This window comes from Bombina bombina, chromosome 4 (assembly GCF_027579735.1).
Source record: "Bombina bombina isolate aBomBom1 chromosome 4, aBomBom1.pri, whole genome shotgun sequence".
NCBI lineage: Eukaryota > Metazoa > Chordata > Amphibia > Anura > Bombinatoridae > Bombina > Bombina bombina.
The window spans coordinates 830,578,652-830,721,329 of NC_069502.1; the positions used below are offsets into that span (position 1 = coordinate 830,578,652).

Here is a 142,678-nt window from a genome sequence, read left to right on the forward strand (position 1 = left end):
ACGACATTCTGATACAAGCGTCGAGTTTTCAAAATGCAAAGTCTCATACAGAGATAGTTCTTGCATTTCTGAGGTCGCATGGGTGGAAAGTGAACTTGGAAAAGAGTTCTCTGTTACCACTCACAAGGGTTCCTTTTCTAGGGACTCTGATAGATTCTGTAGAGATGAAGATTTACCTGACGGAGTCCAGGTTATCAAAGATTCTAAATGCTTGCCGTGTCCTTCATTCCATTCCAAGGCCATCAGTAGCTCAGTGCATGGAAGTGATCGGCTTAATGGTTGCGGCTATGGACATAGTGCCATTTGCGCGCCTGCATCTCAGACCGCTGCAATTATGCATGCTAAGTCAGTGGAATGGGGATTATTCAGATCTGTCCCCTCTACTGACTCTGGACCAGGAGGCCAGAGATTCTCTTCTCTGGTGGTTGTCTCCGGTTCATCTGTCCAAAGGAATGATTTTTCGCAAGCCAGATTGGACGATTGTAACAACAGATGCCAGCCTGCTGGGCTGGGGAGCAGTCTGGAACTCCCTGAAGGCTCAGGGATCGTGGACTCAGGAGGAGAAACTCCTCCCAATAAATATTCTGGAGTTAAGAGCAATATTCAATGCTCTTCTAGCTTGGCCTCAGTTAGCAACACTGGGGTTCATCAGATTTCAGTCGGACAACATCACGACTGTGGCTTACATCAACCATCAAGGGGGAACCAGGAGTTCCCTAGCGATGTTAGAAGTCTCCAAGATAATTCGCTGGGCAGAGTCTCACTCTTGCCACCTGTCAGCGATCCACATCCCAGGCGTGGAGAACTGGGAGGCGGACTTTCTAAGTCGCCAGACTTTTCATCCGGGGGAGTGGGAACTTCATCTGGAGGTCTTTGCTCAACTGATTCATCGTTGGGGCAAACCAGAACTGGATCTCATGGCGTCTCGCCAGAACGCCAAGCTTCCTTGTTACGGATCCAGATCCAGGGACCCGGGAGCGGTGCTGGTAGATGCTCTAGCAGCCCTTTGGGTTTTCAAGATGGCTTATGTGTTTCCTCCATTTCCGTTGCTGCCTCGATTGATTGCCAGAATCAAACAGGAGAGAGCATCAGTGATTCTGATAGCGCCTGCGTGGCCACGCAGGACCTGGTATGCAGACCTAGTGGACATGTCGTCCTGTCCTCCATGGTCTCTGCCTCTGAGGCAGGACCTTCTAATTCAGGGTCCTTTCAACCATCCAAGCCTAATTTCACTGAGACTGACTGCATGGAGATTGAACGCTTGATTCTATCAAAGCGTGGTTTCTCGGAGTCGGTTATTGATACATTAATACAGGCTCGGAAACCTGTTACCACAAAAATTTACCATAAGATATGGCGTAAATATTTATATAGGTGTGAATCCAAGAGTTACTCATGGAGTAAGGTCAGGATTCCTAGGATATTGTCTTTTCTACAAGAGGGTTTAGAAAAGGGTTTATCTGCTAGTTCCTTAAAGGGACAGATTTCTGCTCTGTCTATTCTTTTACACAAACGTCTGGCAGACGTTCCAGACGTTCAGGCTTTTTGTCAGGCTTTAGCTAGGATTAAGCCTGTGTTTAAGACTGTTGCTCCGCCGTGGAGCTTAAACTTAGTTCTTAAAGTTCTTCAAGGTGTTCCGTTTGAACCCCTTCATTCCATTGATATTAAGCTGTTATCTTGGAAAGTTCTGTTTTTGATGGCTATTTCCTCGGCTCGAAGAGTCTCTGAGTTATCTGCCTTACATTGTGATTCTCCTTATCTGATTTTTCATTCAGACAAGGTAGTTCTGCGTACTAAACCTGGGTTTTTACCTAAGGTAGTTTCTAACAGGAATATCAATCAAGAGATTGTTGTTCCATCATTATGTCCTAATCCTTCTTCAAAGAAGGAACGTCTTTTGCATAATCTGGACGTAGTCCGTGCCCTGAAGTTCTATTTACAGGCAACTAAAGATTTTCGGCAAACTTCTTCTCTGTTTGTCGTTTATTCTGGACAGAGGAGAGGCCAAAAGGCTTCGGCCACCTCTCTCTCTTTTTGGCTCCGTAGCATAATACGTTTAGCCTATGAGACTGCTGGACAGCAGCCCCCTGAAAGAATTACAGCTCACTCCACTAGAGCTGTGGCTTCCACCTGGGCCTTTAAGAATGAGGCCTCTGTTGAACAGATTTACAAGGCTGCAACTTGGTCTTCACTTCATACCTTTTCAAAATTTTACAAATTTGACACTTTTGCTTCTTCGGAGGCTGTTTTTGGGAGAAAGGTTCTACAGGCAGTGGTTCCTTCTGTTTAAGTGTTCCTGCCTTGTCCCTCCCATCATCCGTGTACTTTAGCTTTGGTATTGGTATCCCATAAGTAATGGATGACCCGTGGACTGACTACACTTAACAAGAGAAAACATAATTTATGCTTACCTGATAAATCTATTTCTCTTGTAGTGTAGTCAGTCCACGGCCCGCCCTGTCTTTCAAGGCAGTTCTAAATTTTAATTCAAACTCCAGTCACCACTGCACCCTATAGTTTCTCCTTTCTCATCTTGTTTCGGTCGAATGACTGGATATGACATGTGAGGGGAGGAGCTATATAGCAGCTCTGCTTGGGTGATCCTCTTGCAACTTCCTGTTGGGAAGGAGAATATATCCCATAAGAAATGGATGACCCGTGGACTGACTACACTACAAGAGAAATAAATTTATCAGGTAAGCATAAATTATGTTTTTCTAAAGAAAACAGACCCAGTTTGGCTAGCCTCTCCTCATAGGTTAAATTCTCCAATCCCCTTATTAGCTTTGTGGCCCTTCTCTGAACTTTTTCTAGTTCTGCAATATCTTTTTTTGTGATTGGTCCCCAGAACTGCACTCCATACTCAAGGTGAGGTCTTACCAGGGCTTTATATAATGACAGAATAATGCTTTCCTACCTTGAGTCAATGCCTCTTTTAATACATGCTAGTATCTTATTAGCCTTTGAAGCTGCTGCCCTGCATTGTGCACCCATCTTTAGCTTTAGCTAGCTAGGCCATTCAGGACGAAATTCCAGATAAGCAGTCGCTGATGTGAAAATTCACAGAGAGAGAGAGTGTGTAGGGGTGGAAAGGTAGATCTGGGTATCATCAGCATAGAAGAGGTAGTTGAAGCCATAGCTGTTGATAAGTTTACCCAGTGAAGAAGTGTAAATAGAGAAGAGTAGAGGACCCAGGACAGAGTCTTGAGGTACTCCAACAGACAGAGGCAATGGAGAGGAGGAGTCACCAGCAAACAAGATGGAGAAGGATCTGTGAATCCAGGAGAGGGCAGTGTCACATAGCCAAAGAGAGCTGACAGTTCATAAGAGAATGGGATGGTCAACAGTGTCAAAGGCAGCAGAGAGGTCAAGTAAGGTGAGTATAGAGTAGTAGCCTTTGTTTTTAGCAGTAAGGAGATCGTTAGTAACCATGGTGAGGGCAGTCTCAGTTCAGTGTTGTTGACGGAAGCCAGATTGCAGGGGGTCAAGCAATGAGTTGGACAGTAAGTAGGTTAGGTGATCAAAAGCTAGTTTTTCAAGGATTTTTGAAGATAGCAGGAGCAATGATATGGGGCGGTAGTTTGCAGAAGAGCTAGGGTCAAGGGTTTCTTTCATGTAATTGGCAAGAATCCATGAGCTAGTGACATATGGGATATACAATCCTACCAGGAGGGGCAAATTTTCCCAAAATTTTAAAATGCCTATAAATACACCCCTCACCACACCCACAATTCAGTTTTACAAACTTTGCCTCCTATGGAGGTGGTGAAGTAAGTTTGTGCTAAGATTTCTACGTTGATATGCGCTTCTCAGCATTTTGAAGCCCGGTTCCTCTCAAAGTACAGTGAATGTCAGAGGGATGTGAAGGGAGTATCACCTATTGAATGCAATGCTTTTCCTCACGGGAGATCTATTTCATAGGTTCTCTGTTATCGGTCGTAGAGATTCATCTTCTACCTCCCTTTTCAGATCGACAATATACTCTCATATTCCATTACCTCCACTGATAACCGTTTCAGTACTGGTTTGGCTATCTGCTATATGTGGATGGGTGTCTTTCGGTAAGTATGTTTTTATTACTTAAGACACCCTCAGATATGGTTTGGCACTTTATGCATTAATATCAAATTATAAATATATGTATTGTACTTATATTTGCCATGAGTCAGGTTTATGTATTTCCTTTTGCAGACTGTCCGTTTCATATTTGGGGAAAAACATATTTAGGAAATATTTTTTCTTACCTGGAGTTTAGTTTTTTTTCAAATTGACAGTTTTTTTCTTTCAATGCCAAAGTTTATTGTGTCATTCTTGGCGCAAGAATTTTTTGGTGCGGGAGTACATCCAATGATGCCAATTTGTTATTTCCTTGCACAAGGTTGCGTCGTTAATGACGCGAGTGTGTCATTTCCAAATGTTGTTAGCGCCAAAAAAATTTCAGTTACGTTGTGCGTCATACCTTGCGCCAAATAATTTCATTATTTAAAACCCCATTCCTATATGCCTCTTGCCTTTTTCTATGTCAGAGGGCTATGCTGCATTTTTTCCCATTCCTGAAACTGCCATATAAGAAAATTGATAATTTTGCTTTATATGTTGTTTTTTCTCTTACATTTTGCAAGATGTCTCAATCTGATACTGTCTCAGAAATCACTGTTGGAACCCTGCTGCCTGATAACAGTTCTACCAAAGCTAAGCGCATTTGTTGTAAACTTGTGGAGATTATATCTCTAGCTGTGGTTTGTAATAGTTGTCATGATAAACTTTTACATGCAGATAATGGCCTCTAGTTATCAACGTGTCTACTTTACCTGCCTTCGCCGGCCCAATACGCCCGCCTAAGCTCGCCTACCATTGCCGCCGCGGACCTGAAAAATCTCGCCAAAGTTATCAATAAATCTGTCAAAAAGCCGCGCACCAAGTACGGGGCGATGAGCAGAGGACTGTGATAGTTATCACTCATCCGATCTCACTGCTCTTCGGCTTTTTTACAGCTTTATTGCTAGCCTGTCACTAAGCACCCACACTAAACTACACTGTTCTACCCCCTATACCGGTGCCCCCGAAGCCCCCTGCAACTAGATAAAGTTAGTAACCCCTAAACCGCCGCTCCCGGACACCGCCACAACTATAATTAATGTATTAACCCCTAAACCGCCACTCCCGGAGCCCACCGCCACCTACATTATACCTAGTAACCCCTATCCTGCCCCCCTATACCGCCGCCACCTATAATAAATTTATTAACCCCTATCCTGCCAATCCCGGACCCCGCCGCAACTAAATTGTTTAACCCCTAAACCGCCGCTCCCGGACCCCGCCGCCACCTATATTAAACTTATTAACCCCTAATCTGCCCCCCTACACCGTCACCACCTATAATACATTTATTAACCCCTATCCTGCCCCCCCTACACCGCCGCAACCTATAATACATTTATTAACTTCTAAACCTAAGTCTAACCCTAACACCCCCTAACTTAAATATTAATTAAATAAATCTAAATAAATATTACTCTTATTAACTAAATTAATCCTTTTTAAAACTAAATACTTACCTTTAAAATAAACCCTAATATAGCTACAATATAAATAATAATTATATTGTAGCTATTTTAGGATTTATTTTTATTTTACAGCCAACTTTCAATTTATTTTAACTAGGTACAATAGCTATTAAATAGTTATTAACTATTTAATACCTACCTAGTTAAAATAAAGAGAAAATTACCTGTAAAATAAAAACTAACCTAAGTTACAATTACACCTAACACTACACTATACTTTAATAAATTATTCCTATTTAAAACTAAATACTTACCTGTAAAATAAACCCTAAGATAGCTACAATGAAATTAATAATTACATTGTAGCTATTTTAGGAATTATATTTATTTTACAGGTAACTTTGTATTTATTTTAGCTAGTTAGAATAGTTATTAAATAGTTATTAACTATTTAATAACTACCTAGCTAAAAGAAATACAAAATTACCTGTAAAATAAATCCTAACCTAAGTTACAATTAAACCTAACACTACATTATCATTAGATTAATTAAATAAACTAACTAAAATAAATCCTAACCTAAGATACAATTAAACCAAACACTACACTATCATTAAATTAATTAAATAAATTAGCTACAAATAACTACAATTAAATTAAATAAACTAACTAAAGTACAAAAAATAAAAAAAGCTAAGTTACAAAAAATAAAAAAAATAACTTACAAACATTTCAAAAATATTACAACAATTTTAAACTACTTACACCTAATCTAAGCCCCCTAATAAAATAACAAAGCCCCCCCCAAATAAAAAAATTCCCTACCCTATTCTACATTAAAAAGTTACCAGCTCTATTACCTTACCAGCCCTTAAAAGGGCCTTTTGCAGGGCATGCCCCAAAGAAAACAGCTCTTTCTCCAACATAGGTGTGTCCGGTCCACGGCGTCATCCTTACTTGTGGGATATTCTCTTCCCCAACAGGAAATGGCAAAGAGCCCAGCAAAGCTGGTCACATGATCCCTCCTAGGCTCCGCCTACCCCAGTCATTCTCTTTGCCGTTGTACAGGCAACATCTCCACGGAGATGGCTTAGAGTTTTTTAGTGTTTAACTGTAGTTTTTATTATTCAATCAAGAGTTTGTTATTTTGAAATAGTGCTGGTATGTACTATTTACTCAGAAACAGAAAAGAGATGAAGATTTCTGTTTGTATGAGGAAAATGATTTTAGCAACCGTCACTAAAATCCATGGCTGTTCCACACAGGACTGTTGAGAGCAATTAACTTCAGTTGGGGGAACAGTGAGCAGTCTCTTGCTGCTTGAGGTATGACACATTCTAACAAGACGATGTAATGCTGGAAGCTGTCATTTTCCCTCTGGGATCCGGTAAGCCATGTTTATTACGATTGTAAATAAGGGCTTCAAAAAGGGCTTATTAAGACTGTAGACTTTTTTTGGGCTAAATCGATTGATTATTAACACATATTTAGCCTTGAGGAATCATTTTATCTGGGTATTTTGATATAATAATATCGGCAGGCACTGTTTTAGACACCTTATTCTTTAGGGGCTTTCCCAAAGCATAGGCAGAGCCTCATTTTCGCGCCGGTGTTGCGCACTTGTTTTTGAGAGGCATGGCATGCAGTCGCATGTGAGAGGAGCTCTGATACTTAGAAAAGACTTTCTGAAGGCGTCATTTGGTATCGTATTCCCCTTGGGGCTTGGTTGGGTCTCAGCAAAGCAGATACCAGGGACTGTAAAGGGGTTAAAGTTCAAAACGGCTCCGGTTCCGTTATTTTAAGGGTTAAAGCTTCCAAATTTGGTGTGCAATACTTTTAAGGCTTTAAGACACTGTGGTGAAAATTTGGTAAATTTTGAACAATTCCTTCATGTTTTTTCGCATTTGCAGTAATAAAGTGTGTTCAGTTTAAAATTTAAAGTGACAGTAACGGTTTTATTTTAAAACGTTTTTTGTACTTGTTATCAAGTTTATGCCTGTTTAACATGTCTGAACTACCAGATAGACTGTGTTCTGAATGTGGGGAAGCCAGAATTCCTATTCATTTAAATAAATGTGATTTATGTGACAATGACAATGATGCCCAAGATGATTCCTCAAGTGAGGGGAGTAAGCATGGTACTGCATCATTCCCTCCTTCGTCTACACGAGTCTTGCCCACTCAGGAGGCCCCTAGTACATCTAGCGCGCCAATACTCCTTACTATGCAACAATTAACGGCTGTAATGGATAATTCTGTCAAAAACATTTTAGCCAAAATGAACACTTATCAGCGTAAGCGCGACTGCTCTGTTTTAGATACTGAAGAGCATGACGACGCTGATATTAATATTTCTGAAGGGCCCCTAACTCAGTCTGATGGGGCCAGGGAGGTTTTGTCTGAGGGAGAAATTACTGATTCAGGGAACATTTCTCAACAAGCTGAACCTGATGTGATTGCATTTAAATTTAAGTTGGAACATCTCCGCATTCTGCTTAAGGAGGTATTATCCATTCTGGATGATTGTGACAAGTTGGTCATCCCAGAGAAACTATGTAAAATGGACAAGTTCCTAGAGGTGCCGGGGCTCCCAGAAGCTTTTCCTATACCCAAGCGGGTGGCGGACATTGTTAATAAAGAATGGGAAAGGCCCGGTATTCCTTTCGTCCCTCCCCCCATATTTAAAAAATTGTTTCCTATGGTCGACCCCAGAAAGGACTTATGGCAGACAGTCCCCAAGGTCGAGGGAGCGGTTTCCACTTTAAACAAACGCACCACTATACCCATAGAGGATAGTTGTGCTTTCAAAGATCCTATGGATAAAAAATTAGAAGGTTTGCTTAAAAAGATGTTTGTTCAGCAGGGTTACCTTCTACAACCAATTTCATGCATTGTCCCTGTCGCTACAGCCGCATGTTTCTGGTTCGATGAGCTGATAAAGGCGGTCGACAGTGATTCTCCTCCTTATGAGGAGATTATGGACAGAATCAATGCTCTCAAATTGGCTAATTCTTTCACCCTAGACGCCACTTTGCAATTGGCTAGGTTAGCGGCTAAGAATTCTGGGTTTGCTATTGTGGCGCGCAGAGCGCTTTGGTTGAAATCTTGGTCGGCTGATGCGTCTTCCAAGAACAAGCTACTTAACATTCCTTTCAAGGGGAAAACGCTGTTTGGCCCTGACTTGAAAGAGATTATCTCGGATATCACTGGGGGTAAGGGCCATGCCCTTCCTCAGGATCGGCCTTTCAAGGCAAAAAATAAACCTAATTTTCGTCCCTTTCGTAGAAATGGACCAGCCCAAAGTGCTACGTCCTCTAAGCAAGAGGGTAATACTTCTCAAGCCAAGCCAGCTTGGAGACCAATGCAAGGCTGGAACAAGGGAAAGCAGGCCAAGAAACCTGCCACTGCTACCAAGACAGCATGAAATGTTGGCCCCCGATCCGGGACCGGATCTGGTGGGGGGCAGACTCTCTCTCTTCGCTCAGGCTTGGGCAAGAGATGTTCTGGATCCTTGGGCGCTAGAAATAGTCTCCCAAGGTTATCTTCTGGAATTCAAGGGACTTCCCCCAAGGGGGAGGTTCCACAGGTCTCAGTTGTCTTCAGACCACATAAAAAGACAGGCATTCTTACATTGTGTAGAAGACCTGTTAAAAATGGGAGTGATTCATCCCGTTCCATTAAGAGAACAAGGGATGGGGTTCTACTCCAATCTGTTTATAGTTCCCAAAAAAGAGGGAACGTTCAGACCAATCTTAGATCTCAAGATCTTAAACAAGTTTCTCAAGGTTCCATCGTTCAAGATGGAAACCATTCGAACTATTCTTCCTTCCATCCAGGAAGGTCAATTCATGACCACGGTGGATTTAAAGGATGCGTATCTACATATTCCTATCCACAAGGAACATCATCGGTTCCTGAGGTTCGCATTCCTGGACAAACATTACCAGTTCGTGGCGCTTCCTTTCGGATTAGCCACTGCTCCAAGGATTTTCACAAAGGTACTAGGGTCCCTTCTAGCTGTGCTAAGACCAAGGGGCATTGCTGTAGTACCTTACTTGGACGACATTCTGATTCAAGCGTCGTCCCTTCCTCAAGCAAAGGCTCACACGGACATTGTCCTGGCCTTTCTCAGATCTCACGGATGGAAAGTGAACGTGGAAAAGAGTTCTCTATCTCCGTCAACAAGGGTTCCCTTCTTGGGAACAATAATAGACTCCTTAGAAATGAGGATTTTTCTGACAGAGGCCAGAAAAACAAAACTTCTAGACTCTTGTCGGATACTCCATTCCGTTCCTCTTCCTTCCATAGCTCAGTGCATGGAAGTGATCGGGTTGATGGTAGCGGCAATGGACATAGTTCCTTTTGCACGCATTCATCTAAGACCATTACAACTGTGCATGCTCAGTCAGTGGAATGGGGACTATACAGACTTGTCTCCGAAGATACAAGTAAATCAGAGGACCAGAGACTCACTCCGTTGGTGGCTGTCCCTGGACAACCTGTCACGAGGGATGACATTCCGCAGACCAGAGTGGGTCATTGTCACGACCGACGCCAGTCTGATGGGCTGGGGCGCGGTCTGGGGATCCCTGAAAGCTCAGGGTCTTTGGTCTCGGGAAGAATCTCTTCTACCGATAAATATTCTGGAACTGAGAGCGATATTCAATGCTCTCAAGGCTTGGCCTCAGCTAGCGAGGGCCAAGTTCATACGGTTTCAATCAGACAACATGACAACTGTTGCGTACATCAACCATCAGGGGGGAACAAGGAGTTCCCTGGCGATGGAAGAAGGGACCAAAATCATTCTATGGGCGGAGTCTCACTCCTGCCACCTGTCTGCTATCCACATCCCAGGAGTGGAAAATTGGGAAGCGGATTTTCTGAGTCGTCAGACATTGCATCCGGGGGAGTGGGAACTCCATCCGGAAATCTTTGCCCAAGTCACTCAGCTGTGGGGCATTCCAGACATGGATCTGATGGCCTCTCGTCAGAACTTCAAAGTTCCTTGCTACGGGTCCAGATCCAGGGATCCCAAGGCGGCTCTAGTGGATGCACTAGTAGCACCTTGGACCTTCAAACTAGCTTATGTGTTCCCGCCGTTTCCTCTCATCCCCAGGCTGGTAGCCAGGATCAATCAGGAGAGGGCGTCGGTGATCTTGATAGCTCCTGCGTGGCCACGCAGGACTTGGTACGCAGATCTGGTGAATATGTCATCGGCTCCTCCTTGGAAGCTACCTTTGAGACGAGACCTTCTTGTTCAGGGTCCGTTCGAACATCCGAATCTGGTTTCACTCCAGCTGACTGCTTGGAGATTGAACGCTTGATCTTATCGAAGCGAGGATTCTCAGATTCTGTTATCGATACTCTTGTTCAGGCCAGAAAGCCTGTAACTAGAAAGATTTACCACAAAATTTGGAAAAAATATATCTGTTGGTGTGAATCTAAAGGATTCCCTTGGGACAAGGTTAAGATTCCTAGGATTCTATCCTTCCTTCAAGAAGGATTGGAAAAAGGATTATCTGCAAGTTCCCTGAAGGGACAGATTTCTGCCTTGTCTGTGTTACTTCACAAAAAGCTGGCCGCTGTGCCAGATGTTCAAGCCTTTGTTCAGGCTCTGGTTAGAATTAAGCCTGTTTACAAACCTTTGACTCCTCCTTGGAGTCTCAATTTAGTTCTTTCAGTTCTTCAGGGGGTTCCGTTTGAACCCTTGCATTCCGTTGATATTAAGTTATTATCTTGGAAAGTTTTGTTTTTAGTTGCAATTTCTTCTGCTAGAAGAGTTTCAGAATTATCTGCTCTGCAGTGTTCTCCTCCTTATCTGGTGTTCCATGCAGATAAGGTGGTTTTACGTACTAAACCTGGTTTTCTTCCAAAAGTTGTTTCTAACAAAAACATTAACCAGGAGATTATTGTACCTTCTCTGTGTCCGAAACCAGTTTCAAAGAAGGAACGTTTGTTGCACAATTTGGATGTTGTTCGCGCTCTAAAATTCTATTTAGATGCTACAAAGGATTTTAGACAAACATCTTCCTTGTTTGTTGTTTATTCCGGTAAAAGGAGAGGTCAAAAAGCAACTTCTACCTCTCTCTCTTTTTGGATTAAAAGCATCATCAGATTGGCTTACGAGACTGCCGGACGGCAGCCTCCCGAAAGAATCACAGCTCATTCCACTAGGGCTGTGGCTTCCACATGGGCCTTCAAGAACGAGGCTTCTGTTGATCAGATATGTAGGGCAGCGACTTGGTCTTCACTGCACACTTTTACCAAATTTTACAAGTTTGATACTTTTGCTTCTTCTGAGGCTATTTTTGGGAGAAAGGTTTTGCAAGCCGTGGTGCCTTCCATTTAGGTGACCTGATTTGCTCCCTCCCTTCATCCGTGTCCTAAAGCTTTGGTATTGGTTCCCACAAGTAAGGATGACGCCGTGGACCGGACACACCTATGTTGGAGAAAACAGAATTTATGTTTACCTGATAAATTACTTTCTCCAACGGTGTGTCCGGTCCACGGCCCGCCCTGGTTTTTTTAATCAGGTCTGATAATTTATTTTCTTTAACTACAGTCACCACGGTACCATATGGTTTCTCCTATGCAAATATTCCTCCTTAACGTCGGTCGAATGACTGGGGTAGGCGGAGCCTAGGAGGGATCATGTGACCAGCTTTGCTGGGCTCTTTGCCATTTCCTGTTGGGGAAGAGAATATCCCACAAGTAAGGATGACGCCGTGGACCGGACACACCGTTGGAGAAAGTAATTTATCAGGTAAACATAAATTCTGTTTTTGCCTGTAAAAAAAAAAAATACAACCCCCCAACATTAAAACCCACCACCCACACACACCTACTCTAACCCAAAACCCCCTAAAATAAACCTAACACTACCCCCCTGAAGATCTCCCTACCTTGAGTCGTCTTCAGCCAGCCGACCACCGATGGAACAGAAGAGGAGATCCGATGATGACTTCAATCGGATGGAAGACTTCTTCAGCGCCCCTTGGATGATGACTTCTGCCGCTGCGGATCTCCTCTTCTGTTCCATCGGTGGTCGGCTGGCTGAAGACGACTCAAGGTAGGGAGATCTTCAGGGGGGTAGTGTTAGGTTTATTTTAAGGGGGTTTGGGTTAGAGTAGGGGTGTGTGGGTGGTGGGTTTTAATGTTGGGGGGGTTGTATTTTGTTTTTTACAGGCAAAAGAGCTGATTTCTTTGGGGCATGCCCCGCAAAAGGCCCTTTTAAGGGCTGGTAAGGTAATAGAGCTGGTAACTTTTTAATGTAGAATAGGGTAGGGCATTTTTTTATTTTGGGGGGCTTTGTTATTTTATTAGGGGGCTTAGATTAGGTGTAAGTAGTTTAAAATTGTTGTAATATTTTTGAAATGTTTGTAACTTATTTTTTTTATTTTTTGTAACTTAGCTATTTTATTTTTTGTACTTTAGTTAGTTTATTTAATTTAATTGTAGTTATTTGTTGCTAATTTATTTAATTAATTTAATGATAGTGTAGTGTTTGGTTTAATTGTAACTTAGGTTAGGATTTATTTTACAGGTAATTTTGTATTTCTTTTAGCTAGGTAGTTATTAAATAGTTAATAACTATTTAATAACTATTCTAACTAGCTAAAATAAATACAAAGTTACCTGTAAAATAAATATAAATCCTAAAATAGCTACAATGTAATTATTAATTACATTGTAGCTATCTTAGGGTTTATTTTACAGGTAAGTATTTAGTTTTAAATAGGAATAATTTATTAAAGTATAGTGTAGTGTTAGGTGTAATTGTAACTTAGGTTAGTTTTTATTTTACAGGTAAATTTCTCTTTATTTTAACTAGGTAGGTATTAAATAGTTAATAACTATTTAATAGCTATTGTACCTAGTTAAAATAAATTGAAAGTTGCCTGTAAAATAAAAATAAATCCTAAGATAGCTACACTATAATTATTATAATTATTATTATATGAATATCACTCTCAGTTCTAGAATATTTATTGGTAGTAGGGAGTCCACACACCCTGAGCCTTTAGGGAATTCCAGACTGCACCCCAGCCCAAGAGGCTGGCGTCCGTCGTCACTATGACCCATGCTGGCCTGCGGAAGCACATTCCCTGGGACAGATGATCCTGTGACAACCACCAAAGAAGAGAGTCTCTGGTCTCTAGATCCAGATTTATCTGCGGAGATAAATCTGCATAATCCCCATTCCACTGTCTGAGCATGCACAGTTGCAGTGGTCTGAGATGTAAGTGAGCAAACGGAACTATGTCCATTGCCGCTACCATTAGTCCAATTACCTCCATACACTGAGCCACTGATGGCCGAGGAATGGAATGAAGTGCTCAGCAAGTGGTTAAGATCTTTGATTTTCTGACCTCTGTCAGAAAAATCTTCATGTCTACCGAGTCTATCAGAGTTCCTAGGAATGGAACTCTTGTCAGAGGAACAAGTGAACTCTTTTTTATGTTTACCTTCCACACGTGAGTTCTTAGAAAAGCCAACACGATGTCCATGTGAGATTTGGCTAGATGGTAAGTTGACGCCTGAATCAAAATATCGTCCAGATAGGGCGCAACTGCTATGCCCCGCGGCCTTAGAACCGCTAGAAGGGACCCTAGCACCTTTGTGAAAATTCTGGGAGCTGTGGCCAACCCGAAAGGAAGGGCCACAAACTGGTAATGTTTGTCCAGGAAGGCAAACCTGAGGAACTGGTGATGATCTTTGTGGGTAGGAATGTGAAGATATGCATCCTTTAAATCCACGGTGGTCATATATTGACCGTCCTGGATCATTGGTAAAATTGTCCGAATGGTCTCCATCTTGAAGGATGGAACTCTAAGAAATTTGTTTAGAGTTTTGAGATCTAAAATCAGTCTGAAGGTTCCCTCTTTTTTGGGAACCACGAACAGATTGGAGTAAAACCCCTGCCCCTGTTCTACTTTTGGAACTGGGCAGATTACTCCCATGGTATATAGGTCTTCTACACAGCGTAAGACTCTTTTTATCTGGTTCACAGACAAACGAGAAAGATGAAATCTCCCACTTGGGAGAGAGTCTTTGAATTCTAGACGATACCCCTGGGTCACGATTTCTAATGCCCAGGAATCCTGAACGTCTCTTGCCCAAGCTTGAGCAAAGAGAGAAAGTCTGCCCCCTACTAGATCTGGTCCCGGATCGGGGGCTGCCCCTTCATGCTGTCTTGGTAGCAGCAGTGGGCTTCTTGGCCTGTTTACCTTTATTCCAGGTCTGGTTAGGTCTCCAGACTGACTTGGATTGAGCAAAATTCCCCTCCTGCTTTGTGGCAGAGGAGGAAGTACAGGGTCCACCTGTAAAATTTCGAAAGGAATGAAAATTATTTTGTTTGGCCCTCATTTTAACCGTCTTGTTCTGAGGAAGGGCATGGCCTTTACCTCCAGTAATGTCGGAAATTATCTCCTTCAGTTCAGGCCCGAATAGGGTCTTACCTTTGAAAGGAATAGCTAACAGCATAGATTTTGATGACACATCAGCAGACTAAGACTTAAGCCATAACGCTCTATGCGCTAAAATTGCAAAGCCTGCATAAATTGCCGCTAATTTAGCCATTTGAAATGCGGCATCTGTAATAAAAGAATTAGCTAGCTTGAGAGCCTTAATTCTATCCAAAATATCATTTAATGGGGTCTCAACCTTAAGAGACTCCTCTAGAGCCTCAAACCAGAAAGCTGCTGCAGTAGTTACAGGAACAATGCACACTATAGGTTGTAGAAGAAAACCATGATGAATAAACAATTTCTTTAACAGACCCTCTAATTTTTTATCCATAGGATCTTTGAAAGTACAACTGTCCTCAATAGGTATAGTTGTACGCTTAGCCAGGGTAGAAATAGCTCCCTCCACCTTAGGGACCATCTGCCAGGAATCCCAAATGGTGTCAGATATGGGAAACATTTTTTTAAAAGTAGGAGGGGGAGAGAACGGAATGCCTGGTCTATCCCATTCCTTAGTAACAATGTCCAAAATTCTTCTAGGGACTGGAAAAACATTAGTGTAAGTAGGGACCTCTAGATATTTATCCATCTTACACAATTTCTCTGGTGGGATGACAATAGGGTCACAATCATCCAGAGTTGCTAAAACCTCCCTGAGTAACAAGCGGAGGTGTTCAAGCTTAAACTTAAAGGCCGTCATATCTGAGTCTGTTTGAGGTAACATCTTTCCTGAATCCGAAAGTTCTCCCTCAGACAGGAATTCCCCCACCCCCAAATCATAACACTGAGGGTACATCGGAGATGTCCAATAAAGCATCAGAGGGCTCAGCATTTACTCTAATACCGGACCTACTGCGCTTACCCTGCAAACCAGGCAGTTTAGATAATATCTCTGTAAGGGTAGTAGACATAACTGCATCCATATCTTGCAGGGTGAAAGAATTAGACGCACTAGAAGTACTTGGCGTCGCTTGGGCGGGCGTTAAAGGTTGTGACACTTGGGGAGAAGTAGATGGCATAACCTGATTCTCTTCTGACTGAGAATCATCCTGAGACATACTTTTATCAGCTAAAATATGTTCTTTGCAATGTAAGGCCCTTTCAGTACATGAGGGACACATTTGAAGTGGGGGTTCCACAATGGCTTCTAAACACATAGAACATTGGCTTTCCTCATTGTCAGACATGTTAAACAGGCTAGTAATGACCACAAACAGACTTGAAAACACTTTATTTTGTGAAAAAAATAACAATCTGAAAAAACGGTATTGCGCCTTTAAGAGAAAAAAAGCATACAATTTTTCCAAAACTGCTTTAAAACGATAAAATTATCACAATTTTATGATAAATGCATCCCAACTTGTCAGTTAAGCTTGCCCCACAAAGAAAGGAATACTTAACCCTTAAGACAAAAAACGTTGTACTAAAAAAACGTTATATTTAAACAAAAACACCCCCTGCACCTTGCCACAGCCTTGCTGTGGCGCCTACCTGCCCTCAGTGGTCTGCAAAATTGTATTAACCCTTCGATTAGGCCCAAACTGTCCTAAAAGGCCCACCGGAGTTGGAGCTTGCTGCTTGCAAGGGAAAAACAACTGCGCAACTGAGGCGCGAAAATAGGCCCCGCCCATCTCACTCTGTCTCACAGCCTTAACAATAACCGCACCAGAGCGGTCTAAATCCTAGCCATGTGGGTTCATATACCCATCTAAGTGAAGCCATGTGTACCCTCCATTAATAATAAAGTCAAAACGTTTGCCACCAAAATCGTTATCTTTAACTCCCAACATAGAATCGTTTGCCCACAAACATGTCATCAGTGTCAACCATTTTTTACAGCCCACCATACAGGTCCAGTAATACCCCTCTCTATACATGTAGGATTACTGCTTACCCTTTCCCTCATGGGGATACTGTCAGCCAATTCTGAAATAACACAGTCTCTCCAGAAAAAAATGACTGAACATACCTCAATGCTTGTAGCATGAAAAACGTTCCTCACACTGAAGTTTCTTAAGTACGCCTCAGCCATTCTGTGGGAACTACTCTGGATCTTAGTGACAACTGCTAAGATCATCAGTCTCCAGGCAGAAATCTTCATCCATCTGCTGCCTGGGAAAAAATAGCACTCACCGGTACCATTTAAAATAAAAAAGTCTTGCTTGAAGAAAATAAAAACTAACATTTCTCCTGTTAAGTGTAGTCAGTCCACGGGTCATCCATTACTTATGGGATATTAACTCCTCCCTAACAGGAAGTGCAAGAGGATCACCCAAGCAGAGCTGCTATATAGCTCCTCCCCTCTACGTCATACCCAGTCATTCTCTTGCACCTAACTAATCGATAGGATGTGTGAGAGGACAGTGGTTATTAAAACTTAGTTTTTATTTCTTCAATCAAAAGTTTGTTATTTTAAACGGCACCGGAGTGTGTTGTTTTTTCTCAGGCAGCATTAGAAGAAGAATCTGCCTGAGTTTGTGTATGATCTTAGCGGACGTAACTAAGATCCATTTGCTGTTCTCGGCCTTCTGAGGAGCGGGGTAACTTCAGAACAGGGGACAGCGGGCAGGGTTCACCTGCAAAGAGGTATGTTGCAGTATATTATTTTCTAAGGAATGGAATTGACTGAGAAAATACTGCTAATACCGTTAAAATGTAAGTACAGCCTTAAATGCAGTAGTAGCAACTGGTATCAGGCTGTTATGTATGTATGTTGGCACTGAAGTATTTCTGGGGAATGGCACTTCACTAAGAAAATACTGTATACATATAACTTATAGCCTTCTGCAGTAAAAGCAACTAGCAACAGGCTTTTTTATAACTTCATGTATTATATTTAAAACGTTTACTGGCATGTTAATCGTTTTAGCTTTGAGGTACTTGGTGAAAAATTTTATGGGCATTAATTTCCACTTGGCTATCATTTGTTTTTGAATAAAATCAGTTTATTGAGCTTCCCCACTGTTGTACTATGAGTGAGAGGGACCTATTTTGGCGCTTTTCTACGCAGTAGAAATTCAGTCACAAGTCTTCCTTATTCTCCCTGCATGATCCAGGACGTCTCTACAGAGCTCAGGGGTCTCCAAAACTAGTTTTGAGGGAGGTAATCACTCACAGCAGACCTGTGAGACTGTGTTTTGACTGTGATAAAAACGTTTATATTTTATTGTTATACGTTTTTCCGGTATTAAGGGGTTAATCATCCATTTGCTAGTGGGTGCATTCCTTTGCTAAATCAATGCATTTACTGTAAAAAATTGGTTTCTATAACTAATCCGGTTAATTGTTATTTCAACTGTGACAGTTTTTGTGTGCTTCTTAAAGGCACAGTAACGTTTTTTATATTACTTGAAAATTGTTTGAAAAGTATTTTCCAAGCTTGCTAGTCTAATTGCTAGTTTGTTTAAACATGTCTGACACAGAGGAATCTCTTTGTGCAATATGTTCTAAGACCAATGTGGAGCCCAATAGAAATTTGTGTACTAATTGCATTGATGCTACTTTAAATAAAAGCCAATCTGTACATGTCAAGAAAATTTCACCAGACATCGAGGGGAAAGTTATGCCGACTAACTCTTCTCACGTGTCAGTACCTGCATTTCCCGCTCGGGAGGTGCGTGATATTGTGGCGCCAAGTACATCAGGGCGGCCATTACAAATCACTTTACAAGACATGGCTAATGTTATGACTGAAGTTTTATCTAAATTGCCAGAACTTAGAGGTAAACGCGACCACTCTGGAGTGAGAACAGAGTACGCTGATAATGTTAGAGCCATGTCTGATACTGCGTCACAAGTGGCAGAGCATGAAGACGGTGAGCTTCATTCTGTAGGTGACGGATCTGATCCAAATAGACTGGATTCAGACATTTCAAATTTTAAATTTAAGCTTGAGAACCTCCGTGTACTATTAGGGGAGGTATTAGCGGCTCTGAATGATTGTAACACGGTTGCAATCCCATAGAAATTATGTAGGCTGGATAGATACTATGCGGTACCGGCGTGTACTGACGTCTTTCCTATACCTAAGAGGCTTACAGAGATTATTACCAAGGAGTGGGATAGGCCCGGTATACCCTTTTCCCCCCCTCCTATATTTAGAAAAATGTTTCCAATAGACGCCACCACACGGGACTTATGGCAGACGGTCCCTAAGGTGGAGGGAGCAGTTTCTACTCTGGCTAAGCGTACCACTATCCCGGTGGAGGATAGCTGTGCCTTTTCAGATCCAATGGATAAAAAGTTAGAGGGTTACCTTAAGAAAATGTTTACTCAACAAGGTTTTATATTACAACCACTCGCATGCATTGCGCCTGTCACGGCTGCGGCGGCATTCTGGTTTGAGTCTCTGGAAGAGACCCTTGAATCAGCTCCATTGGATGAGATTACAAACAAGCTTAAAGCCCTTAAGCTAGCTAATTCATTTATTTCTGATGCCGTAGTACATCTAACTAAGCTTACGGCTAAGAATTCCGGATTCGCCATTCAGGCGCGCAGAGCGCTGTGGCTAAAATCCTGGTCAGCCGATGTGACTTCTAAATCTAAATTGCTTAACATACCTTTCAAAGGGCAGACATTATTCGGGCCCGGTTTGAAAGAAATTATCGCTGACATTACTGGAGGTAAGGGTCATGCCCTGCCTCAAGACAGAGCCAAACCAAGGGCTAGACAGTCTAATTTTCGTGCCTTTCGTAACTTCAAGGCAGGAGCAGCATCAACTTCCTCCGCTCCAAAACAGGAAGGATCTGTTGCTAGATTCAGACAGGGCTGGAAACCTAACCAGACCTGGAACAAGGGCAAGCAGGCCAGAAAGCCTGCTGCTGCCCCTAAGACAGCATGAAGTGAGGGCCCCCAATCCGGAAACGGATCTAGTAGGGGGCAGACTTTCTCTCTTCGCCCAGGCTTGGGCAAGAGATGTCCAGGATCCCTGGGCGTTAGAGATCATATCTCAGGGATATCTTCTGGACTTCAAAGCTTCTCCTCCAAAAGGGAGATTTCATCTTTCAAGGTTGTCAACAAACCAGATAAAGAAAGAGGCGTTTCTACGCTGTGTACAAGATCTTTTACTAATGGGAGTGATCCACCCGGTTCCGCGGTCGGAGCACGGACAAGGGTTTTACTCAAATCTGTTTGTGGTTCCCAAGAAGGAAGGAACCTTCAGACCAATCTTGGATTTAAAGATCCTAAACAAATTCCTAAGAGTTCCATCGTTCAAAATGGAAACTATTCGGACAATCTTACCCATGATCCAAAAGGGTCAGTACATGACCACAGTGGATTTAAAGGATGCCTACCTGCACATACCGATTCACAAAGATCATTACCGGTACCTAAGATTTGCCTTCCTAGACAGGCATTACCAGTTTGTAGCTCTTCCCTTCGGGTTGGCTACTGCTCCAAGAATCTTTACAAAGGTTCTGGGTTCTCTTCTGGCGGTACTCAGACCGCGAGGAATATCGGTAGCTCCGTACCTAGATGACATTCTGATACAAGCGTCAAGTCTCCAAACTGCCAAGTCTCATACAGAGTTTGTACTGGCATTTCTAAGGTCACATGGGTGGAAAGTGAACGAAGGAAAGAGTTCTCTATTGCCACTCACAAGAGTTCCCTTCTTAGGGACTCTTATAGATTCTGTAGAAATGAAAATTTACCTGACAGAAGACAGGTTAACAAAACTTCTAAATGCTTGCCGTGTCCTTCATTCCATTCCTCACCCGTCAGTGGCTCAATGCATGGAGGTAATCGGCTTAATGGTAGCGGCAATGGACATAGTACCCTTTGCACGCCTGCATCTCAGACCACTGCAATTGTGCATGCTAAGCCAGTGGAATGGGGATTACTCAGATGTGTCCCCTATGCTGAATTTGGATCAAGAGACAAGAAATTCTCTTCTATGGTGGCTTTCTCGGCCACATCTGTCCAAGGGGATGCCCTTCAGCAGGCCAGATTGGACGATTGTAACAACAGACGCCAGCCTGATAGGTTGGGGCGCTGTCTAGAACTCCCTGAAGACTCAGGGATCTTGGTCTCAGGAGGAGAGTCTCCTTCCCATAAACATTCTGGAATTAAGAGCAGTTTTCAATGCTCTTCTGGCTTGGCCTCAGTTAGCAACTCTGAGGTTCATCAGGTTTCAGTCGGACAACATCACGACTGTGGCTTACATCAACCATCAGGGAGGGACAAGGAGTTCCCTAGCGATGATGGAAGTCTCAAAGATAATTCACTGGGCAGAGTCTCACTCTTGCCACCTATCAGCGATCCACATCCCAGGCGTGGAGAACTGGGAAGCGGATTTTCTAAGTCGTCAGACTTTTCATCCGGGGGAGTGGGAACTTCATCCGGAGGTTTTTGCCCAAATACTTCGGCGTTGGGGCAAACCAGATCTGGATCTCATGGCGTCTCGCCAGAACGCCAAACTTCCGTGTTACGGATCCAGGTCCAGAGACCCGGGAGCGGTTCTGATAGATGCTCTGACAGCACCTTGGGCCTTCAACATGGCTTATGTGTTTCCACCTTTCCCGTTACTTTCTCGATTGATTGCCAGGATCAAACAGGAGAGAGCATCTGTGATTCTAATAGCGCCTGCGTGGCCACGCAGGACCTGGTATGCAGACCTAGTGGACATGTCGTCCTGTCCACCATGGTATCTGCCTCGGAGACAGGACCTTCTGGTGCAGGGTCCTTTCAAACATCCAAATCTAATTTCTCTGAAGCTGACTGCTTGGAGATTGAACGCTTGATTCTATCAAAGCGTGGATTCTCGGAATCAGTGATTGATACTTTAATACAGGCTAGGAAGCCTGTCACCAGGAAAATTTACCATAAAATATGGCGCAAATACTTGCATTGGTGCGAATCCAAGAGTTACTCATGGAGTAAGGTTAGGATTCCTAGGATATTGTCTTTTCTACAAGAAGGTTTAGAAAAGGGTTTATCCGCTAGTTCGTTAAAGGGACAGATCTCAGCTTTGTCCATCCTTTTTCACAAACGTCTGTCAGAAGTTCCAGACGTTCAGGCTTTTTGTCAGGCTTTGGCCAGGATTAAGCCTGTGTTTAAATCTGTTACTCCACCATGGAGCTTAAACTTAGTTCTTAACGTTTTACAGGGTGTTCCGTTTGAACCCCTTCATTCCATTGATATCATCCTGTTATCTTGGAAAGTTCTGTTTTTAATGGCTATTTCCTCGGCTCGAAGAGTCTCTGAGTTATCGGCCTTACATTGTGATTCCCCTTATCTGATTTTCCATTCAGACAAGGTAGTTCTGCGTACTAAACCTGGGTTCTTACCTAAGGTAGTTACCAACAGGAATATCAATCAAGAGATTGTTGTTCCATCATTGTGTCCTAACCCTTCTTCAAAGAAGGAACGTCTTCTGCACAATCTGGACGTTGTCCGTGCCCTGAAATTTTATTTACAGGCAACTAAAGATTTTCGACAAACTTCTTCCCTGTTTGTCGTGTATTCTGGACAGAGGAGAGGTCAAAAGGCTTCGGCCACCTCTCTTTCTTTTTGGCTTCGTAGCATAATACGTTTAGCCTATGAGACTGCTGGACAGCAGCCTCCTGAAAGAATTACAGCTCATTCTACTAGAGCTGTGGCTTCCACTTGGGCCTTTAAGAATGAGGCCTCTGTTGAACAGATTTGCAAGGCTGCAACTTGGTCTTCACTTCACACTTTTTCCAAATTTTACAAATTTGACACTTTTGCTTCTTCGGAGGCTGTTTTTGGGAGAAAGGTTCTTCAGGCAGTGGTTCCTTCCTTGTAAAGAGCCTGCCTGTCCCTCCCGTCATCCGTGTACTTTTAGCTTTGGTATTGGTATCCCATAAGTAATGGATGACCCGTGGACTGACTACACTTAACAGGAGAAAACATAATTTATGCTTACCTGATAAATTCCTTTCTCCTGTAGTGTAGTCAGTCCACGGCCCGCCCTGTTTTTTATGGCAGGTCTAAATTTTAAATTATACTCCAGTCACCACTGCACCCTATAGTTTCTCCTTTCTCGTTTGGTTTTCGGTTGAATGACTGGGTATGACGTAGAGGGGAGGAGCTATATAGCAGCTCTGCTTGGGTGATCCTCTTGCACTTCCTGTTAGGGAGGAGTTAATATCCCATAAGTAATGGATGACCCGTGGACTGACTACACTACAGGAGAAAGGAATTTATCAGGTAAGCATAAATTATGTTTTTATCACCTCTTTCACTTTACCCTTCCTATTACTTAGAGTAGGCAAAGAGAATGACTGGGGGGGTGGAGTCAAGGGAGGAGCTATATAGACAGCTCTGCTGTGGTGCTCTTTGCCTCTTCCTGTTAGCAGGAGGATATTTCACAAGTAAAGGATGAATCCGTGGACTCGTCGTATCTTATAGAAGAAATGCTATTTAGACTTCTTATAAATGCTTTTGCTTCCATTCCAACAGATGAAAAAGCTTCAGTCACTTGTACAACATTTAGATCGACAATTTTCTGTGATTCGTCCTCTATCATTGTATACGTACAATATTTTAATAATTTAATATAGCCAGGGCCATCACTTTGCCCATCGCCACATAATGTGATACCTCGATCTTGCATCGTACAGATGTTACTCTCCACATCTTCAATCCAATGTGTATGCACCACTGGAAAAAGCAATTGTCTTTGAATTTTATAGTAAGTTTGCTTCGAAATGTTTTGTAAACCTAAATAGCTACAAAACTCATTGATCTTGTCATAGTGGTTACCACTAAACAGTAGTGCAGCGGAATAGAGAATATTACCGATGGGCATTTTACCAATTGTTGGCTGGCTGCTCCACAATGTAACGTTGTGCCCAGATAAACATTCCCCTGTTACAGTTACATTACTCTCAAGAAGACTTTTTGTCCTATGTATTATAGGCGCTCTGCATAGGGGAAAAGTACATGGTGCATATTTTAGTAAATTGTCAAGACAACTTTAAAATACAATAAAAAAAAATATTTTGTCAAATCTTCTTTGGTTGTATCTTCAATGTAGCTTATTTCTCCAACATAGGTGTGTCCGGTCCACGGCGTCATCCTTACTTGTGGGATATTCTCTTCCCCAACAGGAAATGGCAAAGAGCCCAGCAAAGCTGGTCATATGATCCCTCCTAGGCTCCGCCTACCCCAGTCATTCTCTTTGCCGTTGCACAGGCAACATCTCCACGGAGATGGCTAAGAGTTTTTTGGTGTTTAAATGTAGTTTTATTCTTCAATCAAGTGTTTGTTATTTTAAAATAGTGCTGGTATGTACTATTTACTCTGAAACAGAAAAGAGAAGAAGATTTCTGTTTGTGAGAGGAAGATGATTTTAGCAGACGTTACTAAAATCGATTGCTGTTTCCACACAGGACTGTTGAGATGAAGTAACTTCAGTTGGGGGAAGCAGTTGCCAGACTTTTCTGCCTGAGGTATGATGGCCACATTTCTAACACGACTTGGTAATGCTGGAAGGCTGTCATTTTCCCTATGGGGACCGGTAAGCCATTTTCTTAGATTAAGTAAAAGAATAAAGGCTTTATAAGGGCTTAAAAAACTGGTAGACATTTTTCTGGGCTAAAACGATTACTTGCTAAGCATATTTGACAGATTATAGCGCTTTATAGTTATTATAATCTTGGGGATTGTTGTTAAAAAACGGCAGGCACTGTATGGACACCTTTTTCAGATGGGGGCCTTCTCTAGTCATAGGCAGAGCCTCATTTTCGCGCCACTAATGCGCAGTTGTTTTTGGAAGGCAAGGCATGCAGATGCATGTGTGAGGAGCTAGGATCCACTGAAAAAGCTTATAGAAGGCGTCATTTGGTATCGTATTCCCCTCTGGGCTTGGTTGGGTCTCAGCAAAGCAGATTCCTGGGACTGTATAGGGGTTAAATGTAAAAACGGCTCCGGTTCCGTTATTTTAAGGGTTAAAGCTTCCAAATTTGGTGTGCAATACTTTTAAGGCTTTAAGACACTGTGGTGAAATTTTGGTGAATTTTGAACAATTGCTTCATACTTTTTCGCATTTTCAGTAATAAAGTGTGTTCTGTTTAAAATTTAAAGTGACAGTAACGGTTTCATTTTAAAACGTTTTTTGTGCTTTGTTGACAAGTTTAAGCCTGTTTAACATGTCTGAACCATCAGATAAACGATGTTCTATATGTATGAATGCCAATGTGTCTCCCCATTTAAATATATGTGATAATTGTGACATGGTGTCCAAACAAAGTAGGGACAATGATGCCACAGATAATAATAGTGCCCAAGATGAGTCTTCAGATGAGGGGAGTAAGCATGGTACTGCATCACCCCCTTCTGTGTCTACACCAGTTTTGCCCACACAAGAGGCCCCTAGTACATCTAGTGCGCCAATACTTATTACTATGCAACAATTAACGGCTGTTATGGATAATTCTATTAAAAATATTTTATCTAAAATGCCTACTTATCAAAGAAAGCGCGATTGCTCTGTTTTAAACACTGAAGAGCAAGAGGACGCTGATGATAACGCTTCTGACATACCCTCACACCAATCTGAAGGGGCTAGGAGGGAGGTTTTGTCTGAGGGAGAAATTTCAGATTCAGGGAAAATTTCTCAACAAGCTGAACCTGATGTTGTAACATTTAAATTTAAATTAGAACATCTCCGCGCACTGCTTAAGGAGGTATTATCTACTCTGGATGATTGTGACAATTTGGTCATTCCAGAGAAATTATGTAAGATGGACAAGTTCCTAGAGGTTCCAGTGCCCCCCGATGTTTTTCCTATACCCAAGCGGGTGGCGGACATAGTAAACAAGGAATGGGAAAGGCCCGGCATACCTTTTGTGCCTCCCCCTATATTTAAGAAATTATTTCCTATAGTCGACCCCAGAAAGGACTTATGGCAGACAGTCCCTAAGGTCGAGGGGGCGGTCTCTACTCTAAACAAACGCACTACTATTCCCATAGAAGATAGTTGTGCTTTTAAAGATCCTATGGATAAGAAATTAGAGGGTTTGCTTAAAAGAATGTTTGTTCAGCAAGGTTACCTTCTTCAACCAATTTCATGCATTGTTCCTGTCACTACGGCAGCGTGTTTCTGGTTCGAAGAACTAGAAAAGTCGCTCGATAAGGAATCTTCGTATGAGGAGATAATGGACAGAGTTCATGCACTCAAATTGGCTAACTCTTTTATTCTAGATGCCGCTTTGCAATTAGCGAGATTAGCGGCGAAAAATTCAGGGTTTGCTATCGTGGCGCGCAGAGCGCTCTGGCTAAAGTCTTGGTCAGCGGATGTGTCTTCCAAGACAAAATTGCTTAACATCCCTTTCAAGGGCAAAACACTGTTTGGTCCTGATTTGAAAGAGATTATTTCAGACATCACCGGAGGAAAGGGCCACGCCCTTCCTCAGGATAGGTCTTTTAAGGCTAGAAATAAGCCTAATTTTCGTCCCTTTCGCAGAAACGGACCAGCCTCTGCTTCTACATCCTCTAAGCAAGAGGGTAATACTTCTCAACCCAAACCAGCCTGGAGACCGATGCAAGGCTGGAACAAGGGTAAGCAGGCCAAGAAGCCCGCCACTGCTACCAAAACAGCATGAAGGGATGGCCCCCGATCCGGGACTGGATCTGGTGGGGGGCAGACTTTCTCTCTTTGCTCAGGCCTGGGTAAGAGATGTTCAGGATCCTTGGGCACTAGAAATAGTTTCTCAAGGTTATCTCCTGGAATTCAAGGAACTACCCCCAAGGGGAAGGTTCCACAGGTCTCAATTATCTTCAAACCAAATAAAAAGACAGGCATTCTTACATTGTGTAGAAGACCTGTTAAGGATGGGAGTAATTCATCCAGTTCCAATAAGAGAACAAGGGATGGGATTTTACTCCAACCTGTTCATAGTTCCCAAAAAAGAGGGAACGTTCAGACCAATTCTAGATCTCAAGATCCTAAACAAATTTCTCAGGGTTCCATCATTCAAAATGGAAACCATTCGAACGATCCTTCCTACCATCCAGGAAGGTCAATTTATGACCACGGTGGATTTAAAGGATGCGTACCTCCATATTCCTATCCACAAGGAACATCATCAGTTCCTAAGATTCGCTTTTCTGGAAAAGCATTACCAGTTTGTGGCACTTCCTTTCGGATTAGCCACTGCTCCGAGAATTTTCACAAAGGTACTAGGGTCCCTTCTAGCGGTTCTAAGACCGAGGGGCATTGCAGTAGTACAGTACTTGGACGACATCCTGATTCAAGCGTCGTCTCTGTCAAAAGCAAAGGCTCATACGGACATAGTCCTAGCCTTTCTCAGATCTCACGGATGGAAAGTAAACATAGAAAAGAGCTCTCTTTCCCCGTCGACAAGAGTTCCCTTCTTGGGAACAATAATAGACTCCTTAGAAATGAGAATTTTCCTGACAGAGGTCAGAAAATCAAAACTTCTAAGCTCTTGTCAGGTTCTTCATTCTGTTCTTCGTCCTTCCATAGCGCAGTGCATGGAAGTAATAGGATTGATGGTTGCAGCAATGGACATAGTTCCTTTTGCACGAATTCATCTAAGACCATTACAACTGTGCATGCTCAAACAGTGGAATGGGGATTATACAGACTTGTCTTCGACGATTCAAGTAGATCAAAGGACCAGAGATTCACTCCGTTGGTGGCTGAACCCGGACAATCTGTCACAGGGAATGAGCTTCCGCAGACCAGAGTGGGTCATTGTCACGACCGACGCCAGTCTGGTGGGCTGGGGCGCGGTCTGGGAACCCCTGAAGGCTCAGGGTCTATGGTCTCGGGAAGAATCTCTTCTCCCGATAAACATTCTGGAACTAAGAGCGATATTCAATGCTCTCAAAGCTTGGCCTCATCTAGCAAAGGCCAAATTCATAAGGTTTCAATCAGACAACATGACGACAGTTGCATATATCAACCATCAGGGGTGAACAAGAAGTTCCCTGGCGATGGAGGAAGTGACCAAGATAATTCAATGGGCGGAGGATCACTCCTGCCACTTGTCTGCAATCCACATCCCAGGGGTGGAAAATTGGGAAGCGGATTTTCTGAGTCGTCAGACATTCCATCCGGGGGAGTGGGAACTCCACCCAGAAATCTTTGCCCAAATAACTCAATTATGGGGCATTCCAGACATGGATCTGATGGCGTCTCGTCAGAACTTCAAGGTTCCTTGTTACGGGTCCAGATCCAGGGATCCCAAGGCGACTCTAGTAGATGCACTAGTAGCACCTTGGACCTTCAACCTAGCTTATGTTTTCCCACCGTTTCCTCTCATTCCCAGGCTGGTAGCCAGGATCAACCAGGAGAGGGCTTCGGTAATCTTGATAGCTCCTGCGTGGCCACGCAGGACTTGGTATGCAGACCTGGTGAATATGTCATCGGCTCCACCATGGAAGCTACCTTTGAGACAGGACCTTCTTGTTCAAGGTCCATTCGTGCATCCGAATCTGGTCTCTCTCCAACTGACTGCTTGGAGATTGAATGCTTGATTTTATCAAAGCGTGGGTTTTCAGATTCTGTAATAGATACTCTGATTCAGGCTAGAAAGCCTGTAACTAGAAAAATTTACCATAAGATATGGAAAAAATATATCTATTGGTGTGAATCTAAAGGATTCCCATGGAACAAGATTAAAATTCCTAGGATTTTATCCTTTCTACAAGAGGGTTTGGAGAAGGGATTATCTGCAAGTTCTCTGAAGGGACAGATTTCTGCGTTATCTGTTTTACAAAAGGCTGGCGTTTGTTCAGTCTCTGGTTAGAATCAAGCCTGTTTACAGACCTTTGACTCCTCCCTGGAGTCTTAATCTGGTTCTTTCAGTTCTTCAAGGGGTTCCGTTTGAACCCTTACATTCCGTAGATATTAAGTTATTATCTTGGAAAGTTCTGTTTTTGGTTGCAATTTCTTCTGCTAGAAGAGTTTCTGAGTTATCTGCTCTGCAGTGTTCTCCGCCCTATCTGGTGTTCCATGCAGATAAGGTGGTTTTGCGTACTAAGCCTGGTTTTCTTCCGAAAGTTGTTTCCAACAAAAATATTAACCAGGAGATAGTTGTACCTTCTTTGTGTCCGAATCCAGTTTCAAAGAAGGAACGTTTGTTACACAATTTGGACGTAGTCCGTGCTCTAAAATTCTATTTAGAGGCCACTAAAGATTTCAGACAAACTTCTTCTTTGTTTGTTGTTTATTCTGGTAAAAGGAGAGGTCAAAAAGCAACTTCTACCTCTCTTTCTTTTTGGCTTAAAAGCATTATCCATTTGGCATATGAGACTGCCGGACGGCAGCCTCCTGAAAGAATCACAGCTCACTCCACTAGGGCTGTGGCTTCCACATGGGCCTTCAAGAACGAGGCTTCTGTTGACCAGATATGTAAGGCAGCGACTTGGTCTTCACTGCACACTTTTGCCAAATTTTACAAATTTGATACTTTTGCTTCTTCAGAGGCTATTTTTGGGAGAAAGGTTTTGCAAGCCGTGGTGCCTTCCATTTAGGTGACCTGATTTGCTCCCTCCCTTCATCCGTGTCCTAAAGCTTTGGTATTGGTTCCCACAAGTAAGGATGACGCCGTGGACCGTACACACCTATGTTGGAGAAAACAGAATTTATGCTTACCTGATAAATTACTTTCTCCAACGGTGTGTCCGGTCCACGGCCCGCCCTGGTTTTTTTTTAATCAGGTCTGATGAATTATTTTCTCTAACTACAGTCACCACGGTATCATATGGTTTCTCCTATGCATATTTCCTCCTGTACGTTGGTCGAATGACTGGGGTAGGCGGAGCCTAGGAGGGATCATATGACCAGCTTTGCTGGGCTCTTTGCCATTTCCTGTTGGGGAAGAGAATATCCCACAAGTAAGGATGACGCCGTGGACCGGACACACCGTTGGAGAAAGTAATTTATCAGGTAAGCATAAATTCTGTTTTCTTCCTCCGAAACAAAGCTACTTTCTGGTTTGTAGTCAGGATCGTGATTTTTGGATGTGTCTAATTCACTTTTTGTTAAATCACTTTCACCCAGAAGGTCAATATCAGCAGTCAAATCCATATTGATGTTCTCATCTTGAGTTGACAGGTATATTGGTGAAACTGCACCTTCAAACGCTGATAAGATATCGTCCATAGTTTCTTCTTCAAATGTGCTTTCCAATAGTAATTCTATTGGATTCAATGTTTGTACACATTGATCAACAGAATGTTGAACTGGACCCATTGTCCAACTATAGGCATCTTTAAATAATTTTAAATCTATTATAGATGTAGATGAATGTTTAGATTAATAGTTTGTGTTGAACGTGTTATTGTCCCTCGTACTTTTCAGACTGCGTTGCTTTGTTGATCCTGTTAACATGGGTATTGGTTGATGCATTTTTGTATGTTAGGTTGCATTTATTGACACATGCATGGCAGGTATTAGGTATGCTACTTGTTTTTGAAATTGCACCTGATGTAGGCAAATCGATTAGCTTCTCAACAAGTTTACCTTCCTTCAAAGAAATTATAATTGTTTTACTTTTGTTAGTATAAGTATTCGCTGTTGTAGGTACAGTTAAAATGTGTTGCTTGTTGATTCTTGTTGATTGACATTGAAGTACCAAAAATATTTGGTATTACATCCATCAGCAGACGTCCATTTTCATAGTATTGTTCCTTAGAGAACTGTAGCGAACACATCCAATACCGACAATTCTTGTTGGTTTCAATGACTTTTTGTACCATCTCACCGATGCAATGGTCAAATTGTTTGGTTGCAATTAACCACAGTTGTATTTTTTTCATCGTTGCATGGAAATATGTGCATAATTGTTGGTGTCTTTAGCTTTGTTTTCGTGCTTGAGTTGGGACAATCTTTCACGATACATAGTGACAATTTGTTGTTTTTCTGTTACCAAAAAGATTTGTAACATAAAAAAAAATGAGGTTGACAATTTGGAGATAGAGAGACACACTTGACAAACTCAAAATACAATTCAAATTAAAAGAAGGGTTAGTTACAACACTTGGCGAAATGGATAACAACTATATTATATGAACCTCATGTATGTGAAGTAAAAATCAAAAGGGGTAGATGATAAACATAAAAAGAGTTGGCCAAATGATGGGAAGTCGAACGAGAGAGAACAGCAGGAGTGCTTTTCTCTCTATTTTTATGCAAATTACTCTTGGGTCACCCTAAGAGTAATGGAGAAACCAGACGTGGACTCATGTACACTTGCTCTTAGAGAGATACAACTGCACCTCACTGACGAGGCCCATAGGAGGCCAAAACGATCGTCTGGGGTTGTTGCTTCCCTTGTTCAGAGAAGAATTGCCTGGTATTTCGGTGCTGGACTGTCATTGGGCAGGGTCAGACTGATATGCTTCAGGATATTTTTACTCTGTGAAGGGGCATAGTGTGCAAAAAGAACTGGCACCCTGAGGAATTCAATAAAACTGAACATGCTGTTCTCTCTATTTGGATTTTTATGCAAATGATGGGAAGCCCAAGTGCAACGTCAAGGCCCCCTCTTTGTACTTGGGTCATAGCATAAATATAAAGTCCAAAAATATTTATATAGTACATATATTGTTATCTTTGTATCAACAATTCTGAAAAGGATTCATGATGTTGAGTTACATACCCAGTGTTGTGCATCAGAGATATTGTTACAATAAACATTACTTACGTAAAATATGCGTCCGCTGAACAATTGTAGATGTTTTGTACGTGAAAGAATTTCAAGACTACAAAGCTTTTCCAATACTACTTGAAATCACAAAAAAATTATCACCTAGATTAAGAGTTTTGCGTTAACAGGGGTGCGGTGCTAACGAGCAGTTTAAGTTCACCACTCACTTGCAGACAGCGCTGGTATTACGGGTTTTTAGAAACCCAGCGTTAACCGCACAAAAGTGAGTGAAGAGCAAAATTTATCTCCACATCTCACCTCAATACCAGCGCTGCTTATGGTAGCGGTGAGCTGGCTAAACGTGCTTGTCCACGATTTCCCCATAGGAATCAATGGGGGAGAGCCGGCTGGAAAAAAACCTAACACCTGCAAAAAAGCAGCATAAAGCTCCTAACGCAGCCCCATTGATTCCTATGGGGAAATACTTTTTATGTCTACACCTAACACCCTAACATGAACCCCGAGTCTAAACACCCCTAATCTTACACTTATTAACCTCTGATCTGCCGCCCCCGACATCGCTGACACCTACATTATATTATTAACTCCAATCTGCCACTCTGGACACCATCGCTACCTACATTATAGTTATGAACCCCTAATCTGCTGCCCCCAACATCGCCGAACCCTACATTATATTTCAAGTAATTAAACCTGGGATCAGAGCAGGAAATGTAGAAAATATGCTGCTACAAGCAGAGTGCCGCTGGATATTCTGGCTAAATACTTTAGCCCCAGTGGGTATTAATGATAAGATGGTTATAATTCCTTCCTATAGAGCGTATAGTATGATATCCATAAGAGTACTATGCTTTAGAACTAAGGCTGGTGATACGTTTTGTACGATATCTATCCCACTCTGTTTTAATAATAAAATGTGAACACAACGCTAAAGATTCTTTGGATATATAATTTGAGTGAAAACATAACATATCTAATAATTGCATAGGGTAGCAGACATATGTGTGAACTTCCCTATCTCAGGCTCCATAATAAGGTCGAACACTATACAACATCTTCGAATTGAAGTGGTGTTGGCTGAATTGTTGGCCCTATATACACCGTTACTACTACTACTATATAGGATTCACATAAGAAAGCTTTTATTAATGTATGTCATATATCCTGAGGCTATTTAGTACACCTTTGTAAATGATTATACTTTTGATTTAGTTTTAACTTTGCATTTTGCATTTTGTAGCTATACCATTATAAGTCCATAGATATGAGATGCGTTGCGATTAAACATGAGCCATCTTGGGCTTACTCACTACAACTAAAATTTGATAGCTAACTCAATATATAATTCTTTAATTTGGATATTGTTGTAACAGACTCTAGTTAATAAGATTTGGAGTAATATCATAAACCAATCGCATAAATGTATATAAATAGTTTCTCTAACAAACGTAACTACTCTATATGTGGTACCATAACTCACAAAGCAAATTACTGTCTCATGTCATTATTCTGATCCGTTACTATCATAGTAATAGAGGCAACGTAATACCCGTGGTGTTATTCTGATCTATGAGCTAGTATCCTCTTTGCCAAACACAGGTTAACAGAACATTAATGGCGTGATTGGAACCAAGTTACAATGCCCGATTGCTATGGTAACATGGTGACTAATATATACAAACGAATGTGAATAACCTATATCTCAAAATACTATTTGCTGTAGCATCTACATCAGCATCATAAGTCATGTGACAGACTTCTACCCTATCGGGTAGATGACAAGTGATTGGCCAGCCGTTAAAGGGTGTGTATGATTACTCACCCGTGATTGGCTCTGAGCGGTATTTAACCGCTCGAGTGGAGGCAGGATGGGTTAGCCTTTGAGAAAGCCACGGAGGTGGCGAAATGCGCATCAGGCGCTCCATTTGAATGCTGACAGTAGTATAGTGTGTGTGTGTGTGTGCTTAATTGGGAAACGTTTAGACGCATTGTCATATACTTATTACGAAGTATCCCCTTCATTTCATTAGCCCTTTACTTGGCTAATGTGTCTGACTTCATTGTGGTCACCAGTATTTTTTAAGCAATATGATATATAGTATGGGAATCTGACAGGGTGTAGTACCGCTCCAGTATTGCACTAGCTAGATAATTTGTGCGAGGTCAATCCTCTTTTTAGATTAGTTTCATGTGCAATCCGTGAGCATATTGTGGTACACCCCTGCCAGATATACCCTCCACGCACACACTTCTTGTGGGAATAATTGTTTATAGCAACATATACATGCTAGCGGTATAGCTTATACACTCACACCTTTCAATTGTTATTGGATCTTATCTTGATTCATAATTCAGGTATACTTCTTTATAGTTCAATCCTAGTGTGTAACTATATACAGAGTGTGCGATGTTAATTCAGGCTCACATTGGCTGAGCTCTGTACTTAGCATCGTAATTTGTGGAAGTGTATCTTCCCTCTTTGTATTGGATTGGCATTGTTGCTAATGCTAAGCACTCAATAGTGCTTGAGATTGTTAGTTACCCACTTGACATATTTTGTATGGCCATTGTTTGGCACTGCAGCATTCATCTTTTTAATTGATTTTAATACACAATACACGGAGTGAATGTTTATCACCAATATATTTTTTATTCAATAATAATAAAAGTTATGTTTTATTTATAAATAACCCAGTCCTACACATCTACTCACATTACGAATTTATTTCTATTAGCTTATCTTGAGTGCTCAGGTATATCCATTTCTTCTTCTTATATTTCTATATTTATTAACCCCTAATCTGCCGCCCCCAATGTTGCCACAACTTAACTACATTTATTAACCCCTAATCTGCCGCCCCCAACGTCGCCGCCACTATAATAAACATATTAACTCCTAAACCTAAGTCTAACCCTAACCCTAACACCCCCTAACAAATATAAATTTAAATAAATTTAAATAAAATTACTACAATTAACTAAATAATTCCTATTTAAAACTAAATATTTACCTATAAAATAAACCATAAGCTAGCTACAATATAACTAATAGTTACATTTTAGCTAGGTTAGGGGTTTATTTTTATTTTGCAGGCAACTTTGTATTTATTTTAACTACGTAGAATAGTTATTAACTATTTAATAACTACCTAGTTAAAATAAAGACAAATTTACCTGTAAAAGAAAACCTAACCTAAGTTACAATTACACCAAAAGAAATGGATAGCAGCACCACCATATAAAAGTTCATAATCTTTATTTAAGCCATCATAGCACTAAATAGACTTAAATAAAGATTATGAACTTTTATATGGTGGTGCTGCTATCCATTTCTTTTGGAGTATTCATTGGAGACTTGGGTGCTAGTCTGGGATAGCTTGCACATCTGCATGTTTGTTAAATCACCCTGGTGCTGGAACTTTTCTACTTTAAGTTACAATTACACCTAACACTACACTATAATTAAATTAAATACCTAAACTAAATACAATTAATTACAATTTAAAAAATTATCTAAAGTACAAAAAAAAAACCCACTAAATTACAGAAAATAAAATAATTACAAGATTTTTAAACTAATTACACCTACTCTAATCCCCCTAACAAAATAAAAAAGCCCCCCAAAATAAAAAAGCCCTACCCTACAGTAAATTACAAATAGCCCTAAAAAGGGCCTTTTGCGGGGCATTGCCCAAAAGTAATCAGCTTTTACCTGTAAAAAAAAAAGTACAAATACCCCCCAACATTAAAACCCACCATCCACACAACTAACCCTACTCTAAAACCCACCCAATCCCCCCTTAAAAAACCTAACACTAACCCCCTGAAGATCACCCTACCGTGAGACGTCTTCACCCAACCAGGCAGAAGTGGTCCTCCAGACAGGCAGAAGTCTACATCCAAGCCGGGCAGAAGAGGTCCTCCAGACGGGCAGAAGTCTTCATCCAGACGGCATCTTCTATCTTCATCCATCCGGCGTGGAGCGGGTCCATCTTCAAGAGATCCGACGTGGAGCATCCTCTTCAAACGACGGCCGACGACTGAATGAAGGTTCCAATCAGCCAATAGAATGCGAGCTCAATCCTATTGGCTGATTGGATCAGCCAATAGGATTGAACTTAAATCCTATTGGCTGATTGCATCAGCCAATAGGATTTTTTTCTACCTTAATTCCGATTGGCTGATAGAATTCTGTCAGCCAATCGGAATTGACGGGACGCCATCTTGGATGACGTCACTTAAAGGTACCTTCATTCAACAAGAAGACGTCATCAGAAGAGGATGCTCTGCGTTGGATGTCTTGAAGATGGACCCTCTCGGCGCCGGATGAAGATAGAAGATGCCGTCTGGATGAAGACTTCTGCCCGTCTGGAGGACCACTTCTGCCGGATTCGTTGAGGACTTCGGCCTGGTTGGGTGAAGACTTCTCCCGGTAAGGTGATCTTCAAGGGGTTAGTGTTAGTTTTTTTTAAGGGGGTATTGGGTGGGTTTTAGAGTAGGGTTTGTTGTGTGGGTGGTGTGTTTTAATGTTGGGGGAGGGTTTGTAATTTTTTTTTTTTACAGGTAAAAGAGCTGATTACTTTGGAGCAATGCCCCGCAAAAGGCCCTTTTAAGGGCTATTTGTAATTTAGTGTAGGGTAGGGCTTTTTTTATTTGGGGGGGGGGGCTTTTTTATTTTGTTAGGGGGATTAGATTAGGTGTAATTAGTTTAAAAATCTTGTAATTTGTTTATTATTTTCTGTAATTTAGTGGGGGTTTTTGTACTTTAGATAATTTTATTTAATTGTATTTAGTTTAGGGAATTTATTTAATTGTAGTGTAGTGTTAGGTGCAATTGTAACTTAGGTTAGGTTTTATTTTACAGGTATATTTGAATGTATTTTAACTAGGTAGTTCTTAAATAGTTAATAACTATTTAATAACTATTGTACCTAGTTAAAATAAAAACAAACTTGCCTGTAAAATAAAAATAAACCCTAAGATAGCTACAATGTAACTATTAGTTATATTGTAGCTAGCTTAGGGTTTATTTTATAGGTAAGTATTTAGTTTTAAATAGGAATTATTTAGTTAATTGTAGTAATTTTATTTAGATTTATTTTAATTATATTTAAGTTAGGGGGTGTTAGGGTTAGACTTAGGTTTAGGGGTTAATTACTTTATTATAGTGGCGGCGACGTTGGGGGCGGCAGATTAGGGGTTAATAAATGTAGGTAGGTTGCGGCAACATTGGGGCGGCAGAGTAGGGGTTAATAAATAAAATGTAGGTGTCGGCAATGTTGGGGGCAGCAGATTAGGGGTTCATAAGTATAATATAGGTGGCGGCGGTGTCCGGAGCAGCAGAATAGGGGTTAATAATATAATGTAGGTGGCGGCGATGTTGGGGGTGGCAGATTAAGGGTTAATAAGAGTGTAAGATTAGGGGTGTTTAGACTCGGGGTTCATGTTAGGGTGTTAGGTTTCTTTTCAGCCGGCTCTCCCCCATTGATTCCTATGGGGAAATCGTGCACGAACACGTTTTAACAGCTCACCGCTAACGTAATAAGTCTGAGGATGGACCGGTTGGTCCGAAAACGTTCACAATAAATAGTGACTAATTAAAAAATGCCTATTGGACTGCGCTTTTTCTGCTGACTATATATATATATATATATTTATTTTTTTGCACACACACATACATACATAAACAGCATACACAAAATAAAACTCAATTCAAAATATTAAACTTTATACACAGGAAAGGAGTTCCAATTTGTAATTAGGCTCCTGAATTTGCTGCCCGTTTATAGCACTACCGAAAACAAATGTTGCCGTTTGTAAAAGCAATAGTGGTTTTAAGTGCTATGTAAATTTATGCAGTCTGCCACATCTTTTTAGAGGTTTCAGAAAGTCATTCTTTAAAACTGATCAGAAACATCTTAAATATACAATTGTAGAAGAGAAGTAGGTAAACAGAATGCTGATGTGTTTGATAGAGTTAAATCCTCTACTGCACAGGGATAGGAAATAATTCTCCCTCTTTTGCATTCTTGCTCACCCTGTGTAACTCCTCAGCTATCAAAGCAATTTCCAGGCAGCCTGCTGCTCAGACTGAACATGTGACCTTATCTGTGGGCAATGGGTTGTTGTATGTTTATAAATAGTATCAATCTCCTCGCCAACTGAAGATAACTGGGGATTTAGCACCCTGGAGCTTACACTCTTAACCCCTTATAAAGTCAATGAAACAAGTTCCAAGACACACTTTTCCTTTTTAATCTATAAGAAAACGTTCAATACATAGTCAAAAAAAACATTTAATCTTACAGGCGGGCACATCACTGCTCTTTATATGTATATTTTGCGTCAGTCTACACAGACATTGTGCTGTACATAGAGAGTATCTAGATGTCACAAAAAAATTAAGCACCAGTCTAAAGGAATACTTCACCCAACTAGAATTTAAAAAAATCAATAAGCTAATAATAATATTAACCCAGCATTGCTATAGAAGAATACATTTTGCATATATTCACTATCCTATAACAAGGATCTTGGGGACACCTGTCTTATCCTGCTTTAACCAGTGCTGCCAAATAAGTATAACACAGTGGAAGAGACATACTGTACCATATAATCTCCAATAAAATCCAATCTAGGAACTACTAACTGCTGCTGGAGGGTTGAACAGGACATTGGTACACCGCAACTATGAACCACTCAGATAATGAGCCAGTGTTTTTGTTCCTGTGTTCAAACGTTCCCCTTTAGTACAATAGGTGCATTGCACATGCGCTAAAGCCGGTTACAAGGATAATAGAAAAATTACATGTATCAAGAAGATGATGATGTCACTGATGACGAAATAGGGTAGGGGCCAGACGGACATTTTCAAACGGCAGTGGCACGAACAGTAAGTGCTTTTACTTGCAAACGCAGTATATTACAAAACTGGGCTACATTTGGAAATAATGATCTCTGGAAACTTTATATATCTCTACTGTCCCTTTAAAGGAACAGTAAAGTCAATATCAAACACATTGATTGGATAGAGTGACATTTTAAACAACTTTCCAATTTGCTTCTATAATCACTTTTGTTTAGTTATCTTTGGTGTCCTTTGTTAAAGAGTAATCCCTAGGTTCAGCCTACCTAAACTTAGCCCTCAACAAAGAATACCAAGAGAACAATGCAAATTTGATAATTGAAGTCAATTGGAAAGTTGTTTAAAACTGCATACTCTATCTAAATTATGAAAGTTTAATTTTGTCTTTACTGTCTCTTTAAGCACTACTGGAAACCATTTTCAGTAAGAAACCCACATATATATATATATATATATATATATATATATCTCAAACTATATCATAATTACATATACATATATATATATATATATATATATATATATATATATATATAAGTATATGGAAGAGTACTGGAAGGGATACTGCGCCAGTTGGTGTGCCCCCTCAAAAACAATATGTAATTGACAACACAATTGCTAAATCAAAATAAAATGTTTAAAGCAATACGGATGACGGTCATAGAAATAACCACTCTAAACTATTTCATTTGCCACACATAGGAGAAATAGAATCATTGGAGAAATAGAATCATTGTTCTACAATTGCTTATTTGGATTATATGTTTTTAAGTTACCTCATAATCATTGAGGTTGTCTAATGTAAGTTTGAATTTGGCTGACATATTTTGTATATGTAAAATAAAAACAATATTACACTATGTCCTGTCATTTTCTCTCCTTTGCATGATATCGAGTAACCTACTGGGGTGAATATCTGCATATGAATTCTTTGCCTTCTTTTGGGGACAACTGTCATATCTAAGTGGGGCGGATACCAGCCTGAGGATAATTGGGGCAGAGCCTGATCTTGAAAATGGAACCTTCATAAGAAACACATCATCCTCGGAGTACCATCCTGATCGTGTCTTACACTCACCTCATATGATTGAGGGTGCATTTTGTAAGTAGTACACACAAACCCTAGTGGATAAACATTGCTTGAATTCTTTGAACGGATTGAAAGACTTTAATCTTTTTTTCACTGTTTATGCTGATGATTATTACAGTTACACTTTGAATATAAGACTACTCCTTATTCTCCAGTCTAGAGATTAGAGTGGTTATTTCTATGACCGTCTTCCGTATTGCTTTAAACATTTTATTTTGATTTAGCAATTGTGTTGTCAATTACATATTGTTTTTGAGGGGGCACACCAACTGGCACAGTATCCCTTCCAGTACTCTTCCATATACTTATTTTATTTTTAGGAATTACCTAGAAAGGGTTCTTCCGCCCACTGGAGGGTTTCTTTACAGCAGCCAGCTATCTGTTCTTCCCATCAAACACGTTTTCATGAATATTTATGTATTTTTAGTATGAGCACCAGTCCCCACCTATAATCTCCATACTTATTCATTTATGGACTTTTATTACAATATTTAGGGGATCAAATTGATTTCAATAAGTTGCTCTCTTATACAACTATATGCATGTATTTATTTATAATATAATTTATTTTCTGTATACTGTGTAGACACACTGTTTATATATATATATATATATATATATATACACATACATAATTACATGTCTAACACATAACTTAGAATTAATACTAATTCATTGAGTATAAGATTAGATTAAACTATACCATTTATTATACTGAAGTTTTGCGCACTCATAACCAGGGAGCTTGCAATTGTACTTGTTACATTTGCATTCTACTTTCCACTATATATATATATATATATATATATATATATATATATATATATACACACACACATATATACAGGGAGTGCAGAATTATTAGGCAAGTTGTATTTTTGAGGATTAATTTTATTATTGAACAACAACCATGTTCTCAATGAACCCAAAAAACTCATTAATATCAAAGCTGAATATTTTTGGAAGTAGTTTTTAGTTTGTTTTTAGTTTTAGCTATTTTAGGGGGATATCTGTGTGTGCAGGTGACTATTACTGTGCATAATTATTAGGCAACTTAACAAAAAACAAATATATACCCATTTCAATTATTTATTTTTACCAGTGAAACCAATATAACATCTCAACATTCACAAATATACATTTCTGACATTCAAAAACAAAACAAAAACAAATCAGTGACCAATATAGCCACCTTTCTTTGCAAGGACACTCAAAAGCCTGCCATCCATGGATTCTGTCAGTGTTTTGATCTGTTCACCATCAACATTGCGTGCAGCAGCAACCACAGCCTCCCAGACACTGTTCAGAGAGGTGTACTGTTTTCCCTCCTTGTAAATCTCACATTTGATGATGGACCACAGGTTCTCAATGGGGTTCAGATCAGGTGAACAAGGAGGCCATGTCATTAGATTTTCTTCTTTTATACCCTTTCTTGCCAGCCACGCTGTGGAGTACTTGGACGCGTGTGATGGAGCATTGTCCTGCATGAAAATCATGTTTTTCTTGAAGGATGCAGACTTCTTCCTGTACCACTGCTTGAAGAAGGTGTCTTCCAGAAACTGGCAGTAGGACTGGGAGTTGAGCTTGACTCCATCCTCAACCCGAAAAGGCCCCACAAGCTCATCTTTGATGATACCAGCCCAAACCAGTACTCCACCTCCACCTTGCTGGCGTCTGAGTCGGACTGGAGCTCTCTGCCCTTTACCAATCCAGCCACGGGCCCATCCATCTGGCCCATCAAGACTCACTCTCATTTCATCAGTCCAATAAACCTTAGAAAAATCAGTCTTGAGATATTTCTTGGCCCAGTCTTGACGTTTCAGCTTGTGTGTCTTGTTCAGTGGTGGTCGTCTTTCAGCCTTTCTTACCTTGGCCATGTCTCTGAGTATTGCACACCTTGTGCTTTTGGGCACTCCAGTGATGTTGCAGCTCTGAAATATGGCCAAACTGGTGGCAAGTGGCATCTTGGCAGCTGCACGCTTGACTTTTCTCAGTTCATGGGCAGTTATTTTGCACCTTGGTTTTTCCACACGCTTCTTGCGACCGTGTTGACTATTTTGAATGAAACGCTTGATTGTTCGATGATCACGCTTCAGAAGCTTTGCAATTTTAAGAGTGCTGCATCCCTCTGCAAGATATCTCACTATTTTTTACTTTTCTGAGCCTGTCAAGTCCTTCTTGTGACCCATTTTGCCAAAGGAAAGGAAGTTGCCTAATAATTATGCACACCTGATATAGGGTGTTGATGTCATTAGACCACACCCCTTCTCCTTACAGAGATGCACATCACCTAATATGCTTAATTGGTAGTAGGCTTTCGAGCCTATACAGCTTGGAGTAAGACAACATGCATAAAGAGGATGATGTGGTCAAAATACTCATTTGCCTAATAATTCTGCACTCCCTGTATATATATATATATATATATATATATATATATCAAACTGTATCATAATTACATATACATCATGACATGTGAGAAATGTACAACAAAGGTGTGAAAGAAATGCATATTTTTATTACAATTTTAATAAACAAAGTTGTAAACAATACACAGTGTGAGTTTTCCAGGTTTTCCCAACTCTATAGTCAAAACGTTTGTAGATCTATAAAGGAATTCATTGACATTTCTAAAATAAGCAGGAATTGAGAATAATTCAGTGTTTTTCTACACAAATTAGCATTAGAAAACCAGAAGAAAGTGTTGTATTTCAGCACCGTGTATTTATTGCAGCAACAGGGCTTTCCTTATCCAGACAAGGGCTTTTGGAAACAATTTGCACTTTTGATGTTAAAGGGACAGTCTACAATTTAATTTTTATTGTTTTAAAATAGGGCTGCACGATTAATCACGGATGCGGTTTTAAACCGCGATTAATCGCCGGAGTAGTGTGGGGGTGGTCAAGCAGTGGTGTGGTGGTGGGACAAATCAAAGTTGTGAGCAATAAAGTGAGTATTGTACAAATACTTTATAGTGCCTTACCTTATTTTGTAGTTTGTATTTTTTTGCTCCAAGAGTGCATTGGACATTGAGAAACATGTACAGTAAGATTCTGTAGTGTACTGTTAAATAAAGGGACTTTATACTATCTATGTAACCACAGCACAGGTAGCACTAGCTAATTTTATTTTAACTATTTTGTGGTATGTATTTTTATGCTCCAAGAGTGTATTGGACATTGAGAAACATGTACAGTAAGATTTTGTAGTGTTAATTAAACGTTTTATTGAAAAATGAAGGTGTTATAGTAATTTTTAATAAAATCGCGATTAAATCGCAATCGTGTTTTTTTTAACCCATATCTCCCAGCCCTATTTTAAAAGATAGACAATGCCTTTATTACCCAGTTTTGCATAACCAACACAGTTATATTAATATACTTTTTACCTCTGTGATTACCTTGTATCTAGGCATCTTCTGACAGCCTTAGTAGATAAAAGCGACCGCAGCCTTGGCGTGTAGCACAACAAACCGGAAACAGATCCCAGCAGGGGTAGCAAGTTCCTTTGACACCCGGAGTGCCGTAGCCAACACGGTGGAAAGTCGGCAGGCACTACTCCAAACCCAGATAGGTAAAATCAAAAATACTTTTGGAACATCATTAAAACAGGCAGGCAGACAGACATGGCAGGTATGGTGGACAGTCTGACGCCTTTCGCGCCCTCTAATGGCGCTTATTCATAGACTACAGTCTGTCTCAACCAGATCTCTTTATAGGCAGAGAACAACATATTAACTATTTCACTGCCCAAAGAAACCAAAAAGGGATTAAAAACAACAATCACCAATATAGGTCACATAATTATTTTATGTTTAGTAACAAATATTTTCTTCAAACATGTGGCACTGCAATGGGCACAAAATTTGCACCATTGTTTGCTAATATATTTGTGGCATGGTGAGAGCAATTATACATCTATACCCCTGATAACCCTTGGTTATAGGTTGTTCTCTGCCTATAGAGATCTGGTTGAGACATAGGGGCCTATCTATCAAGCTTCGAATGGAGCTTGAGGCCCTGTGTTTCTGGCGAGCCTGCAGGCTCGCCAAAAACAGCAGTTATGAAGCTGCGGTCACAAAGACCGCTGCTCCATAACCTGTCCGCCTGCTCTGAGCAGGCGGACAGACATCGCCGGAAATCAACCCAATCGAGTACGATCGGGTTGATTGACACCCCCCTGCTGGCGGCCGCGAGTCTGCAAGGGGCGGCATTGTACCAGCAGGTCTTGTGAGCTGCTGGTGCAATGCTGAATACGGCGAGCGTATTGCTCTCCGTATTCAGCGAGGTCTGGCGGACCTGATCCGCACTGTCGGATCAGGTCCACCAGATTTTGATAAATTGGGGCCATAGACTGCAGTCTATGAATAAGCGTTGCTAGAGGGCGCAAAACGCATCAGACTGTCCACCATACCTGTCATGTCTGTCTGCCTGTTTTAATGATGTTCCAATGAAATTATTTTTTATTTTACCTATCTGGGTTTGGAGTAGTGCCTGCTGACTTTGCTTTTGCTTATATCTTCTGACAGCCCCCTGATCACATAACATTTTATTTATCTATTGACTTGCATTTAGTATTGTGTTGTGCTAACTCTTAAATAACTCCCCGTGCCTGAACACAGTGTTATCTATATGGCCCACATGAACTTACAGTCTCTTGTTGTGAAAAGCAATTAAAAAAGCATGTGATAAGAGGCAGCCTTCAAGGGCTTAGAAATTAGCACTTGAGTCTACCAAAGTTTAATTTCAACTAAGAATACCAAGAGAATAAAGCATATTTGATGATAAAAGTAAATTGGAAAGCTGATTAAAATTACAAGTCCTATCTGAATAATAAAAGTTTAATTTGACTAGACTGTCCCTTTAATTTAGGGGCTCCCTGTACCTATACACCTGGCCAATTTATTAGGAGAATGTACTGTAAATATTTTTTCCTTAAAGGGACAGTATACTATAAAATAGTTTTTCCCTTAACGTGTTTCCACTTTTTTTACCAGCTGCAGAGTATAAAATGTATACGATTTGCTTTTTTAAGGCTTATTTGTGTATAAGAATTAGTTGATTTTGTGTTTTGAAGCCACAATCTAATAAAATGGGTTTGTAGGTATAATCAGATCTCATTACTGTATCACATTGTATACATATATCTGCTTCTTTATCTTATATCTGTCCATAAACCAATCAGCAGTACTTGGAGAGAACAATGCAAAACTAACATTTTATTACCTTATCACTTCTATAACTCACTGGAAGTGTAATTTCTTATACTGGCTGTGTTTATACAGCTTGGCCTTGAGGCCAAAAACTTTAAGGATGGGTGGGGATACCACAGGCTAAATAATCTATTTCAAATGCCAATATAAGGGTAATGGAAATACTCGTAAACAATTTAATACACTCCAGGAGGTAAAAGTGGATCATTGGGAACAAATTAAATGGGTGAACATTTTGGAGTAAACTGTCCCTTTAATGTGTCTACAAAGCATTGTTATACCAGCTGCAGAATATAAAATGTATGATAAATTGCTTATTTAGGTTTATTTGTTGTATATGAAATAGCTAACTTGTTTTTTGAAACCCAACCTATTAAAATAATTTGAGCTTGCAGAGAAATCAGATTTCCTTATTTTATCAATTTCTGTACACTTCCATGCTTTTTATTTTATCTGTATACCAAATGCAAATACTTAAAGGGACACTAAACCCAATTTTTTTCTTTCGCGATTCAGATAGAGCATGCATTTTTAAGAAACTTTCTAATTTACTCCTATTATCAATTTTCTTCGTTCTCTTGCTACCTTTATTTGAAAAAGAAGACATCTAAGCTTTTTTCTTGGTTTAGACTCTGGACAGCACTTTTTTTTGGTGGATGAATTTATCCACCAATCAGCAAGGACAACCCAGGTTGTTAACCAAAAATGGTCCGGCATCTAAACTTACATTCTCGCATTTCAAATAAAGATACCAAGAGAATAAAGAAAATGTGATAATAGGAGTAAATTAGAAAGTTGCTTAAAATTTCATGCTCTATCTGAATCACTAAAGAAAAATTTGGGGTTCAGTGTACTTTAAAAAGAACAATTTAAAATTAACATTTTATAACTTCTCTATCTCACACTCCACTGGGGGTGCAATTTCTTCTGCTGGCTTTGTTTACAAAGCTTTTCTATAGCCAATACTTAAAAGGGACAGTCAACACCAGAGTTTTTGTTGTTTAAAAAGAAAGATAATCCCTTTATTACCCATTCCCCAGTTTTGCATCACCAACACAGTTATAATAATACACGTTTAACCTCAGTAATTACCTTGTATCTAAGCCTCTGCAGACTGCCCCCTTATTTCAGTTATTTTGACTGACATGCATTTTAGCCAATCAGTGCTCACTCCTAGGTCACTTCACGTGCATGAGCTCAATAATATCTATATGAAACACATGAACTAATGCCCTCTAGTGGTCAAAATGCATTCAGATTAGAGGCAGTCTTCAAAATCTAAGAAATTAGCATATGAACCTCCTAGGTTTAGATTACAACTAAGAATAACAAGAGAACAAATCAAAATTGGTGATAAAAGTAAAATGGGAAGTTGTTTAAAATTACATGTTCAAAAAAATTTCAGGATTTAATTAGGACTTGACTCTCCCTTTAAAGGGACATGATACCCAAATGTTGAAGCAGTTGAAAGTGATGCAGCATAGCTGTAAAAAGCCGATTAGAAAATATCACCTGAATATCTCTATGTAAAAAAATGAAGATAATTCCTAAATATGCACAACCCACTGTAATCAGTATGCTAGTCCCAGGACTTGTAAGGAGTGTGCATCTGGCATGTGCAGGCACAGTCATGCTATTTTCTTATTCAGTTTAAGGAAGTTTACTATGAAATGTTCAGCTTCTTACAGTTATGCTGCATCCCTTTAAAGTGAGTTAGCATATACGTATTATGTCCATTTAAAGGACTACAGTAGATTTGCATAATCAACACATACATGATAAAAAGACAATGTACAAACACTTAGGTCCTGATATAGACCCAACCGCTCAGGTGAGATTTTCTAAAATGATCCTCCAGCACTGCAAGTGACATTTCTTGTTGCTTTACTTCTCCAAGGGGAGTTCCCTGCATTTCTGTATGTGAAAGAGACAAGCTCAGTGCAATATAGCACTGCATAACATGACAGTTCTGCTGCATTTACACTTTGTGCTTTTTATTTTATATCACTGTACACTTCAGATTACATTTTATTACATTTAAACTTTGCACTTTCTATTTTGTATTTTATTTTGTATTTTATTTTGTGTACAGCAGTGCATTTAGAATTGTGATTTTGCAAATTGTGATTATAGGGCAGACTTCACAGAGGCAGCACTTGGAAATCCCAGAGATACTACTTCTCTGTTAGTTAAAAAAAAAGGTCTATTGTGAATTTTGAGCAAACTTCACCTGGTGAGACAAATCAGTGAGAACAGCTTGTTTAAATGTTTAGAAAATGTCACAAGACTTGTGAGAGAGTTTCAGACAAACCCTGGGAACTCCCTTGTTCAGCTCAGGGAACTGCCTTCTCCCTCGCACTTTCTGAAAGTGTCAGTTTTAGTTTGCAATGCAGCAATTTAAAGGTGCATTGTAATTTGTACATATAAACAGAAATATACAAAGTATGATCCTACTTTGTTAAAGTAACTCAGAAGTGTAACAAAACTCTCATATCATACAGGGCTGTATTGCACTGGGCTTGTCTCTCCTTCATATACAGAAATGAGAAATATCTTGCAGTGCTGGAGAGTTTTGAATATTCAGTGAGTTCGACCCCATATGAAGTTTGAACTGCAATTTCTCTCAAAGCTGGAGAAACTCAGAATATCAGGGCCTTAGTCTGAACTTCAAATGAGTAGTAGATATTTTTCTGACAAATTACAAAGTTATGTCTATTTCCACTCCCCTGTATCATGTGAGAGACATCAGCCAATCACAAATGTATATACGTATATTTTGTGAATTCTTGAACATGCTCAGTAGGAGCTGGTGACTCAAAAAGTGTAAACATAAAAATAATGTGCATGTTTTGTTAATGGAAGTAAATTGGAAAGTTGTTTAAAACTGCACGCTCCATCTGTCCCTTTAAAAACAGAATATTTCAATATAGGCAGGGATACCACCAGCAAAAATCAGCTCTTTCAAATGCTGATATAAAGGTAAATTAACTAAAAAAAAACAAACAAAAAAACACCACAGGTTAAATGGATCCTAGAGAATAAATTAAAGGAAAGAAAGATTTAGGGTACACTGTCCCTTTAAATTCTACTTTAATTATCACCTGACTATAATGCCCTCAAAAAGAAGGGTTTAGCAACTTCAAAAGTCTTTGGGTATATTTATATAACTTTTATCTGCACATAGGAGCTACCATCTATAAACATATACTAAAATAAATGCACATTTTATTTACACAAGGTGATAACTAATATTCTAACCTATATTGAAATACCAGATCCCCCTCTAGTGATAATAAACACATTAGGCCATCTTGTAAACAAGCTTCAGATGCAGAGGGGACCTTAAACAGATCCAAAAGCATGAACTCAAAGGAAGACATATAATCATCATCAGCACTCTAGGTTTTGTACAGAAAAAGACTATGAGTCACCCTATGTACTTACTAGGTTTAACTCTGATTTCTTCTAATATGGATTTTCTGATGCGTAATAAGATGTGATTTCTGAATAAAACATTTCCCACATTCAGAACATGAAAATGCTTTCTCTCCTGTATGAATTTTCTGATGAGTAATAAGGGATGATTTCAGAGTAAAACATTTCCCACATTCAGAACATGAAAATGCTTTCTCTCCTGTATGAATTTTATAATGAGTAATAAGGGATGATTTCAGAGTAAAACATATCCCACATTCAGAACATGAAAATCCTCTCTCTCCTGTATGAATTTGATGATGATATTTAAGAGAAGATTTTAAGATAAAACATTTTCCACATTCAGAACAAGAAAATGGTTTCTCACATGTATGAATTTTCTGATGAGTAATAAGATTTGATTTTAGAGTAAAACATTTCCCACAGTGAGAACATGAAAATGCTTTCTCAGCTGTATGAATTTTCTGATGATTATTAAGCGTTGCTTTCCGGGTAAAACCTTTCCCACAGTGAGAACATGAAAATGCTTTCTCTCCTGTATGACATTTCTGATGGTCAATGAGATATGATTTATTGGTAAAAGATTTTCCACATTCAGAACATGAAAATATTTTTTCACCTGTGTGAATTTTCTGATGAGTAATCAGAGTTGATTTCAGAGTAAAACTTTTCCCACATTCAGAACATAAAAATGCTTTATCTCCTGCATGAATTTTCTGATGATTATTAAGATTTGATTTATGGATAAAACATTTTCCACATTCAGAGCATGAAAATGATTGTCTTCCTGTATGAATTTTCTCATGAGTAATAAGGATTGATTTTCGGGCAAAACATTTCCCACATTCAGAACATGAAAATCCTTTCTCTCCTGTATGATTTATAAGATGATATTTAAGAGATGATTTCCAGGTAAAACATTTCCCACATTCAGAACATGAAAATGGTTTCTCACCTGTATGAATTTTCTGATGATGAATAAGATTTGATTTCAGAGTAAAACATTTCCCACAATGAGAACATGAAAATGCTTTCTTTCCTGTATGCATTTTCTGATGACCAATGAGAGATGATGTCTTAGTAAAACATTTTCCACATTCAGAACATACATTTTCTACATGGCTTTTTATATCCTGAAGAAGGTTGAAAGATGCATCTGCATTCTGACTGTAACTAGGATTTTTGTAGTTTGTGAAGCTCCCTGAAATATAATAGAAATAATGCTATTTATTAATGCCATACCTATTTTATGTTTAAAACATTTCAACCGTTCTGAATAAGTGTCTACTACAAGAGAAGGGGGCCAGCTATGACCCTACACCTTTCCCCAGCCCCCATGGGCATTTAGTAGATACTACAGAATATTTTTTTAGACTCCCCGGCATCACATACATGTCAGTCACTGAAATAAATATGAATTATTTAGTAATGTTTTTTTTACCTATTATTTTTCTTTAATATATTTAACATTTAAAATTCACAGACAAGTTTACAAATACAGGTGGCCCTCGTTTTACAACGGTTCAATTTACACCGTTTCAGAATAACAACCTTTTTTTTTTCCAGTCATGTGACTGCTATTGAAAAGCATTGCATTTATTAAAATAGCCAGTAGGTGGAGCTGTCCGCTTTTGTTGCAGCAAAGCCAAGCAAGCTGAAATTAATCAGTTTAACCAGACCTGAGATATCGAGCAGATTTCAAAGGAACAAGATCTTCCTGTCTATAAATCAGTCCAGATTGGAATGCATAGAAAGAACTGTTTGCAGAAAAATGCAAGTGAAGTCTGTGCTGTGTGATTATTTTATTAGGTTTATAATGCTGTTTAGCAAATGTTTTTGTTCATTTAACTTAGTTTAATTATATATTCTGTGATTATTTTATTAGGTTTATAATGCTGTTTGGCATTTAAAGTCTTTATATATATATATATATATATATATATTCACATATACACGTTACTATGTTACTTATGACAATTTTGAGAGGGGCCTGGAACCTAACTCCCTCACTTCCCATTGACTTACATTATAAACTGGGTTTCAATTTACAACGGTTTCGATTTACAACCATTCCTTCTGGAACCTATCCCCGGCGTAAACTGAGGGCTACCTGTACAATTATTCAATTTCAAAACTACTCTTTATAACTTGGTTTTGTTCACAAAGCATTCAGCATTAGTTGTTTGTTCCAGAATGTTACATTTATACTGCATATTCTTCACCTGTAATGAAGACTTTATTCACATAATTTCATATTAAAAAGTACATTTATGTTTAAAAACACTATATGGTGAACATATGCAAGTAAATATATCTGAAATTAATTCTGCTAATAAGTTCTATGAAGATTAATTGAAAAATAAATATTTCAAAGTGTTGTATACAGTTCTGGAAAACAATTACTTTAGTAAAAAAAAAAAAACACTTTACAACTATTGTTTGTGTGCACAAATGTTGCTTTAGATTTTTTCCCCAGTCATAATGCCTCCTTTATTGACTTTGTAAAGCTTGTTTTCTCTTCATTGCATGTTGTACCCCTCTCTAGAACAAAAACAGAATTTATGCTTACCTGATAAATTACTTTCTCTTGCGGTATATCCAGTCCACAGATTCATCCTTTACTTGTGGGATATTCTCATTCCCTACAGGAAGTGGCAAAGAGAGCACACAGCAAAGCTGTCCATATAGCTCCTCCTCTAGCTCCACCCCCCAGTCATTCGACCAAAGGTTAGGAAGAAAAAGGAGAAACCATAGGGTGCAGTGGTGACTGTAGTTTAAACAATTTTTTTTTTACCTGACTTAAATGCCAGGGTGGGCCGTGGACTGGATACACTGCAAGAGAAAGAAATTTATTTAAATCTGTTCAACAGAAGCCTCATTTTTGAAAGCCCATGTGGAAGCCACTGCTCTGGTAGAATGAGCAGTAATTCTTTCAGGAGGCTGCTGGCCAGCAGTCTCATAGGCCAAACGGATGATGCTTTTCAGCCAAAAGGAAAGAGAGGTAGCAGTCGCTTTCTGACCTCTCCTCTTACCAGAATAGATAACAAACAAGGAAGATGTTTGTCTGAAATCCTTAGTTGCTTGTAAATAGAACTTTAAAGCACAAACTACATCAAGATTGTGTAGTAGACGTTCCTTCTTTGAAGATGGATTAGGACACAGAGAAGGAACAACTATTTCCTGGTTAATATTCTTGTTAGAAACAACTTTAGGAAGAAAACCAGGCTTGGTACGCAAAACTACCTTATCTGCGTGGAACACCAGGTAAGGTGAATCACACTGTAAGGCAGATAACTCTGAAACTCTTCAAGCAGAAGAGATAGCTACCAAAAACAAAACTTTCCAAGATAACAACTTAATATCTATGGAATGTAAAGGTTCAAACGGAACCTCTTGAAGAACTGAAAGAACTAGATTTAGACTCCATGGCGGAGCCACAGGTTTATAGACAGGCTTGATTCTGACTAAAGCCTGAGCAAACGCTTGAACGTCTACCAGACGCTTGTGTAAAAGAATAGACAGAGCAGATATTTGTCCTTTTAAGGAACTAGCTGACAATCCTTCTTGGAGAAAGGACAATATCCTGGGAATCCTAATTTTACTCCATGAGTAACCCTTGGATTCACACCAACAAAGATATTTCCGCCATATCTTATGGTAGATTTTCCTGGTGACAGGCTTTCTAGCCTGAATCAGAGTATCTATAACTGACTCAGAGAAACCACGCTTTGATAGAATTAAGCGTTCAATCTCCAAGCAGTCAGACGTAGAGAAACTAGATTTGGATGCTTGAAAGGACCCTGTATTAGAAGATCCTGCCTCATTGGCAGTGTCCATGGTGGGACAGATGACATGTCCACTAGGTCTACATACCAAGTCCTGCGTCGCCACGCAGGCGCTATCAGAATCACTGAAGCCTTCTCCTGTTTGATTCTGGCGACCAGACGAGGGAGGAGAGGAAACGGTGGAAAAACATAAGCCAGATTGAAGGACCAAGGCGCTGCTAGAGCATCTATCAATAACGCCTTGGGGTCCCGGGACCTTGACCCGTAGAGAGGAAGTTTGGCGTTCTGACGGGACGCCATCAGATCCAACTCTGGAGTGCCCCATAGCGGAGTCAGCTGGGCAAATACCTCCGGGTGGAGTTCCCACTCCCCCGGGTGAAAAGTCTGACGACTTAGAAAATCCGCCTCCCAGTTGTCTACTCCTGGGATGTGAATTGCTGAGAGATGGCAGGAGTGATCCTCCGCCCACCTGATTATTTTGGTTACTTCCGTCATCGCTAGGGAACTCTTTGTTCCCCCCTGATGATTGACGTAAGCTACAGTCGTGATGTTGTCCGACTGAAATCTGATAAATTTGGCCGCAGCTAGTTGAGGCCATGCCTAAAGAGCGTTGAATATCGCCCTCAGTTCCAGAATGTTTATCGGGAGAAGAGTTTCTTCCCGAGACCATAAGCCCTAAGCTTTCAGGGAGTCCCAGACCGCACCCCAGCCTAACAGACTGGCATCAGTCGTTACAATGATCCACTCTGGTCTGCGGAAACATATTCCCTGAGACAGGTGATCCCGAGACAACCACCAGAGAAGAGAATCTCTGGTCTCCTGGTCCAACTGAATTTGAGGAGTCAAATCTGCATAATCCCCATTTCACTGTTTGAGCATGCATAGTTGCAGTGGTCTGAGGTGTATCCGAGCAAAAGGGACTATGTCCATTGCCGCTACCATTAGTCCGATTGTCTCCATGCACTGAGCTACAGATGGCCGAGGAATGGAATGAAGAGCTCGGCAAGTAGTTAAGAGTTTTAACTTTCTGACCTCCGTCAGAAATATTTTCATTTCTACCGAGTCTATCAGGGTTCCTAGGAATGGAACTCTTGTGAGGGGGGAGAGAGAACTCTTTTTTACGTTCACCTTCCACCCGTGAGACCTCAGAAAGGCCAATACGATCTCCATGTGAGACTTGGTTCTTTGGAAGTCGACGCCTGAATTAAGATGTTGTCTAAGTAAGGCACCACTGCTATGCCCCGCGGTCTTAGCACCACCAGGAGGGACCCTAGCACCTTTGTGAAAATCCTGGGAGCAGTGGCCAACCCGAAAGGAAGAGCCACAAACTGATAATGCTTGTCCAGAAAGGCGAACCTGAGAAACTGGGGATGATCTTTGTGGATAGGAATATGCAGATACGCATCCTTTAGATCCACAGTAGTCATATATTGACCCTCCTGGATCATTGGTAAGATTGTCCGAATGGTCTCCATCTTGAATGATGGGACTCTGAGGAATTTGTTTAGAATTTTGAGATCCAGGATTGGTCTGAAAGTTCCTTCTTTTTTGGGAACCACAAACAGGTTTGAGTAAAACCCCAGTCCTTGTTCTGCAATTGGAACTGGGTGGATCACTCCCATTGTAAGTAGATCTTTGACACAGCGTAAAAACGCCTCTTTCTTTGTCTGGTCTGTAGACAGACGAGAAATGTGGAACCTTCCCCTTGGAGGGGAAGCCTTGAATTCTAGAAGATATCCCTGGGTAACAATCTCTAATGCCCAGGGATCGTGAACATCTCTTGCCCAGGCCAGAGCGAAGAGAGAGAGTCTGCCCCCTACTAGATCCGGTCCCCGATCGGGGGCTATCCCTTCATGCTGTCTTGGTAGCAGCTGCAGGCTTTTTGGCCTGTTTACCCTTGTTCCAGCCCTGGTAAGGCTTCCAGGTTGCCTTGGGCTGTGAAGCGTTACCCTCTTGCTTTGCAGCTGTAGAGGCTGAAGCGGGACCGCTCCTGAAGTTACGAAAGGAACGAAAATTAGCTTTGTTTCTAGCCTTAAAGGGCTTGTCCTGAGGGAGAGCATGGCCCTTTCCCCCGGTGATTTCTGAAATAATCTCTTTCAATTCTGGCCTGAAAAGGGTCTTTCCCTTGAAAGGGATATTTAATCATTTGGATTTTGACGACACATCGGCTAACCATGACTTGAGCCAAAGCGCTCTGCGTGCCATAATGGCGAAACCTGATTTTTTTGCCGCTAACTTAGCTAATTGCGAAGCGGCATCTGTGATAAAAGAATTAGCCAGCTTTAGAGCCTTCATTCTATCCATAATTTCGTCATACGAGGTCTCCGTCTGGAGCGACTCCTCCAGCGCCTCAAACCAGAAAGCAGCTGCAGTAGTTACAGGAATAATGCAGGCAATAGGTAGGAGAAGGAAACCTTGTTGAACATAAATTTTCTTAAGTAAACCTTCTAACTTTTTATCCATAGGATCTTTAAAAGCACAACTGTCTTCAATTGGTATGGTTGTGCGCTAAGCAAGTGAAGAAACAGCCCCCTCTACCTTAGGGACCGTCTGCCACGAGTCCCGCCTGGGGTCAGTTATGGGGAACATTTTCTTAAAAATAGGGGGGGGGGGGGAAACAAAAGGGACACCTGGTCTATCCCACTCCCTAGTAACAATATCCGCAACCCTTTTAGGGATCAGAAACGCATCAGTGTATACAGGGAACTCTAGGTACTTGTCCATTTTACACAATTTCTCTGGGACCACCATAGGGTCACAATCATCCAGAGTGGCTAATACCTCCCTGAGCAATACGCGGAGGTGTTCCAGTTTAAATTTAAACGCTAATGAATCTGACTCTGCCTGATGAGAAACTTTTCCTGAGTCGGAAATTTCTCCCTCAGACATCAAATCCCTCACCCCCACTTTGGAGTGTTGTGAGGGTACATCAGATAAGGCTACCAAAGCTTCAGACTGCTCATAATCTGTTCTTAAAACAGAGCTATCGCGCTTTGCAGGAAAAACTGGCAGTTTGGATAGAAAGGCCGCAAGGGAATTATCCATGACTGTCGCTAGTTGTTGCAATGTAATAGGGGCAGACGCACTAGAGGTACTAGGCATCGCTTGAGCGGGCGTAACTGGTTGTGACACATGGGGAGAGGTAGGCGGACTATCCTCATTACCTTCAGTCTGAGAATCATCTAGGGCCACACTTTTAAGTGCAACAATATGATCATTAAAGTGTATAGACATATTAGTGCAATTGGGACACATTCTGAGAGGGGGTTCCACCATGGCTTCTAAACACATTGAACAAGGATTTTCCTTAGTGTCAGACATGTTTAACAGACTAGTAGTATACACAAGCAGGCTTGGAAAACACTTTAATCAAATAAAAAACACAATTTGAAAAAATGTTACTGTGCCTTTAAGAAATAAAAAGAGCACACAATTTTGCAAAACAGTGAAAAATGCACCAATCCTTTTCACAGTATGTACCTAAGGCTTTAATATGATTGCACCACAAGTTTCAGAACGATTAACCCCTTAATGCCCAAACCGGAGCAGCCTAAAGCCAACAACCGGTTAATTAACTACAGCACCTTGCCACAGCTTATTGCTGTGGCCCTACCTGTCCTTAGGGATCAGTTTTGGGGGAATAAAGCTTCTTTTAGGCCCTCAATCAGCAGCTGGACCCTCCATGTGAAGCAGCATGAACAGTCTTTCAATTCTAACTGCGCATCTGAGGCGCAAAATTAGGCCCCTCCCACTCCAGAGTTGTGAGGCCTACAAAAATCACTTCTAAATTACTAAATTTATGCCATGTGGATAATAACCCCAGTAACACTCCAAAGTGCTTTAAAAAGTGTCTCCAACGAGTATTTCTTAAATAAATAGATTGCCCTGCATTAGTGTCAACCAGCCTATTTAGCCCTGTTATGTAAGCATTCAATTCTATACTAAGTCCCAGAACATAGCTTACCCTCCCCACATGGGGATCTTGTCAGTCTTCTAGCATTATCTCAGTCTTGTCTAGAAATAAATGACTGAACATACCTCATTGCAGTCAAGCCTGCAAACTGTTCCCCCCAACTGAAGTTTTCTGGTACTCCTCAGTCCTGTGTGGGAACAGCAGTGGATTTTAGTTACAACATGCTAAAATCATTTTCCTCTCAGCAGAATTCTTCATCACTTTTCTGCTAGAGAGTAAAGAGTACAAACCGGTACCATTTAAAAATAACAAACTCTTGATTGAAGATATAAAACTACAATTCTAACACCACATTCACTTTACCCTCCCGTAGAGAGACCCTAGTGCTTAGAGCCGGCAAAGAGAATGACTGGGGGGTAGAGCTAGAGGGGGAGCTATATGGACAGCTTTGCTGTGTGCTCTCTTTGCCACTTCCTGTAGGGAATGAGAATATCCCACAAGTAAAGGATGAATCCGTGGACTGGACACACCTTGCAAGAGAAATATGGATTTCAGATAAATGTACGTTTTCAAAGATTGTAAGCAATTATTCTTACAGGGCTTTAAAACTGCACTAAAATTAAAAATTGGAACTGACTTAAGGGTTAAGTAATCCTGCAGACATTGTCTCCTTATCAGACTAAATATAAATGACGCAGGGCTGTACTGAAGGGCTGACACATGTGTTCAAAACAAAAAGATGCAACACAAAAGTTCAAGATCCACTAATTTGTAGTGGCCACATGATGACTTAAAGGACCACTAAACCCAAAATCTTTCTTTCGTGATTCAGATAGAGAATACAAATTTAAACAACATAACAATTTACTTCTATTGTTTATTTTGCTTCATTATTTAGATATCCTTAGTTGAAGAAAACGGCCATAAAAAGGAATTGTGTGGGGGGAGCTGTGCAATTCAGAAACTTAAAAGAAAGGGTTAATGGCGAGGCACTGCAGTATAAATTTGCAGGTAAATTAATTAATGTACATATTATATTTTGCCTCTATCTCAACTTGTTTTATGTCCCTTTAACATGTGTTGCTTGTGACAGAGAATATAACAGTGATATGGCACAAGATATAAGATTTTGTTTAGGGATTTAATTCAAGGGATAGGAAAGTCAAAATTAAACTTGCACGATTCATGACACTTAAATTCACTTCTATTTTCAAATGTACTTTGTTCTCTTAGTATTTCTTGTTAAAAATGAATACGCACATATCATCCACTAGTAGGAGCTGCTGCTAATTGGTGCCTGCATAAATTTGTCTCTTGTGATTGGCTAACTAGATATGTTTAGCTAGCTGCCAGTAGTGCAATGCTGTCCCTTCAGCAATGGATAACAAGAGAATGAAGCAAATTTGATAATAGAAGTAAATTGGAAACTTGTTTAAAATTGTATGTTCTATCTGAACCATAAAAGAAAATTTTGTAGTTTACTATCCCTTTAAGTTCAGACACATTTTTTTCTTTACTAAGAAATATCTTTCCCCTGAGATGAAGTCATTTTCAGGATTTTGCACTCACTGAATTTAGACTTGGATTTCAGTCCCACATAAATCATATCACAATCAACTACAAAAAAATTTGGAGTTCTCATCTGTGTTTTATTGAGATGAGGGGTCTAAAAATGTATCTCTCTTCCCTAATAAAAAACCTCCTTGTGCCTAGTGGGACAGATGCACTCACCTGTGCCCTGTATCCCTCAGACACATCACACATGTACACTCACCTGTGCCCTGTATCCCTCAGACACATCACACACGTACACTCACCTGTGCCCTGTATCCCTCAGACACATCACACACGTGCACTCACCTGTGCCCTGTATCCCTCAGACACATCACACACGTGCACTCACCTGTGCCCTGTATCCCTCAGACACATCACACATGTACACTCACCTGTGCCCTGTATCCCTCAGACACATCACACATGTACACTCACCTGTGCCCTGTATCCCTCAGACACATCACACATGTACACTCACCTGTGCCCTGTATCCCTCAGACACATCACACATGTACACTCACCTGTGCCCTGTATCCCTCAGACACATCACACACGTACACTCACCTGTACCCTGTATCCCTCAGACACATCACACACGTACACTCACCTGTACCCTGTATCCCTCAGACACATCACACATACACACTCACCTGTACCCTGTATCCCTCAGACACACACATGTACACTCACCTGTACCCTGTATCCCTCAGACACATCACGCACGTACACTCACCTGTACCCTGTATCCCTCAGACACATCACACATACACACTCACCTGTACCCTGTATCCCTCAGACACATCACACATGTACACTCACCTGTGCCCTGTATCCCTCAGACACATCACACATGTACACTCACCTGTGCCCTGTATCCCTCAGACACATCACACACGTAAACTCACCTGTGCCCTGTATCCCTCAGGCACATCACACACATACACTCACCTGTACTGATGTGGTCACTGATTTCCTGCTTCACAGCTTCCTGCTGATTCTTTACATACAGGTCATTTGTTTGTTCAACATTAAGTGTGACTTCAGTCTTAACATCACCTGCATAGATCATATAAATAAATAGTCACATTTAAACTTTATAGCACTGCACAAAAAAATTGCAATATCTGAATTTCACATGTACACTCACCTGTACCTGCATCCCTCAGACATGTCACACACATACACTCACCTGTGTCTGCATCCCTCAGAAATGTCACACACATACACTCACCTGTGCCCTGCATCCCTCAGACACATACACTCACCTGTGCCTGCATCCCTCAGACATGTCACACGCATACACTCACCTGTGTCTGCATCCCTCAGACACGTCACACACATACACTCACCTGTGCCTGCATCCCTCAGACACGTCACACACATACACTCACCTGTGCCTGCATCCTTCAGACACATCACACACATACACTCACCTGTGCCTGCATCCCTCAGACACGTCACACACATACACTCACCTGTGACTGCATTCCTCAGACATGTCACACACATACACTCACCGGTGCCCTCAGACATGTCACACATGTATAATAACGGTTGCCCTGTGTCCCTGACATGTCACACACAAACACTCACACCTGACCTGTGCCCCTCAAACATGTCACATAGAAAACAAAAAAGGCTTAAAATAATCAAAGAAAACTATCATTTAAATTACAATTTTCAAACTTTCAATTCTGTCAGGTTGGCAACAGCTGTGAAATCACATGGATGAGCTGAGAGGAATATTACAGAGTTTTGTGGCTAAGTCAGCAGGTTCATTTTGTTTGCTAAAAACTGTATTTGATTTACCTAAGTCTTACACTGCTGTGTAACTATATAATGTATATAATATATCTGTTATTTACATAAGACTTACACTGTCTGCTGTGTAACTATATAATGTATATAATATGTATATATCTGTTATTTACATAAGCCTTACACAGTCTGCTGTGTAACTATATAATGTATATAATATATCTGTTATTTATATAAGACTTACACTGTCTGCTGTGTAACTATATAATGTATATAATATAGCTGTTATTTACCTAAGCCTTACACTGTCTGCTGTGTAACTATATAATGTATATAATATATCTGTTATTTACCTAAGCCTTACACTGTCTGCTGTGTAACTATATAATGTATATAATATATCTGTTATTTACATAAGCCTTACACTGTCTGCTGTGTAACTATATAATGTATATAATATATCTGTTATTTATATAAGACTTACACTGTCTGCTGTGTAACTGTATAATGTATATAATGGATTTTTGTGTCTTGGTACAATAAAAACAGATATCTGTGTAAAAGTGGAGGTGCTGCTTGAATTTTTTGTATACAGTGATTGATCTGGAGCTTTGGCAGTAGCTCCCCAGGCTTGCACTCCCATCACCAGTGCTGGAAGACATTACCTTTGTTTTTTATATAATATATCTGTTATTTACCTAAGCCTTACACTGTCTGCTGTGTAACTATATAATGTATATAATATATCTGTTATTTACATAACACTTACACTGTCTGCTGTGTAACTATATAATGTATATAATATATCTGTTATTTATATAAGACTTACACTGTCTGCTGTGTAACTATATAATGTATATAATATATCTGTTATTTACATAAGCCTTACACTGTCTGCTGTGTAACTATATAATGTATATAATATATCTGTTATTTATATAAGACTTACACTGTCTGCTGTGTAACTGTATAATGTATATAATGGATTTTTGTGTCTTGGTACAATAAAAACAGATATTTGTGTAAAAGTGGAGGTGCTGCTTGAATTTTTTGTATACAGTGATTGATCTGGAGCTTTGGCAGTAGCTCCCCAGGCTTGCACTCCCATCACCAGTGCTGGAAGACATTACCTTTGTTTTTTATATAATATATCTGTTATTTACCTAAGCCTTACACTGTCTGCTGTGTAACTATATAATGTATATAATATATCTGTTATTTACATAACACTTACACTGTCTGCTGTGTAACTATATAATGTATATAATATATCTGTTATTTACATAACACTTACACTGTCTGCTGTGTAACTATATAATGTATATAATATATCTGTTATTTACATTAGCCTTACACTGTCTGCTGTGCAACTATATAATGTATATAATACGTATATCTGTTATTTACATAAGCCTTACACAGTCTGCTGTGTAACTATATAATGTATACAATATATCTGTTATTTACCTAAGCCTTACACTGTCTGCTGTGTAACTATATAATGTATATAATATATCTGTTATTTATATAAGACTTACACTGTCTGCTGTGTAACTATATAATGTATATAATATATCTGTTATTTACCTAAGCCTTACACTGTCTGCTGTGTAACTATATAATGTATATAATATATCTGTTATTTACCTAAGACTTACACTATCTGCTGTATAACCATCTGAGTAAATATATCTGTTATTTACATGAGATAAAATGTCACATCACAGAATCCTTCCTTTGCTTAACTGCATGTAACAGACACTAATATTAAGAAGAATATGCACAGATACTGATCTATAAAACCTTTAAAAACTTACTTAGAAGCTCCCAGTTTAGCACTGTTGTTGAGGGAAAGAGGTGATTTGATAGCAACTTTCAAGTATATTAAAGGGCTTAGTAAAACTGAGCCAGTGAGTATTTTACATAAAAAGGAAAATTCAAGAACAAAGGGCCATGGTCTTAAGCTGAAGGGTAGTATGAGGAGTAATTTGAGGAAGCACTTCTTTACAGAAAGGGTGATTGATTCATTGAATAAACTTCCACAAGAGGTAGTTAGAACAAACACTGTGGCAGACTTTAGGAATGCCTGGGACAAGCATAAGGCTACCCTACAAACTAGATAAGTTCATAGTTTTAGCTAATATCGGGCAGACTTGCTGGGCCTATGGCTATTATCTGCTGTCAATATATATGTTTCTTTGAGGTTAGGCTGGGACACTCAGTGAAAAACAGATTATACAAACAGAAGCCACACACATCAGTATACATCTAAAACTTTGGGGCTTGGTTAAGAGTCTGAAAAGCAGCACGATATAAAAAAATAAGCAAAACTATACATTTATACAAAACACTCCCGGATGGGCTATATAAATGGATCATCTACAAAACATTTATGCAAAAATAATCTAGTGTACAATGTCCCTTTAATAAGCTATAATCACCTGTAGCTGTATTTATAGGAACTTCATCCTTCTCAGTCTTCATGTGATCAGACACATACAGTTCTCCTCCGCGCTCAGTCCATAAGCCATATAAAGGAATCACATCCATACAGCCTTACAGTGAGAATACACCTGTATGTGTAAGTTGTTTGTAGCCCTTGTGGGATGTATCAATAGCGCTCTTATTATAAATAAAACCATGTGCTGACCCAGAAATTAAAAAGGGCATATGAGATAAATATTTACCAGATTATCACATTTATTAGGCACACTCACCTGTGACCCAAACATCTCAGACACTATGTACATGCACACTCACCTGTGACCCAAACATCTCAGACACTATGTACATGCACACCTCCTGTAACGTGTATCCCTCAGAATAATCATACATGCACACTAACATGTAATCTGCATACCAGAGACACAACACTCACCTGTAACCCATGTCCCTGAGACATAACACATGCACACTCACCTGTAACCCATGTCCCTCAGACACAACACACGTGCACACTCACCTGTAACCCATGTCCCTCAGACACAACACACATGCACACTCACCTGGGTTGATACTGTCAATGGATTCCTCATCTGGGGCTTCCAGCTGATGCCTCACACACAAATCTTCTGTTATCTCAACCTTCACTATATCAGCGTTATCTTCATCTGTACAAATAAAGCAGATTCAGTTTTTATATCACATGATTATGTATTTCCCAGAGAGACAATAACACCAAATACACACACTGTGGTACTTTCCTCTATTCTTTTACTTTTTAGCTGAAGGCCTTTAGTCTGGGCTGTGATCCTCTATATCCCAGTATAAAAATACAACATGAACTAAACAAGGGTTAAACTCATGTTGTTATCTGCGCTTATAAACCAGACAGTAAACTACAAGGGAGAGCAGTAAGTAACTGTGTGCACAGCCCCGGCAGACTCTCACGTATTACTACTCACCGGCAGGGAGGGAGAGCAATAAGTAACTGTGTGCACAGCCCCGGCAGACTCACGTATTACTACTCACCGGCAGGGAGGGAGAGCAGTAAGTAACTGTGTGCACAGCCCCGGCAGACTCTCACGTATTACTACTCACCGGCAGGGAGGGAGAGCAGTAAGTAACTGTGTGCACAACCCCGGCAGACTCTCACGTATTACTACTCACCGGCAGGGAGGGAGAGCAGTAAGTAACTGTGTGCACAACCCCGGCAGACTCTCACGTATTACTACTCACCGGCAGGGAGGGAGAGCAGTAAGTAACTGTGTGCACAGCCCCGGCAGACTCTCACGTATTACTACTCACCGGCAGGGAGGGAGAGCAGTAAGTAACTGTGTGCACAACCCCGGCAGACTCTCACATATTACTACTCACCGGCAGGGAGGGAGCAATGTATTTCAGTCTGATGACTATTCATGTCATCTGTCTCATCCTCTTCCTTCACATTTAATAGCCCAGTGCCCGGGTTTTCCTCTAGACACCCTGTAATTACAGCAGGAAATTACCTGATAGAGCACAGATTTATTATTCAGACACCTTCAATGCATTTTGCCTCAATTAAATGTTATTCAGGGAGATTCTCTGAGAAATAAATTGTATAAAATTGTTCTGATATCTCATAATTTTTCTTTCGATAGAACAAGTGAGATAACAACTGCATAAGAATCATATTTCATTTAATAATACAAAACAAAATGAAAAAGGGACATTACTCCCTATACTAGCTTAACCTGCTTCCTTACAAACACCTGAAACATCTGCCATAAAATCAAATTTTACGGCAGATGCGCTGCTACTTACAATTATACCCGTGTTTTAGAACACACAGCTTGTCTATGTGACTCACACCCAGTACTACTGCAGCTGTAGTGCTATAATTATACCTGTGTATCAGCACACACAGCTTGTCTATGTGACTCACACCCAGTACTACTGCAGCTGTAGTGCTATAATTATACCTATGTATCAGCACACACAGCTTGCCTGTGACAAAGACCCAGTACTACTGTAGCTGTAGTGCTATAATTATACCTGTGTATCAGCACACACAGCTTATCTATGTGACTCACACCCAGTACTACTGCAGCTGTAGTACTATAATTATACCTGTGTATCAGCACATACAGCTTGTCTATGTGACTCAGACCCAGTACTACTGCAGCTGTAGTGCTATAATTATACTGTGTATCAGCACACACAGCTTGTCTATGTGACTCACACCCAGTACTACTGCAGCTGTAGTGCTATAATTATACCTATGTATCAGCACACACAGCTTGTCTATGTGACTCAGACCCAGTACTACTGCAGCTGTAGTGCTATAATTATACCTATGTATCAGCACACGCAGCTTGCCTGTGACAAAGACCCAGTACTACTGTAGCTGTAGTGCTATAATTATACCTGTGTATCAGCACACACAGCTTATCTATGTGACTCAGACCCAGTACTACTGCAGCTGTAGTGCTATAATTATACCTATGTATCAGCACACACAGCTTGCCTGTGACAAAGACCCAGTACTACTGTAGCTGTAGTGCTATAATTATACCTGTGTATCAGTGTATCATGTGATCAGACACATACAGTTCTCCTCCGCGCTCAGTCCCTAAGCCATATAAAGGAATCACATCCATACAGCCTTACAGTGAGAATACACCTGTATGTGTAAGTTGTTTGTAGCCCTTGTGGGATGTATCAATAGCGCTCTTATTATAAATAAAACCATGTGCTGACCCAGAAATTAAAAAGGGCATATGAGATAAATATTTACCAGATTATCACATTTATTAGGCACACTCACCTGTGACCCAAACATCTCAGACACTATGTACATGCACACTCACCTGTGACCCAAACATCTCAGACACTATGTACATGCACACCTCCTGTAACGTGTATCCCTCAGAATAATCATACATGCACACTAACATGTAATCTGCATACCAGAGACACAACACTCACCTGTAACCCATGTCCCTGAGACATAACACATGCACACTCACCTGTAACCCATGTCCCTCAGACACAACACACGTGCACACTCACCTGTAACCCATGTCCCTCAGACACAACACACATGCACACTCACCTGGGTTGATACTGTCAATGGATTCCTCATCTGGGGCTTCCAGCTGATGCCTCACACACAAATCTTCTGTTATCTCAACCTTCACTATATCAGCGTTATCTTCATCTGTACAAATAAAGCAGATTCAGTTTTTATATCACATGATTATGTATTTCCCAGAGAGACAATAACACCAAATACACACACTGTGGTACTTTCCTCTATTCTTTTACTTTTTAGCTGAAGGCCTTTAGTCTGGGCTGTGATCCTCTATATCCCAGTATAAAAATACAACATGAACTAAACAAGGGTTAAACTCATGTTGTTATCTGCGCTTATAAACCAGACAGTAAACTACAAGGGAGAGCAGTAAGTAACTGTGTGCACAGCCCCGGCAGACTCTCACGTATTACTACTCACCGGCAGGGAGGGAGAGCAGTAAGTAACTGTGTGCACAGCCCCGGCAGACTCTCACGTATTACTACTCACCGGCAGGGAGGGAGAGCAGTAAGTAACTGTGTGCACAACCCCGGCAGACTCTCACATATTACTACTCACCGGCAGGGAGGGAGCAATGTATTTCAGTCTGATGACTATTCATGTCATCTGTCTCATCCTCTTCCTTCACATTTAATAGCCCAGTGCCCGGGTTTTCCTCTAGACACCCTGTAATTACAGCAGGAAATTACCTGATAGAGCACAGATTTATTATTCAGACACCTTCAATGCATTTTGCCTCAATTAAATGTTATTCAGGGAGATTCTCTGAGAAATAAATTGTATAAAATTGTTCTGATATCTCATAATTTTTCTTTCGATAGAACAAGTGAGATAACAACTGCATAAGAATCATATTTCATTTAATAATACAAAACAAAATGAAAAAGGGACATTACTCCCTATACTAGCTTAACCTGCTTCCTTACAAACACCTGAAACATCTGCCATAAAATCAAATTTTACGGCAGATGCGCTGCTACTTACTACAATTATACCCGTGTTTTAGAACACACAGCTTGTCTATGTGACTCACACCCAGTACTACTGCAGCTGTAGTGCTATAATTATACCTATGTATCAGCACACACAGCTTGCCTGTGACAAAGACCCAGTACTACTGTAGCTGTAGTGCTATAATTATACCTGTGTATCAGCACACACAGCTTATCTATGTGACTCACACCCAGTACTACTGCAGCTGTAGTACTATAATTATACCTGTGTATCAGCACATACAGCTTATCTATGTGACTCAGACCCAGTACTACTGCAGCTGTAGTGCTATAATTATACTGTGTATCAGCACACACAGCTTGTCTATGTGACTCACACCCAGTACTACTGCAGCTGTAGTGCTATAATTATACCTATGTATCAGCACACACAGCTTGTCTATGTGACTCAGACCCAGTACTACTGCAGCTGTAGTGCTATAATTATACCTATGTATCAGCACACGCAGCTTGCCTGTGACAAAGACCCAGTACTACTGTAGCTGTAGTGCTATAATTATACCTGTGTATCAGCACACACAGCTTATCTATGTGACTCAGACCCAGTACTACTGCAGCTGTAGTGCTATAATTATACCTATGTATCAGCACACACAGCTTGCCTGTGACAAAGACCCAGTACTACTGTAGCTGTAGTGCTATAATTATACCTGTGTATCAGCACACACAGCTTATCTATGTGACTCACACCCAGTACTACTGCAGCTGTAGTTCTATAATTATACCTATGTATCAGCACATACAGCTTATTTATGTGACTCAGACCCAGTACTACTGCATCTGAAGTGCTATAATTATACCTGTGTATCAGCACATACAGCTTGTCTATGTGACACAGACCCAGTACTATTGCAGCTGTAGTGCTATAATTATACCTGTGTATCAGCACACACAGCTTGTCTATGTGACTCACACCCAGTATTACTGCAGCTGTAGTGCTATAATTATACCTGTGTATCAGCACATACAGCTTGTCTGTGACTCACACCCAGTACTACTGCAGCTGTAGTACTATAATAATACCTGTGTATCAGCGCATACAGCTTATCTATGTGACTCAGACCCAGTACTACTGCATCTGAAGTGCTATAATTATACCTGTGTATCAGCACATACAGCTTGTCTATGTGACTCAGACCCAGTACTACTGCAGCTGTAGTGCTATAATTATACCTATGTATCAGCACACACAGCTTATCTATGTGACTCAGACCCAGTACTACTGCATCTGAAGTGCTATAATTATACCTGTGTATCAGCACATACAGCTTGTCTATATGACACAGACCCAGTACTATTGCAGCTGTAGTGCTATAATTATACCTGTGTATCAGCACACACAGCTTGTCTATGTGAGATCAGACACAGTACTACTGCAGCTGTAGTGCTATAATTATACCTGTGTATCAGCACACACAGCTTGTCTATGTGACTCACACCCAGTATTACTGCAGCTGTAGTGCTATAATTATACCTGTGTATCAGCACATACAGCTTGTCTATGTGACTCACACCCAGTACTACTGCATCTGAAGTGCTATAATTATACCTGTGTATCAGCACATACAGCTTGTCTATGTGACTCAGACCCAGTACTACTGCAGCTGTAGTGCTATAATTATACCTGTGTATCAGCACACACAGCTTGTCTATGTGACTCAGACCCAGTACTATTGCAGCTGTAGTGCTATAATTATACCTGTTTATTAGCACACACAGCTTGTCTATGTGACTCACACCCAGTAATACTGCAGCCGTGGTGCTATAATTATACCTGTGTATCAGCACACACACCTGGTCTATGTGAAATCAGACCCAGTACTACTGCAGCTGTAGTGCTATAATTATACCTGCGTATCATCACACACAGCTTGTCAATGTGACACAGACCCAGTACTACTGCAGCTGTAGTGCTACAATTATACTGTGTATCAGCACACACAGCTTGTCTATGTGACTCAGACCCAGTACTACTGCAGCTGTAGTGCTACAATTATACTGTGTAACAGCACACACAGCTTGTCTATGTGACTCAGACCCAGTACTACTGCAGCTGTAGTGCTACAATTATACTGTGTATCAGCACACACAACTTGTCTATGTGACTCAGACCCAGTACTACTGCAGCTGTAGTGCTACAATTATACTGTGTATCAGCACACACAGCTTGTCTATGTGACACAGACCAAGTAATACTGCAGCTGTAGCGCTATAATTATACCTGTGTATCAGCACACACAGCTTGTCTATGTGACTCACACCCAGTACTACTGCAGCTGTAGTGCTATAATTATACCTGTGTATCAGCACACACAGTTTGTCTATGTGACTCACACCCAGTAATACTGCAGCTGTGGTGCTATAATTATACTTATGTATCAGCACACACAGCTGGTCTATGTGAGATCAGACCCAGTACTACTGCAGCTGTAGTGCTATAATTATACCTGCGTATCAGCACACACAGCTTGTCTATGTGACACAGACCCAGTACTACTGCAGCTGTAGTGCTACAATTATACCTGTGTATTAGCACACACAGCTTGTCTATGTGACACAGACCCAGTACTACTGCAGCTGTAGTGCTATAATTATACTGTGTATCAGCACACATAGCTCGTCTATGTGACTCAGACCCAGTACTACTGCAGCTGTAGTGCTACAATTATACCGTGTATCAGCACACACAGCTTGTCTATATGACACACACCCACTACTACTGCAGCTGTAGTGCAATAATTATACCTGTGTATCAGCACACACAGCTTGTCTATGTGACTCACACCCAGTACTACTGCAGCTGTAGTACTATAATTATACCTGTGTATCAGCACACACAGCTTATCTATGTGACTCAGACCCAGTACTACTGCATCTGAAGTGCTATAATTATACCTGTGTATCAGCACATACAGCTTGTCTATGTGACACAGACCCAGTACTATTGCAGCTGTAGTGCTATAATTATACCTGTGTATCAGCACACACAGCTTGTCTATGTGACTCACACCCAGTATTACTGCAGCTGTAGTGCTATAATTATACCTGTGTATCAGCACATACAGCTTGTCTATGTGACTCACACCCAGTACTACTGCATCTGAAGTGCTATAATTATACCTGTGTATCAGCACATACAGCTTGTCTATGTGACTCAGACCCAGTACTACTGCAGCTGTAGTGCTATAATTATACCTGTGTATCAGCACACACAGCTTGTCTATGTGACTCACACCCAGTAATACTGCAGCTGTGGTGCCATAATTATACCTGTGTATCAGCACACACACCTGGTCTATGTGAGATCAGACCCAGTACTACTGCAGCTGTAGTGCTATAATTATACCTGCGTATCATCACACACAGCTTGTCAATGTGACTCAGACCCAGTACTACTGCAGCTGTAGTGCTACAATTATACTGTGTATCAGCACACACAGCTTGTCTATGTGACTCAGACCCAGTACTACTGCAGCTGTAGTGCTACAATTATACTGTGTATCAGCACACACACCTGGTCTATGTGAGATCAGACCCAGTACTACTGCAGCTGTAGTGCTATAATTATACCTGCGTATCATCACACACAGCTTGTCAATGTGACTCAGACCCAGTACTACTGCAGCTGTAGTGCTACAATTATACTGTGTATCAGCACACACAGCTTGTCTATGTGACTCACACCCAGTACTACTGCAGCTGTAGTGCTATAATTATACCTGTGTATCAGCACATACAGCTTGTCTATGTGACACAGACCCAGTACTATTGCAGCTGTAGTGCTATAATTATACCTGTGTATCAGCATACACAGCTTGTCTATGTGACTCACACCCAGTATTACTGCAGCTGTAGTGCTATAATTATACCTGTGTATCAGCACATACAGCTTGTCTGTGACTCACACCCAGTACTACTGCAGCTGTAGTACTATAATTATACCTGTGTATCAGCACACACAGCTTGTCTATGTGACTCACACCCAGTAATACTGCAGCTGTGGTGCCATAATTATACCTGTGTATCAGCACACACACCTGGTCTATGTGCTACAATTATACTGTGTATCAGCACACACAGCTTGTCTATGTGACTCACACCCAGTACTACTGCAGCTGTAGTGCTATAATTATACCTGTGTATCAGCACATACAGCTTGTCTATGTGACACAGACCCAGTACTATTGCAGCTGTAGTGCTATAATTATACCTGTGTATCAGCATACACAGCTTGTCAATGTGACTCAGACCCAGTACTACTGCAGCTGTAGTGCTATAATTATACCTGTGTATCAGCACACACAGCTTGTCTATGTGACTCACACCCAGTAATACTGCAGCTGTGGTGCCATAATTATACCTGTGTATCAGCACACACACCTGGTCTATGTGAGATCAGACCCAGTACTACTGCAGCTGTAGTGCTATAATTATACCTGCGTATCATCACACACAGCTTGTCAATGTGACTCAGACCCAGTACTACTGCAGCTGTAGTGCTACAATTATACTGTGTATCAGCACATACAGCTTGTCAATGTGACTCACACCCAGTACTACTGCAGCTGTAGTGCTATAATTATACCTGTGTATCAGCACATACAGCTTGTCAATGTGACTCACACCCAGTACTACTGCAGCTGTAGTGCTATAATTATACCTGTGTATCAGCACATACAGCTTGTCTATGTGACACAGACCCAGTACTATTGCAGCTGTAGTGCTATAATTATACCTGTGTATCAGCATACACAGCTTGTCTATGTGACTCACACCCAGTATTACTGCAGCTGTAGTGCTATAATTATACCTGTGTATCAGCACATACAGCTTGTCTGTGACTCACACCCAGTACTACTGCAGCTGTAGTACTATAATTATACCTGTGTATCAGCACACACAGCTTATCTATGTGACTCAGACCCAGTACTACTGCATCTGAAGTGCTATAATTATACCTGTGTATCAGCACATACAGCTTGTCTATGTGACACAGACCCAGTACTATTGCAGCTGTAGTGCTATAATTATACCTGTGTATCAGCACACACAGCTTGTCTATGTGACTCACACCCAGTACTACTGCAGCTGTAGTGCTACAATTATACCTGTGTATTAGCACACACAGTTTGTCTATGTGACTCACACCCAGTAATACTGCAGCTGTGGTGCTATAATTATACTTGTGTATCAGCACACACAGCTGGTCTATGTGAGATCAGACCCAGTACTACTGCAGCTGTAGTGCTATAATTATACCTGCGTATCAGCACACACAGCTTGTCTATGTGACACAGACCCAGTACTACTGCAGCTGTAGTGCTACAATTATACCTGTGTATTAGCACACACAGCTTGTCTATGTGACACAGACCCAGTACTACTGCAGCTGTAGTGCTATAATTATACTGTGTATCAGCACACATAGCTCGTCTATGTGACTCAGACCCAGTACTACTGCAGCTGTAGTGCTACAATTATACCGTGTATCAGCACACACAGCTTGTCTATATGACACACACCCAGTACTACTGCAGCTGTAGTGCAATAATTATACCTGTGTATCAGCACACACAGCTTGTCTATGTGACTCAGACCCAGTACTACTACAGCTGTAGCGCTATAATTATACCTGTGCATCAGCACACACAGCTTGTCTATATGACTCACACCCAGTACTACTGCAGCTGTAGTGATATAATTATACCTGTGTATCAGCACCCACAGCTTGTATATGTGAGCTCAGACCCAGTACTACTGCAGCTGTATTGCTATAATTATACTGTGTATCAGCACACACAGCTTGTCTATGTGAGATCAGACCCAGTACTACTGCAGCTGTAGTGCTATAATTATACTTGTGTATCAGCACACACAGCTGGTCTATGTGAGATCAGACCCAGTACTACTGCAGCTGTAGTGCTATAATTATACCTGCGTATCAGCACACACAGCTTGTCTATGTGACACAGACCCAGTACTACTGCAGCTGTAGTGCTACAATTATACCTGTGTATTAGCACACACAGCTTGTCTATGTGACACAGACCCAGTACTACTGCAGCTGTAGTGCTATAATTATACTGTGCATCAGCACACATAGCTCGTCTATGTGACTCAGACCCAGTACTACTGCAGCTGTAGTGCTACAATTATACCGTGTATCAGCACACACAGCTTGTCTATATGACACACACCCAGTACTACTGCAGCTGTAGTGCAATAATTATACCTGTGTATCAGCACACACAGCTTGTCTATGTGACTCACACCCAGTACTACTGCAGCTGTAGTGATATAATTATACCTGTGTATCAGCACCCACAGCTTGTATATGTGAGCTCAGACCCAGTACTACTGCAGCTGTAGTGCTATAATTATACTGTGTATCAGCACACACAGCTTGTCTATGTGACTCACACCCAGTACTACTGCAGCTGTAGTGCTATAATTATACTGTGTATCAGCACACACAGCTTGTCTATGTGACTCACACCCAGTACTACTGCAGCTGTAGTGCTATAATTATACTGTGTATCAGCACACACAGCTTGTTTATGTGAAACAGACCCAGTACTACTATAGCTGTAGTGCTATAATTATACCTGCTGTGTAACCTTCTGAAAAACCATAACTGCCATTTACACGAGACAAAATTTCATATCAACTTCCCTTTACTTAATATGCGCTAATCACCTGTAGCGGTATTTATAGCAATTTCATCCTCCTCAGTCTTGTGATCACACACATACGATTCTCCTCTGTGCTCAACCGCTGAGCCATCTGTAGACGTCATATACATATGGGCTTTACAGTAAGAATATACATGTGTGTGTGTAAGTAGTTTGTACCCTACATCCCTCAGACACAACATATGTACACACTAACCTGTAACCCACATGCACCTTACACAAACTCACTTGCCTGTAACCTGTGTACTTCACACAAACAATATACATGTGCACTTACCTGTAACTCCCATGCATCAGAAACAACACACATGCAACATATGTACACACTCATATGCAACAGGTGTAAATCAGACACAACACATACGCACACTCACCTGTAACCCAAGTATCATAGACACAACATGTAAGAGACAAAATTAAGCTTTCCTAGAATTTTGCCGTTACTTAATATGCACTAATTACCTGTAGCCGTATTTATAGGAACTTCATCCTGCTCAGTCTTCACCTTATCACACACATACGGTTCTTCTCCATGTACAACTGCTGAGCTATCTGAAGGTGTCACGTCAGTACAGTCTACAAAGTGAGAATATTTGTTAAAAAAAAAAAAACAAGAAACACATCAAAGTACTATTTACAAAATTAGCAACAACTTACTGCACATTTATATAAACACAACAATCTCAGCTGATATCGGTTGTATGTCACTGCTTGTAGTCAGCATCCCATTATGCACAGCTGTGTTAGCTTCTGATAGTCTGTCATTTTCAATTTTACCTTCATATAACAGGGCCTCACAAGTTTAAATTATAGCAGCCAAATATATAGATAGTAGCCAGAAATGTTTAAATTTGTTATTGTGTGTATAAGATAAAAAGAAATATAAAAAATATTATTTAGTAGCTTCAGCATTAATAATATAAAATAAATATATATATCAGATGTCCCAGCACTCCAACCTTGGCACTGTATCAGCCAATCAGCCACCTGGGTGCAATCCTCAAAGTTCATATAGAATAAAACTTGGAAATGAAGGGCACTCTCAGGACATTTTAGAGAACCACAATAATCTTTTAATCAAAATCTCAGCAGGTCATCAAAGACATAGTCAACGTTTCGGTTCTCTTTAGAGCCTTCAAGACAAATTAAATCTGTAGAAAAAAAGAAAACATGTATAGATACACAAACAAAATTTACATACAGCAGTGAAAAAAAAAAATCATACAAGAATAAAGTGAAACTCTAGACCAGAAAAAGAGGCTTGTGTAATCACATAGAAACAATGCAAACAATTTTATAAGAAAACAGGGGGTTCAATAAGTCAAATCCCCCAGGGGTGAACCAAATGCCAAAAACATATAACGGAATATATACGGTGGAATAAAAATACAAATGTTAAGTATTATTATGCAGTTGGGCTTGAGTATACTCACGAATCATAAACCTTGTAAATAGCATAGCAGCAAAAATAAAAATAAAAAAAAATAAGCACAAACATATAAATAAACATCTGATAGTGATCCAATCAATATATCAACAGAAAAAAAGGAAATGAAAACATACCAATGATGGAACCAATGTCTAAATAACCTGACACCATCTAATAAAAAATGTACTCATTTGTAATGTATCATAGTGCAAACAGATTGGGGCTTATTCACAAACCCAAACCATGTGAATAAAGTTACAATAAGGAGCCAATTACCACAGACTTAAAAGTATAAATGAGAATGCAATATAGTAACCATCCACCTGCATAAGTGTAAACACCAGACTAAACTTAGTCTGTGTGTATCCGAAACTAGCATACATAATCCTACATCGTGATGGTAGCAAAACCAGAGTTGTGGACCCTTGTATAAGCACATAGATAAAGACAATATGTATATACCAACTAAATTAAATTGTATTATTTCCATGTTGGCCACACTAATACTTATACATATTAGATATGAACAGGCACTGCTAGCCCAAAGCATAAACACACTATTAAGCAAAAGTAAAACATCAATTATAAATAAATATATATATATATATATATTATGAAGCAATAGGAAAAGTCCAACACTTACACTAATTATAACCTGGCATTAATACCAAATAGATATCCAAAGATGCGCTCAAAAAACAAAACAATAGTGACTATTCAAAATTTTAACAGCCCCCACCAATATTTATATAGGGATAGCAAATAATAATTGTGTCACGTTATCACTGAACAGCACCAAAATCGATGTTGATATATTGATTGGATCACCATCAGATGTTTATTTATATGTTTGTGCTTATTTTATTTTCCTTTTTGCTGCTATGCTATTTACAAGGTTTATGATTCGTGAGTATACTCAAGCCCAACTGCATAATAATACTTAACATTTGTATTTGTATTCCACCGTATATATTCCGTTATATGTTTTTGGCATTTGGTTCACCCCTGGGGGATTTGACTTATTGAACCCCCTGTTTTCTTATAAAATTGTTTGCATTGTTTCTATGTGATTACACAAGCCTCTTTTTCTGGTCTAGAGTTTCACTTTATTCTTGTATGATTTTATCTTAGTTTAATGTAACATTGGTGATGAGTGTGTTATTTTTCACTGCTGTATGTAAATTTTGTTTGTGTATCTATACATGTTTTCTTTTTTTCTACAGATTTAATTTGTCTTGAAGAAGGCTCTAAAGAGAACCGAAACGTGTTCGTTCTCTCTCTCTATGTGAACGTCTGGACAGGGACGTATTCTCTACGTGCACCCGTATTGGCTATCAAGCTGGACATGTGGCAGCGCAGAAGAACGCCGTGGTGAGAACCTGACTGGAGCATCCTGCCCGACACCTGTGTGATATATATTTTAGGGATGAGAATATAAACAAAAATTTGAGATGTATGGTTCTGAGCTTTGCAAATCTCTGTACGATAACAGAGCAGGGCATTATCCAGGGCACATTTTGTAATGCACATCTAGCACCGTGACACCTGGGTTAATTGAGCCATGCATTAGCTAGCATGCACATCTATATAATTTTATGTTACAATCTCCTCAATGTGTTTAATGTCCCTTTAAAAAGGACCCTAAACACCTATTGCTTTTGTTTCCTGTATATAAGACATTATTTACTGTGATTTGACTTTTTATCATGATCAAATACTTTATAAGCATTTTCAGGCTAGATGTCATGTGTTTGTACATCTAAGTACAGAGACTGATATTGAGTGTGCACGTGTTGCTGAGCATGTGCACGTGGTGCTGAGTTCATTATTAACAAGGCTAAAGAAGCAGATTAGTATAAGATGCTGCTCAGTAGTAGAGTCTATAAAGTGACAGCATACTACTGACCGTTATGTCCCTTTAAGACAATCAGATCACTGAGGTTTCTGGTTCGTTAATGTAAATAATATCTCATTCTGATGACAAAACCAGGTGACATGCACGTGACGTCCTGCTTACCACCGTGTGCAATAGGAAGGTCTGAGGTTTGGCTTTCGGTCTTGTCAGACATTGTCTTGTTCAGCAGAACTGAATTTGTCAGATATTCTTATAATGTTTCTTCTTTACTGGCAAATGCAGTGATCTGTATTGTACGTGATCTTCACAGTAACAGGAGCCTAAACACAGAGAGGGAGAGAAGTGTCTTGTACAGTTCATTGTCATAGGGGAAATCTGAGATTTTTCTGTGAGTTACTCACACAAGTTATACTGTTTTTTGTTTTTGTTTACAGCAAACCAAACACTTTTAAAAATATTTTTTACAGAAATACCCAAATATTATCAAAAGTCATCACATAAATATATTTTCCATAACATATATATTATATTATAGAGATGTTCCATTTGTCTCACACACACAGCTCGGTTCCCAGTACCTTATATAGAGATATTTATTTTATAGAGGTTCCCTGTACATCTTACACACACACACAGCCTTCTCTCCAGTACTTTGCATAAAATATATATTATAGAAATGTTCTCTCTGCTCACACACACACAGCCCTTACCTAGAACCTTATACTCAGACATATAACACTATAGAGAGTTACAATCAGTTACATGCACACATACAGCACCCCCAGCACTGTATACATAGACACATAACACAATAGAGAGGTACCATCTATCACACACAGCATCTTAAACACAGCAATATAACTATAGAAAGGTACCATCTGTTACACATACAGCCTTTGATACATTGACATATGAAGTGCCATCTAACTTTAGTTTACATAAATATAATACCAAATGCAAAGAAACTAGAATGCTGTATCATTTTCTATAACATATATATTGTATTGCAATTGCAGAGAGATTTCTTCTGCCTTACGCGGACAGCCCCCTCCCTAGTACCCATTATACAGATATCCACTCTGTCACACACAGTCTCCCCAGTACCTTATACGCAGATATATAATATTATAGAAAGGTTCCCTTTGTCTCACTCACACAGCCCCCCTTAGTACCTTATATACAGATTTATGAAATTGTAGAGGTTCCCTGTCTCATACACACAGCCCCCTTTACAATATATATATATATATATATATATATATATATATATTGTATTATATTGAGATATTTAATATTAAAGAGGATTCCGAATTATACACACACATAGCCCCCTCTCTAGCACATTACATAACATAAAACACTATATAGAGGTACCATCTGCCTCGCACTGTCTCTCCCCAGCACCTTATACACAGGTATATAACACTACTGATCTGTCTCACACTCACACTACCTCTCCCCAGCACCTTATACACAGGCACATAACACTACAAAGCTACACAATCATGTCAAACAGTGAGTTACACACATGACACAATTACACAAAGTCTGTGCATCGTGTACTTACCGCACTGTACATACGCAAGTATACCAAGCAAGTAGCAGCTCAGTCGATAACTGCAGCCCCTTATGTTTGTAGTATAGCAGCTAGTTCCTTTTTAGCAGAAGGACCGGTGATGTCACAAGTCACATGACTGATGTGACCACAAGGAAGAGAGTATCTGTGCAGCATCTATAATGCAGCTTCCTGACCTGTAGCTTTTTTGCCATTTGATCGCTGCAGTGCAGTCAGTAGCTACTGTAATGCGGAACAAACTGCTGCCGTCTCAGATCTCAATACATTGGTTTCATGCAGGTAACTTTCTAACTGGTGATGTGTCTGTGTATAAAGCACTGGGGAGATGTGTGTGTCAGAGCGAACGTCTATAAATTGTAAATACCTCTGTATAAGCTACTGCAGAGGATTGTGTGTGTGAGAGGCCGAGGAAACCATAACAGTATATATCTGTATATAAGGTACAGGGAATGGGTTTGTGTGTAAGAGTCAGATATAACCTCATATATATCTGTATATAAGGTACTGGGGATGGGGGTGTTGTGTGAGAGGCAGAGGGATCCTCTCTATAGCATTATATATCTGTATATAAGATACTGGGGAGGGGTTGTGTGTAAGAGGTAGATGGATCCTCTCTACAGTATTATATATCTGTATATAAGGCAGTGTTTTTGAACCAGTGTGCCGTGGCACACTAGTGTGCCGTGAGAGATCCTCAGGTGTGCCGCGGCAGACTGACAACAGTGCGGGTGTGTTTGTGAATGAATGTCAATATGTCATGTATAGTTTGTAGGAGGCATGACATGACAGCACAGTACAGTGTGTGTAAATATATATATATATATATATATATATATATATATATATATTTATATATCCTGTATTAGGCTACAATGTGTGATTTCGTAAAATTTTGGGATGGTGGTGTGCCACAGGATTTTTTAATGTAAAAAAGTGTGCCACGACAAAAAAAAAGGTTGCAAATCACTGATATAAGGTACTGGGGAGGGGTTGTGTGTAAGAGGCAGATGTATCCTCTCTACAGTATTATATATCTGTATATAAGGTACTGGGGAGGGTCTGTGTGTGTGTTTGAGCAGAGGAAACCTCTATAATGTTATACACCTGTATTATATAATGTAAGAGGGGGCTGTGTGTGAGCAGAGGGAACCTCTCTATAATATTATATGTCTGTATAAAATGTACTGGGGAGGGGGCTGTGTGTGTGAGGCAGAGAGAACATCTTTATAATAGTATATATTTGTATATAAGGTACTGGAAATGTTTGTGTGTGTGTGTGTGTGTGAGAAAGACAGACAACTTGGTGAGCCTCTTTTTAATATTATATAGCTGTATACAATGTACGGTAAAGGGGACGGCTTGTGTGTGAGGTAGACAGAACCTTTCTATAATATTATATATCTGTATATAATGTACTTGGGATGGGGATGTGTGTGTGTGGCAGAGGGAGCAGGCTTTATTATCAGGTGTGTGTGTATTATTGTATACATGTAGTATGTGAAGTGTACATATATATGGGGTATACATAGGTCGGTGTGTATATAAGTGTTTGTATGGCCATTATTCCCATATGTGTAATTTCTGTCATTTATATCCCACTGTTGCAGGTCTTAGTGTTACTGACCATGAACAAGATGAAGAAGAAGCTGCCTGAGCGGATCCTGAATCACATCCTGGAGATTCTCTACCTGCTGACAGGAGAGGAAAGAAAACATCATAACGACACCACGGTAACCTCCTGCAGTAAATATGTGTATTAGTTGCTTAGCAACAAGAGGTGACAGATGCTCAGAGGAAAAGAAAGAGCGGGTGTTTAAGGTGTTTGTGCAAATAAAAAGTGTAGAGTTGTTTTGGGAAATTCACCAAAGGAGACAGTTATTTTCCAGCAGCCTTTTATTATTTGTTCCATCATCCCCATACATAGGGCAGCAATAGGCGGCTTATGGAGTGATGTCAGGCTTAGGCTAATAAAGAATAAACTGATATTTATATGGTATAAACAAGTAGTAATTTGTGCAGAAGAGGAAGTGTTATTGTATAGAATGGCTATAAGCAAGTGTACATATGTCATATATAGATAATAATTGCACGTACACTAGCTAGCTGGTTAGTCTGCTTACATCCTGTGCCTGAAATATGTTCTGGTGCATGTATAGATGACATTTTATATATTTTTTTATTTCTGTATCACTTGGTGCATTTCTCACATGACAATACACCCCCCCCCCCGCCCAGTAATACAGAGCGACTCATTATAAACCTCAGATCTTCCTCCAGCATTTTGTATTATTATTACTTAGTTACTAAGTTACTTTTATTTTAATTTTCTGTCAATAAGTTTAACAAGTTGATGTTATCAACAATCAAAAGGACATTAACTCAAAACTAAATGCCTTGAAAAGGTATTTTATTATGTATAGTTAACAAAAAGTACATTCATAGCTTAATATGCCTGGTTTTCCTGTAATTTATCTCTGTTTATTGTATTGTCATTGCCCCCAAAGAGAATGCAGTGTATCCAGATCTAGATAATGACCCTGCAACATCCTACACCATATTTGCTTGATCAGTGAAGGAGCTTAGTTATATTTTTCCCTATCTCGACACAGCAAAGGAGGTGTTTAAGAAGCTTCTTAAGGGTCTGCAAAAAATTGTGATTGTTTCTGACATAATGACCGTCTAAATGCTTATAAAAATGTATTTGTTCACAGAACTTTTGAAATGAAGCTTTTAAAGGTAAAGTGTGCTATAAAATTGGTTCACCTGTAATTTGTTTCTGATGACTTGTTATACCAACTGCAAGGTATAAAATGTATAGGGAAATGATCCTTTAGGTTTATTTTTTGTATGAAGTAGCTGTTTTTGCTAGTTGAAGCCACCAACCATGTGAATGGGCTGAGCTTACACTTTCTCTTTTTCTCTCTATACACTCTGGCATTATTATATTATCCCTGTCTGATTATACATAAGCAAGTGCAATGGTAAAAATAAACATTTTAGTACAAATTGTCCCACCTCCCAATGGAAGTATACATTCTGCTGCACCTTCTTGTTTACATGTCTTTAATATAGCCAATACTTAATTGGACATTATAGTCCTTTTGGAATAATAAACTGTGTAAAACTTAACACTGTCATGGATATTTTCACAATAGGCATCTATTACTTATTTTTTGATGCTTTGAAGTTATTCAAATTCTGAACCCTTCCAGTGCCCTCATAAATTCAACTTTAAATGCCCAATATCAGTGACAGTCATACGACCGCTATGTGCCACTGCTCACGCGCTCATTGAGTTTAGGAGAATGCACCAATCAGCAGCTGAGCCTCTCTCTGAATCAAGTGCGCGGCTCAGCTGTCTCCTAGACCAGGGGTTTCCAAACTTGGCCCTCCAGAGGTTTTGGAACTACATTTCCCATGATGCTCAGCCAGCATTTTATCTAGCTGAGCATCATGGGAAATGTAGTTCCAAAACCTCTGGAGAGCAAAGTTTGGAAACCCCTGTCCTAGACAATGAGAAAGCTTCCTTCCTACAGCACATAATCTGAGCAGATCTGACTGAGTGCCATCAATTTAGTTTGTCTGCTGTGGGAGCAGCAGCAGTGTATTAGGTTCTTTTTTTTTCTCTCTAAACAATGATGGTGCTTATGCTGCAGTTCTTATGTAAAGTAAATACAACTAAAATTGATGTACACTGTCTAAACAAGCTATTTAGGTGCATACTGCAAATTCACTTGTCTCAGTTCATTCTGCTTTTTAATGTGCAGTGCACGTAACTCTGGCTTTGACAGAGCTCCACTGACTTATAAGCTATCCCCGCCCTCGCCTTCTCTGCTTCATGTTATGTGACAAGGGGGACTGACAGGATGGGTTAATTCTGAGTAAAAAAAAAAGGGGTTAAATCTGTTTGCTGTTTAATCAACTCATATCTCAGGTTCCTAGCAACTGGTGTCAAATAATATGTGGCAGACTGGTATGCTCTGTCAGCCACTACAGTCCCCTCCCCTCTCTCCCCCTGTGTGTTCACACTGAAGCTGCTCTTTAGTGAAACGCGTAAAACTAGTCCTCATGCCTTACTCTTTCTGTTTTTAATCCCATGGAAGAATAAAAGTTTGTTTTATCCTACTTTTGGATTGGATTCCAGACTCTTTCTTTATATAAGTAAAATGTACTCATTGTTGTGTTGTTGGATGTTTATGCAGTTGTAAAACATATCTATGTAGCAGTGAGAATCATGCACAGAGCTTTACTTTTTATTTGTGACAATAGCAGCATTTGATAAGATTTGCTTTAATAGAAAAAGCAAACTTCATGCAACTCTACACTGCAAACAGGATTACTTTTTGTTTCTTTGGGAAATACATTTTCTTAGTTGCTTAGGCAACCAGCTGTCCTCCTCCCCTTGTCTCTCGCTCTCATAATATTATGGACCTGCATGCAGTTTCACAGTGAGTGCAAAATAATTATTTTATTAGCTACAATATCCAAGGCAGAACAGTGTGCAATGTGCGATCTCATCGCAGAAATTGTAGTGTGTCTGCAGAAAGACCGGCCGTGACAGTAAAAAAAAAAAATGCCTGCACTTTAAATTTCTACCTGCAGGTGTCACTGTTCCGTTCTATCACAGTGTAAATAATTACTACGTTCCTACCATTTTCTGAACTCCAGTGCGGTACAGGAAACAGCACATTGCAGAAAAGGGAAGTCAGGGCTTAACAAATTTATTCTAGCAGTAAAGGAGCCAACCAAAATACTTAGCAGACAGATTTAGTTTTTTTAAATAAATGTGTGTATGTATGTATATGTATATATATATATATATATATATATATATATATATATATATATATACATACATACATACATACATACATACATACATACATACATACAGGGAGTGCAGAATTATTAGGCAAGTTGTATTTTTGAGGATTCATTTTATTATTGAACAACAACCATGTTCTCAATGAACCCAAAAAACTCATTAATATCAAAGCTGAATAGTTTTGGAAGTAGTTTTTAGTTTGTTTTTAGTTATAGCTATTTTAGGGGGATATCTGTGTGTGCAGGTGACTATTACTGTGCATAATTATTAGGCAACTTAACAAAAAACAAATATATACCCATTTCAATTATTTATTTTTACCAGTGAAACCAATATAACATCTCAAAATTCACAAATATACATTTCTGACATTCAAAAACAAAACAAAAACAAATCAGTGACCAATATAGCCACCTTTCTTTGCAAGGACACTCAAAAGCCTGCCATCCATGGATTCTGTCAGTGTTTTGATCTGTTTACCATCAACATTGCGTGCAGCAGCAACCACAGCCTCCCAGACACTGTTCAGAGAGGTGTACTGTTTTCCCTCCTTGTAATTCTCACATTTGATGATGGACCACAGGTTCTCAATGGGGTTCAGATCAGGTGAACAAGGAGGCCATGTCATTAGATTTTCTTCTTTTATACCCTTTCTTGCCAGCCACGCTGTGGAGTACTTGGACGCGTGTGATGGAGCATTGTCCTGCATGAAAATCATGTTTTTCTTGAAGGATGCAGACTTCTTCCTATACCACTGCTTGAAGAAGGTGTCTTCCAGAAACTGGCAGTAGGACTGGGAGTTGAGCTTGACTCCATCCTCAACCCGAAAAGGCCCCACAAGCTCATCTTTGATGATACCAGCCCAAACCAGTACTCCACCTCCACCTTGCTGGCGTCTGAGTCGGACTGGAGCTCTCTGCCCTTTACCAATCCAGCCACGGGCCCATCCATCTGGCCCATCAAGACTCACTCTCATTTCATCAGTCCATAAAACCTTAGAAAAATCAGTCTTGAGATATTTCTTGGCCCAGTCTTGACGTTTCAGCTTGTGTGTCTTGTTCAGTGGTGGTCGTCTTTCAGCCTTTCTTACCTTGGCCATGTCTCTGAGTATTGCACACCTTGTGCTTTTGGGCACTCCAGTGATGTTGCAGCTCTGAAATATGGCCAAACTGGTGGCAAGTGGCATCTTGGCAGCTGCACGCTTGACTTTTCACAGTTCATGGGCAGTTATTTTGCGCCTTGGTTTTTCCACACGCTTCTTGCGACCCTGTTGACTATTTTGAATAAAACACTTGATTGTTCGATGATCACGCTTCAGAAGCTTTGCAATTTTAAGAGTGCTGCATCCCTCTGCAAGATATGTCACTATTTTTGACTTTTCTGAGCCTATCAAGTCCTTCTTTTGACCCATTTTGCCAAAGGAAAGGAAGTTGCCTAATAATTATGCACACCTGATATAGGGTGTTGATGTCATTAGACCACACCCCTTCTCATTACAGAGATGCACATCACCTAATATGCTTAATTGGTAGTAGGCTTTCGAGCCTATACAGCTTGGAGTAAGACAACATGCAAAAAGAGGATGATGTGGTCAAAATACTCATTTGCCTAATAATTCTGCACTCCCTGTATATATATATATATATATGTATATATATATATGTATATATATATATATATATATATATATATACAGTATATATATATCATATACATCAGCAGTATAAGCATGGAGCAGCAGCCCCTCCAAAATAAGCATATAGACCCCAGCAGTACAGTAGAGCAGGTTCCCGGGCATATCACCACAAAAGTATTGCAGCACCTGTTAGCAAGACACTGTGGTTTTAAGATATACATTCACAAATTAACACCTGTATTCAGCACTTTCTCCCGTCACTCCAACCCCTATGAAAGTTCCAAACACATATATGCATAGCAGTACATACGCTGATAAGAAAACGCTGATCCTGGGGACCCACCTTCTAATGTTCAATGCTCTAGATCCTCTCTCGAAGAAATCTGTGTATCCACAACAGCATGGAGGTCGAGCGGCAGGGTGGATCCCTACAGCGCGTCAGCGTGTACACAGCCGGTCCGGAAGTGCGTGACGTCACGGTGAGGGGCGGGTGAACCCAAGAGGTGAGGAGAGTCCACGACCTTGAAGAACCGGTAGTCCAATATAATTCAATGTAATACAGGGGAGGTTATCGCTGCTCAGTAGATGTCCGTGCCTTAATCATATCCAGGAAAATCAGCAAAAGAAACAAGTAGAGGCACCGGATAATTTTCCAAAAGCAAAGCGTCCTTTATTCAAAGTATTTAAAAGACAGCAGGAGACACACAGGAAAAAGCTGTAAACCTCTAGGGCAAAGGTGGAGTAGTGGTTCCCCACGTACCCTGATGCTGACGCGTTTCGGCTGGTGCCGTAATCGTAGCTGAAGGGTTTAAGCTTGATCTCTGATTTAAAGAAACAGATCACCTGTGATAGGTTAAAATCTTGTGCTACGTGGGTAACACACACCTCCACCTGTGAATTTAGTAACTGCACAAATTTTGGATGTTAACATCTTAATGTCCACTTCATAATGAGTTATAAACCTTTATATGTATATATATATATATATATATAAGCAACAGGATTATAAATACTTACAGAATATACTAAACATTTCCTGTTATATATTTTTATACAAAAGAAAAGAAAACACACGCCTAAACAACTTGAACGGCATTTCACACAAATACAATTCTATATAGACAGCCTTATTCGGCTGCTTGAAAACAGTTTCATACATTTGATGCAACCCTATGTGTACCGTGTGTTTTCATTGGGGCAAATAGAGGGGTTAAGCATGAAACAGAATTATCTAAGAAATTCCTTGAGAGGGGTTACCCCAAACAGGATATTGATAGGGCCCGGGAGGAAATAAGGGCTATTGAGAGAACTAATCTTCTTAGAGACAAACCCATAGAATGTGATGAAAAGTCTGAACAGTTAACTTTTGTGACTCAGTTCAGTAGGCAATATTATCAGATATGTAATATTATACGCAGACACATGACACTGCTGAGGGCAGATGATAATCCTGCGCAGATTGCCACACAAAAGGTGAGGTTTGCTTTTAAAAGGGGTAAAACTATAGGTAATTATGTAGCCCCTACACAATTGAAACAGGATGAAACTAGTGTATCCTCCTGGTTAAGATACAAAGGAGTTTACAAATGTAGTTATACCAACTGCATAGCATGTGGACATGCAAAATTGGGCAATATGTTCAGAAGCGCATACTCTGGTGAAACGTTTGCACATAGAGCGCTTTTTAATTGCAGATCCACATATGCAGTCTATCTTCTCAATTGTGATTCATGTGACATCCAATATACAGGTCAAACATCTCGACAGGTCAGGACTAGGATAAGGGAACACATAAATGACGTTAAGACGGGCAAACTAACCACCCCCTTGGTGAATCATTTTAAGGTTAAACACAACAAGGATCCCGGGACGCTGTCTTGGACAATCATTGAAGTTGTGAATACAAATAATAGGGGGGGTGATAGGGATAACTTGCTTCTCAAGAGGGAGGTGTTCTGGATACACAGGCTATACACCAGGATGCCCAACTGGCTTAACTCTGAATATGATTTGATCAATTTCTGGTGTTAGCCTGTGTATCTTTCAAAAAGACATTACACTATACCATGGTACATGTATGGATAGAGTATGCTTTCCCTTCCTTTTGTAGCTTTCTATATGTGATATGGTATTATCCGCCTTTTCTAGTCCCCTCTGGTGTTCATCTGTTTTATAACATTATCAGAAATTCAATACTTATTATACAATTTAACCTCTCTATTTGCCCCAATGAAAACACACGGTACACATAGGGTTGCATCAAAAGTATGAAACTGTTTTCAAGCAGCCGAATAAGGCTGTCTATATAGAATTGTATTTGTGTTAAATGCCGTTCAAGTTGTGTAGGCGTGTGTTTTCTTTTCTTTTGTATAAAAATATATAACAGGAAATGTTTAGTATATTCTATAAGTTTTTATAATCCTGTTGCTTATATATATATATATATATATATATATATATATAAATATAAAGGTTTATAACTCATTATAAAGTGGACATTAAGATGTTAACATCCAAAATTTGGCAGTTACTAAATTCACAGGTGGTGGTGTGTGTTACCCACGTAGCACAAGATTTTAACCTATCACAGGTGATCTGTTTCTTTAAATCAGAGATAAAGCTTAAACCCTTCAGCTACGATTACGGCACCAGCTGAAACGCGTCAGCATCAGGGTACGTGGGGAACCACTACTCCACCTTTGCCCTAGAGGTTTACAGCTTTTTCCTGTGTGTCTCCTGCTGTCTTTTAAATACTTTGAATAAAGGACGCTTTGCTTTTGGAAAATTATCCGGTGCCTCTACTTGTTTCTTTTGCAGGTTCCCGGGCAGACTGACACTGTGGGAATGTACAGCAGACATCAGCGAGGCTGTACATGAACCTGTCCTCGTGCACACCAAGTAAGGGCAAATAATGCAACACTGGCTCCTCGGACACTGCAGAAAACTTTTCACTAAAAAAATCTAAAAAAACAGTTCTGCCTCTGGGGCTACAATGTGCTTGTTTGCAGCTCCTACTATAGGGCTTTACAGAGCAGTATGACAGTTATTTATGTTGCCTGCACTCACACGGCTCAGTAGGAAGTAAATGCTGATTGGACCTCAGATCTTGTGTGAAGGAAAACATTTTTAGATATTGGGGGCGTTTGGAGCTATGATGATATTGACTATTTTCTCCATACAAAGGTAGATTTTTATTATAATTATACTTGCTTAATTGCTGTTCAAAAGCTATACACATATACTATGTGAACAGTAGTAAATCTACATATGCAAAAAAATTACTTTTACCTTTTCCCGACGTTCCATGCCGTCCTAACTGCGCTGGCCTTTAGCGCCGCTAGGACGGCATGGAACATCCTAGCTGTTTGGCTGTTCTGAAGCCAACGGCTCTTCTAGAATTGGATCGCGGTCGGAAAGGCATGCTTAGCGTTATAAAGACGCCCCCCCCCCCACGACCCAATCCCATAATTTAAAAAAACGTTGCTCTGATGTAGACAAAGGAACCTGGTCATGAAAGGGTTAAACATGATATTATATACCTGTACATAAGGTATGTGTGCCAATACCTTTGTTTGTATTTTAGTGATAACTTGATTGTATGTTAACTTCTTGCAGAATATATATATATATATATATATATAAGCTGCAACAACTAATCGGCATAATCGATTATGAAAATAGTTGTCAACGAATCTCATAATCGATTAGTTGGTCTGTGCACAGCAACAGCTGCTTCACCCCAATGAGCTCCTGCACAGGGTATTGTGTTTTATGGTTATGCCCAAAGCCTAAAGGACGTTTACAGACATTTACTTTTCACTTTTTTAGGACACTATAAGTTTCTTTTTAAGTTTACAACTACTCCTGTCTTATGTGCAACCCAGAAATAAAACAGGAGGCATAATTTGGATTGTTTATATAAAATCAGGTGATTTGGGACTATGCTTTGCATGATATAGTGCTGAGCTTGTTATTTACACCTAGTCCTAGATTGATGGGAGTTATTTGAATTGATGTGCACTATTATCTGTGCACAATTTTTAGCGGATCACTTGCTATTGTTGGTATATGTACTCTATAGATACATGTGTAAGGCTGTGTCCTGTTACTGATATACAGGTATACCTCACTTTACAGCGCTTCACTTTACAGCTTTTCGCTAATACAGCGCTTTGTGGCGCTGAAGTTCAACCTCCAAAAATTTGAAACAGTGCTGTAATCTTCGTGAGATTGCGAGAAAAGTGACTGTCACCATTTTGTTAAGCGCAGTTCACTTTGTTTACAGCATTGCAGTGCAATCCGTGTCTCAGTATTATAGTCTGGCAAATTTTACTACAGTAATTGTTACTATTTTACAGGTACAGTATTTATTGAATACTGTGCTGAGCTAGTGTTAAACTAAACATAGCAATATTGCACCTCTAATATATGTTAGTTTAAACATGTTTTTAAACACACTGGCAAGTGAAAAGATAGCTAAAACTGCCTTGTTTCACTTTAAGGCGGTTTTCACTTTACAGCGGGGCTCTGGTCCCTAACCCGCTGTATGAGCGGGGTATACCTGTATAGTCTTTAGCCCTTTTGCCTTTTTTTCTTCTATTTTTAATTAATTGGAATATGTACCACATTCAACCTCTGTAAGTATATATCTGTTATTTCTCCAACATTGGTGTGTCCGGTCCACGGCGTCATCCATTACTTGTGGGATATTCTCCTCCCCTACAGGGAAAGGCAAGGAGAGCGCACAGCAGAGCTGTCCATATAGCTCCCCCTCTAGCTCCGCCCCCCAGTCATTCTCCTTGCCGCTCTGAACAAGTAGCATCTCCTCGGGGATGGTGAGGAGTTTGTGGTGTTAGTTGTTGGCAGCTGTGCCAGATGTACAAGCTTTTGTTCAGGCTTTGGTTAGAATCAAGCCTGTTTACAGAACCATGACTCCTCCTTGGAGTCTAAATTTAGTTCTTTCAGTTCTTCGAGGGGTTCCGTTTGAACCTTTACATTCCATAAATATTAAGTTATTATCTTGGAAAGTACTGTTTTTGGGTGCTATTTCTTCTGCTAGAAGAGTTTCTGAATTATCTGCTTTGCAGTGTAATCCACCCTATCTGGTTTTCCATTCAGATAAGGTTGTTTTGCGTACTAAGCCTGGTTTTCTTCCAAAAGTTGTTTCCAACAAGAATATTAACCAGGAAATAGTTGTTCCTTCTCTGTGTCCGAAACCAGTTTCAAAGAAGGAACGTTTATTACACAATTTAGATGTTGTTCGTGCTTTAAAGTTCTATTTAGAAGCAACAAAAGGTTTTAGACAAACCTCATCCTTGTTTGTCGTTTACTCTGGTAAGAGGAGAGATCAAAAAGCTTCTGCTACCTCTCTCTCTTTCTGGCTAAAAAGCATTATCCGATTGGCCTATGAGACTGCCGGACGACAGCCTCCTGACCGAATCACAGCTCACTCTACTAGGGCTGTGGCTTCCACATGGGCCTACAAGAACGAGGCTTCTGTTGATCAGATATGTAAGGCAGCGACTTGGTATTCTCTGCACACTTTTGCCAAATTCTACAAATTTGATACTTATGCTTCTTCGGAGGCTATTTTTGGGAGAAAGGTTTTGCAAGCCGTGGTGCCTTCCATTTAGGTAACCTGATTTGCTCCCTCCCTTCATCCGTGTCCTAAAGCTTTGGTATTGGTTCCCACAAGTAATGGATGACGCCGTGGACCGGACACACCAATGTTGGAGAAAACAGAATTTATGCTTACCTGATAAATTACTTTCTCCAACGGTGTGTCCGGTCCACGGCCCGCCCTGGTTTTCCTAATCAGATTGAAATTTTTTTTTGTCTTTATACACTACAGTCACCACGGCACCCTATAGTTTCTCCTTTTTCTCCTAACCGTCGGTCGAATGACTGGGGGGCGGAGCTAGAGGGGGAGCTATATGGACAGCTCTGCTGTGCGCTCTCCTTGCCTTTCCCTGTAGGGGAGGAGAATATCCCACAAGTAATGGATGACGCCGTGGACCGGACACACCGTTGGAGAAAGTAATTTATCAGGTAAGCATAAATTCTGTTTTTAAGAGGGGACTAGATATTTCCCCCCCTAACCATATAAATGGTTATTTACCACTGCATATAGATATTTAAGATATTCTCATGTTAGAATGAAGTCCAGGCTTAGTTTGTTAAGAGGCCCCTTGCATTGGTGGATAACTAACAAAAAAAATAGCTCACCTTGGTGAAATTGGCAAAACCCTATATATGCATCTCAGGCACCACAACATCATCTGAGTGCCTCTTCTCTGTTGCAGGCAAAATAGCTGCAAAAAAGAGAGCCAGCCTCAGCCAGGAGCATGTGGTAATGTTAACATTATAGCATTTCAATGCAAAGTTTCTGAAAGTGTGAATAACAGAATGTTATAAACAGAGGTAGTCTACCTATTACTAGTTCTACCTCTTTTCAAACAGTTTGTGGTTTTGTTTAATTATAAAAATATGTTCTGCTGCTTAAAAAATAGGATCAACCGTTGTTTTAATGTAAAGTTTTAGTTGGAAGTTTATATTTACAACACTCACTGTGTGGATTTTATTTTAAATATAGGAAAAAATTAATTTATTTGTTTTTTATCAGATTAGTCGATTAATCGAAAAAATAATCGGCCGATTAATCGATTATGAAAATAATCGTTAGTTGCAGCCAACTAACCCACGGCCCACCCCTCCTTCATCCTACTCCTAGCACTTACAGTTTTAAATCAGAGTTGCACATGAGTTACCATGGCAACGCTCTGAAACAGGAAGAAGGAGCTGCCTGCGTGAATGCAGTAACGCAGTTACCTAGTTATGAGTACTGTACTGTGAAGTGGAACTGGAGCTTTCTGAAGTTACAGTACATTACCTTTAACAGTGCAGTGGTTATTGTAAGGAGTGCATGTTAAGGGTTGCATATAAATTTAACCCTACTCTAAAACCCACCCAATCCCCCCTTAATAAAACCTAACACTTACCCCTTGAAGATCACCCTACCTTGAGCCGTCTTCACCCAGCCGGGCAGAAGTCTTCATCTGATCCGGGCAGAAGTCTTCATCGAATCCGGGCAGAAGAGGTCCTCCATCCGGGTAGAAGTTTTCATCCAAGCGGGATCCAACTGAAGAATGTAGGTTCCTTTAAATGACGTCATCCAAGATGGCGTCCCTTCAATTCCGATTGGCTGATAGAATTCTATCAACCAATTGGAATTGAAGGGACACCATCTTGGATGATGTCATTTAAAGGAACCTTCATTTTTCAGTTGGACGTCGAACGAAGAGGATACGCTGCGTCGGATGAAGACTTCTGCCCGGATCGGATGAAGACTTCTGCCCGGCTGGGTGAAGACGGCTCAAGGTAGGGTGATTCTGCCCGGATTCGATGAAGACTTCTGCCCGGCTGGGTGAAGACGGCTCAAGGTAGGGTGATCTTCAAGGGGTTAGTGTTAGGTTTTTTTAAGGAGGGGATTGGGTGGGTTTTAGAGTAAGGCTGGGTGGTGGGTTTTAATGTTGGGGGGGTTGTATTTCTTTTTTTACAGAAAAAAGAGCTGATTACTTTGGGGGAATGCTCCGCAAAAGGCCCTTTTAAGGGCTATTTGTAATTTAGTATAGGGTAGGGAATTTTATTATTTTGGGGGGGCTTTTTAATTTTATTAAGGGGCTTAGATTAGGTGTAATTAGTTTAAACTTCTTGTAATTTTTTTTTTTTTTATTTTCTGTAATTTAGTGGGGGGTTTTTTGTACTTTAGTTTATTTTATTTTATTGTATTTAATATTAGCTAATTGTAGTTAATTAATTTCATTTATTTAATGATAGTGTAGTGTTGCGTGTAATTGTAACTTAGGTTAGGATTTATTTTACAGGTAAATTTGTCTTTATTTTAACTAGGTAGCTATTAAATGGTTAATAACTATTTAATAACTATTCTACCTAGTTAAAATAAATACAAAGTTGCCTGTAAAATAAAAATAAATCCTAAAATAGCTACAATGTAATTATTAATTATATTGTAGCTATCTTAGGGTTTATTTTATAGGTAAGTATTTCGTTTTAAATAGGAATAATTGAGTTAATAATAGTAAATTTATTTAGATTTATTTAAATAATATTTAAGTTAGGGGGGTGTTAGGGTTAGACTTAGGTTTAGGGTTAATAACTTTATTATAGTGGTGGTGACGTTGGCAGCGGCGGATTAGGGGTTAATACATTTAATAGGCTATGTGGGCTATGGCGGTTTAGGGGTTAATACTTGAATAGGTTAATTGCATCGTGGGCTATGGAGGTTTAGGGGTTAATAATTGAGTTATTACTTGCGGTGTGGGTTTGATGGCGGATATAGGGGTTAATAGTTTAAACAGGCATATTGCGTTGTGGGGGGTTGTCGGTCTAGGGCTTAATACATTTAATATTAGTAATGAGATGGGGGATTGCGGATATAGGGGTTTTACGTGTCAGGCTTATTTTTGGGAGGTGTGTTAGACTTTTACGGGAGATTTGTTATTTTCTTTACTTTTCTTAGGCGCCGGAAGTTTCTAACGTGCCCTAAGTCACTGGCGACTCCAGAAATTTGAATTTACGCTCATTTCTGGACATCGCTAGTTTATCTGACTTACGGCAATTTATGAACTGCTGGCGGGGTTTACTTAATACCCCGATGTGCAAGGTCAAATTACGGGCGGCGCAGGTTCCCAAGCTTGCGCCGAAACCTGCGCCGTATATTTGATCGCGCCCCTTGCATTTAGTTTACTATTTCTAAACGGTGGGTTGTCTTTTACATTAATATGGGAATTTCTTGTAGAGGTATTACACTTTGTTTATTAGTTTATAATATTAACTCAGATAGATAGACCACATATATGAAAATAGTGTCTGATTGTTAGTAATATATAGAGCCTCCCTCCTCTTGTTTACCTGGTTGTGTCTGTGTTTTGTATCTGTATTTTTTTTACAATGAATCAATGTCATTGTGTTACACTAATGCTACAGAATTATGCTGCACTTTACAATAAATTAAGATAATAATAAAATATATAGTCATAAACTTCAGAAGGCTGTTATTGCTGTTAGTGTAAAAATGGTAAAGTTCAGTTAAGGAGGCAAGTTAACCCATTATTTTTAAAGAACACTGAAATGCCCTTCTCTGCCCTTTAACTTTATAATAATATGTGTAGAAAGGTTTTGCCAAGTCTCCTATAAGGGATACTCTTGCAAAAAATAATTATACATTAGCATATGTTCATTGGGAGTTTGTCCCTTTTTACTACAAATACCTGGCGTCTAGTACTAATTGCATAATGGTCATAAGATATAATCCTGGATTTTTGTGAATAGCTATTTTTGCTTGAATCTTCCACAACACATTCCATTCTGTCTTCATTTATCTGTATTGATCACTGCCTGTCCTCTTTCTTACACTCAATGACAGTGAACTAGATGGAGGAAATGATTATAGCCCTGTCTGAAGCTTTGCATGAGGGCAAGGGTGTGCGTGTGTGCAGTATATATTTAGTGTGTGTATGTAAGCAGTGTGTATGCAGTATATATTTAGTGTGTGTATGTAAGCAGTGTGTAAGCAGTATATATTTAGGGTGTGTATGTAAGCAGTGTTTATGCAGTATATATTTAGTGTGTGTATGCAGTATGTATGTAGTGTGTGTGTGTGTGTGTATGTAAGCAGTGTGTATGCAGTATATATTTAGTGTGTGTATGTAAGCTGTGTGTATGCAGTATATATTTAGTGTGTGTATGCAGTATATATTTAGTGTGTGTATGTAAGCAGTGTTTATGCAGTATATATTTAGTGTGTTTATGCAGTATATATTTAGTGTGTGTATGTAAGCAGTGTGTATACAGTATGTATGTAGTGTGTGTATGTAAGCAGTGTGTAAGCAGTATATATTTAGTGTGTGTATGTAAGCAGTGTTTATGCAGTATATATTTAGTGTGTGTATGTAAGCAGTGTGTAAGCAGTATATATTTTGGGTGTGCATGTAAGCAGTGTTTATGTAGTATATATTTAGTGTGTGTATGCAGTATGTATATAGTGTGTGTATGTAAGCAGTGTGTATGCAGTATATATTTAGTGTGTGTATGTAAGCAGTGTTTATGCAGTATATATTTAGTGTGTGTATGCAGTATGTATATAGTGTGTGTATGTAAGCAGTGTGTATGCAGTATATATTTAGTGTGTGTATGTAAGCAGTGTTTATGCAGTATATATTTAGTGTGTGTATGTAAGCAGTGTGTAAGCAGTATATATTTAGGGTGTGCATGTAAGCAGTGTTTATGCAGTATATATTTAGTGTGTGTATGCAGTATGTATATAGTGTGTGTATGTAAGCAGTGTGTATGCAGTATATATTTAGTGTGTGTATGTAAGCAGTGTTTATGCAGTATATATTTAGTGTGTGTATGCAGTATGTATATAGTGTGTGTATGTAAGCAGTGTGTATGCAGTATATATTTAGTGTGTGTATGTAAGCAGTGTTTATGCAGTATATATTTAGTGTGTGTATGTAAGCAGTGTGTAAGCAGTATATATTTAGGGTGTGTATGTAAGCAGTGTTTATGCAGTATATATTTAGGGTGTGTATGTAAGCAGTGTTTATGCAGTATATATTTAGTGTGTGTATGTAAGCAGTGTGTAAGCAGTATATATTTAGGGTGTGTATGTAAGCAGTGTTTATGCAGTATATATTTAGTGTGTGTATGTAAGCAGTGTTTAAGCAGTATATATTTAGGGTGTGTATGTAAGCAGTGTTTATGCAGTATATATTTAGTGTGTGTATGCAGTATGTATATAGTGTGTGTATGTAAGCAGTGTGTATGCAGTATATATTTAGTGTGTGTATGTAAGCAGTGTGTATGCAGTATATATTTAGTGTGTGTGTAAGCAGTATATATTTAGTGTGTGTAGCTAAGCAGTGTGTATGCAGTATATATTTAGTGTGTGTGTAAGCAGTATATATTTAGTGTGTGTATGTAAGCAGTGTTTATGCAGTATATATTTAGTGTGTGTAAGCAGTATATATTTAGTGTGTGTATGTAAGCAGTGTGTATGCAGTATGTATGTATGTATGTATGTAGTGTGTATGCAGCATTTGTGTATATGCATGAAGGCCTTTTTAAAGGAAAGTAGTGTTGCAACATTTCATGCATGAATTTAAGAGAAACTGGTTTGTGTTTAAAAATTCACACAGAGTATTCTAGGAACGAATACAGTTTACATTACTTGCCTTAACTAGAAAATGTTTGTGTGATGTGTGTATGTGTGTGTGTTTTTAATGTCAATGTATCAAAAGCATGCTTTTTATGGGGGGGAGCACCTGGGTTGCACTTTTTGATTGGTAGTATTATCAAGTTGCTGACCCAAAAATTGGCTAGTTTCTAAGCTTACAAATTGCTTTTTAAATAAAGATACAAAGAGAATGAAGAGAAATTAATAATAGGAGTAAACATAGAAAGTTGTTTAAATTTGCATGCTCTATCTGAATCATGAAAGAAAAATGTTTTAGCTTCATATCCCTTTAACTATTCCTTTTAGGAAGGAAATCCTTCTGTCATGTCCTTACTGACAGTTCTCACTTCTAGATGCACATTGAGATATATATATATATATATATATATATATATATATATATACACACATACACACACACACACATACATATACACACACACACACACACATCTTGAATTGCTAAGGAGTTAGTCAGTAGCACTGGACATACATTGGATTTTAAACAGCAAATAATAGACTGGCTGTAAACATGTTGGAGATGGAACCATAGCAAAGCTAGATAAACTAAAATAAAATTAAACAAGCTGGAAATCTTGGAAGCAAAAGGCCTGCAGATCTGTGGTGCATGTTCCTTTGTCTTGTAAGGGAGGTATTTACCATTATTCATTGTGAAAGTGTAGCTTGAGGACTAACAGGAGGAATATAGTAGGTGGTCACAGCATCAGGATTCCTCTGTAACTCACATTACTTCAATGTTCACTGCTGCTGGCGGTGCTGCTATGATCGTTCCACTCCTTACAATAGATACAAATCAGTACGGAGGATGGCTGAGCAGAGGACTTTCTCTCCCACTAGTTACTGATGTGTGGCTGCTTCTGATTACACATTTCCTCCCAAACGGCTGCAACTCACACAGTGTAGCTGTTAAGAGAGGATATGCTTTGCTACAGCAATAGTACAGAGGAGATTATAAAAGCCCCACAGCTCTGTCACAACAACCTATTACACTGGCCATGCGTCATCCCAGTCACTTTTGAATGCTTACACCAAGTTGGGAGACATATTTATTGAGGACCATCACATATAGCATTTCAATGAATTAAACAGATATCTAGCTTTAAATTACTACATAATGTAAAAACCATGGCACTCACAAAGTGTATATGATTGAGTACTATTGAATTGATTTGACCCTCCCAAACTTACTGGCTCACAGGGCAGAGAAACGGTCCATCTGCTGACAGGGACTATCGGGTATCTTTGCAACCTGTCCTGTACAGTCGCATGTTTCCTCTTTTCACTCCGAATTTCAACCCTGCAGGGCAGCAGTGGAGACCGCATATAACGATGCAATGCAAGCCCCTACACCCTCCATTATACCTGCTCTGCACCCTTCCTCTTTATCAAAAAGATTACAATGTTGCACGGTGCAGGCAGGGAAACAAATAACTTATGGGAAATGTAGTTTTTAGGTACCTAAGAAATAATAGGGCTAACCGGGCATTTGCCGGTATCCCAGACGTTTAGTCCGGACCTGCATTAGAAAGAGCAGAGAGGATTTTCCAGTCTTAAAGAATCTACAGAAGCATCATTAAAAAGCAACTTAAACAGGAACTGTTCCTTTCATGCATGTGTAGCAATTAAAGTCTAAAAATATTTTTATTTTCAGCTATTTAAATTGATATGGAAACCCCAGGTAATGAACATTTGTGCACAGTTCATCCCCAAGGATGGAGCGGTAACTGACTGATAAAGACAATTCCCTTATATTTCTATTATATAATTTGCTTCATTCTATTGGTATATTTTGTTGAAGACGCAGCAATGCGTTACTGGGAGCATTGAGTGAGCCAATAACATGAGGCTTATATGTGCAGCCACCAATCAGCAGCTCCTGAGCCTACCTAGATGTTCTTTTCAACCAAGGATACCAAGACAACAAAACAGATAATAGAATTCAGTTGCAAATTGTGTTTCATGTACCTTTTTAATATAGCTTCTTAGGAGATGAAAATGTTATTTGTTGCAGTATTACTATATAGTTACTATAAGGTCACATTATAAGACTTAAGTCAGTTTTATATCATATAACTTTATAATTGTCATCAAAATAGAAATTACCACACAGGGAATAGGGAAATGGGGCTAAATAGCTAATCAAATATGTAGTGACACATTTTCCTAAATAATGGAGATGTCAGTGGTATGTGATGTAGAAAGAGATCTGTACATTAATATGTAACATTTACACCCTCCTCTTTAGTTGTAGGTCAGTGTTACTGTGACAAGGTGACTTCCTGTTATTTGGAGTTCTTGGAGTATTGGGGCTGATTCACGTGTGACCAACAAGATGACGACTGAGAAGAACCAAACCTCAGAGATCTACATGGTGACTGGGGAGGTGAGGGCGTTAGTCTTATTGTCACTTATCTGCTGCTGTGTGTGATGTGTGGTGCTGAGCGACAATACACACAGCACAACCCCAGGGGGAGTGAGCATACTAACCATATGGGCTGTTCATGGTCACTGGCTGAGCTTTGGGTCATGGTCATTGTCACAGTCAGTTCAGTTTGTGTGATTTACACTGTACAAGCTAAATCCTGTTTTTATTGTTTTATTTTTTAATTTTATTTAAGGAACAAATGGCGTTTGATGAAGTTGCAGTTTATTTCTCGGAGGAGGAGTGGAGCTGTTTAGCTGAAGAACAAAAAGAGCTTTATAAGGATGTGATGATGGAAAATTACCAGACCCTCAGCTCTCTAGGTAATAATTTATATAACTCCTACAGGGGATGGGACAAAGAGGAAAACACATATAAGTGACACATAATCTGGGCTTGTGCTAAACAGATATAAAATCTGTGTGTTTGTTATTACAGACATTTGTTACTTAATAAAATCTGTCATGAGATATACAGCTCTGTGTCCATTGCACTGCTCCCTGCTTGCTCATCTAGCTGAGGTCCCACCACCATTTATACATCACACCCTGTGCTACTGGCCCATAGTGATCCTGGCATACATATATTATTAATTATTTTAATAAACTAAGGCCTAGATTACGAGTTGTGCATTAGCCTTAAAAAGCAGCGTTAAGAAGTCCTAACGCTGGACTTAGGTTTAGGGGTTAATAACTTTATTATAGTGGCGGTGACGCTGGGGGCGGCAGATTAGGGGTTAATAAATGTAGGTAGGTGGCGGCGATGTTAGGGACGGCAGATTAGGGGTTAATATTTAATTAGTGTTTGCGATGCAGGAGTGCGGCGGTTTAGGGGTTAATATATTTATTATAGTGGCGGTGATGTCCGGTTCAGCAGATTAGGGGTTAAAATATTTATTTTAGTGTTTGCGATGTGGGGGGGCCTCGGTTTAGGGGTTAATAGGTAGTTTATGGGTGTTAGTGTACTTTTTAGCACTTTAGTTCAGAGTTTTATTCTACGGCGTTGTAGTGTAAAACTCTTTAACTACTGACTTTTAAATGCGGTACCAGGCTTGACAGGAGAGGGTTTACCGCTCACTTTTGGTCAGACTCGTAATACCGGCGCTATGCAAGTCCCATTGAAAAAAGAGGATACGCAATTGACATAAGTGGATTTGCGGTATTTCCGAGTCTGGCCAAAAAAGTGAGCGGTACACCGGTTGGGTGAAGACGTCTCCCGGTAATGTGATCTTCAAGGGGTTAGTTTAAGGTTTTTTAAGGGGGTATTGGGTGGGTTTTAGAGTAGGGTTGTTGTGTAGGTGGTGGGATTTAATGTTGGGGGGGGAATTGTATTTTTTTGGGGGGTAAAAGAGCTGATTACTTTGGGGCAATGCCCCGCAAAAGGCCCTTTTAAGGGCTATTTGTAATTTAGTGTAGGGTAGGGCTTTTTTTATTTCGGGGGGCTTTTTTATTTTGTTAGGGGGATTAGATTAAGTGTAATTAGTTTAAAAATCTTGTAATTTCTTTATTTTCTGTAATTTAGTGGGTTTTTTTGTACTTTTAGATAATTTTATTTAATTGTATTTAATTTAGGTAATTATTTTAATTGTAGTGTAGTGTTAGGTGTAATTGTAACTTAGGTAAGGTTTTATTTTACAGGTAAATTTGTCTTTATTTTAACTAGGTAGTTTTTAAATAGTTAATAGCTATTTAATAACTATTCTACATAGTTAAAATAAATACAAAGTTGCCTGTAAAATAAAAATAAACCCTAAGCTAGCTACAATGTAACTATTAGTTATATTGCAGCTAGCTTAGGGTTTATTTTATAGGTAAGTATTTAGTTTTAAATAGGAATAATTTAGGCCTATATTTAGAGTTTGGTGGTAGCCGTGAAAACCAGCGTTAGAGGCTCCTAATGCTGGTTTTAGGCTACCGCCGGTATTTGGAGTCAGTCAGGAAAGGGTCTAACGCTCACTTTTCAGCCGCGACTTTTCCATACCGCAGATCCCCTTACGTCAATTGCGTATCCTATCTTTTCAATGGGATCTTTCTAACTCCGGTATTTAGAGTCGTGTCTGAAGTGAGCGTTAGAAATCTAACGACAAAACTCCAGCCGCAGAAAAAAGTCAGTAGTTAAGAGCTTTCTGGGCTAACGCCGGTTTATAAAGCTCTTAACTACTGTGCTCTAAAGTACACTAACACCCATAAACTACCTATGTACCCCTAAACCGAGGCCCCCCCCACATCGCCGCCACTCTATAAATTTTTTTAACCCCTAATCTTCCGCTCTGTACACTGCTGCCAACTACGTTATCCCTATGTACCCCTAATCTGCTGCCCCTAACACCGCCGACCCCTATATTATATTTATTAACCCCTAATCTGCCGCCCCCGCTATCGCTGACCCCTGCATATTATTATTAACCCCTAATCTGCCGTCCGCACGCCGCCACCAGCTACATTATAGCTATGTACCCCTAATCTGCTGCCCCTAACACCGCCGACCCCTATATTATATTTATTAACCCCTAATCTGCCCCCCACAACGTCGCCGCCAGCTACCTACAATAATTAACCCCTAATCTGCCGACCGCAAAGAGCCGCCACCTACGTTATCCTTATGTACCCCTAATCTGCTGCCCCTAACACCGCCGACCCCTATATTATATTTATTAACCCCTAATCTGCCCCCCTCAACGTCGCCTCCACCTGCCTACACTTATTAACCGCTAATCTTCCGACCGAATCTCGCCGCTACTGTAATAAATGGATTAACCCCTAAAGCTAAGTCTAACCCTAACACCCCCCTAAGTTAAATATAATTTAAATCTAACGAAATAAATTAACTCTTATTAAATAAATGATTCCTATTTAAAGCTTAATACTTACCTGTAAAATAAACCCTTATATAGCTACAATATAAATTATAATTATATTATAGCTATTTTAGGATTTATATTTATTTTACAGGCAACTTTGTAATTATTTTAACCAGGTACAATAGCTATTAAATAGTTAATAACTATTTAATAGCTAAAATAGTTAAAATAATTACAAAATTACCTGTAAAATAAATCCTAACCTAAGTTACAATTAAACCTAACACTACACTATCAATAAATTAATTAAATAAAATTACAAATAAATACAATTAAATAAACTAACTAAAGTACAAAAAATAAAAAAGAACTAAGTTACAAAAAATAAAAAAATATTTACAAACATTAGAAATAAATTACAACAATTTTAAACTAATTACACCTACTCTAAGCCCCCTAATAAAATAACAAAGACCCCCAAAATAAAAAAATGCCCTACCCTATTCTAAATTACAAAAGTTCAAAGCTCTTTTACCTTACCAGCCCTGAACAGGGCCCTTTGCGGGGCATGCCCCAAAGAATTCAGCTCTTTTGCCTGTAAAAAAAAACCATACAATACCCCCCCCCAACATTACAACCCACCACCCACATACCCCTAATCTAACCCAAACCCCCCTTAAATAAACCTAACGCTAAGCCCCTGAAGATCTTTCTACCTTGTGTTCACCTCGCCGGGTTCGCCGATCGGTCCAGAAGAGGGTCCGAAGTCTTGATCCAAGCCCAAGCGGGGGGCTGAAGAGTGACGTCCATCCTCGGGCTGAAGTCTGGATCCAAGCGGCGGCTGAAGAAATCCATCATCGGGATGAAGTCGGAAGTCCATCATCGGGATGAAGTCTTCTATCAAGCCGCATCTTCAATCTTCTTTCTTCCGGAGCGGAGCGGAGCCATCTTCTTCCCAGCGGACGCGGATCCAACCTTTTCAAGTGACGCCTACTAGCCGAATGACGGTTCCTTTAAGGGACGTCATCCAAGATGGCGTCCCTCGAATTCCTATTGGCTGATAGGATTCTATCAGCCAATCGGAATTAAGGTAGGAAAATTCTGATTGGCTGATGGAATCAGCCAATCAGAATCAAGTTCAATCCGATTGGCTTATCCAATCAGCCAATCAGATTGAGCTTGCATTCTATTGGCTGTTCCGATCAGCCAATAGAATGCAAGCTCAATCTGATTGGCTGATCGGATCAGACTCTGGGTTCATGTTAGGGTGTTAGGTGTAGACATAAATGTATTTTCTCCATAGGAATCAATGGAGCTGCGTTAGGAGCTTTACGCTGCTTTTTTGCAGGTGTTAGGTTTTTTTTCAGCCGGCTCTCCCCCATTGATTCCTATGGGGAAATCATGCACAAGCACGTTTTACCAGCTCACCGCTAACGTAAGCAGCACTGGTATTGAGGTGAGATGTGGATCAAAATTTTGCTCTACGCTCACTTTTTTGCGGCTAACGCTGGGTTTGTAAAAGTCCATAATACCAGCGCTGTCTGTAAGTGAGCGGTGAGCATAAACTGCTCGTTAGCACCGCACAGCCTCTAACGCAAAACTCGTAATCTAGGCGTAAGTTTGCTTATTGATCTGGTCTCAGTTTAATTAATAGACAAATGAAAACTAAAAGGAATCAGGTTTTATTTGTATTATCCTTTGCAAATGATTTAATTCAGAGTGTTATTAAATTGCACACATTGCCCCTGCACAGTTGGTAACCGCTATTATATATATATATATATATATATATATATATATATATATATATATATATATATATATATATATATATATATATAAAATGTGTTACATTATCAGTATGATATAAAGGTTCTATACTATTTATTGTCTAAACACATATTACACTTTGTGGGTACACTACTGAAATAATAGTAAGGATAATATTCACAACATGTCATAACACACAGTGATTGCCCAGACCCTTCATTATAGTTCTGGGTGTGGGAAGCAGCAGCTCTAGTGGGGCTCAGAATCTGGTTATTGTCACCACTCAGAGGGGCAGGTGACCCTTATTTCCTGTGCAGGGTCTCACGTTACTGTAAGCTGCAAGTGATAGACCTAGCGCCAGAGACTTTATTATCTGCTTATATGTGTAATATTTACCTTATGTCAATATTTAGTGAGAAGCCTCTTATCCCTATCAGTGCCAGGTAATTAAAATGGCAAAAGAGCCCCATCCTCAGATAACACACACACAGCTCAAGGCTAATTATGTTATATGTATGTAACGTTGTCAGAATATGGATGGTGTGTGTTTTAGATACAAACCTCTTACATTAAAATAGGGGTTATAGAAATACGAAAATGAGAAAATCAAACTGGGTTATATAACATATGTTTATTTTTATACTTGGTTTAAAGACACATACAATACACTGCATTACATTCAAAATGTTATTAAAAAAAAATTTTTACATTATACTTTATAATTGCAAATGTGTTTTTATTTTTTGATATAAAATATTATATTTAACTCTAAACTTATTTGTGATGAAGTTAAAATAACTTTCAGCAGCAGAACCTGTGAATCTTCGTTTTACTGAGTAAGCAGCTAATGGAAATTATTTGTTTTTTGGCACCATATAGTGATTTCTATCTCACATAACCTGTTATTTCTGTCTATACAGGATATGTTCATATGAAACCTTTACTTGTTACAAAGATTGAGCATAGAGAGGAGCCGTATGTGAGCATTTTTCCAAATAAGAAAGGTGAGTAATAAATTCCTATGTGACAGTTTACCATAGAGTAACTTTTTTTGTTTAGTAAATTGATCTGTTGTGGACCATATACTTTATCTTGGCTCACCCTAATAGCACTCACTAACAAAGAGTTGTTTCCTTTTAAGGAGGATGGACAGAAACACAGAGCCTCTCCTGATACCTAATGTTATTCTTTTCTTCATAAACGGGGAGAGTCCACAGATGCATTTATTACTTTTGGGAAATACAGAACCTGGCCACCAGGAGGAGGCAAAGACACCCCAGCCAAAGGCTTAAATACCTCCCTCGCTTCCCTCATCCCCCAGTCATTCTTTGCCTTTCGTCACAGGAGGTTGGCAGAGAAGTGTCAGAAGTTTCGATAGTCTCTTATGGATGGTGGTACTCTTCGGAATGGGACTGGAGTTTTAAGTAGTCCTGTCAGCCTTTCAGTGAGAACATGGATGAAATTTAGAGTCCGGAGATGCAGGAAGAGTCTTTCTGCTAAACCATCCCGACAGCTCCATAAGCAATCAGCGTTGATGAGTTTCGCTGCCTGCTTTCTTCACTCAAGTCCATGTCAGAAGTGACGCTACTATCTGTCACACTTGAAGTACCGTGTTCCTGTTCCATGGCTTAGATTCCGGTAAGATTGTTTAATTTTCTTTTCATTATGGAAATGTAATATATGAAGAAGAAGTCAGGGTCCCAGTGGGACTTCTATTATCTTATGGAATCAAGGGTTAATATCTCCTGAGGGGGGTTATTCAACAGGGGAGACTTTAATCATGTTTGTTATGTGATTCATTTGCTAATGTGTAGTGATACTTGGGCTCATGGCTTTTTCGTAACATAGGCCTTTATTGATGGTCGTGTGGTCTTTACAGACTTGCACGCTTTTTCTTGGACTGCACGGTGCACCTCGTGACCAATCATGGTCACGCTCCTGTCCTCCATTTCTGTATTCCTGACCGTGTGGCGACGGAGAGATTCTGTTTCGCTAGAGTCTGGGTCATAGGAGGTGGTGAGTGTCCAGCCATTGGGGGTGTAAAACTGTGCTTTTTTATTTTTTGTCCATATTTATAATTTCCAAGTTATGGAGGATTCAGATATTTTGGAGACGGATGAATCTAATTTATATTCTTCTTGTTGTGAAGAATATGTAAGGGCCCGGGTGATCCATGCCCATGAGTTATGTTCCGAATGCTGCTTTTTAGTGCTCTGCTCTCCGGAATCGGGGATCTTAGAGTCCGCTGAGCCATCTGCCCCTGGGGATTCCGTTTCCCACAAGTCACGTGCCCCTGAACCATCCTTTGCTACAGAGACAGGTGTCCCGAACGCTGTTTATCCTTCTTTGGAAGGTGGCTTGTTTCCTCCAGAGGTTATGGCACGGTTCCGCATGGCCATATTGATGGCGTTGGGGCATTTACAATTTCCACCTTGTCTGTGATCTGGTAATCAGGGCTCGTCAGGCGTGGGGTCGTCTGGTTCAGCTCAGCCTTCTGGGGAAGCGGTTTCCTCTGAAGCTTCAGGGGTTCAATCCTCAGGGCCAGGGCCGTTTGTTGCCCCGGCGGAGGTAAGCCTTGCTTTTCCTTATAGACTGGCATTCCTTTGTGTTCTGTTTTGGCAATGCTAGAGGATTAAACTGGTAGTGAGAAAGATGAGGTGCTAGAGAATTGACCCTGCTAGACTAGTGTATTCCCCTCTAAGAAAACAGTGGTAGAAATGTAGTGAATGTATTTGAATATTTTTATTTTTGAAATTAAATTAATATTTTATATATATGTTGCAATCTTGTATTTATATATTTAATGCAGATTATCCTAAGTTTTTTATCAACATTCAGTTCAGAAGAGTTAATGAAAAAAATATATAATGTAAATAAACTTTTATGTATGAACTGATATATATAAGCTTCTTGTCTATATACGGGCTTCTTATCTATATGTAAAAACTAATAAAACATTTGTATAGTTAAACAGAAATTTAATAACTTGCTAAAAACAGCACAAGATAAAAAGGGACGTCTCCCTTATAACATAGATTGCATCAGAAAAGACAATTGGATAACTTTAGTTAATGTTTCCGCTATTAATAATCAGGTACCTGTTATATGATGTTACAAATAATAGTGTCCAAAATATTGAATTCAAAATACTTAAAGTTCCAAATGAGATAACCTACCCGCTGTTATGGCGGGTGTTTGTTACCGGTCCATTAGTGAGAGACTGGTATTTTAAAATATGTCATGTGACTTTTCCTACGTCACACTTGTGATCGTAGCTGTTTCAATTTAGTTGCAATATAACCAGTGATCCTTGATATTCTGTCAAGCGCTTATTATGTAGCAATTTTTTTTAACTTTAATCTGTATGTGTATCAGAAGGTGTATTCCCCTATTCCATGTATAATTAGGGAGTCTTGGGGGAGATTGCAACATAAAATGTCCCCACACAGGGAAACTGGGCCGTCCTGAACCAGTCTGAAGGGATCTGTATACACAACCAAAATGTCCAGTCAAAGACAAGGAACAAAATAATATCCCATGAGGAACCCCGGGTTACCTCAATCGGAACAGACCTTGCACAACAGGCGATGCAACCCCAGCAAGGAAAAAGGTAGGACATACATAATGAAGAGGACATAGCCACAGCTGGATTTGAACTCTTGACCTTCAGCTTTCGAGCAACAAAGTTCACTCCTAAGCCATTGTGTGGCATCACGTACAAGGTACCCTGGACACTGAATTCTTCAGTATCCCAGATACAGAGTGCAACAAATACACCCACAGATAGATACCAACTCCCCATCGAAAAAGGTTCTAGGCAAAGAAAAATGCCCCAGCTACCCTGGTAGCCTCCAAGTGCTCTAGGGACAGCACCAACTAAGTCCAAAGACTAGGGCAAAATGGCTAGAAAACTGGATTGAGCAGATAACCAAAATCTCCAAGATCAACTTCCCATAAGCCCCTACAGCTCAAGGAACATACGATGAACAAGCATCCTAATTCCTGGCGGAGGAAAACTAAAACGCCTAGGCAGGAGCACACCCAGGGAAAAAAGGAGACGTCGTCTGCAAAATTCCAAAATATGGGAGCAAATGAGATTCCGGAAGAAGCAGCAAACCCAAAGGGCCCAAACTGCCTGAAACCGATGACCAGAGACCAGCCCCATGGAAAAGGGACAACAAGCCCACACCACCTTGACCTAAAGGAAGAGATACCGTTATTAAGGAAAAATAGAGACCTCAAAGGAATCCTCAAAAGAGGAGATGAGTAAACGCCACAGACACCACGGATTTCCATGGAAACCCAAACCCCTAACCCACTCTAGGAAGGAGAAAAAAACTCTAGCACCTGAAGAACAGGAGCCTACAGAGTACCCCATAGCAGGATTTGAACCTCAGAACCCCTGCTAAACATAAATAGGACAAGCAGGACTGAGCACAATCCCCTCTGTCCAGAAGATTAAACAAGTACCAGCCTAGCGTCTAAGAAAACTATAACTTTTAACAGGAACAAGAAACAAAACTCAAAACCAGAGTGAGCCACTTGGCACCCCAACTGGACCAGCCAAGCATAACGGGCACCACATGGCTGACATAGGCTCCTAGGGACAGAACTATTACCCAACCAAGACCAGCCTGATACGTAGGGCATCCAAGTACTGTCCAAGACCACTGAAAGTCGCAACCCACAGCTTCTTTTCCATCATCCAATAGGTCATACACTAGTCTCTGGTAGTCCAAGGTTGGGTTTTTTCCCAATTTTATATAAACATTAGTGTCATTGAGTTGTCGATAAGCTTCCTCAATGTAGTCCCCTCTGTTTAATACCACCACATTGTCTCCCTTGTCCGCTTGTTTAATTATAATGTTATAATTATCTTGCAGGGACTTAAGGGCAGTTTTCTGTGATAGAGATAAATTTTGAAGCTTGTTAGTAGAGTTCAAGCTATCATGCAGGCTCTGCAAATCCATTTCCACTTTCTTATGGAAAAATTCCAATACACTACCCCTACTTCTTGTAGGATAGAAAATGGATGGTGGTTTAAAGCCTGCATGTATGCTTTTAACCCCTAGTTTTACCTTATTGGATTCAACCTCCAATTCTAAAAGGGACATATAGTCGCGTACTTCATCAAATGTTAAATCAATTGGTGTGACTTCCAAAGGACACGGATCACAATCAATATCTGGGGCAATGGAGAAAGACATATTTTGCTGTGCGAAAAACTTTTTTAATGTCAATTTACGTACAAACTTATTGACATCAATGTTCGTGTCAAAAACATTAAAATCCTCAGCTGGTACAAAACCTAGTCCCAGCTGTAGTAATTGCTTCTGTTCATCTGTCAAATCGTACGAGGAGACATTAATTACAGTGTGACTTTGTATCTGTTTTTCTGACGGTTCCCTCTCAGGCCATACCTCTTTTCTGTTTGTGCTAACCCGCTTGCCCCTTCTCTTTCTTTTTCTAAGCCTATGCCTTTTGTTCTTTGTTCCTTGGGAAAAACCTGTACACTACCAGCTTGATTCACATTATCAGAACCCTGTACATTAACTATTGCCTCCCTATCATCAAGTACTATCTCAAATGTAGGTGTGGTAGTTCTAATGGGTTCTTGACTACGCCTACTTAGATTGTCTAAAGTGTGTGGTTGTAACACCTCATGTATAGTCATGTTCTCATTACTCAAATTGTTATTACTCTGGCTATCATACCTGTCCTGCGACTTTTCTTGTACCTCCTGGAGTATGGTAGATTTAGAGTTGTCCTCTTCTGTTGACGAGGCATCCGTGTCTGAAAAAGAAACTTGTTTAGTACGTGATTTTTGATTTTTCTTGTTATGTCTCCTAGGTTTTCTCTTATAATTAGACCAGAGATACACCATATTATTCTTATAATCTAACAAGTCTCTATCAAATTTCTTATACTTTAAAGCATCAATGTCCTCTTTAACAGAAGTTACAGTCCCCTTTAGGATATCATCGAATTTGTTGTAATCCTTATGTGTCAAAAACTGGTTCAAATCTTCTTGTAATATAGTGATTTCACTGCGTTGGTGCTCCAACTGCTCTTTTTTATACTGAATAAGCATATTCATTAACCTTATTGAACAGTCTGTTAATACAGAGTTCCATTTTTCTATGAATACCTTATCAGTGACCAGGAATGTAGGAAACTTAACAATTCTTAACCCTCTAGGGATCATGTCCATACTCAGGTATTTTTCCATGAGGTTTATATCCCACCAGGTTTTGTGTTCTTTAATGAGAAGGTCCTCCAGTTTAGAAAAAACATCAGTAATAATGATTCTTCTTGTTTTACATGAAAATAACTCACTTAGAGTAGGCCTTGACTTATCCAAATCAGCAATTTCTCTGAGGGAAAAGGGCTTAATACTTTCCATGTTTGATGTAAAAGATCAACAAAGTGACAAATATTACTTGAGGCCCAAAGGAAACATAGACATAAGTATTGTGTATGTTTCAAAGTGCTGTCTCTATGAGTACTGGAACACAAAGGCAGGCTAATCGAGTGGAGAAGGGTATTGGGATGAAAATGGGATTTGTTAAATCCGAGAAGAAACAAAGTGTCCCAACTAACCACTACAAGATTGCCCCCAATGTGAAAACCAGAAGTATTTAAATAGCAACAGTCTTATTTTCCTTTTTTTTCCCTTTATGCCATTAACGATCACAACATTACAAACATTCATTTGCGGCTTATTATAAGAGAATGCAGATCTTACCAGTGGGGGGGAGGGAGAAAAACGGAGCGGAATAAGGGGAGTCTTCTTTGAAGAAACAGGCCGTTTTTCTATAGGCAAAACCGGGTCGGGAGCCGAACTTCATACGTTGAGATATTCCTTCACGTTGGCGGTTCCTCACGGTCAGCGTATAGTTAGCCCAAGCGTCACCGGAAGTGAGGTGACTGATGCCGGAAGCACTCTAGTTTGCACGCTCAGTCTCCCAATGTGGTCCCCCACGGCTCCAAACAGGAAAACAGTTCCACTGCGGCTGATGCCCGCACTCCAAGCTCTCCGCAACACAGAGGATCCTCAGACGAGGTATGTTAATCCTCCGGACGGTAATGTCTATATATGGGAAAAAATTAATAGGACTGCCAATAGAGACTGGATTGCAACTTCTACCTGGCAAACCGCTGCTGGCTGTCCCAAGGCCAGATAATCAATAGAAAAGCAAAAAAAAAGCGGATCTCAGGCACAGAAGTATTTGCAAAACAAAAAATGGCACATTTATTGTAGTCAGCACATGGAAGGTTACAATGATATAAAAACAAGCTACATGCAACAGGGAATGGCCAGACGCGTTTCGGCTCACGCCTTCATATGTGACCTATAGACTATACAATACTAGACATGTAAATACCCTCAGAGAAGAGCTGGTTGGTTAATTGCTAAATTGAATAATTAGATGCTGAGATCATGACAACTTCCCCTGGGAACATTTTAACCCCCCGCAAGGAAAACTTAGTAAAAGTACACAGACACTTGCTAAGAGTGGGAATACCCCTTAAGAGTTAAACATGGACATAAAATAATACAAGTCTCTGGTTATAAGATATTAAATAACACAGAATGAAAAAATGAAAATGCACTGACATGCCTGCTAGACTGTCATGTTGATGTTAAAAATTATGTTAGTATGATATTTGCTGATACCAATTATTAGCAGTGTTTAAAGTTGAAATACTAATGACCTTATGAAACATCAACTCAGAACATTATAAAAGCACAATAGCACTATCATGTCATGTAACACTATTTCTAAAATAAATAGATAAGGGCTTACCCTACTGATAATGATACTATTTAGGGTGAAATATTGTAAATATCAGACTATGTCCATAGGACTAATGGGTAACAAGCAGCTGAACATTCCTGCTTTAAATGTTAAAAAAATAGGACATTCTTATAGGTCTTAGTATTAGCAAGAAGACAATTACTATAAGTCCTTACATAAGCATCATACAAAGCTATGGGAAAAGAAATATCTGGGACCGAACTTATTGGCGGCCATCAAGGGATGGCAAATAGACAAAGTAAAATTTGTTAAAAAATATGCCTCCCCATGATTATTTCCCACATCCAGTTGAGTCAACCTTATGCTTCTAATATCCCCATAGCTAGTTGAAGCCTTTTTTTATATGGACTGCCCATAAGTATTGTCATAAACTAAAGCTATGCTAATCTATTGGGCAAGCATTTGTTAGATAGCATAGAAATACCAAGCTATATAATATGTCACAATTAAATAAATTAATTAAAGTTCCTATTTCCAAACATTTATTATGTCTGAGTCAATATTAAAACCCAGAAGTACTCTTGTTCTCAGGGTGAAAATCCAAAAGACTTCTCTTTTGGAAAGAATCTCATTTAGATTGCCTCCTCTTATGGGACGGCGAATTAGCTCAATCACTAGCCATCTAAATGAATCCACATTACAGTCATGTTTGACAATAAAGTGTTCTGCCAGTGCTGAACACGGGTTAACATTAGAGATATCATTAAGATGTTCCCTAATCCTTTCTCGGACTTCCCTGGTGGTCATACCTACATACTGTAGGTTACAAGAAAGACATTTGATCAGGTAGACAACATACTTATTTCTACAGTTAGAGAAATGATCCACATTATATATCCTTTGGGTGACGCAAGATTGAAATTGTTTTGTAACCATGGCTTGGCCACAGGCTTTACAATTCGTTTTGCCACATTTAAAATGGCCTTTAGTGGTTAACCAGTTGTCCTTTTTGGCATGACCACGAATCATGCTCGGATACAAACGGTTGCCTAGGGTTTGATTTCGCCGTGAGACGAAACGAAAACCTTTTTTAACAATCGGATTCAAAATTGCATCTCCCATAAGTATGGGTAAGTTCTTTTTGACAATTTTAATGATGCTATCATATTGTCTACTATATCTCGTGCTAAAGATGACTTTTTTCATCCTGTGTAGCAGTTTTTTCTGATCTGTGTCTAGGTTTGTCTATTAGGAGAGATGACCTGTCCAAAGCTTCCACCTGAGCTGTCGCTTTCTCTATCACAGCAATTTCATATCCACGTTCAATGAATTTCTGTTTCAATGAAATACCCTCTGATTGGAAGGTTTGATCATTGGAACAGTTGCGTTTTAGTCTGATGAATTCACCCTTTATCATGCCAAAGCCTGTGCACCTAGGATGCAAGCTTTTTGCATGCAAAAGGGCATTGGACTTAATTGGCTTAGAGTACAGTTCCGAGATGATGACATTGTTGCAAACGTCACCTATAAGTATTAAATCCAGATATGGAACCTTGATAGGATCACAGATATATATAAAACTTAATCCACATCTGTTGGTATTGAGGTCTGCAACAAACTCCTCAACCTCTTGCACTGTGCCCTCCCAGATAAAGAGCAAATCATCGATATAACGCCTGTAAAATTTAATACATTGATGAAAAGAGTTTTCCTGTCCATAAACGTGGAACAGCTCCCACCAACCCATGTATAGGTTGGCGTAAGAGGGGGCAAATTTTGCCCCCATAGCTGTTCCACGTTTCTGGAGGAAAAACTCATTCTCAAAAAGAAAGTAATTGTGATTGAGCAAAAACTCTATCACATCGATAACATAGTTTCTGAAATCAACTGAATAATTACTATACCTGTCCAAGAAAAATCTAACAGCCCGTAGGCCTAAATCATGTGGAATGGCTGAATACAAACCAACAACATCTACAGTGAGCCATACATGATTCGAGGACCAGGTCTCATTATCCAAAAGATTCAGAAGATGTTTAGTGTCTCTTAGGAAGCTGGGGACAAGATGTACTAGAGGCTGGAGGATGCTATCAATCCAAGCTGATAACCTTTCCAAAAGGGAACCAATGCCCGAGACAATGGGCCTTCCCTAGATAGACTACAGAGACTTGTGGACCTTTGGAAGATGGTGAAAGATGGGAATAATAGGATCCTTAACATAAAGAAAATCCAAAGTGTCACTATCAAAAAATCCAGCTTCTTTTCCATCATCCAATAGGTCATACACTAGTCTCTGGTAGTCCAAGGTTGGGTTTTTCCCCAATTTTATATAAACATTAGTGTCATTGAGTTGTCGATAAGCTTCCTCAATGTAGTCCCCTCTGTTTAATACCACCACATTGCCTCCCTTGTCCGCTTGTTTAATTATAATGTTATAATTATCTTGCAGGGACTTAAGGGCAGTTTTCTGTGATAGAGATAAATTTTTAAGCTTGTTAGTAGAGTTCAAGCTATCATGCAGGCTCTGAAAATCCATTTCAACTTTCTTATGGAAAAATTCCAATACACTACCCCTACTTCTTGTAGGATAGAAAATGGATGGTGGTTTAAAGCCTGCATGTATGCTTTTAACCCCTAGTTTTACCTTATTGGATTCAACCTCCAATTCTAAAAGGGACATATAGTCGCGTACTTCATCAAATGTTAGATCAATTGGTGTGACTTCCAAAGGACACGGATCACAATCAATATCTGGGGCAAATCTCATCCACCCAAGGGCAGATTTCTCCTCTCAAGCCTGTCTTCAAAACCAGAAAAGATTGACACCTTTCTGGGGTGTGTGCAGGATCTGTCCTCCTTAGGGGTCATTTTACCAGTTCCTATCGCAAAAAGAGGTTTGGGATACTATTTAAAGCTGTGGTCCCAAAGAAGGAGGGGAACTTTCCGCCCGATTCTGGACCTAATGTACTTAAACAAGTTTCTAAATGTCCCCTTATTCAAGACGGAGACAATACGGTCCATCCTTCCTCTAGTTCAGGAAGCATGGATCTGAAGGATGCCTACCTTCACGTAGGCTTTTCAGCCAGTTTCCTTAATGGTCAGATTCTGATCATATCTGTTCTGTATGGTAAGAAAATTGCCAAAATTCCTGATGTTCAGACCTTTGTTCAGACCTTTATTACAATTAAGCTTGTGATTCAGCCAGTAACTCCTCAGAGTCTTAAACTGGGTCTGAGGATTTTTCCTCCACTTGAACCTAAGTAGCAAATTGGGGTTCCCTCCATATGCCCAACTCATAGGAATAATAAGAAATGACTTATTCACAACATTGATGTGGTGAGGAATCTAAATTTATGTGTGGAAGCCACAAAATCTTTTAGACTCTCTTCTTCTTTGTAAGTCCATTTTCCTTGACCATGCAAGAGTCACAAAGATATGACAGTTACTTTAGTCATTTGACTTAAGGCCTTAATTGATAAGGCATACTTAACTGCGGGGAAGACTCATAGAAGTGTTGTATGCTTCACTGTTTAAGTATAAGTTCCCATATGTGATGATCTTGTTGACTCTCCCCATATTATGAATGAACACAAAATGTATGCTTACCTGATATTTTTTTTCATGATGGTGAGAGTCCATGAGCACCATCCTTGTTATTCTGTACAGCTGGTGGCAGGACTTGTTTTGCACTTCATTTCCCCTGCTTTGTCCTTTCCTGCATTTCTAGATTTTTTTTTTCTCTCTACTTTGCCATGACTGAGGGATTGTGGGAGAGTTGTACGAATTAAAGCCTAGGGTTTTGCAGGTGTGTTTTTGCCTCCTAGTGAAGTGGAATGTAATCCCACATGTTATGATCTTGTGGACTCTTTCCATCATGATACCTGATAATATATTTCATGATGATGAGCCCCCCAAGACCCACCCTTGTTATTCTCTACAACTGGTGGCAGGATGTGGTTTGCACTTCATGTGTTCTGCTTTGTTCTTTCCTAGTTTTTTCTATACTTGGCCATATGTATGACTGAGGGATTGTGGGATAGTCAGAGGAGTTAAAGCTCTGGTTTGTAGGTGTGTTCTTGCCTCAGAGTGGAGTGTAATCCCACATGTGATGATCTTGTGTAATCTAGCCATCATGAAATAAATTAATTTAGTAAGTAAGCAAAACCTAGGTTACATTATGGCACTGCCTTGCAGAGGCGACATGCAGCTTGGCTGGAAATGTCATAATGCTAGATTTCTGATATAGTATATTTTTACCTTCTGTATTTATTACTCACATTCTTGTTTTAGTTTACCTATTTAATAATGGACTTTTTTTCTCAGCTTGGTATACAGTTTGATGTCTATTTAAACCTTTTGTTTGGGCAATCAAAAATTTTCAAGTGGACACTTCAAAATTACTGACTTTAATTTTCTGGGCTGCCTCTCAGTTTTAAACAATTTTGTTTGCCCTGCAGTATCTGATACAGAAAAAGGCAATAATTTATATAAATTCTAATAAGGAGATTTACCCTTAAATCAAGGAGACCTCCTGAGGATTTAAAGATGACATTGAAGTACAAGTAATTCTATTATTTCGTTTTGGTGAATTTTAAAGATTACATTTTCTTTTTTCTTCTTCTTTGTTTTAACTTTATTTTAGAAAATTGTCATAATAACAGAAAAAAGTGAAAAAACAATGACAATCAAGATAATTACTATGCCAAGAGATATACATAAGGCTAAAGCAACATTTGTTCACACAAACAGTAATATATATAGTTACATATGGCTGCATCTGTATTTACATTGGATATCAGTTTTCCTTGTTGGGTTTAGCCACAAGAATCTGGTGAATAAGCAATAACTAGAGAGGACATATTGTATTGCCTATCTCTAATGAGGATGGATGGATACAATAGAAAATGAATGCTCATTAAACTGTAACCTAAAGGGACATTAAAGGTACATTGAGATACCAAGCTACACAGTGGGAATTTGATATACTGCCTCAGTTTAAAGCACAACTTATTCATCTTCTGATACACTTGACTGAATATCTGGTGGATCTGGAGATTGCAGCTTTTTATGGAGGTTTACTTTGAATGGTGACCACTTACCTCATATTGATTGAGGTCCATGGAAGTAAGTGTATGGGGATAGGGGAGTTGTGACCCCATAATCTTTGCATCACATTTCCACGGAAGAGAGGCACAGACACATTTTCTTTGTGTGTGTATATATATATATATATATATATATATATATATATACATATATGTATATATATATATATATATAAATTAAATTTAATGTGAACATAAAAGCACTTTTTTTTTAATTGCAATAGAAAAAAACAATACCAAAATTCCGGAAATATTTGTTTATGTTCACTAAATAGTTCATTTTAAATAATATATGTTACTTTTTTATATAAAATGTTAATCTGAGGTGTAATTTTTTTTTTTATTACAAGTAAAGGACATGGTAAAACTGCAACGTTCTACAAAAAAATAATAATAATAAAGCTAAATACTTTGTGCACATAAGCAACCGTTATAAGAGTACTTTGTGCACATAAGCAACCGTTATAAGAGTAGCTTTGGATCTGAATTGTGTTAATAACATTCACCTAGATTACAAGTTGTGTGTTATGAGTCAAATAACAGTGTTGTGGCCCCTAACGCATAATTTTCCCTAACATAGCCATTACAAGTCTTGTCGGTATAGGTTTACTGCAAGCCTTTTAGCCTGTAACGCAACGTCAGTACCGCACTCATAAAAATTACATTTTTTAATGGGATTCCTATTGCGCTGCCATTATGAATTTTGCGTTCTGGCTAAAAAGTGAGCGTTACAGACTAAAACGACAAGCTCTGTAACGCCATCTAAAGTCAATAGTTATGAGTTTTACGCTACAAATCTGTAACATAAAACTCATAACTAAAGTGTTAAAAAGTTCACTAATACCCATAAACTACCTATTAACCCCTAAACCAAGGCCCTCCCGCATCACAAACACTATAATAAATGTATTAACCCCTAATCTGCCGCTCCCAACATCGCAGCCACTAATAAAATGTATTAACCCCTATCCCGCCGCTCCCCGACATCACCACTATGCTAAAGTTATTAACCCCTAAACCGCTGCCCTCCCGTATCGCAAACACTATTTTAATATTATTAACCCCTAATCTGCCGTCCGCCCACATTGCCCCCACTATAGTAAAGTTATTAAGCCCTACACTGCCGCCACTATAATAAACCTATTAACCCCTAGACTGCAAGCCCCCCACAACAAAATATACTAAACTATTAACCCCTAAACCGAAAGCCCCCATATCAAAATAAACTAAATTAAACTAGTAACCCCTAAACCTAACGCCCCACTAACTTTATATTAAATTTACAATTTCCTTAGCTTAAATTAAATTAAAACTTACCTATCAAATTAAAAAAACTAAGTTTAAACTAACAATTAAACTAAAATAATTATTAAACTAAAATTAAACTAACTACAAATTAAATAAAACTAAGCTACACATTAAAAAAATCCTAACACTACTCTAAAAAATACAAAGTATCTAATTACAATAAATAAAAAAATACTAAGTTACAAAAATAACATTCACTAAATTATGGAAAATAACAAACTAAATTATCCAAAATAAAAAGGAATTACACCTAATCTAATAGCCCTATCAAAATAAAAAAGCCCACCCAAAAAAAAAAAAAAATTAGCCTACAATAAACTACCAATGGCTCTTAAAAGGGTCTTTTGTGGGGCATTGATCCAAAGATATCGGCTCTTTTACCTGTAAAAAAAAACACAAAGACCCCCCAACAGTAAAACCCACCACCCAACCAACCCCCAAAATAAAACACCTAATTCTAACAAAAGTGGATCGGTTATTGTTAGGATTTTTTAAGGGTTTTTTGTTTGGTTTTTGTTTAGTTTAGGGTCTGGGCAGAGCTAAATGCCCTTTTTCAGGGCAATGGGTATCTTAGGTTTTTTTAGAATTAGGTTTTTTTATTTTGGGGGGTTGGTTGGGTGGTGGGTTTTACTGTTGGGGGGTCTTTGTGGGTTTTTTTTTACAGGTAAAAGAGCTGATATCTTTAGGGCAATGCCCCACAAAATACCCTTTTAAGGGCCATTGGTAGTTTATTGTAGGCTAGGTTTTTTTTTTTTTTTTTTATAGGTCTATTAAATTAGGTGTAATTCTTTTTTATTTTGGATAATTTCGTTTGTTATTTTCCATAATTTAGTGTTTGTTATTTTCTGTAACTTAGTATTTTTTTATTTTTGTAATTAGATACTTTGTAATTTTAGTGTTTTAGAGTAGTGTTAGGATTTTTTTTATGTTTATTTTATTTAATTGGAAGTTAGTTTAATTTTAGTTTAATAATTATAATAGTTTAATTGTTAGTTTAAAATTAATATTTTTAATTTGACAGGTAAATTTTAATTTAATTTAAGCTAGGGAAATTGTAAATTGAATATAACATTAGGGGGCGTTAGGTTTAGGGGTTACTAGTTTAATTTAGTTTATTTCTATGTGGGGGCTGGCGGTTTAGGGGTTAATAGGTTTATTTAGTGTTAGTGATGTGGGAGGCCAGAGATTTAGGGGTTAATAACTTTATTTAGTTGTGGTGATGTTGGGGAGTGGCAGAATAGGGGTTAATAACTTTAGTATAGTGTGGGCGATGTTGGGGTGCGGCGGAATAGGGGTTAATAAATATAGTGGCAGCGATATCGGGAGTGGCAAATTAGGGGTTAATAATTTTATTTATGTGGTAGCGATATAGTGAGCTGCAGATTACGGGTTAATAGCTGTTGGCAGGTGTCGGTGATGTTGGGGGCAGCAGATTAGGGGTGTTTAGACGTAAATAGATAACGTAGTGTTTAGACGTAAGGTTTATGTTAGGTGTTAGGTTTATATTTGGTTTAAATGTTACTTTCTTTTTCCCAATAGACATCAATAGGGCTGCATTACAGAGCTTTTCATTCTGCAAACGCAGGTGTTAGGCTTTATTCTGACACCTTCTCCCCATTGATGTCTATGGGGAAAGCGTGCACAAGCACGTCAAAGCACCACATGTTTTTGGTGCGATATGGAGCTCAAAATCTCCATATCGCATGCGCAAGCCAGTTTTTTCAAACTTGTAATGGCAGAGCTATATGGGGTTAAATAACGACACTTTTGTTGCGTTCTTTACTTTCCCTATATCGCTCAAAACTCCCAATCTAGGTGTTTGTCTATGAACATAATTTAAAAGTTCTACATACAGACATACAAAAAATAATAGGTAATGTTTAAGACATTCATTTATATTTATTTAGTGATTGGCAAATATGGAATACGGAGGTATCTTTAAAATTAGTCCCTAATGTCCCTAAACGTGCCCCTAAATGTTAGCATGAAGGCTGGTTAAAGTTTTAGGGTTCATAGCTTGTTTTGTACCCTTATGATAGACACTTATTCAGAACAGTTCAAAAGTTCTCAAAAGAAAATAATCAATTAATAAATAACATTACTCTCATATTTACTTTCATATTTCTTATTAACAGGTGAATTCACAAACTGCAGTTATCCGAGTCATGGTCCGAGTGCAGATGCTTCTTTCATTCTTCTCCAAAATCAAAAAAGTCACGTAGGAAATTTATGTTCTGAATGTGGGAAATGTTTCACAGAGAAATCATTTCTTTTTGACCATCTGAAATCTCATACAGGAAATAAAGCATTTTCATGTTCTGACTGTGGGAAATGTTTTACTCGGAAATCAAATCTTATTATGCATCAGAAAATTCACACAGGAGAAAAGACATTTTCATGTTCTGACTGTGGGAAATGTTTTACTCATAAATCAAATCTTATTATGCATCAGAAAATTCACACAGGAGAAAAGACATTTTCATGTTCTGACTGTGGGAAATGTTTTACTCATAAATCAAATCTTATTATGCATCAGAAAATTCACACAGGAGAAAAGGCATTTTCATGTTCTGACTGTGGGAAATGTTTTACTCAGAAATCAAATCTTAGTGAGCATCAGAAAATTCATATAGCAGATAAAGCATTTTCATGTTCTGAATGTGGGAAATGTTTTAATCGGAAATCATATCTTATAATGCATCAGAAAATTCATACAGGACTAAAGGCATTTTCATGTTCTGAATGTGGGAAGTGTTTTACCTGGAAATCAGAACTTATTACGCATCACAAAATTCACACTGGAGAAAAAGCATTTTCATGTTCTGTCTGTGGGAAATGTTTTACTCAGAAATCATATCTTTTTAGACATCACAAAATTCACACAGGAGAAAATGCATTTTCATGTTCTGAGTGTGGGAAATGTTTTACTCGGAAATCAACTCTTATTAAGCATCACAATATTCACACAGGAGAAAAAGTATTTACATGTTCTTACTGTGGGAAATGTTTTACTCATAAATCAAATCTTATTGATCATAAGAAAATTCATGCAGGAGAGAAAGCATTTTCATGTTCTGACTGTGGGAAATGTTTTACTCGGAAATCAGTTCTTATTATGCATCACAAAATTCACACAGGAGAAAAAGCATTTTCATGTTCTGAATGTGGAAGATGTTTTACTCGGAAAGCCTATCTTATTATGCACCACAAAATACACACAGGAGAAAAGGCATTTTCATGCTCTGACTGTGGGAAATGTTTTACTCGGAAATCATATCTTATTGATCATCAGAAAGTTCATACAGGACAGAAAGCATTTTCATGTTCTGAATGTGGGAAATGGTTTGCTCAGAAATCACATCTTATTAAGCATCACAAAATTCACACAGGAGAAAAAGCTTTTTCATGTTCTGATTGTGACAAATGTTTTCCTCAGGAATAACATCTTATTACTCATCAGAAAATTCACACAGGAGAAAAAGCATTTTGATGTTCTTACTGTGGGAAATGTTTTACTCAGAAATCAAATCTTATTGATCATCAAAAAATTCATACAGGAGAGAAAGCATTTCCATGTTCTGAATGTGGGAAATGTTTTACTTGGAAATCAGATCTTTTTATGCATCACAAAATACACACAGGAGAAAAGGCATTTTCTTGTTCTGCCTGTGGGAAATGTTTTACTCAAAAATCAGATCGTATTACACATCACAAAATTCACACAGGAGAAAAGGCATTTTCATGTTCTGCCTGTGGGAAATGTTTTACTTGGAAATCCTCTCTTATTTATCAGAAAATTCATACAGGAGAGAAAGCATTTTCATGTTTTGACTGAGAACGTTTTATTCAGAAATCGCATCTTATGGATCAAAAAATTCATACAGGAGAGAAAGCATTCTTAACCTCGTATTTCCAAAACTATCTTACAAAATCCATTTGATAAGGGTGGATTAAGTCTGCCTAATGTTAAACTCAATTATTAGGCAGCTCTGCTATCACATATTTTTAGTTGGGGTCTTTCATTTGAGCAGCCCAGATGGTATGCCATAAAGGAAGCTTATCTCCCTTATAATGTTTTGCTTGCAGATTTAGTGTGGATTCCGTAACATTGTGTCCCTTATCTATTCCTTATTAATAAAATAGGGATTGTCTAGATTTGTTGCATAGACTTAGACATTCTATAATGGTGGCTCTAACCCTTCTCCAATACATGGAATCAGAGATCTACTGCAGGGTCTCCCAGAGTCAAACCCTAGATCTTGGGAGAATGCTGATATAGCTGTAATGGAATACTTTTATAATGAAACAGACTGGGCCTCATGATGAGTTTATCCAGACTTATAATTTTCCTCCAAAGTTGCATTTTGAAGGATTGTGATTTCGTGTTCGCTTACACAGTTGGGGTTTCATTAAAGATAAGCCTAGATTACTTTCTCTCTGGAAGCAAGATGAAAGGCAGGAGCTCCAAGATGGAGACCTCTCTCTGTGCACTACCAATGTTTATTAGACTGCCCAACTCTACGGAAGACACATAATTTGCTTGCTTGGGAAAGAAACCTTGGCTGGGAGATTGATATTAAACAATAGAGTATAGCCATGAAGGGGGGCCAGACCAGCTATTCATTGTTTAACTCTTTTTGAGCTGTTCTACAAAATGTTGACCCAGTGGCTTTGGGTTCCCTATGGATTCCATATAGTGGCCAGATCTCATCCTCCCATGTGTTGGAGATCTTGTGGTGTGGTTGGGACTGACATGCATATTTGGTGGGAATGCCCTGTCATCTGTGGTGTGAGGTATTTAATAGATTAGGTTTATCAACTAACCCAATCATCAAACTATGTATACTTCACTTCAGATTTTCATAAACTGTCAAACCTAAGAAATTCTTATATGTGTATATGTTACAATGGCAATGAAACTGTCTTTAACCAGATTTTGGAAACAGCAGCCAACCCGACATTACAGAAAGTGATTGATATTGTAGATTATATTAGATTTATGGAAGAAAAGGTATTTTAAAATAGGGGAATCCCAGACTTACACTGTGCCATTTGGGAACCATGTAATTCACTTACCTCTACCCCAGCATCTTAACTTATATTATCCATTATACTCTTTTTTTGCAAGCGGGGGCCTAGAGAGCACAGTCAAAATATCCCCTTCCCCTTTTTTTGCCATGTGACTTTGGGTTACTAATGTTTTGCTTTCCTTCCCTTCTTCCTTATATATAGAAGCTGAGGACATCGAAAAATAAACTTAGATTTTATTTATTGTCTACATTGATATTACGGTTTTCTTTTTTCTAATGAAGCGCAGGTGTGTGTGCGTGAAACATGTTAGGTTTATCTGCTTGTGACCTATAATTTTGTTGGCATGTTCCAATAAATATTTAATTACTTGAGCACTTTTTCATTTTGGAGCAGTTTTTCTTCTTTTTAATTGAGTGTGAAGACTACCTATTATAGATACTTTGCTAAAGATTGTTAACTTACCATACTTCTGTGACACAATGTTTCCAGTGTCATTAAAGTTCCAATCTAAGAAGCAACCATGAAATATATGCCCCAAGGTCAGATTCCTGTGTGTACAAGGCCAAAAACTTTCGGATATTTAATCCTGGCTTATAAGTAAGTTATAACAGGCTGAGCACTTACCTAGGAAAGTGGCTTGTGATCTATTTCATTGATTGTACCCTATGTTAAAAGCAATACCTGGGTCTCACGACAAGGGATGTACGCACACATATTAGGGAACATTTGGGGTACATTAATAACAAACAATATTGTCCTGCCCTTTCACAACATTTCATTAATGAACATCATCGAAATGTGGACACATTCAGCTGGAAAGCGATAGAGGTGGTGCATACACCATTTAGAGGTGGTAATAGACTGACACTTTTAGGCCGCCAGGAGGTGTATTGGATACACAAATTGCAGACATTAGTACCCAAGGGATTTAACTCATAATTCAACATAATCAACTATTGGGAATGATCAATGTTTCATTCAATGTAAAAAAATAATATAACTCCCTATAACAACTGTATAAGTGATTAAGTACACTCTTAGAATTATATTATCAGTAAATAGATTATTTATTAAAGAGACATTATCCTGACATTTGATATGCGTTTTATATATATATATATATATATATATATATATATATATATATATATATATATACTGTGTGTGTATATATATATATATATAATATATATACAGGGAGTGCAGAATTATTAGGCAAATGAGTATTTTGACCACATCATCCTCTTTATGCATGTTGTCTTACTCCAAGCTGTATAGGCTCGAAAGCCTACTACCAATTAAGCATATTAGGTGATGTGCATCTCTGTAATGAGAAGGGGTGTGGTCTAATGACATCAACACCCTATATCAGGTGTGCATAATTATTAGGCAACTTCCTTTCCTTTGGCAAAATGGGTCAAAAGAAGGACTTGACAGGCTCAGAAAAGTCAAAAATAGTGAGATATCTTGCAGAGGGATGCAGCACTCTTAAAATTGCAAAGCTTCTGAAGCGTGATCATCGAACAATCAAGCGTTTCATTCAAAATAGTCAACAGGGTCGCAAGAAGCGTGTGGAAAAACCAAGGCGCAAAATAACTGCCCATGAACTGAGAAAAGTCAAGCGTGCAGCTGCCAATTGCCACTTGCCACCAGTTTGGCCATATTTTAGAGCTGCAACATCACTGGAGTGCCCAAAAGCACAAGGTGTGCAATACTCAGAGACATGGCCAAGGTAAGAAAGGCTGAAAGACGACCACCACTGAACAAGACACACAAGCTGAAACGTCAAGACTGGGTCAAGAAATATCTCAAGACTGATTTTTCTAAGGTTTTATGGACTGATGAAATGAGAGTGAGTCTTGATGGGCCAGATGGATGGGCCCGTGGCTGGATTGGTAAAGGGCAGAGAGCTCCAGTCTGACTCAGACGCCAGCAAGGTGGAGGTGGAGTACTGGTTTGGGCTGGTATCATCAAAGATGAGCTTGTGGGGCCTTTTCGGGTTGAGGATGGAGTCAAGCTCAACTCCCAGTCCTACTGTCAGTTTCTGGAAGACACCTTCTTCAAGCAGTGGTACAGGAAGAAGTCTGCATCCTTCAAGAAAAACATGATTTTCATGCAGGACAATGCTCCATCACACGCGTCCAAGTACTTCACAGCGTGGCTGGCAAGAAAGGGTATAAAAGAAGAAAATCTAATGACATGGCCTCCTTGTTCACCTGATCTGAACCCCATTGAGAACCTGTGGTCCATCATCAAATGTGAGATTTACAAGGAGGGAAAACAGTACACCTCTCTGAACAGTGTCTGGGAGGCTGTGGTTGCTGCTGCATGCAATGTTGATGGTGAACAGATCAAAACACTGACAGAATCCATGGATGGCAGGCTTTTGAGTGTCCTTGCAAAGAAAGGTGGCTATATTGGTCACTGATTTGTTTTTGTTTTGTTTTTGAATGTCAGAAATGTATATTTGTGAATGTTGAGATGTTATATTGGTTTCACTGGTAAAAATAAATAATTGAAATGGGTATATATTTGTTTTTTGTTAAGTTGCCTAATAATTATGCACAGTAATAGTCACCTGCACACACAGATATCCCCCTAAAATAGCTATAACTAAAAACAAACTAAAAACTACTTCCAAAACTATTCAGCTTTGATATTAATGAGTTTTTTGGGTTCATTGAGAACATGGTTGTTGTTCAATAATAAAATTAATCCTCAAAAATACAACTTGCCTAATAATTCTGCACTCCCTGTATATATATATATATATATATATATATATATAGATTATACTCATCATACTGATGCTATTTCAGATGAATATTGTATAACCTGATTGTCCTGTTTAAATAACCATATTTAATAATGAATTACTAGTTTATAACTGAGCATTATGTTTTATTATACTGTTTATGTATAATTAATGTTAAATCTTTCTAAACATGTTTTAATTTATTTTAGTTGTAGGGGATAACTTCCCCTTTAAAAGCACACCTCCAATCCTGAAGGTCAGATCTATGATTACAGCCAACAGCGAAACACGTAATATCGTACTTTTAATGCTTTGCTGATGCTGACAGCACTACTTTACTTTTAATGTATACTTAATAAATGGATTTTGTATTTACCGGGAGCTTTATATCCTTGTTTATCAGTTTTCAGGGTGTTGCTATATTTCTTGGCCAGGATGATATATTGGTTCAAGCATTGTTTATCTCCTGCAGACTGTTGTTGTTTCTTAAAAAATGTGGTTGGGGGTCATTTTTCCAAACAGTCTTCTGGTTCCTCAGATAAAGGTTTCTTTTCTGGGTGTTCTAATGTATTCTGTTTTTATGAGACTTTCTTTGTCAGAGCTTAGACGTTTGTAGCTGGGGTTTGCCTGTTATAACCTTCAGTCTCTATTTTTCCTTTAGTTGCTCTTTGCATAGAGGTGTCAGGTCTCATGTTTGTGGGCTGGATTGTTATTCCGTCTAATTTTGTTTTTATGAGTCTTCTTTGCTTTTTATCTTTTAGCAATTATACAGAGTTCTGACATATCTGTTTCTGTCTTAGTGGCTGAACTATTAGATATTTATGCAGAGGGCTTCTTTTGTTCATATTTCTTGATCTGGGGGTCTGATAAAGGCATAGGGAGTATGGTCTCCTCGGGAGGCAAGGCTATTAATATTTTAAAGTCCATGCATTTTTCAGAGCCTTCCAGGGTTGTCCTCTTTTGAAGATAATCTTTCTCCAACATAGGTGTGTCCGGTCCACGGCGTCATCCTTACTTGTGGGATATTCTCTTCCCCAACAGGAAATGGCAAAGAGCCCAGCAAAGCTGGTCACATGATCCCTCCTAGGCTCCGCCTACCCCAGTCATTCTCTTTGCCGTTGCACCGGCAACATCTCCACGGAGATGGTTAAGAGTTTTTTGGTGTTTAAATGTAGTTTTTATTCTTCAATCAAGTGTTTGTTATTTTAAAATAGTGCTGGTATGTACTATTTACTCTGAAACAGAAAAGAGATGAAGATTTCTGTTTGTAAGAGGAAGATGATTTTAGCAAACGTTACTAAAATCGATTGCTGTTTCCACACAGGACTGTTGAGATGAAGTAACTTCAGTTGGGGGAAGCAGTTGGCAGACTTTTCTGCCTGAGGTATGACTGGCCACATTTCTAACAAGACTTTGTAATGCTGGAAGGCTGTCATTTCCCCTATGGGGACCGGTAAGCCATTTTCTTAGATTAAGTAAAAGAATAAAGGGCTTTATAAGGGCTTAAAAAACTGGTAGACATTTTTCTGGGCTAAAACGATTACTTTGCTAAGCATATTTGGCAGATTATAACTCTTTATAGTTATTATAATCTTGGGGATTGTTGTTAAAAAACGGCAGGCACTGTATGGACACCTTTTTCAGATGGGGGCCTTTTCTAGTCATAGGCAGAGCCTCATTTTCGCGCCACTAATGCGCAGTTGTTTTTGGAAAGCAAGGCATGCAGATGCATGTGTGAGGAGCTAAGAACCACTGAAAAAGCTTATAGAAGGCGTCATTTGGTATCGTATTCCCCTCTGGGCTTGGTTGGGTCTCAGCAAAGCAGATACCTGGGACTGTATAGGGGTTAAATGTAAAAACGGCTCCGGTTCCGTTATTTTAAGGGTTAAAGCTTTCAAATTTGGTGTGCAATACTTTTAAGGTTTTAAGACACTGTGGTGAAATTTTGGTGAATTTTGAACAATTCCTTCATGCTTTTTCGCATATTCAGTAATAAAGTGTGTTCTGTTTAAAATTTAAAGTGACAGTAACGGTTTTATTTTAAAACGTTTTTTGTGCTTTGTTGACAAGTTTAAGCCTGTTTAACATGTCTGAACCATCAGATAAGCGATGTTCTATATGTATGAAAGCCAAGGTTTCTCCCCATTTAAATATATGTGATAATTGTGACATAGTGTCCAAACAAAGTAGGGACAATGATGCCACAGATAATAATATTGCCCAAGATGATTCCTCAAATGAGGGGAGTAAGCATGGTACTGCATCATCCCCTTCTGTGTCTACACCAGTTTTGCCCACACAAGAGGCCCCTAGTACATCTAGTGCGCCAATACTTATTACCATGCAACAATTAACGGCTGTTATGGATAATTCTATTGCAAACATTTTATCTAAAATGCCTACTTATCAGAGAAAGCGCGATTGCTCTGTTTTAAACACTGAAGAGCAAGAGGACGCTGATGATAACGGTTCTGACATACCCTCACACCAATCTGAAGGGGCCAGGAGGGAGGTTTTGTCTGAGGGAGAAATTTCAGATTCAGGAAAAATTTCTCAACAAGCTGAAGCTGATGTTGTAACATTTAAATTTAAATTAGAACATCTCCGCGCACTGCTTAAGGAGGTATTATCTACTCTGGATGATTGTGACAATTTGGTCATTCCAGAGAAATTATGTAAGATGGACAAGTTCCTAGAGGTTCCGGTGCCCCCCGATGCTTTTCCTATACCCAAGCGGGTGGCGGACATAGTAAATAAGGAGTTGGAAAGGCCCGGCATACCTTTTGTTCCTCCCCCTATATTTAAGAAATTATTTCCTATAGTCGACCCCAGAAAGGACTTATGGCAGACAGTCCCCAAGGTCGAGGGGGCGGTCTCTACTCTAAACAAACGCACTACTATTCCCATAGAAGATAGTTGTGCTTTCAAAGATCCTATGGATAAAAAATTAGAGGGTTTGCTTAAAAAGATGTTTGTTCAGCAAGGTTACCTTCTACAACCAATTTCATGCATTGTTCCTGTCACTACGGCAGCGTGTTTCTGGTTCGAAGAACTAGAAAAGTCGCTTAATAAAGAATCTTCGTATGAGGAGGTTATGGACAGAGTTCAAGCACTTAAATTGGCTAACTCTTTTATTTTAGATGCCGCTTTGCAATTAGCTAGATTAGCGGCGAAAAATTCAGGGTTTGCTATCGTGGCGCGCAGAGCGCTTTGGCTAAAGTCTTGGTCAGCGGATGTGTCTTCCAAGACAAAATTGCTTAACATCCCTTTCAAGGGTAAAACACTGTTTGGTCCTGATTTGAAAGAGATTATTTCAAGCATCACCGAGGGAAAGGGCCACGCCCTTCCTCAGGATAGGTCTTTTAAGGCTAAAAATAAGCCTAATTTTCGTCCCTTTCGCAGAAACGGACCAGCCTCTAATTCTACATCCTCTAAGCAAGAGGGTAATACTTCTCAACCCAAACCAGCCTGGAGACCGATGCAAGGCTGGAACAAGGGTAAGCAGGCCAAGAAGCCTGCCACTGCTACCAAAACAGCATGAAGGGATGGCCCCCGATCCGGGACCGGATCTGGTGGGGGGCAGACTTTCTCTCTTTGCTCAGGCCTGGGCAAGAGATGTTCAGGATCCTTGGGCACTAGAAATAGTTTCTCAGGGTTATCTCCTGGAATTCAAGGAACTACCCCCAAGGGGAAGGTTCCACAGGTCTCAATTATCTTCAAACCAAATAAAAAGACAGGCATTCTTACATTGTGTAGAAGACCTGTTAAAGATGGGAGTAATTCATCCAGTTCCAATAGGAGAACAAGGGATGGGGTTTTACTCCAACCTGTTCATAGTTCCCAAAAAAGAGGGAACATTCAGACCAATTTTAGATCTCAAGATCCTAAACAAATTTCTTAGGGTTCCATCGTTCAAAATGGAAACCATTCGAACGATCCTTCCTACCATCCAGGAAGGTCAATTTATGACCACGGTGGATTTAAAGGATGCGTACCTACATATTCCCATCCACAAGGAACATCATCAGTTCCTAAGGTTCGCTTTTCTGGACAAGCATTACCAGTTTGTGGCACTTCCATTCGGATTAGCCACTGCTCCGAGAATTTTCACAAAGGTACTAGGGTCCCTTCTAGCGGTTCTAAGACCAAGGGGCATTGCAGTAGTACCGTACTTGGACGACATCCTGATTCAAGCGTCATCTCTGTCAAAAGCAAAGGCTCATACGGACATCGTCCTAGCCTTTCTCAGATCTCACGGATGGAAAGTGAACATAGAAAAAAGTTCTCTGTCCCCGTCAACAAGAGTTCCCTTCTTGGGAACAATAATAGACTCCTTAGAAATGAGGATTTTTCTGACAGAGGTCAGAAAATCAAAACTTCTAAGCTCTTGTCAAGTACTTCATTCTGTTCTTCGTCCTTCCATAGCGCAGTGCATGGAAGTAATAGGATTGATAGTTGCAGCAATGGACATAGTTCCTTTTGCACGAATTCATCTAAGACCATTACAACTGTGCATGCTCAGACAGTGGAATGGGGATTATACAGACTTGTCTCCGACGATTCAAGTAGATCAAAGGACCAGAGATTCACTCCGTTGGTGGCTGATCCTGGACAACCTGTCACAGGGAATGAGCTTCCGCAGACCAGAGTGGGTCATTGTCACGACCGACGCCAGTCTGGTGGGCTGGGGCGCGGTCTGGGAACCCCTGAAAGCTCAGGGTCTATGGTCTCGGGAAGAATCTCTTCTCCCGATAAACATTCTGGAACTGAGAGCGATATTCAATGCTCTCAAAGCTTGGCCTCATCTAGCAAAGGCCAAATTCATAAGGTTTCAATCAGACAACATGACGACAGTTGCATATATCAACCATCAGGGGGGAACAAGGAGTTCCCTGGCGATGGAGGAAGTGACCAAGATAATTCAATGGGCGGAGGATCACTCCTGCCACTTGTCTGCACATCCCAGGAGTGGAAAATTGGGAAGCGGATTTTCTGAGTCGTCAGACATTCCATCCGGGGGAGTGGGAACTCCATCCGGAAATCTTTGCCCAAATAACTCGATTATGGGGCATTCCAGACATGGATCTGATGGCCTCTCGTCAGAACTTCAAGGTTCCTTGTTACGGGTCCAGATCCAGGGATCCCAAGGTGACTCTAGTAGATGCACTAGTAGCACCTTGGACCTTCAACCTAGCTTATGTATTCCCACCGTTTCCTCTCATTCCCAGGCTGGTAGCCAGGATCAATCAGGAGAGGGCTTTGGTGATCTTGATAGCTCCTGCGTGGCCACGCAGGACTTGGTATGCAGACCTGGTGAATATGTCATCGGCTCCACCATGGAAGCAACCTTTGAGACAGGACCTTCTTGTTCAAGGTCCATTCGAACATCCGAATCTGGTTTCCCTCCAACTGACTGCTTGGAGATTGAACGCTTGATTTTATCAAAGCGTGGGTTTTCAGATTCTGTAATAGATACTCTGATTCAGGCTAGAAAGCCTGTAACTAGAAAAATTTACCATAAGATATGGAAAAAATATATCTGTTGGTGTGAATCTAAAGGATTCCCATGGAACAAGATAAAAATTCCTAAGATTCTATCCTTTCTACAAGAAGGTTTGGAGAAAGGATTATCTGCAAGTTCTCTGAAGGGACAGATCTCTGCGTTATCTGTTTTACTTCACAAAAGGCTGGCAGCTGTGCCAGACGTTCAAGCGTTTGTTCAGGCTCTGGTTAGAATCAAGCCTGTTTACAGACCTTTGACTCCTCCCTGGAGTCTTAATCTAGTTCTTTCAGTTCTTCAAGGGGTTCCGTTTGAACCCTTACATTCCGTAGATATTAAGTTATTATCTTGGAAAGTTTTGTTTTTGGTTGCTATTTCTTCTGTTAGAAGAGTTTCTGAGTTATCTGCTCTGCAGTGTTCTCCGCCCTATCTGGTGTTCCATGCAGATAAGGTGGTTTTGCGTACTAAGCCTGGTTTTCTTCCGAAAGTGGTTTCCAACAAAAATATTAACCAGGAGATAGTTGTACCTTCTTTGTGTCCGAATCCAGTTTCAAAGAAGGAACGTTTGTTACACAATTTGGACGTAGTCCGTGCTCTAAAATTCTATTTAGAGGCCACTAAAGATTTCAGACAAACATCTTCTTTGTTTGTTGTTTATTCTGGTAAAAGGAGAGGTCAAAAAGCAACTTCTACCTCTCTTTCTTTTTGGCTTAAAAGCATTATCCGATTGGCTTATGAGACTGCCGGACGGCAGCCTCCTGAAAGAATCACAGCTCATTCCACTAGGGCTGTGGCTTCCACATGGGCCTTTAAGAACGAGGCTTCTGTTGACCAGATATGTAAGGCAGCGACTTGGTCTTCACTGCACACTTTTGCCAAATTTTACAAATTTGATACTTTTGCTTCTTCGGAGGCTATTTTTGGGAGAAAGGTTTTGCAAGCCGTGGTGCCTTCCATTTAGGTGACCTGATTTGCTCCCTCCCTTCATCCGTGTCCTAAAGCTTTGGTATTGGTTCCCACAAGTAAGGATGACGCCGTGGACCGGACACACCTATGTTGGAGAAAACAGAATTTATGTTTACCTGATAAATTACTTTCTCCAACGGTGTGTCCGGTCCACGGCCCGCCCTGGTTTTTTTAATCAGGTCTGTTGAATTATTTTTTCTAACTACAGTCACCACGGTATCATATGGTTTCTCCTATGCATATTTCCTCCTGTACGTCGGTCGAATGACTGGGGTAGGCGGAGCCTAGGAGGGATCATGTGACCAGCTTTGCTGGGCTCTTTGCCATTTCCTGTTGGGGAAGAGAATATCCCACAAGTAAGGATGACGCCGTGGACCGGACACACCGTTGGAGAAAGTAATTTATCAGGTAAACATAAATTCTGTTTTTCTTTGTTTTCAGATTTGACTATATTACATATGTAGCTTATGTCAATCATCAGAGGGGAACTTGCAGTTCCCTACTTATGAGGATAGTAATTTCAATTCTTTCCTGGGCAGGAATGTATTTCTGCTGTTCTTATTCTAGGACTGAATTACTGGGTAGCAGTTTGTTTCAGTCTTTATTTGGTTATGTTCTATTAGACTGTAGTTATTTTGGGTCACTCAGATATATTTCTGATAGATTCTTTGTTCAATCTTATTTTTCCCAGGTACTGTGTAGTTCCAGGGATCTTTTGAACTGTGTTTGTGGGTGCTCTGGTAGTTCAGTGGTTATATTGGTTAGCTAATATTTTGTTCTAACTTTGTTTTTTCCCCCAGAGTGATTGTCAGGATTTAGCAGGAAGAGCTTTGAAGGCTTATTTATCAACTATGTTGCATTCACCGGCGTCAATATGCTCACCAGACATCGCTGCCGCGGACCTGAATACGTTCTCCTTATTTATTAAAAAAAGGGATCAAAAACATGCGCGTCAAGTACGGTGCGAAGAGCATCAGACTGGTGTTAACTAACAGTCATCGATGTCGCAGTTATTCCCAACTTTATACCATTTCATTACTGTCCATGAACAAGCATATTTCTCTAAAGCTGATCTTTTATTTTTCAACTGTTAATGTCCAAGAAATATATTGATTTATACCTCATCAAACAATATCTCATAGAAAGTTATTGCTATATTGGTTTGTTATATGATACTTTCACAGAAATTAATGTGTATTTGTATTTCTAGGAGTCATATTTTGTATTTATTTTTTAAATTATTATTATTGCTAGAATTTGTACATATATCCTTGCACATACTTGTGTGTGTGTGTGTGTGTATATATATATATATATATATATATATATATAGTGGGGCAAAAAAGTATTTAGTCAGCCACCAGTTGTGCAAGTTCTCCCATTTAAGAAGATGAGAGAGGCCTGTAATTTTCATCATAGGTATACCTCAACTATGAGAGACAAAATGTGGAAACAAATCTAGACAATCACATTGTCTGATTTGGAAAGAATTTATTTGCAAATTATGGTGGAAAATAAGTATTTGGTCACCTACAAACAAGCAAGATTTCTGGCTCTCACAGACCTGTTCTTCTTTAAGAGGCTCCTCTGTCCTCCACTCATTACCTGTATTAATGGCACCTGTTTGAACTTGTTATCAGTATAAAAGACACCTGTCCACAACCTCAAACAGTCACACTCCAAACTCCACTATGGTGAAGACCAAAGAGCTATCGAAGGACACCAGAAACAAAATTGTAGACCTGCACCAAGCTGGGAAGACTGAATCTGCAATAGGCAAGCAGCTTGGTGTGAAGAAATCAACTGTGGGAGCAATAATTAGAAAATGGAAGACATACAAGACCACTGATAATCTCCCTCGATCTGGGGCTCCACGCAAGATCTCACCCTGTGGGGTCAAAATGATCACAAGAACGGTGAGCAAACATCCCAGAAACACACAGGGGACATAGTGAATGACCTGCAGAGAGCTGGGACCAATGTAACAAAGGCTACCATCAGTAACACACTACGCCGCCAGGGACTCAGATCCTGCAATGCCAGACGTGTCCCCCTGCTTAAGCCAGTACATGTCAGGGCCCGTCTGAAGTATGCTAGAGAGCATTTGGATGATCCAGAAGCGGATTGGGAGAATGTCATATGGTCAGATGAAACCAAAGTAGAACTGTTTGGTAGAAACACAACTTGTCATGTTTGGAGGAGAGAGAATGCTGAGTTGCGACCAAAGAACACCATACCTACTGTGAGGCATGGGGGTGGCAACATCATGCTTTGGGCTGTTTCTCTGCAAAGGGAACATGACGACTGATCTGTGTACATGAAAGAATGAATGGGGCCATGTATCGTGAGATTTTGAGTGCAAACCTCCTTCCATCAGCAAGGGCATTGAAGATGAAACGTGGCTTGGTCTTTCAGCATGACAATGATCCCAAACACACCGCCAGGTCAACGAAGGAGTGGCTTCGTAAGAAGCATTTCAAGGTCCTGGAGTGGCCTAGCCAGTCTTCAGATCTCAACCCCATAGAAAACCTTTGGAGGGAGTTGAAAGTCTGTGTTGCCCAGTGACAGCCCTAAAACATCACTGCTCTAGAGGAGATCTGCATGCAGGAATGGGCAAACATACCAGCAACAGTGTGTGACAACCTTGTGAAGACTTACAGAAAACGTTTGACCTCTGTCATTGCCAACAAAGGATATATAACAAAGTATTGAGATGAACTTTTGATATTGACCAAATACTTATTTTCCACCATAATTTGCAAATAAATTCTTTCCAAATCAGACAATGTGATTGTCTGGATTTGTTTCCACATTTTGTCTCTCATAGTTGAGGTATACCTATGATGAAAATTACAGCCCTCTCTCATCTTCTTAAGTGGGAGAACTTGCACAATTGGTGGCTGACTAAATACTTTTTTGCCCCACTGTATGTATATGTATATGTATATATATATATATATATATATATATAATGTGTGTGTTATGTCAGAAATCTTTTGCAAACATATTTACATGTCCCTTTTTTCGTTGTCTGTATTATCTCTGTGTTTATTTATTCCACTATATGTATATAATGTAAATATATTATTATTCTGAGCAGGAATTATTGCGAATATAACATGTAATCAGAGTATCATATGTATTTATTTGCAATCAATGGATATTTTAAAGGGATAGGAAAGTGAAAATTTAAGTTGCATGATTCAGATAGAGCATGTAATTTTAAAGAACTTTAAAATTCACTTCTATTTTCAAATCTGCTTTGTTCTTTTTGTATCCCTTGTTGGAAAAGAATACACACATATCCTACACTAGCGGGAGCTAGCTGCTAATTGGTGCCCGCACACATTTGTCTCTTGTGATTGGTTAAATATATGTGTTCAGCTAACTGCCAGTAGTGCAATGCTGTTCCTTCAGCAAAGGATAGCAAGAGCATGAAGCAAATTTGATGATAGAAGTAAATTGCAAAGTTATTTAAAATTGTATGTTCTATCCAAATCATGAAAGAATATTTTGGGGTTTCCTGTCCCTTTAAGAGCTGGTCTAGTTGACTCTCTGCACCTGTTGATTGCAATCTATTTTTAAAATCCACCCCTACACATGGGCTGGCATATAAGATGACATTTCTTACTGAAAAAGAAATTCAAGAGAAGAAAGAAATACACTGAAAAAACATAATTTATGTAAGAACTTACCTGATAAATTAATTTCTTTCATATTGGCAAGAGTCCATGAGCTAGCGACGTATGGGATATACAATCCTACCAGGAGTGGCAAAGTTTCCCAAACCTCAAAATGCCTATAAATACACCCCTCACCACACCCACAATTCAGTTTAACGAATAGCCAAGAAGTGGGGTGATAAAGAAAGGAGTAAAAAGCATCAACAAAGGAATTTGGAAATAATTGTGCTTTATACAAAAAAAATCATAACCACCATAAAAAGGGTGGGCCTCATGGACTCTTGCCAATATGAAAGAAATGAATTTATCAGGTAAGTTCTTACATAAATTATGTTTTCTTTCATGTAATTGGCAAGAGTCCATGAGTTAGTGACGTATGGGATAGCAGTACCCAAGATGTGGAACTCCACGCAAGAGTCACTAGAGAGGGAAGGAAAAGATAAAAACAGCCATTTCACTAAAAAAATTAATCCACAACCCAAATATAAGTTTATTCTTAAAAAAAATAAAAATAAAAACTTAAATCATAAGCAGAAGAATCAAACTGAAACAGCTGCCTGAAGAACTTTCCTACCAAAAACTGCTTCCGAAGAAGCAAATGCATCAAAATGGTAGAATTTAGTAAATGTATGCAAAAAAGACCAAGTTGCTGCTTTGCAAATCTGATCAACTGAAGCTTCATTCTTAAAACCCAAGAAGTGGAAACTGATCTAGTAGAATGAACTGTAATTCTCTGAGGCAGGGCCTGACCTGACTCCAAATAAGCTTGATGAATCAAAAGCTTTAACCATGTTGCCAAAGAAACTGCAGAAGCCTTCTGACCTTTCCCGGAACCAGAAAAGATAACAAATAGACTAGAAGTCTTCCTGAAATCTTTAGTGGCTTCAACATAATATTTCAGAACTCTCACCACATCCAAAGAATGTAAAGATCTCTCCAAAGAATTCTTAGGATTAGGACACAAAGAAGGGACAACAATTTCTCTATTAATGTTGTTAGAATTCACAACCTTAGTTAAGAATTTAAATGAAGTCCGCAAAACTGCCTTATCCTGATGAAAAATCAGAAAAGGAGAATCACAAGAAAGAGCAGATAATTCAGAAACTAGCAGAAGAGATGGCCAAAAAAAACAGCACTTTCCAAGAAAGAGGTTTAATGTCCAAAGAATTCATAGGCTCAAATGGAGGAGCCTTTAAAGCCTTCAAAACCAAATTAAGACTCCAAGGAGGAGAGACTGATTTAATGACAGGCTTGATACGAACCAAAGCCTGTACAAAACAGTGAATATCAGGAAGTTTAGCAATTTTTCTGTGAATAAGACAGAAAGAGCAGAGATTTGTCCTTTCAAGGAACTTGCAGACAAACCTTTATCTAAACCATCCTGAAGAAACTGTAAAATTCTAGGAATTCTAAAAGAATGCCAAGAGAATTTATGAGAGGAACACCATGAAATGTAAGTCTTCCAAACTCGATAATAAATCTTTCTAGAAACAGATTTATGATCCTGCAACATAGTATTAATCACAGAGTCAGAAAAACCTCTATGACTAAGCACTAAGCGTTCAATTTCCATACCTTCAAATTTAATGATTTGAGATCCTGATGGAAAAACGGACCTTGAGATAGAAGGTCCGGCCGTAATGGAAGTGGCCAAGGTTGGCAACTGGGCATCCGAACAAGATCCGCATAACAAAACTTGTAAGGCCATGCTGGAGCCACCAGCAGCACAAACGACTGCTCCATGATGATTTTGGAGATCACTCTTGGAAGAAGAACTAGAGGCGGGAAAATATAAGCAGGTTGATAACACCAAGGAAGTGTCAACGTATCCACTGCTTCCGCCTGAGGATCCCTGGACCTGGACAGGTACCTGGGAAGTTTCTTGTTTAGATGAGATGCCATTAAATCTATTTCTGGAAGCCCCCACATCTGAACAATTTGAGAAAACACATCTGGGTAAAGAGATCATTCTCCCGGATGTAAAGTCTGACGACTGAGATAATCCGCTTCCCAATTGTCTATACCTGGGATATGAACTGCAGAAATTAGATAAGAGCTGGATTCCACCCAAACAAGTATGCAAGATACTTCCTTCATAGTTTGAGGACTGTGAGTCCCACCCTGATGATTGACATATACCACACTAGTGATATTGTCTGTCTGAAAACAAATGAACGGTTCTCTCTTCAACAAAGGCCAAAACTGAAGAGCCCTGAGAATTGCACGGAGTTCCAAAATATTGATTGGTAATCTCGCCTCTTGAGATTTCCAAACCCCTTGTGCTGTCAGAGATCCCCAAACAGCTCCCCAACCTGAAAGACTTGCATCTGTTGTGATCACAGTCCAGGTTGGATGAACGAAAGAGGCCCCTAGAATTATACGATGGTGATCTAACCACCCAGTCAGAGAAAGTCGAACATTGGAATTTAAGGATATTAATTGTGATATCCTTGTATAATGCCTGCACCATTGGTTCAGCATACAAAGCTGGAGAGGTCTTATATGAAAATGAGCAAAGGGGATCGCGTCCGATGCTGCAGTCATGAGACCTAAAACTTCCATGCACATAGCTACTGAAGGGAATGACTGAGACTGAAGGTTCCGACAGGCTGCAACCAATTTCAAATGTCTCTTGTCTGTTAGAGACAAAGTCATGGGCACTGAATATATCTGGAAGCCTAAAAAGGTTACCTTTGTCTGAGGAATCAAAGAACTTTTTGGTAAATTGATCCTCCAACCATGTCTTTGAAGAAACAACACTAGTTGATTCATGTGATATTCTGCAGAACGTAAAGACTGAGCGAGTACCAAGATATTGTCCAAATAAGGAAATACCGCAATACCCCGCTCTCTGATTACAGAGAGTAGGGCACCGAGAACCTTTGAAAAGATTCTTGGAGCTGTCACAAGGCCAAAAGGAAGAGCAACAAATTGGTAATGCTTGTCTAGAAAAGAGAATCTCAGGAACTGAAAGTGATCAGGATGAATCTAAATATGAAGATATGCATCCTTTAAGTCTATTGTGGACATATAATGCCCTTGCTGAACCAAAGGCAGAATAATCCTTATAATCACCATCTTGAAAGTTGGTACTCTTACATATTGGTACTCTTACATATCGATTCAAAATCTTTAGATCCAAAACTGGTCTGAATGAATATTCTTTCTTTGGGACAATGAATAGATTTGAATAAAACCCAGACCCTGTTCCTGAAACGGAACTGGCATGATTACCCCTGATAACTCCAGGTCTGAAACACACTTCATGAAAGCCTGAGCCTCTACTGGGTTTACTGGGTGAGAGAAAAAATCTTCTCACAGGCGGTCTTACTCTTAATCCTATTCTGTATTCCTGAGAGACAATACTCTGAATCCAATTATTTTGGACCGAATTGATCCAAACATCTTTGAAAAATTTTAATCTGCCCCCTACCAGCTGAGCTGGAATGAGGGCGGCACCTTCATGCAGACTTGGGGGCTGGCTTTGATCTCTTAAAATGCTTGGATTTACTCCAATTTGAGGAAGGCTTCCAATTGGAAACAGATTCCTTTGGGGAAGGATTAGATTTCTGTTCCTTATTATGTCAAAAGGAACGAAACGGTTAGAAGCTTTAGATTTACCCTTAGGTTTTTTTATCCTGAGACAAAAAAACTCCCCCCCAGTGACGGTTGAAATTATTGAATCCAACTGAGAACCAAATCATTTATTACCTTGGAAAGAACGATATAGCAATTTCAGCATTCCAAGATGCTAAAGAAATATATCTAACATCAATTTTGATGATATAAAAAATGGCATCACAAATGAAATTATTAGCATGTTGAATCAACTTAACAATGCTAGACAAATCATGATCTGATACTTGTTGCGCTAAAGTCTGCAACCAAAAAGTTGAAGCAGCTGCAACATCAGCCAAAGAAATTGCAGGCCTAAGAAGATGACCTGAATATAAATAAGCCTTCCTTAGATAAGATGCAAGTTTCCTATCTAAAGGATCTTTAAAAGAAGTACTATCTTCCGTAGGAATAGTAGTACGTTTAGCAAGAGTAGAGATAGCCCCATCAACTTTGGGGATCTTTTCCCAAAACTCCAATCTAACTGCTGGCAAAGGATAAAATGTTTTAAACCTTGAAGAAGGAATGAAATAAATACCAGGTCTATTCCATTCTTTAGAAATCATATCAGAAATAGCATCAGGAACTGGAAAAACCTCTGGAATAACCACAGGAGGTTTATAAACAGAATTTAAACATTTACTAGTTTTAATATCAAGAGGACTAGTTTCCTCCATATCCAATGTAATCAACACTTCATTTAATAAAGAACGAATATACTCCATTTCGAATAAATAAGAGGATTTGTCAGTGTCAATATCTGAGGCAGGATATTCTGAATCAGATAGATCTTCATCAAAGAAAGATAAATCAGTATGTTGCCGGTCATTTGAAATTTCATCAACTTTATGAGAAGTTTTAAAAGACCTTTTACGTTTATTAGAAGGCGGAATGGCAGACAAAGCCTTCTGAATAGAATCAGAAATAAATTATTTTAAATTTACAGGTATATCTTGTGCATTAGATGTTGAGGGAACAGCAACAGGTAATGAACTACTACTGATGGATACATTTTCTGCATGTAAAAATTTATCATGACAACTATTATAAACCACAGTTGGAGGTATAATCTCCACAAGTTTACAACAAATGTACTTAGCTTTGGTAGAACTGTTATCATGCAGCAGGGATCCAACAGTGAATTCTGAGACAGGATCAGATTGAGACATCTTGCAAATGTAAGTGAAAAAAACAACATATAAAGCAAAATTATCAATTTCCTTATATGGCAGTTTCAGGAATGGGAAAAAAATGCAAACAGCATAGCCCTCTGACATAGAAAAAGGCAAGAGGCAAATAGGAATGAGGTGTTAAATAATGAAAATATTTGGCGTCAATTATGACGCAAAACAAACAGAAAAATATTTTTTTACGCCAAAAACGTCCGAAAACCACACACTCGCATCATAGGTGACGCAACCTTGTGAAGGACTTAGCGTCAACTAAGACTCCCGAAATGACGAGTTTGCATCAACGAACGTAACTTTGCGCCAAAAAAACTTGCGCCAAGAATGACACCTAATTCTGCCCGCAAATTTAAAAGACAGTCAATTTGAAAAAAGAGACTATACCCCAGGTAAGAAATACATTTTTATAAAAAAGCATTTCCCAGATATGAAACTGACAGTCTGCAAAAAGGAAATATACTGAAAACCTGAATCATGGCAAATATAAGTACAATACATATATTTAGAACTTTATATAAATACATAAAGTGCCAAACCATAGCTGAGCGTGTCTTAAGTAATGAAAACATACTTACCAAAACACACCCATCCACATATAGCAGATAGCCAAACCAGTACTGAAACGGTTATCAGTAGAGGTAATGGAATATGAGAGTATATCGTCGATCTGAAAAGGGGGGTAGGAGATGAATCTCTAGGACCGATAACAGAGAACCGATGAAATAGATCATCGTGAGGAAAATTATTGCATTCAATAGGTGATACTCCCTTCACATCCCTCTGACATTCACTGTACTCTGAGAGGAATCGGGCATCAAAAAATGGTGAAAAGCGCATATCAACATAAAAATCTTAGCACAAACTTACTTCACCACCTCCATAGGAGGAAAAGTTTGTAAAACTGAATTGTGGGTGTGGTGAGGGGTGTATTTATAGGCATTTTGAGTTTTGGGAAACTTTGCCCCTCCTGGTAGGATTGTATATCCCATACGTCACTAGCTCATGGACTCTTGCCAGTTACATAAAAGAAATAGCATTCCAGTAAAGAGGTGATTTTAATTTCTGCTGTATCTTAATCATGACAGTTTAAAATTAGGTGGGCTATCCCTTTGAGCTATCAGCTTAAGATTATATTAATTCAAAAATCAATTCAAATTTTAAAATCCTTGTCTAAAATATTATACTGTGTGTCCTAATGTCAGCATCAATGTTTATCTTTAATACTAATTTCACATATACATACTTTCAAAGTATAATACACAATGTAACAAATGGCACTTACAAGTTCTAATGAGTGATCAATGACACAAGTATTGAGCAATTTAATTCGTTAGTGATAGTTTATAATGTGTATTGAATCAGATTGGCAGATGTCATAAATTATGTGATTATGCATATCCCAATCAAAAGTGGTGGAAAAATTCATTAGTGTGTGGGTTATTTAGGCGTTTGCGTCATAATTGGTGCAAAAGCGTTGAGTCAAATATGGCGCGAAGTGGAGAGTGGTACTTGTATTACATGGCTTAAACATGGTGCACATAGATTTTTCGCAAAAAATAAATAGGAAGTTAGGTATATTATGTTGTGTATTTCATTTTTATCTCTATATCTATTAGTGCAACAAGTTTGGGGCAAAACTGTCTCTCATTAAAAAGCAAGGGGACAATATTATTTCTACATATTTGGTGCAAAGTTGTAGCATAATCCATAAGTAGTAATGCATTTTTTCATTTTTATCCCTATATCTACTAGTGCACCAAATGTGTAGCAATAATATTGTTTGATTTAGAAAGGGTATACAAATTTAATAAAGTTTCTAATTTACTTTTATTATGTAATATACTTCATTCTCTTGCAGCATCGAACATAAGCTTTCTGTGTTTTCAGACTCCCATTGAGTTCTATGGCATCCGCGACCTCAAGGGTGGCGGATTGGAAACTAGGCACGCTGAGTCGGAAAAGACGCAAGCGTATATGTAGAATTTTTTGCTCAAATAGTGTAGCATAGGAGGGCGAATGAACACAATTCCGCTCGAATACCACGGTTTTCAACTTGCATCGATCTGCGTCGGATTGAGATTGCGGGATCATGTTTTACGTCACAAATTTCAACATTTGCCGATCTTGACGTTTTGATAACTACGGCGGATCAATCTTGCAACAATTACAACGCGGAATTCCAGCGTATTTTCAGTTGACGCTTTGATAAATAGGCCCCTTGGTGTTTTTGTTTAATCCAATTTGTTCCTGCAGTATTTGGTTTACAGATCTGGTTCTGATCTCCAGTCTATTTCCTTGCCTGCTTTGTTTTCATTCAGACCTTCTTCAGGACTCTAGTTCTCTCGATTTGATGTCTTGGAGATAGAATCATAAATACTCATTGTCTTTCAACTATTCGTTCAGTTTCTGTGTTTCTTTTTCAGGCTTTTTAAAGGGACACTCAAGTCAAAATTAATATTTAAAGATTCAGATAGAGCAGCAATTTTAAACTTTCCAATTAACCATTAACAAAATGTGCACAGTCTTTTTATATTTACACTTTTTGAGTTACCATTTCCTATTGAGCATGCGCAATAATGTACAGAATATACGTATTTGCATTAGTGATTGGCTGATGGCTGTCACATGATGCAGGAGGACAGGAAATAGAAATAACTTTGAAATTTGTTAGAAAAAAACAAAATTTATGCTTACCTGATAACTTTTTTTTCTCTTGTAGTGTATCCAGTCCACAGGTTCATCCATTACTTGTGGGATATTCTCCTTCCCAACAGGAAGCTGCAAGAGGACACCCACAGCAGAGCTGTCTATATAGCTCCTCCCCTAACTGCCACCCCCAGTCATTTGACCAAAGACAAGCAAGAAAAAAAGGAGAAACTATAGGGTGCAGTGGTGACTGTAGTTTAAAATAAAAAACACCTGCCTAAAAATGACAGGGCGGGCCGTGGACTGGATACACCACAAGAGAAATAAATTTATCAGGTAAGCATAAATTTTGTTTTCTCTTGTAAAGGTGTATCTAGTCCACGGGTTCATCCATTACTTGTGGGATACCAATACCAAAGCTTTAGGACACGGATGAAGGGAGGGAAAAGGCAGGCCCTTAAACGGAAGGCACCACTGCCTGTAAGACCTTTCTCCCAAAGATAGCCTCCGAAGAAGCAAAAGTATCGAATTTGTAGAATTTAGGAAAAGTATGAAGCGAAGACCAAGTCGCCGCCTTACAAATCTGTTCAACAGAGGCCTCATTCCTAAAAGCCCATGTGGAAGCTACTGCTCTAGTGGAATGAGCTGTAATTCTTTCAGGAGGCTGCTGGCCAGCAGTCTCATAAGCTAAGCGTATTATACTTCTTAGCCAAAAAGATAGAGAAGCTGCTGAAGCCTTTTGGCCTCTCCTCTGTCCAGAGTAGACAACAAACAAAGCAGATGTTTGACAAAAATCTTTCGTAGCTTGTAAATAAAATTTTAAAGCACTAACCACATCAAGATTGTGTAAAAGACGTTCCTTCTTTGAGGAAGTATTAGGACATAATGAAGGAACAACAATCTCCTGATTGATGTTCTTATTAGATACTACCTTAGGAAGAAACCCAGGTTTGGTACGCAAAACTACCTTATCTGCATGAAAAATCAGATAAGGGGAATCACACTGTAAAGCAGATAACTCCAAAACTCTTCGAGCCGAGGAGATAGCTACTAGAAACAAAACTTTCCAAGATAAAAGTTTAATATCTATGGAATGCAGAGGTTCAAACGGAACCCCTTGAAGAACC

At 39.4% G+C, this 142,678-nt stretch overlaps 2 protein-coding genes across 2 annotated transcripts; one reads left to right on the plus strand and one right to left on the minus strand.

Annotated features, from left to right (window-relative positions):
• Positions 1 to 45,335: 45,335 nt before the first annotated feature.
• LOC128657169 (gastrula zinc finger protein XlCGF26.1-like) lies at positions 45,336 to 77,326 on the minus strand. The gene is made up of 9 exons (XM_053711410.1): positions 77,256 to 77,326; positions 75,851 to 76,008; positions 72,867 to 72,980; positions 65,258 to 65,365; positions 64,721 to 64,825; positions 63,004 to 63,111; positions 62,193 to 62,297; positions 58,378 to 58,485; positions 45,336 to 49,378 (listed from the first exon to the last, which is right to left on the minus strand). The coding sequence occupies exons 2-9, from the start codon at positions 75,900 to 75,902 to the stop codon at positions 48,192 to 48,194; spliced, it is 1,887 nt and encodes a 628-aa protein (XP_053567385.1). The 5' UTR covers positions 75,903 to 76,008; positions 77,256 to 77,326; the 3' UTR covers positions 45,336 to 48,191.
• An 83-nt stretch (positions 77,327 to 77,409) lies between these two features.
• On the plus strand, positions 77,410 to 121,570 carry LOC128655632 (gastrula zinc finger protein XlCGF26.1-like). The gene is made up of 6 exons (XM_053709218.1): positions 77,410 to 77,543; positions 78,872 to 78,994; positions 97,249 to 97,386; positions 97,622 to 97,748; positions 102,916 to 102,999; positions 118,304 to 121,570. Exons 3-6 carry the CDS (start codon positions 97,336 to 97,338, stop codon positions 119,608 to 119,610), a joined length of 1,569 nt encoding a protein of 522 aa, XP_053565193.1. The 5' UTR covers positions 77,410 to 77,543; positions 78,872 to 78,994; positions 97,249 to 97,335; the 3' UTR covers positions 119,611 to 121,570.
• The last annotated feature ends 21,108 nt before the right edge of the window (positions 121,571 to 142,678 follow it).

What these genes read in the sequence shown, in the direction of transcription:
- LOC128657169 (XM_053711410.1), bottom strand. Translation starts at nt 75,902, where the DNA reads ATGTCTGACAAGACCGAAAGCCAAACCTCAGACCTTCCTATTGCACAC. An exon ending in TCCTATAAATACGGCTACAG is followed by an intron (nt 65,366 to 72,866) that starts GTAATTAGTGCA and finishes CTGTAATTACAG; the next exon opens with GGTGTCTAGAGGAAAACCCG. An exon ending in CATTGACAGTATCAACCCAG is followed by an intron (nt 58,486 to 62,192) that starts GTGAGTGTGCAT and finishes TGATCTATGCAG; the next exon opens with GTGATGTTAAGACTGAAGTC.
- LOC128655632 (XM_053709218.1), top strand. Translation starts at nt 97,336, where the DNA reads ATGACGACTGAGAAGAACCAAACCTCAGAGATCTACATGGTGACTGGG. An exon ending in TCTACATGGTGACTGGGGAG is followed by an intron (nt 97,387 to 97,621) that starts GTGAGGGCGTTA and finishes ATTTTATTTAAG; the next exon opens with GAACAAATGGCGTTTGATGA. An exon ending in CATTTTTCCAAATAAGAAAG is followed by an intron (nt 103,000 to 118,303) that starts GTGAGTAATAAA and finishes TCTTATTAACAG; the next exon opens with GTGAATTCACAAACTGCAGT.